This window comes from Apium graveolens, chromosome 9 (genome assembly GCF_009905375.1).
Source record: "Apium graveolens cultivar Ventura chromosome 9, ASM990537v1, whole genome shotgun sequence".
Classification (NCBI taxonomy): domain Eukaryota; kingdom Viridiplantae; phylum Streptophyta; class Magnoliopsida; order Apiales; family Apiaceae; genus Apium; species Apium graveolens.
In genome coordinates this window covers 198,452,873-198,597,051 of record NC_133655.1, presented here as the reverse complement: position 1 = coordinate 198,597,051, position 144,179 = coordinate 198,452,873, and the positions used below count along the sequence as shown (strand labels likewise).

General features: G+C 35.8%; 3 protein-coding genes and 1 non-coding gene across 5 annotated transcripts; 1 reads left to right on the top strand and 3 right to left on the bottom strand.

Moving 5' to 3' along the window:
- Positions 1–80,848: 80,848 nt before the first annotated feature.
- On the bottom strand, positions 80,849–80,955 carry LOC141687985 (small nucleolar RNA R71). Its single transcript, XR_012561457.1, has one exon. It is a non-coding gene; the product is annotated as a small nucleolar RNA R71 (small nucleolar RNA).
- A 24,175-nt stretch (positions 80,956–105,130) lies between these two features.
- On the top strand, positions 105,131–112,545 carry LOC141682636 (uncharacterized). The gene is made up of 10 exons (XM_074487341.1): positions 105,131–105,310; positions 105,842–105,901; positions 106,041–106,142; positions 107,507–107,583; positions 109,190–109,313; positions 109,483–109,547; positions 109,894–109,963; positions 111,522–111,597; positions 111,781–111,868; positions 112,273–112,545. Exons 1-10 carry the CDS (start codon positions 105,262–105,264, stop codon positions 112,384–112,386), a joined length of 825 nt encoding a protein of 274 aa, XP_074343442.1. The 5' UTR covers positions 105,131–105,261; the 3' UTR covers positions 112,387–112,545.
- A 3,163-nt stretch (positions 112,546–115,708) lies between these two features.
- Positions 115,709–120,776, bottom strand: LOC141682569 (cyclin-H1-1). The gene is made up of 13 exons (XM_074487264.1): positions 120,551–120,776; positions 120,323–120,373; positions 119,591–119,663; positions 119,381–119,499; positions 119,235–119,308; positions 118,767–118,887; positions 118,606–118,674; positions 118,462–118,503; positions 117,718–117,795; positions 116,593–116,651; positions 116,408–116,492; positions 116,153–116,241; positions 115,709–116,075 (listed from the first exon to the last, which is right to left on the bottom strand). The coding sequence occupies exons 1-13, from the start codon at positions 120,608–120,610 to the stop codon at positions 116,015–116,017; spliced, it is 981 nt and encodes a 326-aa protein (XP_074343365.1). The 5' UTR covers positions 120,611–120,776; the 3' UTR covers positions 115,709–116,014.
- Positions 120,777–121,463: 687 nt separating this feature from the next.
- On the bottom strand, positions 121,464–126,259 carry LOC141684297 (uncharacterized). Of its 2 annotated transcripts, none has more exons than XM_074489211.1 (4): positions 126,101–126,259; positions 122,798–122,913; positions 122,210–122,424; positions 121,464–121,937 (listed from the first exon to the last, which is right to left on the bottom strand). In XM_074489211.1, the coding sequence occupies exons 1-4, from the start codon at positions 126,228–126,230 to the stop codon at positions 121,673–121,675; spliced, it is 726 nt and encodes a 241-aa protein (XP_074345312.1). In that variant the 5' UTR covers positions 126,231–126,259; the 3' UTR covers positions 121,464–121,672. The 2 variants fall into 2 exon arrangements, with proteins under 2 accessions (XP_074345312.1, XP_074345313.1); XM_074489212.1 differs by lacking the exon at positions 126,101–126,259 and adding an exon at positions 125,943–125,966.
- Positions 126,260–144,179: the final 17,920 nt, after the last annotated feature.

The window sequence follows — 144,179 nt, the reverse complement described above, 5'->3', positions numbered from 1 at the left end:
TTGACCAATTAATCAATTATAAATTAACTGAAATTAATTAACTAATTAATTTAGATTTATTTGTGAATTAAAAATAATTTTCAGAATTAAAATAATAATTTTTAGAATTTTCAGAAATTAAAAACGAATTTTTATAATAAAAATAAATAGGAAATATGATTTTTAAACATTTTTAAAACAGAAATCCAATTTTTGCAAAGTATGTAAACTACAGGGACCAAACCGCATCGTTTTCAAAACTATAGGTACTAAACTGTAATTTTCCAGGGGGTCGCCGGAAAATAGTCGGGTTCGCCGGAGAACATGATTCCGACCTCCTCACCTTACCACAAGTTCCAGATCACATCTACACAACATCAGGAACACAACCATGCAATCAATTCATCCTAACAATCCCTGAGTTGGCCGGAATTTGGCCGTGAAGTTTTCCAGTTTCCGGCGAACATCGGAAAACTTCAAAACACAACTCCCTTCTCTACAGACCTCGTTGGTTCATGAAACTTATACGACTAGATTGCAAATTTCACAGAGAACACAACCCACTATAACACAACATCAATCTATCACAGAATAAGAAACCCCCAATTTTCAATTAAGAACATTCATACGGGTTATAATCCCTAAATTTAAAATTCGAAAATCAAACTCAAATTTGAACATGTTATTGAACTCCAAATCAGACGTATGACATATGAAAATTATCAGGAAAACAAGCTCTACAACATGCAATCATCAGATCATACAAACAATCATCCGAACAAAAATTCATATTTTTAATAAAATAAATTCGAAAATAAATAAATTTTTAGAAAAATAACCTTGATTTCTGCAGTGAAACAAAGCTCAGAATCTGATAGAACACCTCAAATCCTTCGTTTTGGTTACTCAAGCTTTGAAAACAGAGATCGGTAACGCCTTCGTTTTGCTGTTTGATTCTTAGAACAGTTTATGTAATTAGGGTTTTTCTCTGAAAATTATATAATTAACTATCTGCAAATGATTTTGATACGGAATAAAATACGGTAAAAGACTATTTATAATTACGGAAAATTTAGTATCCCGTTGGATCATTCCCGATATAAAACGGTACGTTTATTTGTAAAAACTGATCCAAACGGTATCGGTTTTCGGGATAATTATCCAAATCAGTACAATTTGTACTGCGGTCTTGGTCTCAGCGCCTGGTTACACGTATTACGAAGTGATAATTGGGATAGTTTAATAAAAAGCTCCCGTTTATCGAAAATACGGGTTTTATTGATTTACCGAAACGAATATTGTATCGAAAATGTTGCGCCGGGACCCACGCAGGACAAACCGTACGCCGGATCGAAAAAGTCGAAACATGGAATATGCTCGGAATATTACAATTAGGTTAGGAAGGAGTTCTCGAAAGAGTTTCGGGTTCCAAAAATGTAACAACGGTTGACGTCGGTTGGTTCCCGTTTTTATAAAATAGACTTTAATTACCCGGAAAAAGATTTTAGAAATTTCATATGATTCTTATAAATCCATAAACCAACATAAAAATAATTAGGAAGATATGACAATTATCTATATTTTATTTTGGACGTATAAAAATTAAAATACTCAATTAATATTATTTTTGAATATTCAAGTACAGATAACACTTAACAATTAGCTCACAGAGTAGATACTGAACACACATAATAATTATATAATAGCAAAAATAATTACACGATATATCCCGGATATTACATCCTTCCCCCCTTAAAAGGATTCTGTCCTCAGAATCTCTAAGAAAACAAATAAGGGTATTTTTCTCTCATATCACTTTCTAACTCCCAGGTTGACTCTTCAACCTTTGGGTTTCTCCACAATACTCTTACTAACTTTACCACTTTATTTCTCAATACTTTCTCTCTTTCCTCTAGAATCTCTATCGGACTCTCTACATATGATAAATCTGCTTGAAGTTCTATTGGCTCATATTCTATTACATGCCTGGAGTCTGGATTATATTTCTTAAGCATTGATATGTGAAAAACATTGTGAATGTGCTCCATGTACGGAGGTAACGCCAACTCGTAAGCTACTTTGCCAATACGCTTTAGGATTTCAAAAGGTCCGACATATCTTGGGTTTAGCTTCCCTTTCTTCCCAAACCTCGTTAGTCCTTTCCACGGTGATACTTTCAATAATACTAAGCTTCCTTCTTCAAATTCCATGTCTTTTCTTGACTGGTCTGCATATTTCCTTTGACGATCTTGTGCGGCTATTAATCTTTTCTGGATAATTTCAACAACTTCCTTTATCTGTTGCACCAATTCAGGTCCGAGTATTTTGCGTTCTCCTACTACGTCCCAATATACTGGAGATCTACATTTGCGTCCATAAAGGGCTTCATAAGGTGGCATCCCAATACTGGCGTGATAACTGTTGTTATAAGCAAACTCTACCAGGGGTAAATGCTCGTCCCAACTTCCTTTGAAATCAATAGCACAAACACGTAGCATGTCCTCGATTGTCTGAATCGTTCTTTCACTTTGGCCATCCGTTTGGGGGTGATAAGTTGTACTCATATTCAGTCTTGTTCCCAAACATTCTTGAAAACTCTTCCAAAATCTTGAATTAAATCTTGGATCTCGATCAGACACAATAGACACTGGAACTCCATGACGAACTACGATTTCTTTCAAGTACATATGAACTAACTTGTCGAGCAAAAATCTTTCATTTATAGGCAGAAAATGAGCTGACTTGGTAAGTCTATCTATTATAACCCAAATGGTATCATGATTAGCCCTTGTCCTTGGTAATCCAACTATGAAATCCATGGTAATATGTTCCCACTTCCATTCTGGAATCTCCAATGGTTGTAGCAATCTGCTTGGTCTCTGATGCTCTGCTTTAACTCTCTGACAGGTATAGCATTTGCTAATCCATTCCGCAATTTCCCTCTTCATATCTGGCCACCAATAATTCTTCTTTAAATCTCTGTACATTTTGGTACTCCCTGGATGGATGGAATATCTTGAACTATGTGCTTCTTGTAAAATTTCATTTTTCAGCTCCGTTACTGGTGGAATCCAAATTCTTGAAGAAAACCTAAGAATACCTTGATCATCTTGTTTCGTGCATAATTCCTCACCTACCAAACTATTTATATCTTGATCCATTACCTCTTTCTGGCATTTCTTTATTTTCTCCAATAACTCCGGTTGGAAAATCATATCGTACACTTTTGCTTCCTCAGGCTTGCAAATTCTAATATCCAATTCCAATTTTTGAAATTCTTTATATATCTCTTCAGGTACGGATAATACATTTAACTTTTCCTTCCGACTTAACGCATCTGCTACAACGTTCGCCTTACCGGGATGATAATTAATCGAGCAATCATAATCTTTGATCAATTCTAACCATCTCCTTTGTCTCATATTAAGTTCCTTCTGGGTAAATATATATTTCAAACTTTTGTGATCCGTGAAAATCTCACATTTTTCTCCATACAAATAATGTCTCCAAATCTTCAAAGCGAAAACTATAGCTGCTAACTCCAAATCATGAGTAGGGTACTTCTGTTTGTGTGGTTTCAATTGCCTTGACGCATACGCAATCACCTTGTCGTGCTGCATAAGAACACATCCTAATCCTTTGTAGGAAGCATCGCTATAAATTACGAAATTCCCTTGATCGTCTGGAAGTGACAAAACAGGTGTTGTGATTAATCTCCGCTTCAATTCTTGAAAACTTTCTTCGCACTTGTCATTCCATATAAACTTTTCATTCTTTCGTGTAAGCTTTGTCAATGGTGTTGCAATTCTTGAGAAATTCTGAACGAATCGTCGATAATATCCTGCCAATCCCAAGAAACTTCTTACCTCAGTGGGTGTTCTCGGTCTTTCCCAATTCGTAATTGCCTCGATCTTTGCCGGGTCCACTTTGATCCCTTCGTTACTGACTATGTGTCCTAAGAACTGAACTTCCTGTAGCCAAAACTCACACTTCGGCAATTTAGCATATAACTTCTTTTTCCTTAAAATCTCCAAAGTTGTCCTTAAATGTTCCGCATGATCCTCCTCCGTCTTTGAATAGATCAAAATATCGTCTATAAATACTATAACGAACTTGTCCAAATATTCCTTGAAAATTCTGTTCATCAGGTCCATAAACGCTGCTGGGGCGGTGGTCAATCCAAAAGACATCACTAAAAACTCGTAATGCCCATACCTTGTTCTGAAAGTTGTCTTTGGTATATCTTCTGGTTTGATCTTCAGTTGATGATATCCCAATCTTAAATCGATTTTGGAGAAATACTTGGCTCCCTTCAATTGGTCAAACAAATCATCAATTCTGGGTAACGGATACTTATTCTTAATCGTCAACTTGTTGAGCTCCCTATAGTCGATGCACAGTCTCATGCTTCCATCCTTCTTCTTAACAAATAATACCGGTGCACCCCATGGGGATACGCTGGGTCTAATTACTCCTTTCTCTAACAGCTCTTGTAATTGCTTTGCTAATTCTTTCATCTCAACGGGCGCCATTCTATACGTGGCCTTGGATACTGGTTCGGTTCCAGGTGCTAAATCGATTGCAAATTCAATTTCTCTATCTGGAGGAAGTCCTGGTAACTCGTCGGGAAATACGTCTGGAAATTCATTTACAACTGGAATATCTTCAAGTTTTGCTGGCTCCTGACTCCTGTCGATCACATATGCTACGAAATGCTCACATCCTTGTCGTAGTAACTTCTTGGTTTGAATCATCGTTAAGAACTTCTTTACCTGCTTCTGTCCCTTGAACGTTACTATTCTTTCGTCTGGCGTTTTCACCATTACTTTCTTATTTCGACAATCTATCTGAGCATCATGCTTAGATAACCAATCCATTCCTAATATAACGCAAATTCTCCTAATTTAAACGGTATTAAATCTACACAAAACTTACTACCAGAAATCTCAATCTCACAATTCCCACAAACTTGGTTAACAGTTACACGTTCTTGATTTGCTAATTCCACATTCATTATTTCATTTAAATACCCAACTAGACAATTTAACTTACTAACAAAATCTTGCGAAACAAACGATCGAGTTGCTCCCGAATCTATTAACACCTTGGCATATAAAGAATTCACATTAAGCGTACCTGCCACGACATCCGTATCCTGGATCGCATCCTTCATCGACATGTCAAAAACTCTAGCCCTCGGAGTCTCATTCACTGTTGGGGTAGATCCCATAATCCTTAATGCATTACTGACTGGGGCTGGTGTCTTGCAATCCCTGGCCATATGTCCTGGCTTCCCATATTTAAAGCATGTAAATCCAATGACTGGAACTTTCACTGCTGGATTCCGGATAGGTTGATCCTTATTTGCTGGCTCTCTTGCTGGCTGATTTCGGCACTCCCTCGAGTAGTGCCCTTTCTGGTTGCATTTAAAATATACCACATTCAACTTGTTACAAACTCCTCCATGCTTCTTTCCACATACTTGACAATCTGGAAAAGTTAATCTCAATTGATTCGGCTGATTCACATTAGCTGAACGATTGCCCTGGCCTCCGTCTCCTGCATTTTGTCTTCTGAAATTAAAATTTCTCCCTGGCTGAAACTTACCCTTCTTAAAATTTGGAAACTTCCCTATTTGTGACTGACCCTCACTTCCCTCAACTTTCCTTTTCTTGCTTTCCTTTTCTTTCTGGAACATCTCACTCTCTGTCTCTGCAATCATAGCTTTCTGTACAACCCCGGCATAAGTATCCAATTCAAAAATAGTTACCTTCCCTCTGATCCATGGCTTCAAGCCTTGCTGGAATCTCTTAGCTTTCTTTCTATCAGTATCAACATACGACGGCACATACCTTGACAATTCCTCAAACTTCCCCTCATAATCTGTTACAGACATGTTTCCTTGCTTTAATTCTAAAAACTTCAGCTCCATTTGATCCTGAACAAACTGAGGACAATACTTTTCTAAAAACAACTCCTTAAACCTTTCCCAAGTAATAACATCTGTACTTTCCAATGTTTTCACCATTTCCCACCAATAGGTGGCCTCATTCTTCAGATAGTAACTTGCAAATTCAACCTTCTGCTCCTCTTTCACTTTTACCAAGGCAAAAGCCTTCTCTATTTCCTTTAACCATACATTTGCTTCAATTGGCTCTAAGGAACCCTTGAATTCTGGTGGGTTTACTACCTGAAAAGTTTTGAAAGTTACCTGGGGATTGGTCTGTCTCTGCTGTTGTTGTGCCAGGTGAACTGTTTGTTGGGCCAAGATTTGAAGAATCTGGGCTATTGTTGGGTCCATGGGTCCTGGGTTCACATTCTGGTTTATATCATTTTGGTTGTTATTGTTGTTGTTGTTGGTTTCTTCATTCTGGGTGTTGGTGCGGGTATTTCTTCTGGGAGGCATTTTCTGTAAAGAATCAATCAATTTATTTAGCTTTTGAATCAAATCTTTGTATAAAAGAAAAGTTTTATGAAATAGAAATATCTCTTCTTTTTTTTTGAAAACAGTTGTAACTAAGTAAATTGCATGCTTCTTTACAGAATATAAACAGTTATAGAAAACAGGGTACATGGTATCACAGGGTATACTGGTGCAATAAATAAGGTAAAGTAAAACAGGTGCAATAAAATAAATGACAGTGTTGGAAAGGAAAAGGTACTGATATATAGATCAAAAGTTTTAGGTAGTACAAGCGTAAAGACGCTTCGAAAGTAAAAGCAAAAAGGGTACAACAACCTACTCACTAGTCAGCATCGCTAGTCTATAAATACAACTCAAAAGTCTTCTGATACACACTACACACTACTGTCCATACTACATAACCATAACAATACTGCTCAGCATCTCCATCTCAAAATCTCTAACTCATGGCAAATCTGGACCTCCTATCTCCTCAAGCTCTTCTAGGATCCACTTAGCCCACTCCACTAGGAAATCAGGGGTGATATCCTCATGTGTAGCCTCAGCAATCCTCAAAGCAGCTATTCTGCGAAACTCCTGAAGCCTCTCCTTAAGTCACCTCTCACCACTCCCCATCTCTCTGGTACGCATGATATGCAATAACTCCTGGATCTGACCCTGTAGGAATCGCTGCTCCATAAGGCAAGCCTCAAACTGATGATATGGAACAGGATAGGAAGAGAACTGGAAAGGTACTCCTGTGACTGAATGACTAGTAAAGCCTGAATCAGCAGGTGGGGGTCCTCTAACAGGTGGCCTCATGCCTGGAGGTGGAATAGCCTGCAATGGTACGGGCTGTAACACCGGTGGAGGTAGAATAGCCAATGCTGGTGGAATAACAGGACGTGGATCCGATGCTGGTGCTCCAACTGAAGGCTCTGAGTGATCAGCTAATAAGGGAATAAAAGATTCGGCCATCTCTGCTATCTGAAATCATATCGTAATATAAGAATCTCGTACTATGACGCAAACTATACTAATACCGGTTATACCATAACACTCAATCTCTCGACATTCTATCATCATATACCTTACTTCTAATCCTATCCCTCTACCCATTCCCGTCAACCTAGGCTTGTGTCAGTGACTTATAACCTGTAGCTCTGATACCAAACCTGTGGCGCCCTCCAAACCCGGGTCAGAAGTTTGGGGTCCACACACACACCTTAATTATAACATGCTTATAACAATAATAAAGATAATAATAATATATGCAATGACCCTACTTACCAACCACCACGGACCGCAACAGGTTAAAGTATGTGCACAAGCCAAACACACTAATATATTACAAACCGTTCAAATCCCAACTATTTCAAATTCAAACTGAATATTAAATATTATTACAAACTTTTACAAACTTAAATTATTTCAAAAGAAGCCTACTAGCTCAGCTTTCTCAACCTGAACCCCTAGCTCTCGCGCTGGACTGGGGATCCTCTTTACCAACTGGTTCCTTTTTAACTGAAAAGAATATAAACAACATCGCACGAATGAGCTAACTAGCTCAGCAAGTCACAATGACAAAACTGAGAAAAATGATCATCAGGTGAATATGGTTATGATATCAAGTGAACAATGGATTATGATTTAGAATTGGATATTATACTTTTAATTTAAAACCAAGGTTAGGCTGCTGATCAGTCACGCACTAACCCCGAGCAAGTCACACAACATTGCTCTAACTACTGGATCCAAGGCACACGTTGGCCTAACTTGACCATTATATGGTCTGACCACGAATCTGGTCCACAATTTTATAAAAACAATCCAATTCTAACATAATAACAGAGTATGCAATAATAAACAATAACCGAAATCATTAACAACAATAAATGTTTAACAATGAAAGGGTTTCAATCCTTGTAAGGATCAATAAGGCAATTTAAAAGCTTGGATGCTGGGTAATGAAAGAATTGGATAACAAAGGAATCAACGTTTCAAGGTTTCAAGGATTTGGTCTTTCAAAGTATAAGATACCATGGGTTGAGTATATAATAGTTCATTTCAGTGTTTGGTATTTAGTTTGTATGTATTTGTAGAGTAGTATCGTAGATTTGTGGTTCTTTTTTTGGTATACAATAATCAATGGATTAGAAAGAATATGATTCATGGCTCAAGGACAATAACTAAAATCAGGATTTAGGTTTCTGTGCTTCAAAGCACTTGCAATATCACAGGATTATCAAGTACTACAATATCTCGAGAAAGTTCAGAACACTTCCCTGATATTAGCTTACTACACTGCACTCGTTTCCAATCACAACCGTCTTACTCTTCAACTATCTGTTTTCCTTTCCTACGTCTTGCCTCTTCTGCTCACATATCATAAGCATCTATCAATAATTTACTCATGGAATTCTATTCAACACATACTTCTATCTACCCTTCCTTTTACCCAAATCCGATTAACGGATTGAAAGTTATGCAATAATCAAGTAAAAACCGAATATATAGATCGATAGTCAATTAACAAGTCACATATAGCACATAATACATCACGTAATCAATGACATATTATTTATAAAGAAGTCTCGGGTCATAAATAGGCTTTCTGGTATTTAAAATGATTTTTCAAACATTTTTCGGAATTAAAACGGGTCGTTGGATCAATTTTGGGTTAATAAACAGGGTTCGGTTGGCCCATTCTGGCTCCGAAATAATTTTAGAATAATTATCGAGCCTTGGAAATAATTTAGAATAATATTTTAAAGCTCGAAACTATTTTTCAGAATTTTTAAATCATTTTTAAATAATTAAATCTAATCAAATAACTAATTAAAATCAATTAATAATTAATTAAATTAATTAATCAATTAATTTTTGAATTAATTGACCAATTAATCAATTATAAATTAACTGAAAGTAATTAACTAATTAATTTAGATTTATTTGTGAATTAAAAATAATTTTCAGAATTAAAATAATAATTTTTAGAATTTTCAGAAATTAAAAACGAATTTTTATAATAAAAATAAATAGGAAATATGATTTTTAAACATTTTTAAAACAGAAATCCAATTTTTGCAAAGTCTGTAAACTACAGGGACCAAACTGCATCGTTTTCAAAACTATAGGTACTAAACTGTAATTTTCCAGGGGGTCGCCGGAAAATAGTCGGGTTCACCGGAGAACACGATTCCGACCTCCTCACCTTACCACAAGCTCCAGATCACATCTACACAACATCAGGAACACAACCATGCAATCAATTCATCCTAACAATCCCTGAGTTGGCCGGAATTTGGCTGTGAAATTTTCCAGTTTCCGGCGAACATCGGAAAACTTCAAAACACAACTCCCTTCTCTACAGACCTCGTTGGTTCATGAAACTTATACGACTAGATTGCAAATTTCACAGAGAACACAACCCACTATAACACAACATCAATCTATCACAGAATAAGAAACCCCCAATTTTCAATTAAGAACATTCATACGGGTTATAAACCCTAATTTTAAAATTCGAAAATCAAACTCAAATTTGAACATGTTATTGAACTCCATATCAGACGTATGACATATGAAAATCATCAGGAAAACAAGCTCTACAACATGCAATTATCAGATCATACAAACAATCACCCGAACAAAAATTCATATTTTTAATAAAATAAATTCGAAAATAAATAAATTTTTAGAAAAATAACCTTGATTTCTGCAGTGAAAAAAAGCTCAGAATCTGATAGAACACCTCAAATCCTTCGTTTTGGTTACTCAAGCTTTGAAAACAGAGATCGGTAACGCCTTCGTTTTGCTGTTTGATTCTTAGAACAGTTTATGTAATTAGAGTTTTTCTCTGAAAATTATATAATTAACTATCTGCAAATGATTTTGATACGGAATAAAATACGGTAAAAGGCTATTTATAATTACGGAAAATTTAGTATCCCGTTGGATCATTCCCGATATAAAACGGTACGTTTATTTGTAAAAACGGATCCAAACGGTATCGGTTTTCGGGATAATTATCCAAATCAGTACAATTTGTACTGCGGTCTTGGTCTCAGCGCCTGGTTACACGTATTACGAAGTGATAATTGGGATAGTTTAATAAAAAGCTCCCGTTTATCGAAAATACGGGTTTTATTGATTTACCGAAACGAATATTGTATCGAAAATGTTACGCCGGGACCGGCGCAGGACAAACCGTACGCCGGATCGAAAAAGTCGAAACATGGAATATGCTCGGAATATTACAATTAGGTTAGGAAGGAGTTCTCGAAAGAGTTTCGGGTTCCAAAAACGTAACAACGGTTGACGTCGGTTGGTTCCCGTTTTTATAAAATAGACTTTAATTACCCGAAAAAAGATTTTAGAAATTTCATATGATTCTTATAAATCCATAAACCAACATAAAAATAATTAGGAAGATATGACAATTATCTATATTTTATTTTGGACGTATAAAAATTAAAATACTCAATTAATATTATTTTTGAATATTCAAGTACAGATAACACTTAACAATTAGCTCACAGAGTAGATACTGAACGCACATAATAATTATATAATAGCAAAAATAATTACACGATATATCCCGGATATTACAACTGTCATATCATAACTTACTACATCTTGACTCTGAACAACATGAGCCATGTCAGAGGTTGTTTGGAAAATATTCTTTTACATCAGAGTAAGATTAGCATCTTCTTCATCAACAATTATTTCTTCATCCATGACTCGCATATAAACCTTTACAGGTTCATCAACTTTTTCTTTTCCCTTGGACCTTGGATCAATTTCCACTTGTGATTTGGATTTGGTTGCCTCAGAATTTGTCCTTTCCTTTATCACAATACCCTTAGGCTTTGGAAATTTCTTTTCAACAACAGAAGCTTTAGATTTTATCTTGACACCTTCTGCTTTGAGTGTAGCTTCTTCTTCCTTTAGACTCTCAAAGTCCATTCATGGATTTTCTTTAAGAAATAACTCTTTTGAAATTTCTTCATCAAGTTCCAGATGTTCACCAGAACTTATCCTTTACCAGTATCAGGACTTATTCTTCTCCCAGTATCAGAACTTGTTCCTTGACTTATAATTCTAGCTTTACTTGATGAAAATCCTTTGTCTTGACCTTGACCTCTACCCTTGTTAGAGTTTCCCTGGTCATCATTTCCATCATCCTTTCCCTTCAGTGTCTAAATAGATTTGCATTTGGACTTAATCACTTTCTCCCCCTTTTTGGCATCAGCAGGTAAAAGAAGATAGACAAGCAATTTCACTGAGGATTGGATCTCATTGAGTTGATTTTGGTGAGAAGCTTGATTCTTCAGAATTTCATCAATTTGAGTTTGTTGCTTCTCCTGAGTTTTCTCAATGTAGGCAATTCTGTCAAAGGCTGGCTTGAAAAATCTGTTCTTTTCAAGTTTCACATTCATATCTTGCTGGATCAACGTTTCTTGAATTTTATTCACCTTGGCATGAGTTTTCGAGTGTTGACCTTGAAGGTGCCTAGTACTCAATGCAGTAACTCTCAGTTGTGCCTTGAAATCGTCATTTATCAGCATTTCATCAGCTTTTGCCAAATGTTCAGCAAAAATCTTTTCAGAAGGAACAAAACTTACTGTGTTCCATTCCTTAGTCCACTCCTTTCCTCTAGGAGTTTCACTCCAAGGTACTGGTGCTTCCTTAACAAACTTTTTGATTAGATCAGCTTTATGAACTGTTTGTTGAGGTGCATGTCCTGATGGACTAGCTGCATCACCATCTAAATTAGCAGCAGCTTCACCAGTAGTTTCTTCATTGGCAGCATCAAAACTTGTAGATCCTGCAGTATCAGCATCCTCTGATAAAATAGCAGTATGTGAGGCTATAGAGGCTTCAACATCATCCTCTAAATTCTGATCTGCAGTCAGGTTCTGATCAACATCCAAAATTGATGTTATTGGTGGAATGAGTTGAATTGGTGGAGCTTCCAAGTACAAAACCTCAGGCACAATCAAGTTATGAATATCTATTTCAGCACTTGTACCTGGTTCTTCAGTATGTACTGGATCAACTATAGGTGACATAGGAGGTATAGGTATTCTGTCTTGAGCAGTTTCTGGTTGTGCAGAAGGAAGTGATTCAATAACAATTGGTTCTGTTGAGATCAGAGATTCCTGATCCCCTTCCTTAGCTGCTTCCACTACATCCTCTGAATCTGACTCAACTATGTCCCTGAGAGCTCTCTGTTTCTTTAATTTCTTCAATATTGTAGACACAGTAGGAGCTTTATCATTAGAATTTAACTTTCTAAGCCTTTTGAGGGGCCTAGAACTCCCAGTTACAATATATTTCTGAGAAATAACCTTCTCAGCTTCTACAACAACAGGTTCTGATATGGGAACCTGTTCCTCAGCATCTGATTCATCTCACAGAATAATTCTCCTTCTCTTCTGTTGAGTCTGAGGTACTTTCTTAGTCCTCTTGGGTTTGGAAGATGAAGGCTTCACTGTATGATCTGAAATTTGAGGTTGAGAAGTTTGAGGTGTTTGTGTAGAGGTGGTAGGTGCTAATGGATGAGGTTCGGATGGTTGGACATCAGGATATAGTTCAGTGTATTTAACTGGATCATAGGTTATTAAGGCTTGTTTGACAGATAAAGGAACTAGGAGGGGTCTTAACACAGTCTTCTTATTATCAGTAGATAATAGTCATTAAAAGCTCTTTTAGCTAGTCTGAATGATGAAATTAATTCACTAGCTGATTGGGGCTTCTCATCACAACAAAAACTATAGATAAGCTGACAGAATCTAGCAAAGTAAACAGTATTTCTGTCTTCTGTCATTCTATCCCCAATAAAACCTAAGACAGCACTTGCATAATCAAAATCAGTTTGATTTATGAGAGCATACCCGATTTGTTGGTTGAATATGGGGATTGCATCGAAATTAGAACATTTGTTTACAAAAGCCTTGGTTATGCAGTCAAAGAAGAAACTCCATTCCCTCCTTATGTAAGATCTCTTCAACTGACCCAGCCTTGCCAATTTCCTCTCATACCCTAGACTGGCCATCATGTTTTGAAGAACTGGCTCTTCAACAGTAGAATAAACACAGGGCCCCTGCTGATAGGTAAAGGGATAGGGGCTCCCCGGGTTGGGCTTTGGTTAACACAGGGGGTTGAGAAAGGTACCTTTTGATTTCTTCAAATGCGCTTTGGCATTCTGGGCTCCAATTAACTTCTCTCGTGTTGGTTGCAACTTTTAACAGGTCAAAGAAAGGTAGGCATCTCTCGGCTAACTTTGAGATGAATCTTCTGAGTGCGGCCAGTGACCCTGCTAGCTTCTGCACATCTTTTTGTGTTATGGGAGGTTTCATTTCCTGGATTGCTTTTATCTTTTCTGGGTTGGCTTCAATTCCTCGGTTGCTTATCATGAATCCAAGGAATTTTCCTGCCCCTACTCCGAATGTGCACTTTTCTGGATTGAGCCTGAGTGAGTATTTTCTCAAGTTGTCGATGCATTCTCTCAGGTCTCCTATATGCTCGGGGATGCTTGTAGACTTTGCAATCATGTCATCGACATATGATTCCAGGTTCCTTCCAATCTGGTCTTTGAAGATTTTATTCATTGCTCTTTGATATGTTGTTCCCGCATTAGTCAATCCGAAAGGCAGCATCACATAGGCATAGACCGCCCTGTGGGTGATGAAGGCTGTCTTTAGGTTATCCTTGGGATTCATCTTGATCTGGTTGTACCCCGAGTAGGCGTCCATGAAACTTAGCATTACGTGCCCGGATGTTGCGTCGATCAACTGATCGATATTCGGCAAGGGGTAGGGGTCTTTGGGGCATGCACCATTTAAGTCTGTGTAGTCGATACATATTCTCCATTTCCCGTTTGCTTTTTTCACCATCACAACATTTTCCAACCATTTTTGGGTACTTGACTTCGCATATTATCACTGCTTTGAGTAGTTTCTCAATTTCCTCATCTATTGCTTTCTGCCTTTTTGGGGCAAAATTTCTTTTCTTTTGCTTGACAGGCTTCTTCTCTTAGTTGACGTCCAAGCTGTGTATTGCTATGGATTCATCCAACCCGGGCATGTCTCTTGGGGTCCAAGCAAATATATCATAGTACCCTTGGAGTAGTGATACCAGGTTTTTTCTGAAATTAGCCTCGAGCCCGGACCCTATCTTTATCCTCTTGGAAGGATCGCTTGCACTGATCAGAATAGTTTCTGTTTCTACAGCGGCCTCTATCTTGGATTAACCCATATTTGATACCAATTGCTGGATCCGGGCCTTTGTATTTTTCTTCATATAGATTTGACCCTGGGTTGTCATCTCTTTTTGGTTGCTTTCCCCTACTTCAATTGTTTCAGGGTTGGTTGCTTGCACAGTAGGGTTAGTTTGGCCAAGGCTTAGGCTCAATTCAATCTCTTCTGTGACTTGGTTGCTTTTTTGCTTTTCTGAGCTTGGTTTGGTTGCTTTTGGATCTGAGAGGGACTCTATGATCTGAACTTCTTTTCTCGCATCATCTCTTGAGTGGGGGCGATGTTTCTTAATACTTTGCTATTTTCGGAGTACCACGGCCTTTCTCTTGTTTTCTTGATATGTTTCAGCCATTACCAGAGCCTGACTATAACATCTTTCAGCTACCTCATAGTCTCCCTTGATTTCTCCTACCCCGGTTGGAGTTGGGAATTTGATTTTCAAGTGTAATATGGAGGTGATTGTTTGGATCCTGGTCAGGGCTGAGTGCCGGATTATGCCATTGTAGGAAGAGGGAGTATTGATCACGTAGAACTTTATCACATGGGTAACTTGGTTTGGGGCCGATCCAAATATGACCGGCAAGTATAAGGTTCCCTGGATCGGGACCAAGTTGTTCCTGAACCCATACAGAGGGTCCTCTTGGCATTCATTGGAGCGTACGCTCCCAAGCTTCATCATGTCCACAGTATGCTTGAAGAGTATGTTTACCGAAGATCCATTATCTATCAGCATCCTTCTTACTTCGTTGTCAAATATATCAAGTGTTACCACCAAGGCTTCGTTGTGATTCGGGTTGACCCCTTCATAATCCTTGCTGCTGAATGAGATCATCATCTCGGGGTAGGATTGGATGGAGAACACTTCATCTCCTGAGCCCGGGCTCCTAAGGGAGAGTGCGACCCTCCTAGGACCACATTTACTACATTTTTACCTTTCCTTTGCCTTTCTTCTCTCTGATTTGTCTCCCGAGAGATGTATTGATTCAGGTTGTCTTTCTTAACTTGATCTTCAATAAAGTATTTGAGAGAGAGACAGTTTTCAGTTTTGTGTCCATGGGTTTCATGATAGTCGCACTGCCTGTTGTAAGGCCTGCTCTCCGGAGGAGTCTGCATTGGCTTTGGAGGATAATAGAATGGCTTTCCCTTGATCTCCTTCAGTATTTCTTCCCGGGTCCTGTTTAGTGGTATTCATTCTGGCTCTTGCCTAGGCTCTCTTGCTTGCCTAGGTGGACCGAGATCGCTTTTGGATTCTGTCTTAGGACCCAATCTTTGAAATATTGGAGTGTTTTGTACAACATTTGTCTATTGGGTTTGGTTGCTTTGTTTGAAATTTTTCTCCTGATGGTAACCCCCTTTCAGTTGGTCATCAGAAGATTTGTTCCTGGATCCTCCATTCTGAGTCATTCTCATCGCCTGAAGAACGTCTGTTTCTTTTATGAACCGGGCTGCCATAGAGTAGGCAGCGGTCAGGCTTTGTGGCTCTTTATTTATCAACTCTACAATGTACCTCTCATTATGTTCTGGATCCAGGTTCCTTTGAAATATGCTTAGAGCCTCCCTCTCATCAAGATTCGAGACTTTATTGATGGCTTCCTGGAATCTCCGCATACAAGTTGAAAGTGCTTCATTATCATACTGGCGGATTGTTTCCAGGTGACACATGTGCATTTCATGTGTCTTATCGGCTCTGAATCTTCTAAAGAAGGCTCCTCTGAATTCTTTCCAGGAGTGAATGCTTCTTGATGGGATTCTGCTGAACCAACTTTGAGCCCCCCTTTGAGGGTCGAGGCGAAGAATCTAGATTTCGTCAAGTCATTGTAATAATATATTTGAGCTATTTGTTCGAAGTAGTTGAGGTGCTCCTCCGGATCCCCCAATCCATCGAAAGAGTCAAAATTGTAATGCTTGAGATTTTTCTGTCGGGGGATGGCTTATAGGGAGTGGCTGAAGGGCGTGAGGGTCTCCCCAACTTCCAACCCGGAATCTTTCTCCATTTTTCTCTGGAGCTCATAAATCATGTCTTTAAGATCCTTCTGGCCCTCCTCTTCATCGTCAGAAATGAGCTCGGGCGTAGGGTCCCTCCGAGTTCTTTTGCCTTTTGTTTTAGCTAGAAGCCTCTCCTCCTCCAGTTGCATTCTTTTCTGAATTTTTTGCTCCAGCTTTGCCTCTTCTTCCTTTCTTATCTGTTCTCTGATTTCTTCCAACTTTTTCTTTCTGGTTGCTTCTGTCTCCTTCTTACTAGGCTTTTTCTGACTCTTTTTTGCCTTAGCTCCAATTTGGTCGAAGACAGATCTCCTGGATTGCTGAGAATCCCCGGACTCTTCTTGCTCTTCATCTTGCTCATATTCTATCTGGATCCGGGCTTGTTCATCTCTGTAGAGCCTGATTGCTTCAGCAAGTTCATGGCTTGTTAAGTTAGCCATGTGCTCCTCTGCAACTGAAACATTGGTGTACTTGTACTGATTGAGCTCTATGACATTTCTGGCATCCCAGGGTGTCACTAGCCTTTCCAAGACCGGGGTGTGTTGTGTCAATAGTTGCTCCTGGAGGGTCTCTCGATCTCCCCCAGGTTCATGAGCCTGAGAGTGGTCCTGATCCTGGACCTGGGTATTGGCGGAGGGCCTACCAGCCGTACTTTTTCCTGCTCTTGCCATTACCACAATTGTACAAACAACTAACCAAGATTTGAGGCTACAAATGTGGATCTGAGGTTGGTTTTTTGAAGATTACAAAAAAAATCCAGAATAACAGCAAGCAAACTTTATGGGCTTTGCTAATAATAATACTAAACAAGAACAGCAGGTTCTAGAACAGAAAAGAAAATATGCAAGCTAAAACAGTTCTGGGTTTTAAAATTATCAAGACTATTAAAACCCAGGCTTCAAGACTATCAAGATTATCAAACCCTAAACAACAAAAATTTAACAAACAAGAGCGGGCTCACACAAACGTGGCCTAAAGTAACAAGCTCACACAAACGTGGCTAAAATGAACATTCATATTCAAGAAAGGGTATGGTTGTTTATGTTCTTACAGGCTTAAAAGTGGACTCTCTTAAGAGTTTGCTGATGAAGATGAATCCAGGGACACCGAGACCCAAGGATAGAGCCCCCTCCTTCTAGCGCCAAATGATAACTCCGGTGAGCGGGCGGCTCCGTCCGACACCGTTCCTGGACCTTCTAGGTATGAACGAGGTGTAGTTGCTGGTTGGGCGCCTGCAAAACAACACCGGAAGGGGGGTTTGGCTCCCACGGCGACTCCGGTGTAAGAATAAGAACAGGGTTTTTAGGTAAGATGAAGATGAATATGTGTAATGGAAAGGTTGCTGTGTGTGTATGGATATATCAGAGAGAGTGAGTGTGCCAGAGTGTATATTTTCTAACCCCTAAACCCTTCATCCTTGGGGGTATATATAGCCCAAAGGTAGGGTTTAGGGGTTGTTACCTCTAAATCAGGGCCGTTGGATCTTGGGAGCATAGGACGCCTGGCTTGGGTGAATTGCTTACACGTGTCCAGGGGAGGACCACCTCCAGGGTGTCCTAACGGCCTTCTGATACGCGCCGTGCTTTTCTGGTGTGTTGGTTGTTGATAGCTATCACAGTCACGTGCCCACGTACCCTTCCTTGGCGGGTTGCACGATGTGCATGTGTTTGCTGGGACCCCCCTCATGGTGGTCTCAGCCCTGATCCGGATCCGGGTAGGCAGGTGGTCCGGGTCCCGTATTGGATCCGGATCCGGGTCATGGGATAGACCCGGGCCTGGCCTCTCCATTTGATTGTTCTGGGAGAGGGGGGTCTCAGTCCATCGATCGAGCCTGGTATTCTTTAGGTCCAGGTTGAGTCCTAGCTGGGTCTCTTATACCCTAACAAATAAAGGTTATCAATATTCATTGTATCAAGAACTTGAATTAGATATAGAATTAAGCATAGCAATTTACTATTCTGAATTTAGAATAGGGGAAAAACTTGCCTGGTATGCGATTTATTCCAAATCTATCACTGTTATCTATCACTGGCTTGAACTGCCTCTCTGGATTCCTATCTATCAAGGAAAGGTACCAATTCAATTGACTTGTACCTCAATCGTATATCAATCTGAATTCACGCAACCCTTATCATCTACCCATACGATACTATTTGAATCGAATAATAATTAGTCTAGCATTTAAGACTTAATTAACCACATAAATCACATAGCTATAAGTCAAATAGTCATATGGTCTTTAAAACATTTTTAGAATTGAAATCGAGTCATTATTCGCATTATTGAACAATATCTGCATATCTATTTTTGGAAATTATTTTAATTTTTATTTTTATAAATTAAAAATAAAAATAATATCCCGGGTCGGGAAGAACTTACTGAGATTTTCCAGGAATTCGGCGAGTCTCCGATGATATCGATTCGACCCCAAATCAACACTGTTTGGTGTTGTTATTAAGTGGTTTCCATTCCAAATCACTTCAACAAATCAACTCCGGCCAAAACCAACCATAATCATCCCTGGAACTCCATCTCCAGCCAAATCGATTCAAAATTCGGCCAAACATCAATCTTACAGATTTGTACATGAAACTTCTTATTCTCTGGCTTAAATCAAAGCTTATAAACTGTATAATCAAACCCCTAACACCTAAATAACCTCATATTCCTCAAAATCAAAAATGATTAAATCAAAAATTAGGTATAAACCCTAGAAATCGAATTCTTATAGATCTTCTTCAACCTTCTTGGGTTCTGTTTGAAATAGAAAAGAACGATAGAGACATTCATTCTCAGCGGCTCTTCTAGTCTTGACACCACTATTAGGATTTCCAATGATTAAAATAGGTGTATGTGACTTGGTCCATTTTGTTGCAGAAGAAAGCTGACTTCTTGAAGTAGAACCTCCCCATTGATTCATGAAGTCTCTTATTTCACTTTGTCTTGTACCACTGTTATTTCCCGATGCACAGTGTACGTCTTAAAAACTAATGAAGTTAATATCCGTACAATTGGATCGTTCAAATTGTAATTTGTATATTACGGAATTAGAAACCCTAAACATTATAAACGGTATCTTAAATCATGATGTCACCAAAGTATTTGAACAACATAACATATTCTTGTGTGTATACGTTATTATTTTTTAAAGTATGCGCTATGTGTAGTACGAAACACATAAAAATATTTTTAAATTTTAGAAAGTAATCACTTTTGAATATTTTAACAAATTTCTTGAATATTTACATAAGTCATCCTTTATTGACCTATTAAAAAATATAAAGGTGTTTGATGCTTTACTTAATTTTATATGTTACTTTTGTTATGTGAAATATTTCACTATTTTTTAAGAATTTGATAAATAGTAAATTGTTTACTATTTATCTAAATTTACTAAATAAATCAAAGTTGAAAGAAGTGATATTTATACATTTGACAGTATCTGGAATTTTTCCACCAAAATTTAAATTTGAATGCGTCTAAATATTGGTCAAATTTAAAATCAATAAATTTTGTTCAAATCATGGGAAGTTTTCCTTTCTTTTTTTAGGGCCAAAAAAATAAATACGACTGAGTAAAAATGACCGAGTTTAAATGTTAGATATATTTGAGATGTCATGTCTAATCTGTTGTGTCTAGTTTCAGAACTTAATATCAGTACTTACTAGAAATCAGAACTTACTGAAGTCGGAACTTATATCAGAACTTAAGGCCATCAGGATTTATATCAGGACTTAAGTGCGGGTACTTCTGATAAGGAATGCAGCTGATTTACAGGAGAGGATCATGACTAAAACAATAGAAGATCTGCATGAAGAGTTGGACAGCTAAAAGACTTGTAGAAGATAATATCTGATTGATATATTTTAGGAGACAGAATTATATTCCATATCAATTAGAAGATATCTTATAACTGTGTACTATATAAACACAGCTTAGGGTTTATACTATATGTGTTATCATTCACGAGAAAGATTATACATTGTAACCTAGCAGCTCTTGGTGATATTGTTCATCACTGAGAAAGTAGTTTAACCTACTTTGTAACAGAGCTTATTATATTGAATAAACTTGATTACTGTTACATACTTGTGTTATAAATCAATTTGATTGTATAAACACTATATTCAACCCCCTTCTATAGTGTTGTGTGACTTGACAAGTGGTATCAGAGCCTCTCTGTTGATTTACAAACAGTGAGATCCAGTTTACAATAATGTCTGAAGAAACACAAACTCCACCTAAGCCCACCAAAACTCAAGATACTCAAAACAATCAAACTCACAGTCGATATGAGAGTATTAAGGTTCCTATACTGAGAGCATCTGAGTATCTTATATGGAAGGTAAAGATGGCTATGTTTCTAGAAGCCACAGATCCAGAATACCTTGATAGAATCAATGATGGACCATATAAGCCTACCAAGCTTTCTGTTGCAGTTGCTGATCAACCAGCAAAGATGATATTAAAGGAGAAAAGTGAGTACACAACTGAAGACATCTCATCTATTGCCAAGGATGCAAGGGTAAGGCATCTACTTCATAGTGCAATTGACAATGTCATGTCAAACAGGGTAATTGGATGCAAGACTGCAAAGGAGATATGGGATGCTTTGGAGACAAGATGCCAGGGAACTGATGCAATAAAAAAGAATAGGAAGACTATACTCACACAAGAGTATGAGCCCTTTGACTCAACAGCTGATGAGTCATTAACTGATTTATATGACAGGTTTTCCAAACTCTTGAATGATCTGTCACTGGTGGATAAGGAATATGATCTTGAAGATTCAAATCTAAAATTCCTTTTAGCTCTTCCTGAAAATTGGGATTTGAAGTCTACTCCATAAGAGACAATTATGACCTTGCTGAAACTACTCTTGATGAAATTTATGGTATGCTCAAGACTCGTGAACTTGAGATGGATCAAAGGAGCAAAAGGCATGAAAGAAAGTCAAAGACAGTTGCTCTTAAAGCTGAGGAGGAATCTTCTAAAGTGGTTGTCTCAAAGAGGGGAAAAGGAAAGGCTCTCATCATACAGTCTGATTCAAAGTCATCATATTCTGACGATGATGATTCAGAATCTGAAAATTTGTCTGAAGTGGATGTTGATGCAGAGATGATGCAACTGTGTGCTCTTATGGTGAAGGGTATCATAAAGATAGCCTACAAGAAATTCATAAAGGGCAAGAAGTTTTCCAGGAAAGGTGGAAGTTTTGAAAAGAAAGGGTTCAGAAAGTCAGAAGGCAAAGGAGGAAAGTCTGACAGAGGAGACAACTCAAATGTCAAATGCTACAATTGTGGTGAAAGAGGCCACATCTCTCCTGACTGCAAGAAAGGAAAAAGTGATAAAGGCCAGGCACTTATCACAAAGAAGAAAAACTGGGCAGACACTTCAGATTCTGAAGAAGAGGTGAACTATACCTTGATGGCAAATGTTGATAGCAGTTCTGATGCTGCTGAATTGAAGGTACCTCAATCAACTTTTGCTTTTCATACTGATGAAATTTTTGAGCTAAGATTATATCTTAAAACCATGTTCATTAGTTTTAGAGATCAGACTTTAACAAATGAAAGATTAACATTTGAAAGTCTTGCTCTTAGAAACAGAAATGACTACTTAGAAAAAGAGTTAGTTATGTTCCATCAAACTCAGAAAGAAAGAGATGAGGCTTTGTATGTTAGAGATGAAGTGCTAAAATTGAATAAATCTCTTAAATATGAACTGGAAAAGGAAAAGGTGATAATCAAAACTTGGACTAACTCTGGAAGAACAACTCATAAAATCTTAGAAAATGGAAATTGGAAAGAAGGTCTAGGTTACCTAGATGATAAAGAAGAAAAGGAAACTGTGTCATCTAAACCAAACTTTACCAAGAAAGCTGAAAAGCCTAAAGTTAATCCTGTTAAATTTGTAGCAAAAACTGTTGTGTCTGATTCTGAAAAGATGAAAGACTCTAAGACAAAAGTCAAAGAAAAGTCAACTGCTGACAAATTAAAACAGGACAAACCAGCTTCAGTAAACATAGGTTTAATGACAAAGAAGCAGCTTAAGCATAAGCTGAAAGAGATTAGAAATGTGAACAAGGTAAAGAAAGCTAGGAAAAATAGGAATGGAAAGGAAGATGTGAATAAAAGTAATAATTATATGCATGTTCCTAATGCTCCTAGAAAGAAATGTTATAATTGTGGAAACTCTAACCATCTTGCTTCTTTTTGCAGGAAAAATAAAGATATAAACTCTTTACCTCCTAGATCAGGAGTTGAGAGTCAGTCTGTTAGGTTTAAACCATAAAATCCTTGTTTTCATTGTGGTAGTTTATGGCATTCTATTTATACTTGTAAGGAATATCATAGTTTGTACTATGATTATTATCAAATAAAACCTTCTTTGAAGAAAGTTAGTGTAATTCCTTCTAGTGTAAATTCTGATGCAATGTCTGATATAAAGTCTGATAAGAAGCATGTTAGCATAAACTCTGAAACTAAATCCGCTGCAAATGCTAACAAACTTAAAAAGGCCAAAGGATCCAAGCAAGTCTGGGTCATTAAAACTTACCAATAGTGGTCTTTGTGATTGCAGGGCAACAGGAAAAACATCCTAGTACTGGACAGTGGATGTTCAGGACATATGACTGGAAATAAAGCCTTGCTATCAGACTTTGTGGAGAAAGTTGGCCCAGGAGTTTCTTATGGAGATGAAAACATGGGAAAAACTCTGGGATATGGCAATATCAATCTTGGGAATGTCATAATTGAATAAGTAGCTCTTGTCTCAGGACTTAAACACAATCTGCTAAGTGTGAGTCAAATTTGTGACAGAGGTTATCATGTGGATTTATTTGAAGAACACTGTGAAGTTGTAAGTAATTCTACAGGAAAAGTGGTTCTGAAAGGTTACAGACATGGTAACATATATGAAGCCAGACTTTTAACAAGTTCTGATGGTTCTACAATCTATCTGTTAAGCAGAGCATCAATTAAAGAAAGCTGGAATTGGCATAAAAGACTATCTCATTTAAATTTCAACAATATAAATGAGCTAGTAGAGAAAGATCTTGTGAGAGGACTGCCAAAATCAGTATTTTCTCCTGATGGTCTTTGTAATTCATGTCAAAAGGCAAAACAAAGAAAATCTCCATTCAAGAGCAAAACTGAATCCTCAATTCTTGAGCCTTATCACTTACTGCATGTTGATCTATTTGGTCCAGTCAATGTCATGTCCATTGCAAATAAGAAATATGATATGGTTATAGTGGATGAGTTCACAAGATACATTTGGGTGTATTTCTTGCACAAGAAGAATGAAACTGCATCTACTCTAACTGATCATGTCAGACAGCTGGATAAGTTGGTCAAAGATTCTGTTAAAATAATAAGAAGTGATAATGGCACTGAGTTCAAGAATTCAATCATGGAAGAGTTCTGCAAAGAGCATGGAATAAAGTAGGAATTTTCTGCACCAGGAACTCCACAGCAGAATGGAGTTGTAGAAAGAAAGAACAGGACTCTCATTGAAGCTGCAAGAACTATGCTTGATGAAGAAAAGCTACCAACCTATTTTTGGGCTGAAGCTGTGCAGACTTCTTATTTTACACAGAATGCTACACTCATAAATAAGCATGGAAAAACACCATATGAGATGGTGAAGAAAAAGAAGCCAAATCTGAAATACTTTCATGTATTTGGATGCAAGTGTTTTCTTCTTAAGACTCATCCTGAACAGCTGTCAAAATTTGATCTAAAAGCTGATGAAGGAATTTTTGTTGGATATCCAATTTCCACAAAAGCCTTCAAAGTCTACAATTTAAGAACAAGGGTTGTCATGGAATCTATCAATGTATCTTTTGATGATAAAAAGATTTCTGGACTTGAAGATTTCAATGATCATGATCAGCTGAGATTTGAAAATGAAGATATAAATTCTGATTCTGTAAATTCTGATGACCTAAATCCTGATCCTGTAAGTTCTGACGGGTTAAACTCTATTGTCATTGAAACTGTGGTAACTACTCTAAAGGAAAATGCACCTATTCAGGGGGAGCAAGCTGATGAACATACCACATCTCAAAACTCTCAAGAAGCATCAGAACCTATCATTGGCTCTTCAAGTTCTGATTCATCAAGTTCTGATGAGCCAAATTCTGATAATTCTGGAAACTCTGATTCTTCAATTTCTGAAGGATCCAACTCAAATTCTGAAATTTCGGAGAGCATAACTTCAGGGGGAGCATCAGAAAATACTGATGGAGATAGCATGGATCATGGGGGGGATCCAGTTCTAGAGATCAACTTCCATCTGTAAGGAAGTGGACTAAATCACATACACCTAACTTAATAATTGGAGATCCTGAAGCAGGTGTCAGAACTAGAACATCAAATGAATGGCTCTATCATTCCTTTCTATCTCAGACTGAACCAAAGAAAGTGAAAGAAGCTCTTCAAGATTCTGATTAGGTGCAAGCAATGCGGGAAGAGTGAAATGAATTTGAAAGAAATAAAGTCTGGATCCTAGTACCAAGACCAAAGAACAGATCAATTGTTGGCACAACATGGGTGTTCAGAAACAAAACTGACAGTGATGGCATAATCACAAGAAACAAAGCAAGGCTGGTTTCTAAAGGTTACTCTCAACAAGAGGGTATTGACTATGATGAAATATTTGCTCCAATTGCTAGATTGGAAGCCATAAGAATCTTTTTGGCTTATGTTGCTCATAAGAAGTTTAAAGTCTTTAAAATGGATATGAAAAGTGTTTTTCTCAATAGAGAATTGGAAGAAGAGGTATATGTTGAACAACCTCCAGGATTTGTAGATCCAAAATTTCCTAATCATGTCTACAGACTTGATAAAGCACTCTATGGCCTTAAGCAAGCTCCAAGAGCATGGTATGAGACTTTAGCTCAATTCCTTCTTGAAAGTGGATTTACCAGAGGCACAATTGATAAAACTCTGTTCTATCTCAACAATGGAAAGGACTTGCTTTTGGTACGGATATATGTTGATGATATCATCTTTGGTTCTACAAATGCCAAACTCTGTGAAAGGTTTGCAAAGCTAATGCAGTCAAGATATCAAATGAGTATGATGGGAGAACTTAGCTATTTTCTGGGACTTCAAGTCAAGCAAAATGTAGAAGGTACTTTCATAAATCAATCCAAGTACACCAGAAATTTACTCAAGAAATTTGGAATGCAAGACTGTTCAACTGCATCCACTCCCATGGCCACTGCAACCAAGTTAGATAAAGATACTGGAGCATCAGTAGATATTACTAACTACAGAGGTATGATTGGCTCTTTACTCTATTTAACTACAAGTAGACCTGATATCATGTATGTTACCTGTCTTTGTGCAAGATTTCAAGCTGATCCAAGAGAACCTCATCTAATAGCTGTGAAAAGAATTTTCAAGTACCTCAAGGGTACAGCTGATCTAGGATTGTGGTATCCTAGATAATCAGATTTTAAGCTAATAGGTTACTCTGATGCAGATTTTGCATGATGCAAAATAGACAGGAAAAGCACTAGCGGAAGCTGCCAATTTCTTGGAGGCAGATTGGTTTTTTGGTTTCGCAAGAAACAAAAATCAATTTCCACATCTACTGCAGAAGCAGAATATATTGTTGCAGGAAGCTGTTGTGCACATATTCTTTGGATGAAGAATCAGTTACTGGACTATGGATTACAATTTTCTAAAATACCCATTTACTGTGATAATCAAAGTGTTATTGCTATGACAGGAAATCCAGTTCAACACTAAATGACAAAGCACATCAGCATTAGGTACCATTTCATAAGGGAACATGTGATGAAAGGTACAGTGGAATTGCATTTTGTTCCAACAGATCAACAACTAGCAGATATCTTCACAAAACCACTATGTGAAGCTACTTTTACAAGACTGGTAAATGAACTTGGAATGGTTTCAGGTTCTTTCTCAAAATCTGCTTAGTTTTTGTTCTCATGCATCAGACTTTATGATCAGTGTTTACAGATTATCTTATCTCCATGTAATCTGTGCTTAAACTATAATATATTAATTACTGATTGTTATCTGATGTAATTCTATATACTCTGATAGTATTTTGAATGTTCTATGACTATTCAATCCAATGAGGATTATTTGTTAGATGTTGACTTAGTAGTCTTTAACAAACTGTATATCCCATGTTTGAATTAGTTATTTATGTGGAAATCCATAACACAAGCAAACTCTGATTTTGATCTCAGTCAAATTTACTTTGTGTATCTTATTACTAAGTCACAAACTAGATTATTGCTTCTTATATTCCTAATTCTGATGTTAGTAAATCTTAAGGATGAACTACATGCTTGATAAGCCTCACTTATCTGAAGAAAGCAAAAGAAAAGAAAAATCGAAGTCAGGTACTCCTTTGAGATCTAGAGTAAATATGTGAAAGGGAAGACCCAAATGCATTGCTGGTATTAAGTTATATACATTAGAAAAGCAAATAAATTTTTCTTGGTGACTTTTCACATTCTCTGATTACTAATGAAATACTCTGATAATAGCATAAATTATGATAGCAGTTGTGACTCATTTACACTGAGAAGCCACTGTAAAAAGAATGTCAAAAGATGCATAAAATGAGCACAAACAATTGAGGTGGACTCTTGCATAAATTTGTTCTATAGTAGACTTCAAATTAAAGAAAGATTTTAAGCATTTTTCTTAGTTATGCCTTATTTCTAAGATATCTGAAGTCTATCAGACTTTAATCTTTATCTGATCATTTGCAACTGCACACACTCTCACTCCATATGAATGATGAAAATTACTGTGGTGATTAAGTTGTTTCTGAAAAACAGTTAAGTATTATTTGCATAAATTCTAAGGACAAGTTCTGATGAAAATTCTGATGATTAAACTCTGAAGAAACCAGTCAGTATTTGTGTGGAGAATCATAGATACAGTCATTCACTTTTTTGAGTACAGAAGCCATGTTCTGATGACCATTAAATTCTGATAATAGTCAAGTTCTGATGCAAATCCTGATGGAAACTCTGATCCTTACGTGGCATTACTTAATTACTTGGCTTATTTTTTACTATTTACTGTAACGGTTATATTTTCTCAGAAAATAATTAAGTGAGATAAAAACAGTGATAATCATTACTGCACATTTACCGTGCCCACTCATTACTTTTTTGACTGTTTCCATGCTGCCAGGTGTAAAAAGTCTGTTTTGCTTCACAAAATTAGTTGTTGTCACGTGGAGTGTATAAATAAGAGAGTTAAAAGATTTTACAATCTTTTACCTACTATTCTTATTTTCTAATCTCTCTTATTCTCTCTCTCACTCTCTAATATTCTCTGAAGCTATTTCTTACAGGCATTTTATCAAACACCTTTCGTACACACAACTCTTCACTTAAGTTCTTACAGAAATGGCACCCAAGGACATTATCTTTAATGGAGCCAAGTTCGTTCCCAACAATTACATGGTTATTCTCAACAAGGATGATGATCCATCAGATCTTCATTTTATTCAAGACTTTCTGTGTTAGGTCACATACACTGTAGAAGGGGGTTGAATACAGTGTTTACAACAATCAAATCGAATATAAGAACTCAAGTAACAGAAAATAGATTTTATTCAACACAATAAACTCTGTTACAATATGGAACTGTCCTCTCTCAGTGATGAACAAATTATCACGAGAGCTGCTAGGGTTACAAAGAATAATAACTTCGATAATGATAACACTTATAGTGTAAACCCTATGCTTGTGTTTATATACTACACAGTTACAAGATAATGTTCTAATCGATATGGAATATAATTCTGCTTCCTAAAATATATCAACTAGTTATCTTTTCTTCCAAGTATTCTATTCTTCATAGAATTCCTTCTTCATGCATATTTTTTTCTGTCTTAGCCTCGATCTTCCTTCCTTTCAATCAGCCGTCTGCCTTATCTGAAAGTCATCTTAAGTCCTGATATTATCTCCTGATAAATATCTTCCAATAACTTAAGTTCTGATAACTTAAGTTCTGATATCTTAAGTTATGTCTTCGGTATAAGTGTTGATTTCCAGTTAAGTACTGATTTGTCCTGTTAGGTAAGATCTGAAAACTAAACACAAATCATATTACACATGACATTATCAAATATATCTAACAATCTCCCCCAACTTGTAAATTAGCATAATATACAAGTTCAACAGATATTTGAAGATGTCAAAAATATTAAGTACAAATGCATGAGAATTTGACTAGATATCTACAACATACCGTCCTTTTAGCTTTACCATTTTAAGGTCTGATAACAGCTTCAGTCTGTATACACTTCAGAATTTAAGCAGTTGTAGATCTTTGACTTGGCTTCAATTTCTGATCTCTTTGATGTCAGGAGTTGTTCTGAGATAGTTCTGTAACAAACATCTCTCAGCATATTCAAGTTCATTGACCATCCTCCTTTTAGCATTTATCAATTCAGCTGTATCTTCACCAGTTTGAAAAATAGCTGCTCTAAGATCATTTATCTTAGCTTTTCTTATCTCCTGATCTAGTCTGATCAGATATGCTTTATCAGACTCTAAATTGCATTCCACAGCCTTATAACCCAGAAAAGTAATTATGATCTTAGCAGATTTAGGCTTTATTTCGACAATATCACCTTTGTGATCTCTGTATTTGGGACAGTATGTGCTGTCAGACTTTACAGAATAAAGCTTCTTCTGTCTTTGAATTTTTGATTTTAAATAACCTGCAACACTATCTGTTAATCTGTCTTTCACTTGAAGTAGAAATAGAACATGTTACAGTTCAAAATACTTCAGTGGTATAGCATTCTGCCTAATCTGGTATACCCTTCCATCTGTCATAAAAGATAACAAGATATGTTCTTTCAAAAAGGTATGGTAAACCATTTGTACAAATTCAAGTCGATTCAATCTTTCAGGAGTTGCTCCAACACCTGGTTCACTTAAGGAAGTTGGATCATTGGTAGTGTTATGTACTCTTCTTTCATCAGAACTACCCAATCCAGATTTATCTCTTTCTTCCTTTCTTGTAACAACTCTTGCTTTAAAACCACTTGTTGCAGTCTTCAAAAGTTGAGCCTGTTTAGCTTTGGTGAATCCTGGTAGGAGTATCTTTGAACGTTTAACATGAGCAATATCAGAGGTTTCATTTTCCTTATCTTCTGATATCAAGCCAACTTGAGCTATGTCATAGGTTGCTTGCTTCACTGTCATATCATAACTTACTACATCTTGACTCTGAACAACATGAGCCATGTCAGAGGTTGTTTGGAAAATATTCTTTTGCATCAGAGTAAGATTAGCATCTTCTTCATCAACAATTATTTCTTCATCCATGACTGGCATATAAACCTTTACAGGTTCATCAACTTTTTCTTTTCCCTTGGACCTTGGATCAATTTCCACTTGTGATTTGGCTTTGGTTGCCTCAGAATTTGTCCTTTCCTTTATCACAATACCCTTAGGCTTTGGAAATTTCTTTTCAACAACAAAAGCTTTAGATTTTGTCTTGACACCTTCTGCTTTGAGTCTAGCTTCTTCTTCCTTTAGACTCTCAAAGTCCATTCATGGATTTTCTTTAAGAAATAACTCCTTTGAAATTTCTTCATCAAGTTCCAGATGTTCACCAGAACTTATCCTTTACCAGTATCAGGACTTATTCTTCTCCCAGTATCAGAACTTGTTCCTTGACTTATAATTCTATCTTTACTTGATGAAAATCCTTTGCCTTGACCTTGACCTCTACCCTTGTTAGAGTTTCCCTGGTCATCATTTCCATCATCCTTTCCCTTCAGTGTCTGAATAGATTTGCATTAAGACTTAATCACTTTCTCCCCCTTTTTGGCATCAATAGGTAAAAGAAGATAGACAAGCAATTGCACTGAGGATTGGATCTCATTGAGTTAATTTTGGTGAGAAGCTTTATTCTTCAGAATTTCATCAATTTGAGTTTGTTGCTTCTCCTGAGTTTTCTCAATGTAGGCAATTTTGTCAAAGGCTGGCTTGAAAAATCTGTTCTTTTCAAGTTTCACATTCATATCTTGCTGGATCAACGTTTCTTGAATTTTATTCACCTTGGCATGAGTTGTCGAGTGTTGACCTTGAAGGTGCCTAGTACTCAATGCAGTAACTCTCAGCTGTGCCTTAAAATCGTCATTTATCAGCATTTCATCATCTTTTGCCAAATGTTCAGCAAGAATCTTTTCAGAAGGAACAAAACTTACTGTGTTCCATTCCTTAGTCCACTCCTTTCCTCTAGGAGTTTCACTCCAAGGTACTGGTGCTTCCTTAACAAACTTTTTGATTAGATCAGCTTTATGAACTGTTTGTTGAGGTGCATGTCCTGATGGACCAGCTGCATCAGCATCTAAATTAGCAGCAGCTTCACCAGTAGTTTATTCATTGGCAGCATCAGAACTTGTAGATCCTGCAGTATCAGCATCCTTTGATAAAATAGCAGTATGTGAGGCTATAGAGGCTTCAACATCATCCTCTAAATTCTGATCTGCAGTCAGGTTTTGATCAACATCCAAAATTGATGTTGTTGGTGGAATGAGTTGAATTGGTGGAGCTTCCAAGTACAAAACCTCAGGCACAATCAAGTTATGAATATCAATTTCAGCACTTGTACCTGGTTCTTCAGTATGTCCTGGATCAACTATAGGTGACATAGGAGGTATAGGTATTCTGTCTTGAGCAGTTTCTGGTTGTGCAGAAGGAAGTGATTCAATAACAATTGGTTCTGTTGAGATCAGAGATTCCTGATCCCCTTCCTTAGCTGCTTCCACTATATCCTCTGAATCTGACTCAACTATGTCCCTGAGAGCTCTCTGTTTCTTTAATTTCTTCAACGTTGGAGACACAGTAGGAGCTTTATCATTAGAATTTAACTTTCTAAGCCTTTTGAGGGGCCTAGAACTCCCAGTTACAATATATTTCTGAGAAATAACCTTCTCAGCTTCTACAACAACAGGTTCTGATATGGGAACCTGTTCCTCAGCATCTGATTCATCTCACAGAATAATTCTCCTTCTCTTCTGTTGAGTCTGAGGTACTTTCTTAGTCCTCTTGGGTTTGGAAGATGAAGGCTTCACTGTATGATCTGAAATTTGAGGTTGAGAAGTTTGAAGTGTTTGTGTAGAGGTGGTAGGTGCTAATGGATGAGGTTCGGATGGTTGGACATCAGGATATAGTTCAGTGTATTTAACTGGATCATAGGTTATTAAGGCTTGTTTGACAGATAAAGGAACTAGGAGGGGTCTTAACACAGCCTTCTTATTATCAGTAGATAATAGTCATTAAAAGCTCTTTTAGCTAGTCTGAATGATGAAATTAATTCACTAGCTGATTGGGGCTTATCATCACAACAAAAACTATAGATAAGCTGACAGAATCTAGCAAAGTAAACAGTATTTTTGTCTTCTGTCATTCTATCCCCAATGAAACCTAAGACAACACTTGCATAATCAAAATCAGTTTGATTTATGAGAGCATACCCGATTTGTTGGCTGAATATGGGGATTACATCGAAATTAGAACATTTGTTTGCAAAAGCCTTGGTTATGTAGTCAAAGAAGAAACTCCATTCCCTCCTTATGTAAGATATCTTCAACTGACCCAGCTTTTCCAATATCCTCTCATACCCTAGACTGGCCATCATGTTTTGAAGAACTGGCTCTTCAACGGTAGAATAAACACAGTTCTCAGGCAGCTGTAGTGCTTGTCGAACCGTAGCCAATGTCACGACATGCTCATCCTCCCCTGATGAAAAAATTATACTTGGAGACCCTTGAGCACCACCATCATCATATACTCCGCTTCTCCAGAACTCCAGCACTTGAGTACCAGAGACTTCATTCGGTTCGGTCAGAGCATACCCAATATCAGAACTAGTAAAAAAGTCCTGAATGAAGTGAAGTTCTGATGGGGCTTCTGACTTGCTAAGAATAGCGGAGAAGTTATTAGGAAAAAACTTAGCCCCATTGCAAATTACGTCTTTTGGTGCCATTTCTGTAAGAAATTAAGTGGGTAAGAGTATGTTTGCAAAGTATTTGTAAAAAGTCCTGAGAGAAAAACAACTTCAGAAAATAAAAGAGAGAGAGAGAGATAGAGAGAAAGTAAAAGAGATTTAGAATAGAAAAGTAAGTAAAAGATTAGAAAATCTTTTATCTCTCATATTTATACTCTCTCCACTCAACAGTTGTATTTTTTAATCATGGGATACACTTTACACCTGGCACCATGTGAACAGTCAGTAAATGGTTAGAACAAGAGTTAATGGGCACATAAAATAAGCAATAATTACTGTGCACATGCAGTTTTTCAGGACATACATGTTCACCACTAACCCATAATGATTATGACTGTTTTCTCTCACATTAACCAATATTCTATAAAAATATTATCGTTCAAGTAATGACCAAAAATAAACCAAGTAAATAAATACTGCCACGTCAGCATCAGAACTTGATTATTATCAGGATTTAAAAGTCATCAGAATATGGCTCCTTTACTCGAAAAGTGAATGTGTATTCCTGTAATTCTTCACACAAATACTGATATGGTTTCATCAGAACTTGTCCTCGGAATTTATGCAATCTGACACATAAACTGTTCATCTAAAACAACATTTATCACCACGGTAATTTTCATCATTCATATTGAGTGTAAGTGTGTGCATTAAGCTAAATATCAGACAAAGAGTAAAGTCTGATTCACTTCAGTACATCTTAGAAATAAGGCATAACTAAGAACTTTACTCAAAATCTGTCATTATGCTGAAGTCTACTTTAGAATGAGTTCATGCACGAGTCCACCTCAACTGTTTTGTGCTCATTTTATGCATCTTTTGAAATTCCATTTTACAGTGGCTTCTCAGTGTAAGTGAGTCACGACTGCTTATCAGAATTTATGTTGTTATCAGAGTATTTCTCCAGTAATCATAGAGTGTGAAAAGTCACCAAGAAAATTTTATTTTGCTTTTCTAATGCATATTACTTAATACCAGCAATGCACTTGGGTCTTCCCTTCCACATTTTTACTCTAGATCTCAAAAGAGTACCTGATTTTTATTTCTTTTCTTTTCTTTTTGATAAGTGAGGCTTATCAGCACTTAGTACATCCACGAGATTTACTAACATCAAACTTAACAGATAAGAAGCATTATTCTAGTTTTTGACTTAGTAATAAGATACACAAAGTAAACTTAACTAAGCTCAATATCAGAATTTGGTTGTGTTAAAAGATTTCCACATAAACAATTACTTCAAATATCGGATCTTTAGTATATTAAAGACTACTAGGTCAGCATCTAGCACAGTTATCCTCATTGGATTGAATAGTCACAGAAACATTCATATCACTATCAGAGTTTAGAAATTCACATCAGACAACAATCAGCACTTAAGCAATTTTCAATTTAAGCACAGAATACATAAATATAGTAATATCTGTCAATACTGATCAGAAAGTCTGATGTATCAGAACATAAACTAAGCAGATTTAGAGAAAGAACCTGAAACCATTCCAAGTTCATTTACCAATCTTGTAAAAGTAGCTTCACACAGTGGTTTTGTGAAGATATCTGCTAGTTGTTGATCTATTGGAACAAAATGCAATTCCACTGTACCTTCATCCACATGTTCCCTTATGAAGTGGTACCTAATGTTGATGTGCTTTGTCATTGAATGTTGAACTGGATTACCTGTCATAGCAATAGCACTTTGATTATCACAGTAAATAGGGATTTTAGAAAATTCTAACCCATAATCCAGTAACTGATTCTTCATCCAAAGAATCTATGCACAACAGCTTCCTGCAGCAATGTATTTTGCTTCTGCAGTTGATGTGAAAATTGACTTCTGTTTCTTGCTAAACCAAGAAACCAATCTGCCTCCAAAAAATTGGCAGCTTCCACTTTCTTTGGTTCAGTCTGAGATAGAAAAGAATGATAGAGACATTCATTTGATGTAGCTGTTCTAGTTCTAACACCTGCATCATGATTTCCAATAATTAAGTCAGGTGTATGTGCTTTAGTCCACTTCCTTGTAGATGGAAGGTTATCTCTAGAACCGGATGCTCCCCCATGATCCATGATGTCTCCATCAACATATTCTGATGCTCCCCTTGAAATTATGCTCTCTGAGTTGTATCCTTCAGAATTTGAGTTTCCAGAAATATCAGAACATGAGTTTCGAGAATTATCAGAACTTGGCCCATCAGAACTTGATGAATCAGAACTTGAAGAGCCTGTTGTAGATTCTGATGCTTCTTGAGATGTGGTTGGATCTTCAGTATGCTCCCCCTGCAAAGGTACATCTTCCTTTGGCGTAGTCACCACAGTTTCAATAACATCAGAGTTTAATCCATCAGAGTTTGCAATATCATGATTTAGACTGTCAGGATTTACAGAATCAGAATTTAAAACTTCATTTTCAAAACTCAGCTGATCATGATCATTGAAATCTTCAAGTCCAGTAATCTTCTTATCATCAAAAGAGACATTGATAGATTCCATGACAACCCTTTTTCTTAAATTGTAGACTCTGAAAGCTTTTGTGGAAAGTGGATATCCAACAAAAATTCCTTCATCACCTTTTAGATCAAATTTGGATAGTTGTTAGGGATGAGTCTTAAGAACAAAACACTTGCATCCAAATACATGAAAATACTTCAGATTTGGCTTCTTTTTCTTCACCATCTCATATGGTGTTTTTACATGCTTGTTGATAAGTGTTGCATTCTGAGTCAAACAAGCAGTCTGCACAGCTTCAGCCCAAAAGTAGGTTGGCAACTTTGCTTCATCAAGCATAGTTCGTGCAGCTTCAATAAGAGTTCTATTCTTTCTTTCAACAACTCCATTTTGCTGTGGAGTTCCAGGAGCAGAAAATTCCTGCTTTATTCTATGGTCTTTGCAGAATCTTCCATGATCAAATTCTTGAACTCAGTGCCATTATAACTTCTTATGATCTTCACAGAATCTTTGACCAATTTATCCAGTTGCTTGACATGATCAATCAAGATAGATGCAGTTTCACTCTTTGTGTGCAAAAAATAACCCATGTGTATCTGGTAAACTCATCCACTATGACCATAGTATATTTCTTCTTTGTAATAGACATGACATTAACTGGACCAAATAGATCAACATGTAGTAGGTGATAAGGCTCAAGAATTGATAATTAAGTCTTGCTCTTGAATGAAGATTTTCTTTGTTTTGCCTTCTGACATGAATCACAAAGGCCATCAGGAGCAAATACTGATTTTGGCAGTCCTCTCACAAGATCTTTCTTGACTAGTTCATTTATATTGTTAAAATTTAAATGAGAGAGTTTCTTGTGCCAATCCCAGCTTTCTTCAATTGATGTTCTACTTAACAGACAGATTGCAGAACCATCAGTACTTGTTGAAAGCTTGGCTTCATAAATGTTACCATGCCTGTATCCTTTCAGAACAACTTTGCCTGTAGATTTGCTTACAACTTCACAGTGTTCTTCAAAGAAATCCACATGATAACCTCTGTCACAGATTTGACTCATACTCAGCAGATTGTGTTTAAGTCCAGAGACCAGAGCTACTTTTTCAATGATGACATTCCCAAGATTGATATTGCCATATCCCAGAGTTTTTCCAATGTTGCCATCTCCATAAGAAACACCTGGGCCAGCTTTCTCCATAAAGTCTGATAGCAGGACTTTATTTCCAGTCATATGTCCTGAACATCCACTGTCCAGAACTAGGATGTTTTTCCTGTTGCCCTGCAATCACAAAGACCACTAATGATTAGTTTTAAGGACCCAGACTTGCTTGGATACTTTGGTCTTTTTAAGTTTGTTAACATTTGCAACGGATTTAGCATCAGAGGTTATGTTAATATTTTTCTTATCAGAATTTGCAATATCAGACTTTGCGTTAGAACTTACACTAGAAGGAATAAAGCTAACTTTCTTTACAGAAGGTTTTATTTGATAATAATCATAGTACAAACTATGATATTCCTTACAAGTATAAATGGAATGCCATAAACTACCACAATAAAAATAAGGATTTTGTGGCTTATATCTAAAAGACTGACTTTTAACTCCTGATTTTGAAGGTAAGGAATTTATGTTCTTATTCTTCCTGCAAAAAGAAGCCAGATGGTTAGAGTTTCTACAGTTATGACATGTTTTTCTAGGAGCATTAGGAACAGGCTTATAATTGTTACTTTTGTTCACACCTTCCTTTCCATTCCTATTTTTCCTAGGTGGCTTTACCTTGTTTACATTCTTAACATCTTTCAGCTTATGTTTAAGCTGCTTCTTCATCATTAAGCCTATGTTAACTTCAGTTGGCTTATCCTATTTAGGTTTGTCAGAAGTTAATTTTTCCTTAACTTCTGATTTCTCAATATCAGTCTTTGCAGTTACAAACTTAACAGGATTTACCTTTGGTTTTTGTTTAACAACTATAGGCTCAGTTTCTACAGTTCCCTTACTGTTCTTATCATCTCCATAACCTAAGCCCTCTTTCCAGTTTCCACTACTAAGAATATCTTGAGTTGTTCTACCAGAGTTAGTCCAAGTCCTAATAATCTCTCTTTCCTTTTCTAACTCAGTTTTTAGAGATTCATTCATTTTTAGCACTTCATCCCTAACATAAAAGGCATCATCTCTATCTTTCTGAGTTTGATGGAACATGGCTAACTTTTTTTCTAAATAATTATTCCTCTTTTTATAAGCAAGATTTTCAGAAGTTAATCTTTCACATGTTAAAGTTTGATCTTTATAACTAATGAACATGGTTTTAAGATATCTTCTCAACTCAGTAATATCATCGGTATGAAAGGCATAAGTAGTTTGAGCTACCTTTAAGTCAGCAGTATCAGAACTGCTATCAGCATTTGCCATTAAGGCATAGTTTTCCTCATCCTCAGAATCTGAAGCATCAGACCAGCTTTCTTCTTTGTGACAAGAGCCTTGTCTTTGTCACTCTTCCCTTTTCTGCAATCAGGAGATATGTGGCCTTTCTCATCACAGTTGTAGCATTTAACATTTGAGTAATCTCCTCTGTCAGACTTTCCTCCTTTGCCTTCAGATTTTCTGAAACTTTTCTTATCAGAACTTGCACCTTTCCTGGAAAACTTCTTTCCTCTTCTGAATTTCCTGTATGCAATCTTTGTGATTCCTTTCACCATAAGAGCACACAGCTTCATCATCTCCTCATCAGGGTCCATCTCAGGTATACTTTCAGTTTCTGAGTCATCATCACTATCAGAACTTGATGACTCAGTATCAGACTTTGTGATGAGAGCTTTTCCCTTTTCTTTCTTTGAAGTAGCAACTTTGGGACTTTCCTCCTCAGCCACAAAGGCAACTGTCCTTGACTTTCTTCCATTCCTCTTGCTTTTGTGTTCCATCTCAAGTTCATGAGTCTTGAACATCCCATAAATTTCATCAAGAGTTGTTTCATCAAGATTATAGTTGTCTCTTATTATTGTGGCCTTCAAATCCCATCTTTCAGGAAGAGCTAATAGGAATTTAAGATTTGAATCTTCAATATCATACTCTTTGTCAACTAGTGACAAATCATTCAAGAGTTTGACAAATCTGTCATATAAATCAGTTAATGACTCATCAAGCTTTGAGTCAAAATGTTCATACTCTTGAGTGAGTATAGTCTTCCTGTTCTTTTTGATTGAATCAGTTCCCTGGCACCTTGTTTCTAAAGCATCCCATATCTCTTTTGCAGTCTTGCATTGAATTACCCTGTTTGACATGACATTATCAATGGCACTATGCAGCAAGTGTCTTACCTTTGCATCCTTTGTAATCGATGAGATATCTTCAGCAGTGTAATCACTTTTCTCCTTTGGTACAGACTTTGCTGGCTGACCTGCAACTTCCACAGAGAGTTTGGTTGGCATATGTGGTCCTTCATTAATCCTGTCGAGATATTCTGGAAACTTCCAGAAACATAGCCATCTTCATTTTCCATATGGAATACTCAGAAGGTTTCAACATGGTAACTCTTATAGTCTCATATCGACTATGGGTAATGGTTTTTAGAGGTTCTTCAGTTTTGGTGGGCTTGGTTGGAGTTTCTTCTTTAGACATGATTGTTTATGGATCTTAAATTGTATGTGTGTTAACAGATCTTCTCTGATACCACTTGTTAGGTCACACACACTGTAGAAGGGGGTTGAATACAGTGTTTACTACAATTAAATCGAATATAAGAACTCAAGTAACAGAAAACATATTTTTTATTCAACACAATAAACTCTGTTACAATATGGAACTGTCCTCTCTCAGTGATGAAGAAATTATCACGAGAGCTGCTAGCGTTACAAAGAATAATAACTTCGATAATGATAACACCTATAGTGTAAACCCTATGCCTGTGTTTATATACTACACAGTTACAAGATAATGTTCTAATTGATATGGAATATACTTCTTCTTCCTAAAATATATCAACTAGTTATCTTTTCTTCCAAGTATTCTATTCTTCATAGAATTCCTTCTTCATGCATATTTCTTTATATCTTAGTCCCGATCTTCTTTCCTTTCAATCAGCGGCCTGCCTTATCTGAAAGTCATCTTAAGTCCTGATATTATCTCCTGATAAATATCTTCTAATAACTTAAGTTCCGATAACTTAAGTTCTGATATCTTAAGTTCTGTCTTCAGTATAAGTGCTGATTTCCAGTTAAGTACTGATTTATCCTGTTAGGTAAGATCTGAAAACTAAACACAAATCATATTACAGATGACATTATCAAATATATCTAACATTCTGGCTCGAAGTGAGATTGGGTATACTCTGACCCAACCACAATTACTCTCAAGAACTCAAATACTGGAGTTTTAGAGGAGTGGTATTTATGATGATGGTGGTGAAGCTGGGTCCCCAAGTATCATTTTCACAACAGGGGAAGATGAGCATATGATTACTTTATCAACAGTTTGACAGGCTTTGCACTTACCAGAAAATTGCACTTTTAATGCTCAGATTGAGGAGTCACTTCTACAGAGTATGATGGCCAATCTTGGCTATGAGAAAAGTCTGTCCAAGCTAGGACAGCTGAAGAGGCCATACATCAGAAAGGACTAGAGCTACTTCTTTGACTGCATCACCAGAGCTTTTTCCAACAAATGCTCCAACTTTGATGCAATTCCCATTCTGAGTCAGCAAATAGGGTATGCACTTCTAAATCAAACTCACTTTGATTATGCTACTGCTATTCTTGGTTTTATTGGGGATAGGATGAATGAGGACCCAAATACTATGTATTTTGCTAGATTTTGTCAATTAATTTACAGTTTTTGTTGTCCTGATAAGCCTCAAAACTATAGTGAGACAATTCAACCTTTTAAACCTGATAAGTCTGAGATTACTAGAAGATGGTCAAATTTCATCATGAAGATCATAAGGGATAAAGCCAAAATCTCTAAATCAAGGGTTACAGCATTTGTTCCAAATATAGTTGAAGATGATGGAAGTGAAATTCCAATGAAGAAGAATTCTGCTAAACTTGAAGTTATTCTGAAAGAGAAATGTCTATGCTATAATGAAGACTCATCTCACCCAAGAGTAATCAGACTTGGTGATGGTTTAGAAAGAAATCATATCTCAGCACTTAGGACTGCAATCTACCATATTGGAAGTCAAGATGAAGAAATGAAGCAAGTCAAGGCTACATTAGCTCAAGTCCTGAGGAATGCAGAAGGTAAGCTGATATCAAACTTTGTCAAGAATCAATTTGGATTCGGATTGACTCAGTAAGATTGGTAAAAGCTACAAGGACTGTAAGTTGTAGTTAATTGTCTAAATAAACTCTCATTGCATTTGTACTTAAATGTTTTTGACATCAAATCTATTAACTTGTATATTTTTCATAATTTACAAGTTGGGAGAGATTGTTAGATATATTTAAGATGTCATGTCTAATCTGTTGTGTTTAGTTTCAGAACTTAATATCAGGACTTACTGGAAATCAGAAATTACTAAAGTCAGAACTTATATGAGAACTTAAGGCCGTCAGGATTTATATCAGGACTTAAGTGCGGGTAATTCAGATAAGGAATGTAGCTGATTTACAGGAGAGGATCATGACTAAAACAATAGAAGATATGCATGAAGAGTTGGACAGCTAGAAGACTTGTAGAAGATAATATCTGATTGATATATTTTAGGAGACGGAATTATATTCCATATCAATTAGAAGATATCTTGTAACTGTGTACTATATAAACACAGCTTAGGGTTTATACTATATGTGTTATCATTCACGAGAAAGATTATACATTGTAATCTAGCAGCTCTTGGTGATATTGTTCATCACTGAGAGAGTAGTTTAACCTACTTTGTAACAGAGCTTATTATATAGAATAAACTTGATTATTGTTACATACTTGTGTTCTAAATCGATTTGATTGTATAAACACTATATTCAACCCCCTTCTCTAATGTTGTGTGACCTAACACTAAATTTAACTGGTTTTAGTCAAAATTAAACCTTGACTATTATAAAAAGAATGTTGACCTTAAATTTTAGATTGCATTATGTCATATTTAACTTTGACCAGTTATCAATGAAGTTATAAATGAAGCCTGAATGTAAATATTTAGTTGGAGTCATATTCAGGTTGTCCTTTTTTTTAATATTATTATATTTAGGTAGTCAAATTTACCTTTATTCGCTTGTTTTGTAGTGAGAGAATCAATGATGATGCTCTTTTCTTCAACACAACTAATTTTATCGTGCAAATTATATATGTAACTCAAAAGTTTGCCGCTTTATTTGGTTTATGTGATAACTTGAATTTTTGAGACTTTGTAAAATGTTTGATGAATATTAACCCTGACAATTGGGGGGAAAGCCCGCACTATGTTGTGCATGGGAAATTGTTTCCGAGTCGATAACATGATTATGCGTACCAAATAAGTGTATGTAAATGCTATTAGTTTTCGAAGAAAACGAACTTTGAAAAACGACCGTATCTACGAACCGTAAAGGAATACGAGAATCACAGTATAAATACAAATATAAAATCCTACAAATTCAAACCCAAGTACGAGGCTTCAAAATGAAAAGGATGTATAAGAAAGGAATTACACCTCGAACCGTTTACGAAGATTTATTACGAAAACAAAAAACGACCGAGCGAACACGTAAGTAAATAAATAAACATATCAAGACAAGATAACCATACAAGCTAACTAGGGTAAGAAACTAACCATGTTTAATAACCAAATAGTAGCCTAGCTAGAGAATATGATTTCCTAGCTAGTGAATAGTGGCTTGAATAGTAACCAAGGTACTTAAGCTAGTGTTATAGCTTCGAAAAAAGGAAACCTAAGAAGATATGGTAAGATTTGACAATCCTAGGAGTTATATACAAGATTACATAGAATTAATTTCACAAGAAGCATCCAAGAAATAAAGAAAATTTCTCTTCTCTCTCTCTCTCTTAGCTCCATTCAGCTATTTCATAGAAAAATGGGAAATCAAATTCAAACCAACAACTTCAAGTCATGGCAAAAATCTACAATTAATTCCTAAGCTTCATAAATCCTAAACTAAGGTAATATAAAACTTTGAGATCATTTCATTAAGGTTTTATTGGTGAAATAAATTCATGAAAGTGATGATATACAGTGAGGAATAGTAACTTTTCTTGATTTCTTGATTTTCATAGCATGATCTAGGTTCCATAAGCACAACCAAGCCCTCCCAATGTTCAACCATCAAGAAGAACACTACCCAAGATTTCAAGAAAGGTATAAATCCTTTTCCAAACTTTGTTTAAGGTTTAAGTTTAAAGAAACTTTAATATCTTAATTATAAACCTAGTTTTGGTAGTTGTTTTGTGATTTTCTTAATGTTTAGTTAGTTAACTATTATGGTTGTTGTTTTTGCCTCAAAAAAATGATGTTCTTGAGAGGAGTAAGTGTTGAGATGATGGTATGGTGATTTTTGGTGGTTGGTTAGTGATTTAGAGCATAAACGAAACTCGGATCGCAATCGTAACGTTGTTTAAACGAACAAAACATAACTATAGGTTTTCTGCAGAGGTACATAAAATATAAACTGTAGTTTCTTGAAAATAATATTGATTATAATAGAAAATGTTATGATTATCGTTTAGGCGCTTGAATCGCTTAATTTCGAATTACGGATCAAAAGTTATGACCATTTTAGTAAAAATGATTTACGCGATAAAAACTGCTACGAATTATGAACTTTGAAAATAGAAATGATCGACTTAAAAATATTCAAAAATAATGAAATTTTTATAGAGAATAATAAATAGAGTTTATTAACTTCCATAAAAATTACAAGTGAAATATGAATTTTTCAATTTTATGAAAATGTCGTAGCCGAGACCGCGCGAATAGAAACACTTAATAATCGTGAGCGGGGCTGAGGGTCGAAACGTAAAAGGGATTAAAGGACATAGGAGATTTAGAAAATAAAGTGATTATGACGAGTACTTGTACTTATTGGAATAGTAAGATTAAAGTGAGTTGTGTGAATAAATAATAAGTATCGTGTATGTACAAGTAGCAATAAATACGAATGGATCTAACGAAACGAAGTTGTTTATAACCATAGATTTCCGGGAGAGAACCCTAGAGCACCCTCCACTTCAAAGTACCCAGGCAAGTTTACGAACCTGACTCCATATACTGTTGCGTTGTGAAAATTTATTTTACTATCTTTCGTATAAATGTCATGCTTGCCATGATAATAGCATTTTGAGTTTTTATGCATCAATAACGATTGTGTTACGATGTATAAATCGTAGAATATTTTGGCGCTACCATAAGCGTGATGTATAAATCATAAGACCGAGAGTCGGTCGGAGATATAAAACGAAAACTCGAGAATTATATCGATGATATTTTGGGTGATCAAAAGTCCGTACATATTTTATTCTAAGGGACTCGATGTCCATTTGCGAAGTATTAAATACCTCGAATTTATTTTAAGAGCTTCCAAAGATCATATTCCCTCAACTATATTTAATTACTTGAACAATATATTACTTCAATTATTCATTTAATAAAGGGGAAGTATTCTCCAAAGATTATTTATTTCAAACTCGATTAATTATATTATTAAAGATTACTTTAATTATTTAAACATAAACTAGTTGAGAAATATTATTTCAAAAATTCTCTTATAATGTAATTATTCGAGATTTAATTTTTTAATAATTATTATTTAATTATTAAATATTTATTAAATGATTTAATATGATTTAAAAATTCATAAAACGTATTTTAAAATATTTTCTGAAGATTCAGCAAAATCATTTTAACTATTTCGGATCGTCGAAAATATTATCTCGAATTATTCTTTTTATATATTTTGATTATAGTTTCAAAAAGAAACTCCCCCTAAATACTTATATAATGACTCGTGTATTTTTATTTTTATTTTTATTTTATACTTGGAAGTGTAATAAAAGTTTAAGTAAATAAATAAAAGGTGTGCATTGATTTTGGCAGCGATTATTGATTGTTATTTAATTAATTATGATTTGTTGATATGTGGGATTGGAATTATATGATTTATTGGTAAGTTATGTGATTTTATTTTGTTTATAAATGTAATTTTATTGTAATTTTAATTCCATAAATATTGGGGTTGTCTTAAAAATTAATTTTCTAATTTTATAATTTCAATAATTATTTTTAGGACTTTATAAAATTGAGAAATCAATATTTTGTTAATTATTCATTTTTTTAAATGAATTTCTGAGTGTGTTAAATGCTAAAATCCATATTTAATTGTGGGAATCTTTAAAAATTATAAAACTTACATTTTATTAAGTTCGTATTATTTTGAGAATTTTAAAATTATTTTGGAAATTTTCGGAAGTCGTTTTACCCGCGCGTTGATTTGTTTATTTGTTAAAAGCGGGTATAAATTGTGTTTTTAAAAATTAGTTTAAAATTTTGAAAGTTATGTTTTTAACTACTTCGGAATATATCGAATCTTTTTGGATTGGTTGGAATCTATTTCAACATGTTATCAATATTACTTGGTTCGTTAAAAGTGTATTATCGGGATATAAAAGGGGTTCCGGGGATTCAGAATTCTGAATTAATAATAAACCAACACATATCCCATTTTCACAGGACACGTGTTGGCTGCAGTTGTTTTTCTTTGTGCCATTTCAGTCTCTCTCTCAGTCTCAATCTCTCGCTCTCTCTCATCTCTGTCTCTCTCGCACTCCATCTCTCTCAAAATCTCTCTTCTCTCATCTCTCTCGTTATCTCTCTTCACTCTCTCTTCTCGTTTATTGTTTTCCCCGTGTTTCAGCTGCCCTGTTCTGTTCCGGCCATTTTGGGTGAGCCGCCGCTTGAATTCCTTGCTTGGCTGGTTCGATTATGCTGTTAATTTGTGTATATGCATGTGGTTATATATATGTGTGCCTATGTGAGTAAGTGTGTGTGTTTTTGTGATGTGCGTGTGTGTTTGTGATTTGTGTGTGTGTTTTGCACGGTGGCACGTGTGTTGGTGTGGTTGCAGCCGTGTGCTGTGGTTGTGTGCGATGCTTATCTGTGGTTTGGGCTTGCAGTTGGGCCGGACATTTTGGGCCTTAATGTTGGGCCTGTTTTTGCAGTTGGGTTTCTGGTTGTTGGGCCTTGTTGGGCTGTTTGAGTGTTGTTGGTTTGGATTTTGTGGGCTGTTTATGTTCTGTTGGGTTGGATTATTGCAGATTTTTAATTTTTTTTAAAATTCCATTATTGCAGGGAATTATTGATTAACATTCGTGATATTAATTTTTTGTGTTGGAAATAAATTTTAAAATAATCGGTATAATTTATTTGGGAACCCGTAATATATCGGGCGCCAATAAATTGTGCCGCCGTTGACGATGAACTTCGGTGAGTCAACGGTGGACGGTGATGACGATGTTCTGAGTCCTAAATTCTATAAATAAATAAAATAAAATAATTATGTAAATTATGTTTGGATTTAAATAACTAATCTTGATTGGTATTGGATTGTACGGAATAATGTTGTGGATTGTTAAGAATTGTTGACGTCGATTATAATCGACGGGTAGTCTTATAAATAAAGAAGTTGCTGCCAAAATTTTCTAAAAAAATATATTTGTAATCGTACATAATTATGTTTTACGTGATATTCCTATTTATGTTCGAGAAATATAATTACATGGTTATATGTATAATAATAATACGAGTCGGGTTATCGGATTTGGGGTTATTAGGATTTGAGGATATCAAGCATGTCAGTATAACTAATTGGGGTATTTTGTAATTGTAGATCCCAGTCAAGTTGTTCCACGATCAAAGTCAGCGTGAAAGCTATTAGGGTTTGTAAAGCGTTGCAAGGCAAGTACCCCTGACCATTCTTTTATAGTTCAGTGTATATTAATAGCTAAATGTTTTATTCTAGTAATGGAACAGAAACGTTTTAAGTTACGTATCCCCCGTAGTTATAAAATCACTGTTTTCGAATTGTTTTGGGGAGAAGTAACTTCGAAAGGTACCTATCTCGAATGAAATGATTTGCGAACTGGATTTTTATATGTGTGCTGGTTAAATAAATGGTTTTGAAATGAGATAGGTACGAGTGTTTTGAAAACTGGATAAAACGGTCAGATATGGGATACATTGGGGCCAAAGTAGGCCTATTGATGTGGCGTAAGAGGCTAATTCGGTTGCGCGCGTTATAAAACCGATTAGTCCAGCAGGTCAGAGACCTAGCTAGTCTCTGAGTTCCGGAACAAGTAAATGGGATGGCAGTTAGAGCCGTCTAGAGTTGATAGCCTGATCAGCTGTCTTCACATATCCGCTATGTATCTGATTGGGATTTGTGAATTATATGAAAGCATGATTGATTGATACAGCGGTTTTTATAAAATGATTAGCATACTAAAATTAGACTCTGGTATTACGCAGCACACTATAATGTTGTTTTCACAAAGCATGCTAGTTAGTGATATCCAGTTACTTTATTATCATTATGAAATGTTGATATCATGATTACAGCTCTGTTCCCATTATTGTTACATTACTGTTTTAATCTGTTATTCATATTTGGTACTGCTGAGCGATTATGCTCACCCTTGCAAACTGTTACGTATATTTCGCAGATGCCTAGAAGATCAGTCAGACCGACCCGTGTTCCCGCCCCTTCCGGACCTGGCTCCTCTGAGGTAGTTTGTATCAGACCATGAGGTCTGAAGAGTTGCTGAATAAAGTTAGTGTGTCTTAGATAGTGAATAAAGAGTTTGTAATAATGAGAATCTGAATTATACTTGAACCTGGATCGGATCTTGGTTTGGGGTCAAGTTAGTATATTTTAATAATATATCTATTGTTATAATTTTGGGTAATTGTGTTTAGTGACGTCAACTCCTGACCCCGGGGTTGAGGCCGTCACAGTTTTAATGAGAATCTAAATTATACTTGAACCTGGATCGGATCTTGGTTTGGGGTCAAGTTAGTATATTTTAATAATATCTCTATTGTTATAATTTTGGGTAATTGTGTTTAGTGACATCAACTCCTGACCCCGGGGTTGAGGCCGTCACAGTTGGTATCAGAGCTACAGGTTCAAGTCCCTGATTCAGGTTATGGATTGTGTCAAGTAGGTGATAATGTGAGACTTTAAGTGTGAGTCAGCAACTCATATAGAGGAGCAAACCTTTAGAGTCAGTCGAGGGTTCCGACGGCGTTACCCTGGCATCTATTAAATTTTTTGATAGAATTGCCTTGACCTGGTTGTGTCTTGTCTGTATACTAGTATGTTGACAGTGGCCTATTGCGATTTTGAGTTCTCCATCTTGGGCTTCTGATTCGGATAGCTCAGATTCGGAGAAACCCCTTGATGCTGTTGCTGAGGAGACCCCTATGCCTCCTCCACCAGTCCCTTCTTTTGTGCCTCGAGACATCCCTGGATCTGATCCTCGTCCCCGTTGGGTACGTAGGTCTGTGTCTACTGTCAGGGATTTCCCTCCCGGCTGCGGTCCCAGTTCTTCTATAATGAGACCTCCGGCACCCCTTGTGGCCCCTAGTGGTATTTCTTCACTGATCCCTTATCATGTGCATAGGGCGGTGAATACTTCCTTTATCAGAGATCAGAGTCCAGAGTTTGCTGCCCAGTTGGACCAGGAACCTATTGCACCGTTTCAGGGTATTTCTGCCCCTTCCCCTGAGGTGCGAGCCCGTGTGAGAGCATTGACCCAGATGGCTGTAGAGAGGGCTAGGTCTGTTGACCGTTTCATTAGTTCAGAGTTCAGAGCTGTGCAGTATCAGGACCTAGTGAAGTGGCTAGTGGTTGAGTTAGGTTCCATTGGTGGCAGTGGTAGAGACTAGACAGAACTGCAGTAGAGGGATGCAGAGCTCAGAGTTGACTTCTAGGAGTTCTGTGGTTGTTTACTTTGTATATGTACATTATGTTGTGATAGTTTGTACTAGGCGAGGCTGTTATGACAGCCAATTTTGGCGTGTATTCGGATGGTTCTTTGAATTTGGATTTTCAGTTGTACTAGTTGGATTCTATTGGTTACTGTAGTTCAACTGCTTTATATTATCGTTCAGTTTTTATATATCGTGTGTTGCTATTATTGTTGCTATTATTATTGTTGTTTCTGTTGCTGGCATTTTTAGATTATAATCATTCACTCAGGACGGATCCAATTATAATGGGGGATGAGAATAATGTCTTAGTGGCAATGCTCTCCTAATGCATAAATATAAACTGCTGGAGCAATCCATTTCCTTATATATGACTATTATGTTTCAGGAGATGCCACCAAAGAAAAATTCTCAGCCCAATAACGGATCTGCTGGGTATCCTTCCATGAGTGATTTGATGAACTTGTTGCGTCAGCAGACTGTACAGCTGGCCCAACAGCAACAACAATTCCAGCAACAGCAGCAATAATTGCAACAGCAACAACAACAGCAACAGCAGCTCATATAGCAACAACAACAGCAAATCCAACAGCAGCAACTACAAATCCAACAGCTGCATGAGATGAGAGGGGCAAATCAAGGTGTTAGTTTTAAGTCTTTTCAAGCAGTGAAGCCCCCAGAGTTTAAAGGAGAGGTAGATCCTGTTGCTGCCAGGATATGGTTAAAGGAAATGGAAAAGGCGTTTGCGCTCACCAAGGTGAGTGAGGATTTAAAAACTGATTATGCTAGTTATTTTCTGAGAAATGATTCGAATTATTGGTGGGAATCTACGCGAGCCCTAGAATGAGAAGGCCCAGTTCCCTAGGCCAGATTCACAGAGTTGTTCTTGGAAAAGTATTTCCCAGCCTGTCTCCAAAGTCAAATGGAGATGGAGTTTTTGGAGCTGAAACAAGGAAATAGGAGTGTCACGGAATATGAAGCAAAGTTTACGGAATTGGCTCGTATAGCACCGGAATATGTGAGTTCAGAAGCCCAACGAGCGAAGCGGTGTCAACAAGGGTTGAAGCCAGAAATAAGGAGTGGACTTGTAGCCTTACAACTCAAGACATATACTTCGGTAGTCCAGGCTGCCTTGGTAATAGAGAGTGATCAGAAGTTAGCTGGAAAGGAGCAGGGTGAAAAGAAGAGGAAATTTAAAAGTGGACCTGCAAAGTCAGAATCAGGAATAGCGAGTCGGAAGTTTCAGCGTTGGTTCGGCAGAAATAAGAATAAAAAGTTTAAAGGGCAGAACTTTCCCCAAGTTAAGCCCGGTGCAACATCAGTTAACTCTGCCCCGACGAGGATAAGTAAACCAGTAATTGATTGTAAGACGTGTGGGAAAAAGCACAGTGGACAGTGCCGAGAGAATGTTAATTGTTTTAAGTGTGGACAGAAATGTCACTATTCCACGGAGTGTAAGTCTGAGATTCAAGGAGTTACTTGCTTTAGTTGCGGCAAAGTGGGACACATATCTAGGAATTGCAAGTCAGTGACCCAAGGTAATGCGGGAAGGAGTGTGTCTCAAGGACCAGCAACCAGTACTGCGAGAGCTAGGACTTTTAAGATGACCCAGAAGTCTCCAGTTCATAATTCTGATGTGGTTGCAGGTACGCTTACTCTAAATTCCGTACCTGTTAACGTTTTGTTTGATTCGGGAGCGTCCAAATCTTTTATATATGTGAGTTGTGTGAATAAAATGCAATTGATGCTAGAAGATTTAGATGAACCCTTAACTATAGAAGTGGCTAATAAGGATAAAGTACTTGTAAAACAATTTTGTCCTAATTGTTCCCTAGAGATTTCGGGGTATATGTTCCCTGTTGACTTAATACCCTTCGAGTTGGGAGACTTTGATGTTATTCTAGGTATGGATTGGTTGTCTCGATATAGGGCAAATATTGATTGTAAGAAAAAGAGAGTTGTTATGTACACCTCCGATAATAGAAGGATCAGTTACCAAGGGCAAAGGCAAGATAGAAAGTTTCTCTCAGTGATGTAAGCAAGAAGATTGTTGAGACAAGGATGTGAAGCGTACTTGGCTCATGTAGTGGATACGAAGAAAGAGACCCCTATTTTGGATGACATCCCTATAGTAAGAGAATTCTCAGATATTTTTCCAGAAGAATTACCAGGATTGCCACCTGATCGTGAGATAGAGTTTTCCATTGATTTGGTACCTGGAGCTGAACCAGTTTCTAAGGCTCCATACAGAATGGCCCCGATTGAAATGAAAGAATTGGCTAAGCAACTTCAGGAGTTATTGGATAAAGGAGTTATTCGACCCAGTATTTCCCCATGGGGTGCTCCAGTGTTATTTGTGAAGAAAAGGATGGAAGTATGAGATTGTGTATTGATTATAGAGAGTTGAATAAGTTTACGATAAAGAATAAATATCCTTTGTAGCGGATCGATGATTTGTTTGAACAGCTTAAAGGAGCGTGTTACTTTTCAAAGATTGACTTAAGGTCTGGCTACCACCAATTGAAGATAAAGCCCGAGGATATCCCCAAGACTGCATTTCAAACAAGGTATGGCCATTACGAGCTTCTAGTAATGTCGTTTGGATTGACGAATGCGCCAGCAGCTTTCATGGATTTGATGAATAGGGTATACAAGGAGTATCTGGATAAGTTTATTATTGTATTTATTAATGACATCCTCATATACTCGAAGAATCCAGAAGATCACGCGGTGCATCTGCAGATTGCCCTTCAAAAGTTAAGAGAAAAGCAGTTGTATGCTAAGTTTTCTAAGTGTGAGTTTTGGCTGACGGAAGTACAATTCCTTGGTCACGTAATAAGTAAAGAAGGTATCAAAGTAGACCCGGTAAAGATTGAAGCCGTATCAAAATGGGAGCAACCGAAAACACCAACAGAAATAAGAAGTTTTCTTGGATTAGCAGGATATTATCGAAGGTTTGTGAAAGATTTCTCAAAGATTGCATCCCCACTAACCAAGTTAACCAGGAAGAATGAGAAGTTCGTTTGGACGGAAAAGTGTGAAGAGAGTTTCCAGGAGTTAAAACGAAGATTAGTGACTGCTCCAGTGTTAGTATTGCCAGATGAGACGGGAAACTTTGAAATTTATAGTGATGCTTTTCTGAAAGGATTGAGATGTGTGTTAATGCAGCATGACAAAGTGATTGCGTATGCCTCCAGACAACTAAAGCCCCACGAACAAAAATATCCAGTTCATGACCTTGAATTGGTGGCTATAGTATTTGCTTTAAAGTTATGACGTCACTACTTGTATGGAGAGAAATGTGATATTTACACTGATCATAAGAGCCTGAAGTACATATTCACGCAGAAAGATCTGAACATGAGGCAGAGAAGGTGGTTAGAGTTGATTAAGGACTATGATTGTTTTAATTAATTATCACCCAGGTAAAGCCAATGTAGTGGCTGATGCCTTAAGTAGGAAGGAAAGATTGAATATGGTTAAGATTGCTGAAGAGTTGGCACGAGACTTAGAAAGAATGGAAATTGAAGTTCGAGGATCTAGCGAAAGTCAAGAGCAACTATATGAAATTACTTTTCAACCGGCCTTGATGGAAAATATTAGAAGATGTCAAGAAGGAGTTATGGAACAGGAGTTGGATACTTTGACTGTAGAAGAGTTGTGTACTCAAAAAGATAGTCAAGGTTTATATAGGTTTTCGTCCAGAGTTTGGATTCCTGATGTAACAGAGTTGAAGAACGAAGTATTGTAGGAAGCACATAACTCTAGGTTTTCTATTCACCCTGGTAGTACCAAGATGTACCAGGATTTGAAGAAAAAATTCTGGTGGCCAGGAATGAAGAAGGATATTGCCAATTGGGTAAGTAAATGTCACGTGTGTTAGATGGTGAAAGCAGAACATCAACGACCAAGTGAATTGTTACAACCTCTGGAGATTCCTCAATGGAAATGGGAAGACATTGCTATGGATTTTGTAGTGGGATTGCCAAAGACGAGAGTGAATCATGATGCTATTTGGGTAATCATTGATAGATTGACTAAGTCGGCGCATTTCCTTCCGATTAATGAGAGGTATTCGTTGGAAAGGCTAGTGAAGTTATACTTGGATGAGATAGTTACCAAACATGGAGTTCCTGTTTCTATAGTGTCGGATCGAGACCCTAGATTTAATTCCAGGTTCTGGACTAAATTCCAAGAGTGCCTAGGAACGAAATTGAATATGAGCACCGCCTATCACCCTCAGACGGACGGCCAAAGTGAGAGAACGATTCAGACCATAGAGGATATGTTGAGAGTCTGTGTTCTAGATTTTGAGAGTCGTATAATAACAGCTACCATGCCAGTATAGGGATGCCACCTTATGAAGCTTTGTATGGGCGAAAGTGTAGATCACCATTGTACTGGGATGAGGTAGGAGAAAAGAAAGTGTTAGGCCCTGAGTTGGTTCACCAGACTAGAGATGCCATAGTGTTAATTCGGAAAAGATTGGAAGCAGCTCAAAATAGACAAAGAAAATACACAGATTTGAATAGGAAAGACATGGACTTTGAGATAGGAGCTTTGGTGTTACTAAAAGTATCACCTTGGAAAGGGTTAGTACGATTTGGTTAGAAGGGTAAACTTAGCCCTAGATTTATAGGACCCTTTGAGGTTTTGAAGAGAGTGGGAAAGGTCGCTTATGAGATAGCGTTACCACCGCAGTGGCAGCACATTCATAATGTGTTCTACGTATCTATGTTGAAGCCCTATGTCCCTAATTCGAATTAAATTATAGAATATGAACCGATTGAGCTTCAACCAGATTTGTCCTTTGTAGAACAACCGGTTTAAATCCTAGACCGTAAGGAACGAGTCCTTAGAAATAAGTCAATTCCTATAGTAAAAATTTTATGGAGAAATCCTCGAGTAGAAGAGTCTACTTGGGAATTAGAGTCAGACATGCTTGATAAATATCCTCACTTGTTTAGCTGAGTCAGATTCTGGGGACAGAATCTTTTTTAAGGGGGAAAGGATATAACGACTCGTGTATTTTTATTTTTATTTTATACTTGGCAGTGTAATAAAAGTTTAAGTAAATAAATAAAAGGTGTGTATTGATTTTGGCAGCGATTATTGATTGTTATTTAATTAATTATGATTTGTTGATATGTGGGATTGGAATTATGTGATTTATTGGTAAGTTATGTGATTTTATTTCGTTTGTAAAAGTGATTTTATTGTAATTTTAATTCCATAAATATTGGGGTTGTCTTAAAAATTGGTTTTCTAATTTTATAATTTCAATAATTATTTTTAGGACTTTATAAAATTGAGAAATCAATATTTTGTTAATTATTCATTTTTTTTAAATGAATTTCTGAGTGTGTTAAATGCTAAAATCCATATTTAATTGTGGGAATCTTTAAAAATTATACAACTAACATTTTATTAAGTTCGTATTATTTTGAGAATTTTAAAATTATTTTGGAAATTTTCGGAAGTCGTTTTACCCGCGCGTTGATTCGTTTATTTGTTAAAAGCGGGTATAAATTGTGTTTTTAAAAATTAGTTTAAAATTTTGAAAGTTATGTTTTTAACTACTTCGGAATATATCGAATCTTTTTGGATTGGTTGGAATCTATTTCAACAAGTTATCAATATTACTTGGTTCGTTAAAAGTGTATTATCGGGATATAAAAGGGGTTCCGGGGATTCAGAATTCTGAATTAATAATAAACCAACACGTATCCCATTTTCACAGGACACTTGTTGGCTGCAGTTGTTTTTCTTTATGCCATTTCAGTCTCTCTCGCAGTCTCAATCTCTCGCTCTCTCTCATCTCTGTCTCTCTCGCACTCCATCTCTCTCAAAATCTCTCTTCTCTCATCTCTCTCCTTATCTCTCTTCACTCTCTCTTCTCATTTCTTGTTTTCCCCGTGTTTCGACAGCCCTGTTCTGTCGCCGTTTCTGTTTTCCGGCCGTTTTCGGTGAGCCGCCGCTTGAATTCCTTGCTTGGCTGGTTCGATTGTGCTGTTAATTTATGTATATGCATGTGGTTATATATATGTGTGCCTATGTGAGTAAGTGTGTGTGTGTTTGTGATGTGCGTGTGTGTTTGTGATTTGTGTGTGTGTTCTGCGCGGTGGCACGTGTGTTGGTGTGGTTGCAGCCGTGTGCTGTGGTTGTGTGCGATGCTTCTCTGTGGTTTGGGCTTGCAGTTGGGTCGGACATTTTGGGCCTTACTGTTGGGCCTGTTTTTGCAGTTGGGTTTCTGGTTGTTGGGCCTTGTTGGGCTGTTTGAGTGTTGTTGGTTTGGATTTTGTGGGCTGTTTATGTTCTGTTGGGTTGGATTATTGCAGATTTTAAATTATTTTTAAAATTCCATTATTGCAGGGAATTATTGATTAACATTCGTGATATTAATTTTTCGTGTTGGAAATAAATTTTAAAATAATCGGTATAATTTATTTGGGAACCCGTAATATATCGGGCGCCAATAAATTGTGCCGCCGTTGACGATGAACTTCGGTGAGTCAACGGTGGACGGTGATGACGATGTTCTGAGTCCTAAATTCTATAAATAAATAAAATAAAATAATTATGTAAATTATGTTTGGATTTAAATAACTAATCTTGATTGGTATTGGATTGTACGGAATAATGTTGTGGATTGTTGAGAATTGTTGACGTCGATTATAATCGACGGGTAGTCTTATAAATAAAGAAGTTGCTGCCAAAATTTTCTAAAAAAATATATTTGTAATCGTACATAATTATGTTTTACGTGATATTCCTATTTATGTTCGAGAAATATAATTACATGGTTATATGTATAATAATAATACGAGTCGGGTTGTCGGATTTGGGGTTATTAGGATTTGAGGATATCAAGCAAGTCAGTATAACTAATTGGGGTATTTTGTAATTGTAGATCCCAGTCGAGTTGTTCCAGGATCAAAGTCAGCGTGAAAGCTATTAGGGTTTGTAAAGTGTTGCAAGGCAAGTACCCCTGACCATTCTTTTATGGTTCAGTGTATATGAATAGCTAAATGTTTTATTCTCGTAATGGAACAGAAATGTTTTAAGTTACGTATCCCCCGTAGTTATAAAATCACTGTTTTCGAATTGTTTTGGGGAGAAGTAACTTCGAAAGGTACCTATCTCGAATGAAATGATTTGCGAACTGGATTTTTTTATGTGTGCTGGTTAAATAAATGGTTTTGAAATGAGATAGGTACGAGTGTTTTGAAAACTGGATAAAACGGTCAGATATGGGATACATTGGGGCCAGAGTAGTCCTATTGAGGTGGCGTAAGAGGCTAATTCGGTTGCGCGCATTATAAAACCGATTAGTCTAGCAGGTCAGAGACCTAGCTAGTCTCTGAGTTCTGGAACAGGTAAATGGGATGGCAGTTGGAGCCGTCTGGTGTTGATAGCCTGATCAGCTGTCTTCACATATCCGCTATGTATCTGATTGGGATTTGTGAATTATATGAAAGCATGATCGATTGATACAGCGGTTTTTATAAAATGATTAGCATGCTAAAATTAGACTCTGGTATTACGCAGCACACTATAATATTGTTTTCACAAAGCATGCTAGTTAGTGATATCCAGTTACTTTGATTATCATTATGAAATGTTGATATCATGATTACAGCTCTGTTCCCATTATTGTTACATTACTGTTTTAATCTGTTATTCATATTTGGTACTGCTGAGCGATTATGCTCACCCTTGCAAACTGTTACGTATATTTCGCAGATGCCTAGAAGATCAGTCAGACCGACCCGTGTTCCCGCCCCTTCCGGACCTGGCTCCTCTGAGGTAGTTTGTATCAGACCATGAGGTCTGAAGAGTTGCTGAATAAAGTTAGTGTGTCTTAGATAGTGAATAAAGAGTTTGTAATAATGAGAATCTGAATTATACTTGAACTTGGATCGGATTTGGTTTGGGGTCAAGTTAGTATATTTTAATAATATCTCTATTGTTATAATTTTGGGTAATTGTGTTTAGTGACGTCAACTCCTGACCCCGGGGTTGAGGCCGTCACAACTTATCTGTTGATAACGGTCAATTCACATTATCTTTATGCTTCCTCTGAAATTTCCGGAATACATATATATAAACGAGATGAGTTGTGCCTATCAACAAGCAAAACGCTTGGAGAACTTTGACGTGGTTCGAGTTCTTGAGATATGATAGGATGTTTTAAAGGACAAGGGAGGGGTAGAGATCCAGTACTTCGTGTACTGGGGAGACTGCCAGTACCGTGGGAGACGGTACCATGTGTACCTAAGGACATGTGAAGTGTGTGTATACCCAAAATGGGACACATAGCCCGTATGCGGCCAGGGTGATAACAAGGAGTTTGGAAGTCATCCTCCTACTAGTAGATAAGGTTACTAATTTTCGTCTTATAACTGATCATCGTAAGCGGTGGCTATAGTGAATGTCCTATATTCTTCCAATTGGAATTGTGATGCAATATTGTAACCCAAGCTTAGGTGCTGGGTTTACCATTAAGGTATTTGCATGCTAATAAGTCAACAAAAGAATTATTCTGAAAGAAGGTTTGTATCACTGGGAAGAACTATTTCTAAACAAACATATTTTTTGTATATGGAATCGGTCATAAATTTTTCATATAGTCTTTTTATACTGTACATTATTATGCTGAGCATTGTAGCTCACACTTGTTTTCTTAAATTGACACAACACGACAGTGAATCAAGGTGCCTATCATAAAACTCACGGCCATGAAACGGGTAGGAAACAGCCATTTGTTTCATAGGATGTTTGGTGCAGTACCCTAGGTAGATCGAATAAGCTGGATTGGTTTTCAGTTATTTTTAGTCCGACTTATTTATACGTATGACTTATGTAAGATAATAACTCAGAAACATATATTTTCCTTCGGTCTAACCTTACATAAAGGCTACGCTTGTGGTAAGACTTAATCACTTTTGGGATTGTAATAATTATCACTTTGTGGATTGGGACACTCTAGTAATGCATTGTTCGTTTTCAAGATAATAACATGTAAGTGTGTGTGTGTGTGTGGATAAGTGTGGGGTCATAAAGGTGTGAGTATTTATATATTGTTGTACGAGATAAGTGTTATACATGATTCAAGATGGCGTGGCCTCCTAGATCCCTGACCCTGGATTTTGGGGCGCCACAGAAATGGTATCAGAGCCTTAGATTATCAAATCTTGGAAAAGATAGGAAATAAAATATGTAGACATAGGAATAATAATAATCAATTAGAACTCAAGTGGAGGTCGTTGTCAGACTATATGGGTAGTCTTGACAGTTTTACCCTCAAGGAAATTCCGACTCTAAGATAGTAACACCTTGCCTATTGTGTCAGATACCAGTGGAGCCTATGGGGGAGGTTGACCCAGTTGAGGATGTTATGGCCCCTGAGCGCAACCCTACTCCCAAGCCGGAGGACCCACCTGTTGATGACTCAGATGATGACCCTACCGAGGATCCCCGGAAGAGGAGACTGACTTCCCTACCCCTATATTTGATGATGTTGAGATGCCCCAGGGCGGTGGCATAGACTGGACAGACATAGAGATATACCCTCTTCCGACCGTTCACCCTCTCACACCTCACCCAAGGATGCTGAGCCCTTTGCCCCATATTGATGAGGACGGGGATGACGAGATGGAGGCGCAAACCTATGAGATTCATGACATATCCTCCAGTGACCCGAACTCACCTCTACCACCCCAGCAACCATACATATAGACGTGCATGACTGGATAGTGGCTTAGCTTAATACTGAGATCACCGCGATATATGCCCGCATTGTGAAGTTACGAAAGGCACTGACCGCCGAGAGAACCATCAAGCTAGGCTACCCAGGGGACTTCAGAGCTGCTTCCCCGACTATAGCTCACTGGGAGATTGATGGGATTGAGCTCCGTACTCGAGTGCAAATGAGGATGACGACGATGGGAGGATACATCCCGGTGGTTGATGGTGAGCTGATGCTAGCAGGAGCAATGAGGGGGTTTGAGACCTCACGCGAAGTGAAAATTACTGAGAGGCTAGTGACCACATATGGACCTTGTAAAGGGCTGGGTGACTTGTCACAAATTTTGTTAGGATAGCTAGTAGTAGATAGCATTCCTAGCCCTTCAAGGTACCCGGTGCCTGTATTTGTATTTTAGTATTCAGGATGTTGTAGTGATGTATTGTATTCAGGACCATGTATGGAGTAGGATGGTTGTTTTTGTCCCCAAGACATAGTCTGGGAGACCCTACGATATATATTATAGCAGTTATTAAGAAATTGTCTTATCATATTATTGCACCTTGATAGAAGCATGCTAAATATTTAAATAACATGTTTACCTACAAATGAATTAATCCAAATGTAAAAATATGCAACTGTATTAACATCATTTTCATTAATCAGAATGATGCCACCCCGTAGAAGAGGAACCAGGGCACAGCCCGCAGAATCTGTCAATCAATGATAAAATGAACCTGACCATATAGTGAATGAGGAAAGTGAAGAAGACCTAGACTTTAATGAGTTTGATGAAGAAGGATATGTAGAGGAAGAAGCTGAGGATACCCATCAAGGGGAACCCCATGAATGAATTCATGGAACTTTTAAGAGCCAATCTGAACCAACAGCCCCTTCCACCACAGCCACATGTTGTCCAACCAATTGCTGCTACTGCCTTCAGGGCATTCAAGTCTCTCAAACCCCCGGAGTTTTTAGGATCTGCCGACCCCGTTAAGGCACGGGCCTGGCTTAAGGATATAGAAAAGTCCTTCGAGATACTAGGTATTGAAGAGCGACACAAGACCATCTTCGCCTCTTACATGCTGAAGGGAGAAGCTAACTACTGGTGGGAGTCTAAACGTAATCTCGAGACTGATGATGTGATCCCATGGGGTAGATTTATCTGATTGTTCTAAGACAAGTACTTCCCTAGGTTTATGGAGACTTAGATGGAGATTAAGTTTCTAGAGCTGAAATATGATAGAATGACTGTGGCGGAGTATGAGGACAAGTTTATTGGGTTGTCACAATTCGTACTAGAGTTTGTGTATACAGAAGAGAAGAAGGCATGAAGGTTTCAGCTTGGTCTGAAACAGTGGATCCAGAACCGAGTAGCAATGCTAGAGCTAACAGATTCTTCCACCTTAGTGCAGAAGGCCTCGATTATTGAAGCAGGTAGTAAGTATAGTTTGAAAGAAAAGGAAAGTAGGAAAAGGAAGATAGGAAATCAAGGAGGAGGAGAAACCGGAAACAGGAGCCTTCCGAGCAGTTTTGTCAGGGGAGTGGTATCCCAACCTGCGAGAGGCCCCAGATTTAGAAAGGCCCCAAGTGAGAGCGTTGGCAAGGGCGGTGGACCATCTAGGGTGACATTTCACAGCAAACCCCACGCCCATATACCAGAATGTCGAACATGCGGAAAGAGGCACCACGGAGTGTGTGTCCAGGCAAGAGCCCCTCTGAAGTGCTTTACATGCAACCAACCAGGACACCTTGCCCCAAATTGCCCACGACCAGGATTAACATGTTTCCAGTGTGAAAATATAAGGAACATGAAGAAAGATTGCCTCACGCTAAAGCCTCAGGCTTCAGGAATGAGCAGAGTCGCTTCCAACCGGCCCCCAGCTGCTAGGACTTTCAACATGACCGTTTAGGATGCTGTCAGGAACACTGACGTGATAGCAGGTACCCTTCTGTTAAATTCCGAATATGCAAATATCTTATTTGATTCCGGAATGACCAAGTCTTTTATATCTCAAAATTTTGCTAAGAAGTTAAATCTTAATGTTGTACCCTTACGTGAGGTATTACAAGTAGAAATAGTAAATCGAGAAATCATCCTTGTAAATCAAGTACACCCTAGATGCAAGTTGAATATAGAAGGGAAAGTCTTTGAGATTGACTTAATCCCATTTGCGTTAGGAGTATTTGATGTGATTCTAGGAATGGACTGGTTATCCAGTAATGGAGCGCAGATAGACTGTGAGCGAAAGAAGGTAAGTATAAGAGTGCAAAATGGAAAGAGATGGTGTTTAAAGGACAACGACAGACCCAGAAAGTTCTGACCATGATTCAGGCTAAGAGATTGTTAAAGAATGGTAATGAGGTCTACTTGGCTTATGTGATGGATACTAAGAAGGAATTTCCCAACATACATGACATACCCGTAGTAAATGAATTTGAGGATGTATTTCCAGGGAACTTACCAAGATTTCCACCCGACAGAGAAATAGAATTCGTTATAGAATTATCACCAGGGACGACACCAGTATCTAAGGCCCCATATAGACTGTCCCCAGTTGAGATGAAGGAACTAGTTTCTTAACTGCAAAAGTTGTTAGACAACGGAATGATAAGACTCAGTGTGTCACCGTGGGGTGCACCAGTATTGTTCGTAAAGAAGAAGGATGGTAGCATGAGATTATGCATAGACTACAGAGAGTTGAATAAGCTAGCCATTAAGAATAGGTACCCTCTCCCTAGGACTGACGACTTATTCAACTAGCTCAAAGGTGTTGTGCACTTTTCCAAAATAGATTTGAGGACAGGATATCACCAGTTAAAAATCAAACATGAAGATATACCAAAGACAGCCTTTTACACTAGGTATGGACATTATGAGTTCTTAGTCATGTTGTTCGGGTTAACCAATGCACCCGCAGCCTTTATAGATTTGATGAACAGAGTGTTCAAGAAGTACCTAGACATATGTGTAATAGTTTTTATAGATGATATTTTAATTTACTCAAAGATAGAGCAAGAACATGCAGAACATTTAAGAATAGTCTTAAAAATCTTGAGGAATGAGAAGTTGTATGTCAAGTACTCAAAATATGAGTTTTGGTTAGAGGAAGTTCAGTTCTTAGGGCATGTGGTGAGTAGCAAAGGAGTTTTCATCGACCCCGCTAAGATAGAGGCAGTATCCAATTGGGAATGACCGATAACCCCAACCGAGGTTAGGAGTTTTGTGGGTTTAGCAGGATATTACCAGAGATTCATGCAAGACTTTGCCAAGATAGCCGGCCCATTGACTAGACTTACCCGAAAAATAGAAAAGTTTGTGTGGACAGAGAAATGTGAGGAAAGCTTTCAAGAGTTGAAAAGGAGACTGGTGTCAGCACCAGTACTCACTCTTCCCGATGGAAAGGGAGAGTTTGTGATACACAGCGATGCTTCGCACAAAGGGCTCGGATGTGTGCTTATGTAGCACAGAAAGGTTATTGTATATGCTCTCGACAGTTGAAAGAATATGAGATAAGGTAACCTAACCACGATCTAGAATTAGAAGCCATAGTGTTTTCCCTAAAAATTTGGAGGCACTACCTGTACGGGGGAAAATGCGAGATTTACACAGACCATAAGAGCCTCAAGTATATTTTTACTCAGAAAGAATTAACATGAGACAGAGGAGATGGTTAAAGTTGATTAAGGACTATAAATTGTGAAATCTTGTATTACTCATCTGAGGAGTTGGTTAAAGAGTTTGAGAAAATGGAAATCGACGTGAGAATAACCGGTAAAGAATCAGAAGGACTATTCGAAATCAGGTTATTACCAGAACTAGCTGAGAAGATACGAGTGTGTCAGGAAAAGAAGATAAGTGAAGAAAGAGAAACATTGATCGGTGAGGAGGTCAGATGCGAGAAAGATGAGAGAGGGATCATGAGGTATGCATCTCAGATTTGGGTTCCGAATGTGCAAGAACTGAGAGACGAGTTTTTGCACGAAAGGTAGAGCTCCAGGTATTCAATCTACCCAGGAAGTACAAAAATGTACCGTGACCTTAAGGAATATTATTGGTGGCCTAACATGAAGAGAGAAATAACAGAGTGGGTCAGCAAATGCTTGACATGCCAGAGAGTGAAGGCTGAACATCAGGGACCGAGTGGACTATTACGGCCCCTAGAAATTTCGGAATGGAAATGAGAGCATATAGCCATGGATTTTGTGACAGGCCTACCAAGGACTAAAACCAATCATGATGCCATATGGGTTATCATAGATAGACTGACCAAGTCTGTGCACTTTCTGCCAATTACCGAAAGGTACACCGTAGACAAGTTAGTGGCTATTTACCTAAGAGAGATCGTAGTGAGGCACGGAGTTCCTATTGCCATAGTATCGGACAGGGACCCAAGGTTTAACTTCCGATTTTGGAGAAGCTTACAAGAGTGTATAGGCACCAGACTGAATATGAGTACCACTTACCACCCCCAAACAGATGGGCAAAGCAAAAGAACTATCCAGACCCTAGAAGATATGTTGCGAGTATGTGCCATTAACTTTAAAGGAAACTGGAATGACCACTTACCCCAGATTGAGTTTTCCTACAATAATAGCTATAACCCTAGCATATGAATGCCCCCGTATGAAGCTCTTTACGAAAGAAGATGACACTCTCCCTTATGTTGGGATGAAGTTGGAGAACATAAAATAATAGGACCTGAGTTGGTCCAGTAGATCCGAGAGATGGTGGGACTCATCAGAAAGAGGTTGGTAGCGGCTCAAGATAGACAAAAGAAGTATGCCGACCAGACCAGGAAAGATAGAGAGTATGAAGTGAGAGATTCAGTGTTGTTTAAAGTATCTCCATGAAAAGGAGTGATGAGGTTTGGCAAGAAAGGGAAACTGAGTCCCCGATTCATAGGACCCTTTGAGATATTGAGGAGGATAGGACCTCTAGCTTACGAGCTCGCCTTGCCTCCTAACTTAAAACAAGTGCACAACGTGCTTCATGTGTCAATGCTAAGGAAGTACCATGCTGATGCACGACATGTGATAGAGTACGAACATGTAGATTTACAACTAGGCCTGGCGTATGTGGAACAGCCAGTAAGAGTGATGGACCAGAAAGAACTAGTGTTGAGGAACAAGACTATAAATCTTTGAGATCATTTCATTAAGGTTTGATTGGTGAAATAAATTTATGAAAGTGATGATGAATAGTGGGGACTAGTAACTTTTCTTGATTTCTTGATTTTCATGGCATGATCTAGGTTCCTTAAGCACAACCAAGCCCTCCCAAGGTTCAACCATCAAGAAAAAAACACATCCCAATCTTTCAAGAAAGGTTTAAAATCTTGATCAAAATTTGTTTAAGGTTTAAGTTTCAAGAAACTTTAAGATCTTAGTTATAAACCTAGTTTCGGTAGTTGTTTTATAATTTTCTTGATGTTTAGTTAGTTAACTATTAAGATTGTTGTTGTTGCCTCAAGAACATGATGTTCTTGAGAGGAGTTAGTGTTGAGATGATGGTATGATGATTGTTGGTGGTTGGTTAGTGATTTAGAGCATAAACGAAACTCGGATCGTAATCGTTACGCCGTTAAAATGAACAAAACACAACTATAAGTTTTCTGCAGAGTTATAGAAATTATAAACTATAGTTTCTTGAAAATAAGACTTGATTATGATATAAAATGTTATGAGGATATTTTAGGCGCTTGAATCACTTAATTTCGATTTATGGATCAAAGGTTATGACCGTTTTAGTGAAAATGATTTACGCGATAAAAACTGCTACAAATTATGAAATTTTAAAATAGAAATGATCGACTTAAAATATTCAAAAATAATGAATTTTTTACAGAAAATAAGAAATAGAGTTTATTAACTTCCATAAAAATTTCAAGTAAAAATATGGATGTTTCAATTTTATAAAAATGTTGGAGCTGAGACCGCGCGAATAAAAACCCTTAAGAATCGCGAGCGGGGGCGAGGGTCGAAACGTAAAAGGGATTAAAGAACATAAGAGATTTAGAAAAGAAAGAGAATATGACGAGTACTTGTACTTATTGGAATAATAATATTAAAGTGAGTTGTGTGAACAAATAATAAGTATCGCATATGTACAAGTAGCAATAAATACGAACGGGATCTAACAAAACGAAATTGTTTATAATCATAGATTTCCGTGCGGGCCCTAGAGCACCCTCCACTTCAAAGTACCCAGAAAAGTTTACGAACCCGACTCCATATGCTGTTGTGTTGTGAAAAGTTGTTTTACTGTCTTTCGTACAAATGTCATGCTTGCCATGATAATAGCATTTTGAGTTTTTACGCATTAATAATGATTGTGTTACAATGTATATATCGTAGAATATTTTGGCGCTACCATAAGCGTGATGAATAAATCATAAGACCGAGAGTCGGTCGGAGATATAAAACGAAAACCCAAGAACTATCTCAGTGATGTTTTGGGTGATCAAAAGTCCGTACTTATTTTATTCCAAGGGACTCGATGTCCACTTGCGGAGTATTAAATACCTTGAATTTATTTAAAATGATTCCAAAGATCGTATTCCCTCAACTATATTTAATTACTCGAACAAAGAATATTATTCTAATTATTCATTTAATATAGGAGAAGTAATCACCAACAATTATTTATTTCAAACTCGATTAATTATATTATTAAAGATTATTTTAATTATTTAAACATAAATTAGTTCAGGAATATTATTTCAAAAATTCTTTTAAAATATATTTGTTCGAGGTTTAATTATTTGATAATTATTATTTAATTATTAAATATTTATTAAATGATTTAATATGATTAAAAAATTCATAAAACATATTTTAAAATATTTTTTGAAGATTCAGAAAATCATTCAAACTATTTCGGATCGTCGAAAATTTTATCTCGACGTATTTTTTTAAATTTTGACTATAGTTTCAAAAAGAAACTCCACCTTAAATACTTATCTGTTGACAACGGTCAACTCACATTATCTTAGTGCTTCCTTCAAAATTTTCGGAATTACATATATATATAAAAACGAGATGAGTTGTGCCTATCAACAAGCAAAATGCTTGGAGAACTTCGATGTGGTTCGAGTTCCTGAGATTTGATAGGATATTTTAAAGGACAAAGGAGGGGTAGAGATCCAGTAATTCGTGTACTGGGGAGACTGCCAGTACCGCGTGAGACGGTACCATGTGTACCTAAGGACCTGTGAAGTGTGTTTATACCCAAAATGGGACACATAGCCTGTATGCGGCTAGGGTTATAAAAAGGAGTTTGGAAGTCATCATCTTACTAATAGAAAAGGTTACTAATTTTTGTCTTACGACTGATCATCGTAAGCGGTGGCTCTAGTGAATGTCCTATATTCTTCCAATTGGAATTGTGATGCAATACCATAACCCAAGCCTAGGTGCTGGATTTACTATTAAGTTATTTGCAGACTAATGAGTCAATAAAAGAATTATTTTGAAAGAAGGTGTGTATCACCGGGAAGAACTATTTATAAACAAACATATTTATTTTGTATGAAATCAGTCATAAATTTCTCATACAGTATTTTTATACTGTACATTATTATGCTGGGCATTATAGCTCACACTTGTTTTCTTAAATTGACACAACATAATAGTGAATCAAGATGCCTATCATGAAACTCACGGCCAGTAAACGGAAAGGAAATGGCCAACTGTTCCGTAGAATGTTTGGTGCAGTACCCCAGGTAGATCGAATAAGCTGGATTGGTTTTCAGTTATTTTTAGTCCGGCTTATTTATAAGTATGACTTATGTAAGATAATAACTAAGAAACGTATATTTAGTCACCGGTCGAACCTTACATAAAGATTATGCCCGTGGCAAGACTTAATCATTTTTGAGATTGTAATAATTATCACTTTGTAGATTGATACACTCTAGTAATGCATTGTTCGTTTCCAAGATAATAACATGTAAGTGTGTGTGGATAAGTGTGGAGTTATAAAGGTTTGAGTATTTATATATTATTGTACGGGATAAGTGTTATATATTTTATTATTTTTTCTTTTTTAATCTTTTTATCCTACAATTAACGGTAAAAATTTTAAAGTTTACTTTATATTATTTATTTTCTGATCAAGTAGTTTACATTTTGTATATGAAATTATAAAAAAAAATAAGTGAAACATAATAATTATTATTATGGGATAAAGTCAAAAATTTTAATAGATTTTTTGTTCTTAATACGAAATTCCATTTTTCATTAGCTTGGATATATAACTTGCTATTATTCCTTTTAAAAATTTGTTAAGCTATAGACGTTAGATTATAATATTGAGCAAGTCCAACAATGTTTAACTAATTACCTTATAAGTATAATAAAATATAATATTTTAAGGTATCACTCAAATATTGTAGAAGCAGTTAATTGTTCAAAATACCTCATTATTTAACTTATGACAACTTTTTAGGACACTGAATTTACTCTTATAAATAGACTTAATGTTTCTCGCCATTGGAGTTACCGATACCTCGTATCTTGAATATTTTAAAATTGGTATATTTATTTATGTTAACAAAAAAATGAATATAAAAAACATTTGTAGTATGAATTAAAGGTTTCCGGGATAATTCCATATATCATTTACGTGGAAAAAGATTAACTGAAGCCACAAGACTTGATTTAATATTTCATAAATTGTTAACTTTATTTTATTAGTAGAGTATAATAAAAGTTAAAAAATATGATAATATGAAATGATGGATTATGACTATTAAAAGATGATTAGATGTGGAGTTGAGTTTGAATTGAATATATTTTATATTAATATGACTATTATTATTTTTTAAGTTTTGTGTTTAACATTTTAGATCCATGTCAGTTTCTTTTCAATACCATATTCTAATTCTGATACTCTTTATTTTTTTTATTCTAATATGAATGTCCAATAATTTTTTTATACATCGAATACATCTATAAGACAAAGGCCAAACAATTTGCTGATCATATTAAATGGAAATGACCATGGAGCAAAACTCATAGTCTGTCTTAAACAAAGACATCTAACACTAGAGATATTTAACGAAGACTTTAGCTGCAAAATTTAACAATTAATATCAAATCAAGTCAAGGGTCAAGATATAATATTGTTGGTGCATAAAGTGAAAGCTTTGCTGAAAAATCATTGTTTAAAGTAAGATTGAGTTTTTGCATCTATACTTGTATTATAAATGTTAATATTTTCTAAATTTAATTTAAGATTATACTTGTATTATAAATGTAGTGTTTAGATACAAAGGCTCTAAATCTTAAATTAAATTTAGAAAAAACTAACATCATTCTTTGTAATCTTTCCTGATCGGGTAGAAGTGGTTTCTATTGAAGTCTCAACCTTTTATTTGTGACTATTACGGTCGATAAACTTAATAACGATTTGAATTTATGAAACAAATTGCTTGTTTTTTTGTAAGTTTATAAAAAAAATCAGATCATTAAATGAACTTTATATATCAAATCTGTATTTCAAATCAGCACAGCTCAATTTTAACGAATTCTCATAATCAGATGGAAGTCAAAAACATGGAAGCCTACTATATATCAATATTAGAAAATTTCAAAAAACCAATAAATAGATATAAAAAAAACTTGTGAAAATTATTAGACTATAAAACAGTTGCATTCTACTTACTGGGGCCCGAATGAAAAATGAGCTTACTTTGATTATAACAATTAGTTGTTTTTCTCTTTGTCATTAAAATAAAAAAAATGAATTTTTGAATATCATCATATTTTAATGGAAATTTTAAAATTTAATATAAATACCCTAATATTTTGATACTTTTTTTAAATTAATATTAAATACACTCAAGGGGCGTGTTGAACTGGGATTTTAAAGAATTTTTTTCATTCATGAAATCCAGATGTATTTAACTGGGATTTTAAAAAATATATCAGAATTTTATGGTATTTAACTAGAAATTTAAATTGTGTTACAAAATCTGGTGGTATTCAATCAGAATTTTATATTATGCTTAGAAATCTGATGGTATTCAACTGAAATTATTTAAAATCCATTAAAATCTGATGGTATTCACGTGCTGATGGATTTTTTTGGACTTCATAAAATGATGGATTTTGTGGGATTGTTCAATGTATTTTATGGTTTTTGTTATTCCCAAACAATGCAACAAAAATTACAGAAGGGAGGGTTGAATGTAATTATGGCTTCTTTTTCTGAATTTAAGAATGTTCATACTTAATATATAACTGTGTTTGATTTTGTAAGAAGTGCAGAATGAAAGTTAAATAGAAATCAAAACATAAAGTAATAAAACACAAGGCTTTAAAACTTTCTGGTGGATTTGAACTTATCCACCAGAGATGTGTATAAAGATGGGAACTTTGTGATGCTTGAATAGCACACTGCTGCTTACAATAGAACTTACAGAATTACAAAGAGATTCTTAACAGATACAGCTTTTTCTATCTCTCTGAAAATAATGCTTACTTCTATCTTTGTTCTACTTGCTACTCTTGATTTATATATCACCAAGATACATGATAAAAAGACAAACTAATAAGATAAAATGAATCTAGTCTAATATCATGCTTCTTCACTTCTCTTTCCAACATCCTTGAATATCATCAGTTTAGCATGGAAATAAAAATGCTTATTTGTTCTCTAAATCCTACTAACAGGCTGCCACATTCCAATGGCATACAATCAACGCATATGACTGTCAAGTCACTATCAACTGCTCTTTTGAATTTGATCATCCGTTGAAACTTCATTGAATCATCCGTTGAAACTGTGGATGATCATCCGTTGATACTTTGGCTGATCATCCGGTGAAGCTTTGTAGATCATCCGTTGAAGCTTTTTCTGAGCATCCGTTGAAACTTTGAGAATCATCTGTTGAGACTATTTCCTTTACAGTTAACTCCATTTCATTTATAGAAGATTTCAAGGCATCATCTATTTACAATTAACCAGCCTATCTTGCATATCAATCTAGTAGTCAACATGACTTAGATATTACTCAAAGATCTAGTTCACTAAGCTATTTAAGTATGCAGAAATGTGCTACTAATCTTATTGTACATAAGCTAATCTTTCAATGGATGTTGAAATGATCATCCGTGGAAAGTTACAAAATGCTAAGTTAAATATACTAAGGTGTTTTGTTTAACTTATAATCAAGTTCACAACATATTCCTAACAATCTCCCCCAATTTATGTCTACTGGAATTGTAGCCATAAATTAATAGATACTTGATGATAACAAAACACCCTTAAATAAACAGATTGAATAATGGTAGATAAAACTTGTAAGTGTTACGGTTTATTTGAAAATTGAACAAAGTAAAGTGCACAAAGAGTTCTCACAATCATTTTCAAGGTGCTCCTCTAGTCTGAGAAGATGTGATCTATCTCCTTGATTAACTTGATTTCTTGCCAAGCTTCATGTTGTTCTCTTCTATTTAATTTTGGAGTTGTCTGTGAAATTCATGTTCTTCAGTATTTGATAAGTCTAGTTTTTATTGCATTTCCAATAGAGTCTCATTGTTTGAGATGCTCAATTGGTCATCCAGCCTAAAAAATCTCCCAATACCTTTATCATCAATGAATTCCATCATCCAGTTAGGCCTCAAGTGCACTCTATTTCCTTTGAAGGGAATTGATAGAGTCCTTGGAGTGCATTTGAGGCTTTGATGCTCCTTAGTTCTTTTATCTTCTTTAGAATCATTATTTTGGCAGTCACGTTGAATCCAAAAAATTTCTTGAAAGATGAGAAGATCTTTATCAAAACAGAACATCTTTCTTGAAGAATCTTGTGAAGGGGCCATATGATCTCTTTTCCACCCTTATACTTGAACACCGGTCTTTCAGGGAGATTCTTGTGAGCATCAATTGCTCTCACTTCTTCTAGTTCATCCATGTAAAGATTTATATCTGAAAACTCCTTGATGTCACAAATATATAGAAGATCTCTCTTGCTGACAGTTGGTTGAGTTTTGGTTAAGGTTTTGGTTTTGAGTTTCACAGGCTTGACCTTCTAGATTGCTCTTGTCTTTGTCTTCTTTAGCTTGTTGAAGATTGGTAAATTAAGCTCAGGAAGAGGCAAACTATCCCAGTCTATAGGCTCATCCTTGGGAACTATTGGCTCACCATGAAAGCTCTTTGTAGGATCCACCTTAAATTCATCTTGCACTTCTAAGGGCTTGGATGTTTGAGTTGGAGTTGTAGACTGTTTGGGAATGTAATCTTCCATCTTGTCATCATCAAAATCCAACATTCTTTTGGGAAGTATTTTGTATCTAAACTTCTTTTTCTGTTGAGGTTCCTTGTGCATTTTCTGATCTTGATCTTCAGCTACCACGGGTTGTTTCTCAGAAATCTCAGTTACAATTTTCACAGCTTGAAGCTTGGCTACTATAGCAGCTTGCTTTTTCTTCTGTTTGAGTTTCTTAGCATCTAAAGCAGCTTGCTTCTTTTCTTGCTTGATTCTTTCCTTTTCTTCCTTCTTTGCTTCTGCAAACTGAGGGTGTACAGCCATCACACATATATCTTTCCCATTCCTGTAGATCTTAGAAATTCTTCTCTTTAGCAATGAGTCAGTTGGATATTTGAAGAATGCAATGGACCTTGCCAACAGCTTATTTTCATCTGGCCTTAGAGTCTCAAACATAAGTTCCAAGGGATTCTTGTCAGATGACTTTGGATAATTTCTTTTGGGCTTCAAAACCAAGTTGGCTTTTGGAGACTTTATACATGAAGGTTGGCCCTTTTCCAAGTTATTCAGACTCATTTCATTTACAGAAATTTGTCTCAATTGAGAGAAGTGAGAAAAGACTTTGTCTTTCTTCTCAATTGGACCAGACTTATTTGCTATCTCTTCATCAATTTTCTTCCATTTTTCATCCAGTTCCTTCTCAACTGCTGCAACATCAAGCTTTTTGAATTTTTCAATTATTTAAAACTTAGCAGTTGCTATCTGGATCAGATCAATGTTGTCCAAGACTGGTGGCTTAAGAAAAGTAATTTCTAGAACAATTACTTGACTGACTTGTATGTTTAGCACTTTATCCCCCTCACTAGTTGGCTCCTCTTGGATAACTGGAACAATTGAGTCATTCTCCCCCTTTTTGTTAGCATCAAGTTGATTAGAGGTAGAAGTCTGTGCAGCCACTAGCTTTTGAAGCAATTGAGTTTGTTAAGCTTGATGTAAATGGATTGCAGTGATGGAAGCTTCCAAGGTTTTGAGTCTAGTATCCAAGAAGTACACTTTGCTGGCATGATTAGAGTTTTTCCTTAGTTGTCAGTTGATGTCAAGCAGGGTTGTGTTAGGAAATTTAGCATCCAATCTCTCAGAAACATCCTTCTTGACTTGATCAATATCTGTTCTAATTACAGTGACATCCAGATTGTGTTGAAGAGATTGAATTTGGTGTAGTTGAAGAGAATTGAGATGTGCTTGAAGTAGCTTCTTTGTGTTGGCATTGGTTGTAGCTTGAAGAGCTGTCTGAGTTTGTTGAATGATATGAAAGAGAGTAGACTTGAAATGTTTCTCATCATATTCTTTGCAAAATGCCCAAGATGGCATGCTAGATCTTGAGCTAGGACTGACATCTCCCCCTATGTCCATTAAATCTCCTTCATCATCATCTTCATCACCAAATAAATCCTCAGAACCACCAGTTCCATAATCAATGTCATCACCAGCTGTGGGTGGCATAAATATGATGGCATCCTTGGCCCTTTGCATAGAAGCGGTAGTGTGCACCAAGTTGAGCATCCTTTCAGCATCCTCATTGCCCTATCCAGTTAGAGTTTGATAAGCTAAAATAGGATGAGTAAATGTCTCAGCATCCAAGGAGATAGAATGTATGACAGCTTGATATTCTTGCTGAAATAGTCTACCCTTTTCTGCATCACTGACATTCATTGACTCACTAGAAATTGCTTCCATCCTTATATCTCATGTACCTGCATTTCTCTCATTTTCTCTATTTTCTTGCATCAAGGGCTCCCCTTGGCTCACCACCCTCACACCCTCACCTTCACCTACTAAGGTGGAACTCCCCTCACTCACTTTTTCCAGGCTGGAAGAAATAGCCTGCATAATTTTCTCTTTTCCTCTCCTTTTGCCTGAGAGCAACTCAGCCTCTCACTCAATTCACTCCCTTCCCTCAATCCTAAGAGTGATTGTACTACTACTAAATCATCTGTACTTATGACAGTTGTTGAAATTTGAAGTGGTGCAGTGATCATCAACAGATAAGGAACATCTGTCGAAGCAGTAGTTTGAAGTGTCAACGGATGACTGCTATTAAGCACATCCATCGAGATATAATCACTTGTCGACGGATGAACAATATCCGTCGAGATAGAAGAAATGAATGAGTTTGGAGTAGAGACTATTGTAGAATCTGTGATGATTGATTTGAGATTTTGCACAGATGTTTTAGTAGACTCGGAAAGAAATGGCAAGTGAGCAAATAAATCATCTAAAAGATGATGCTCACTTGCTTGGATTTTTTGCTCCTCCATGAGAGTTAAAGATGGAGAATCAGGAATTGATGTATGAATCATGTCTACATCCAGTGATTGTGTGGGTGAGTTTGGTGTTTTTGGTGTTTTTGGTGCTTCTATTGTTAAAGATTTTGGTTGTGACTCTACATTTATTGGAGCCACATCAAACTGACTTTGAGAAGATGCATGTATTGAGTTTTTGACTGTAGTAGGCACTGTCTATGCACCTTGTGTATCCCCAATGTGTTTAGATTTCTTCTTTCTATCATAAGTTTGTGGTGAACTAGTGTCCCTTACCCTTTTGGCATGTGCTCTTGGCTGAGACCTTTGTTCAATAGTTACATCCTTTTGGGAGGATGCAACTAGCAATGAGCTAATGTCCTTATTAAGCACTGCAGTTTGTTGGGAAACTGCAGTGTGGCTAGGTTGGGATTCACTCACCTCTCCAACCTTATCCTTAGGGCTTCTTTGATGTTCACCCTGTCCCTCACCAATCTCACTCTCCTGCACACTCCCCTCTTGATGTTTAGTGGATTTTGTAACTGGTTTCTTTTGAGAGAAACCATAGGGGCTTTCTTTGATTTGGATTTAGAAACCTTTGGTTTAGTTGCTTGGGTAGGCATCTGTTTGGTCACATGCACAAATGTCATTTCTACAGTTGAAGGCAAAGAAACAGGTGGTTGAGAAGTAGTGGTAGAAACAAAAACATTTACCTCACTTACCTGAGGCAGCTCCATGATTGGCATGTACACAAGTGTAACATCCTTGTGATGATTTGCCCTATTCAAGTCAGCAATAATTCTCCTCTCTTGGACCCAACAATCTAACTTGTTTGTTGGGTTCTCAATGGAGAGGTCCTCAGAAACAAAATTAGCTAACAACATGAAAAATCTGGCATAATAAATATTCTTGGACCTCTTCTTGATATCTCCTAACTTACTCCTATCTCATAGATAACATAAGTGCTAAAATTAAAGTACGTATCACTAAGAAGCATATAAAGCATGTTCACAAGTGAATAAGTAACAGCATCAAAATTGCTAATTTTACCAGAAAATACTTTAATAAATGAATCACATAGAAAACTCCATCATTTTCTAAAAACCATTATACTAACATCACCTAACTTAGTGGCATCAAGAGCATAGCCCATAGAAACTAGCATGTTACTCACATCAGTGTCAGTGTGTGGAACAAATGTATTATTTTCAGGCAATTTAAAGCATTTTTCAATAGCATCACAGTTCACACAGTGTTCATTACCTTTGAGAGTGAAGGTAATAGTCTTGTCCTTGGAGTTGAACACTGCTGTAGTCCAAATTTCCTCAACAACTTCACAGTAGATAATTGGGGATTCAAGCATGGTATAATTTAATTTGTAGTTTAGTATGAAGTCCATCATCTTATGATAATCTTTAGATGCCGGAATCTGTTTATTCACCAAAGCCACAAAGTTGTTCTTTTCATAGACAAAGCCAGTTGAGGACATGATCTTGACTACGGGTACCATTGTTGTAATTGAGTTTAGTTGCAGAAAGAGAGAATTTTCTTTGGGAAATAAGAGAGTTAGAGAAATTGCTTTGAGAATGATAAAAGAAAAGAGTAAAAATGAATTTGGGTTTTATACCATCTCAGAAATAAATTGTCAAAAGTGATAAAGTAAAATAAAGTAACCAATCAAAATAGCCCAAAATAGCCGTTTTAAGATAAGAAAATTGTCAAAATTCTAAGATTATCCATTGAAATATACATACAGGCTGTAAGTAAATTCGACGGACAATGCTCAAAATCAATGGCTGGGATTGAGTGCAATTTGACGAATAATGATAAAAGTACCAAGAGTAATAATTGATACTTCAACAGATAATGCGACTCAACGGATATTCATTTTCAACGGATAATGAACATCCGTCGAGATATAAATTATAACTTAGCCAAAAATTTATCTTTGAAAAGAAATATCAACTTTTACTCTGGCTGCATTTCAACTTGAAAAGTTATCAAAAATGATTTAAGAATAATTAAGCATACCTAACTCACTTACCAACCTAGAAAAGGTGGATTCATCAAGTGGCTTGGTAGCTTCTCACTTGGAACAAAATGAAGTTCCACAGTATCACTCATTACATGTTCCCTAATGAAGTGATACTTGATATCTATGTGCTTCGTTCTTGAATGTTGTACTGGATTTTCAGTAATGGCAATTGCACTTGTGTTGTCACAGAAAATAGGAATCATGTCCACTTGCAGACCATAGTCCAACAATTGGTTTTTCATCCATAGAATATGTGCACAGCAACTACCAGCAGCAATATATTCTGCCTCAACTGTAGAAGTAGAAACTGAATTTTGTTTTTTACTGAACCAGGATACTAGCTTGTTTCCTAGAAATTGACAGGTTCCTGTAGTGCTTTTTCTATCAATTTTGTACCCTGCATAGTCTGCATCTGAATAACCAGTTAGATCAAAGCCAGAATCTCTAGGATACCAAATGCCAAGTTTTGGTGTTCCCTTGAGATATCTAAAAATTCTTTTAATAGCTACTAAATGAGATTCTCTAGGATCAACCTGAAATCTAACACAAGGACAAGTAGCAAACATTATATCTGGCATACTAGCTGTTAAGTGCAAAAGTGAGCCAACCATGCCTCTATAGTTTGAAATATCCACAGACTTTTCAGTAGTGTTTAATTCAAGTTTAGTTGCAGTGGCCATGGGAGTTTTTGCAGATGTGCAATCCATTAGATCAAACTTCTTCAAAAGATCCATTAGAAGGCTGACTAACATAGACTTCCTTCTCCAAATCTCCATTCAGAAAGGCACTTTTAACATCCATTTGATAGACTTTGAAATTGGCATGGGTTGCATAGGCTAAGAAAATTCTGATGGCCTCAAGTCTTGCAACAGGAGCAAAAGTTTCATCAAAATATATTCCTTCTTGTTGACAATAGCCCTTGGCAACCAATCTAGCTTTGTTCCTGACAACTGTGTCATTTTCATCCATCTCGTTTCTAAATACCCACTTGATGTCAATTGGATTCTTTCCTTTAGGCTTGGGTACCATCTTCCATACTTTGTTCCTTTCAAATTGGTTTAGCTCCTCCTGCATAGCTAGAACCCAATCAGGATCCAACAGAGCTTCTTCTACCTTCTTTGGTTCTTCTTTTGAGAAAAAACTATTATACAGACATTCTTCTTGAGTTGTTTTTCTTATTTGAACTCTAGAAGATGCATCACCAATTATGAGCTCAAAAGGGTGATCTTTAGTCCATTTTCTCTGTTGTGGTAGATTAGCTCTAGATGAAGAGGCCTCATTATTGTCTTGATGATTAATAAACTTTTGATGATCAGAAACTCCCCCTGAGTTTATGGATCTTTGACTTGAAAATGGGGTTCTTTCTGACTGTGATCTTAATTGACTTCCAACTCCTATTGAGGGATCAACGGATGTTGTTCTTTGCTTGTTGACGGATGATGCAGATTGTCTTTCAATGGATGATGCACTTGGTCTTTTGATGGATGTTGAATTATGTGCTTCATTAGTTGTAGACTATTCTGCATGGTCCTTGGATATTGGTTCTTGATCACTATCATCACAAATCATCTCCACATTGTCAAATTTGAGGCTCTCATAGAAATCTCCATCTTGCAGTCCTTCAATCTTTTTATCATCAAACACAACATGTACAGATTCCATAACAATGTTGGTTCTTAGATTGTAGACTCTGTATGCTTTTCCTACAGCATATCCAACAAAAATTCCTTCATCTTCTTTGGCATCAAACTTTCCATATTGATCATTTTGATTCCTTAAGATATAGCATTTATAGCCAAAGACATGTAGAAAGTTTAATGTTGGCTTCCTATTCTTGAACAACTGGTAGGGTGTCATGCATTTGGCTTGATTAACCAAAGAAATATTCTGAGTGTAGCATGCAGTATTTACAGCTTCAGCCCAAAAATATGTTGGTAACTTTGATTCTTCCAACATTGTTCTTGCAGCTTCTATAAGAGATCTGTTCTTTATTTCCACTACTCCATTTTATTGTGGAGTTCTGGCTGCAGAAAACTCGTGCATGATCCCAGTTTCTTCACAAAATAATCTCATCACAGAATTCTTGAACTCAGTTCTATTGTCACTCCTGATTCTTCTTACATTGAAATCAGGATGATTGTTGACTTGCCTTATGTGATTGATGATGATTTCACTAGATTCATCTTTGGATTTTAGGAAATATGTCCAAGAGAACTTTGAGAAATCATCTACAATTACTAGGCAATATCTTTTCATTGAGATGGACAACACATTGACTGGTCCAAACAAATCCATGTGCAATAATTACAAAGGTTCTTCAATAGTTGAATCAAGCTTCTTTCTGAATGATGCTTTAATCTGCTTTCCTTTCTGGCAGGCATCACACAATCCATCATTTGAAAACTCCACTTGAGGAATACCTCTAACCAAATCTTTCTTGACTAGCTCATTCATGGTCTTGAAGTTTAGATGGGACAGCTTCTTGTGTCATAGCCAACTTTCATCTTGACTTACTTTACTGAGAAGACAAGTTACAGATTCTGCATTTGATGAGTTGAAATCAGCTAAGTACACATTTCCTTTTTTCACTCCAGTGAGAACCACTTTGTTGCTCTTCTTGTTGGTCACAACACAGGTTTTAGTATTGAAAGAGACTGAGTTACCCTTATCACAAAGCTGGCTGATAATCAACAGATTATGCTTGAGTCCATCCACTAGGGGAACCTCCTCAATGATGACATTATCCTTTGAAATCAATCTATATCCCACAGTATAACCCTTGCTGTCATCTCCAAAAGTGATCTTGGGCCAGCTCTTTCCTTGAACTCAGTGAGCAGGGTAAAATCTCTAGTGCCTTGAGCAACCACTATCCAGATACCAAAGCTTCTGTTTGTTTCCCTGCACACATCAAAATCAAATCAAGTTGATTTTGATACCCAAGTTTCCTTGGGTCCTGCCTTGTTAGCCTTTTTCTTTGGTTTCTTAGGTTTGACCTCATTTGACTTGGGTATTTCAGATTCATCCTTAGTCATTTGAGTTGGACCTTTGAAACCATTCACTGAAGCAGAATTGTCATGCACATTTTGATTAACAGGAAAGGGCATGCTATGTGCAAACATGTTATTCCAGTAAGGCATGCTAAATGAAACTTGAGGCATACTAAATGCAGTATAATAAGGATTAGGTGCAAATGGCATATTAGCAAATTGTGCATTCATATTTTATGCAGGCATAACATTAACATGCATTGTAGGCATGTTGGGAAATGAGGGAGGTGCAGACATAGGAGTAGGCATAGCAAGTTTGCAATTAACAGACAAATGGTTGTCACTGCCACACTTAACACAGATTTTTCTTCGTGCGTATTTATCAGGTGTGAAGTTGTTATGTTTGTTGATTCCTACTTTCCCATTTCTATTATTTTTCCTTTTTGATTTTGTTTTAACCTCAATCTTTTCTAATCTTCCATTCAATTGCTTGATAGACAGATGACCAACATTGACTCTCTTTTTTTTCTCACTTAACTTGATTCTCCTGAAACAAAGTTTTTAGAAACTGATCCATATTTGTCATTCAACTTAGCTAGCATAGTTTTGCTAACTGGCTTACTTACATTCAACGGATGTGGCTTATTGTCTTTCGTCCTTTTGATTATTCGACGGATAATTTTCATCATCCATCGAATCCACATCCGTTGAAAGTCCTTCAACCAGATTGGAATCAAGCTTCTCTTTGTTCTTTTTCCAGGTTGCATCATAAAAAGATTCTATACCTTGAACTTTAGTAATTTGGGCATGAACATCTCTACATGATTTATATGCCTTAATTACTTCATGATCTCGTTTAAGTTGATTTCTTAAAATCTCCTATTTCTTTAAGGATTCAGTTAGTTCATCCTTAGCAATCTTACATTCAATTTTCAATTTCTCAAACTCAACAAATTGAGTCTCTAGCACATTGTTTCTTTCACTTAAAAACACATTGTTCTCTTTAATTTTATTATTTTCTTTAGTGAGAGACTTTAGTGTAACACGCAGATGATATAATTCAATAGACATGTCATTTATGGCATCATTACACTCAATTTTAGATAAGTGAGCTAGGTTAGTTGTGATTACCTGATTGCTTGATGAACTTGTCTCAATTTTATCTGATATGGCCATTAGGGCTAGGTTGACATAGTTTGTATCTTCATCCTCTTCCAATCCATCTGCAGCCCGGTCATTTTTTGTGTAATGAAAGCCATTTCCTTTTACTTGAGCAACTCAAAGTATTTCTGCTTATAATCAACAGACTCAAACTTCTTTTAACTAGAATCAGGCTTTCTACACTCACTACCAAAATGACCTGCCAAGCCACTCTTGAAACATTTTAATTTAGACTTATCAACCATATTTTTATTTGACTTAGATGCTCCAAAATTCTTCTTGAATTTGAGCTTGGCAAATCTCCTGGATAGAAAAGTAAGATGCTCATCTATGTCATCCATGTCTGTTGAGTGGCATTTATGACACTTTATAATGCTCTAATAAGCTTTGAATTGATGCCTTTGTACTCAAGTTATTAAGTGTTTTAACGTATTTTTGCATTTCAAGCATTATCTCAGTAATCAGTGTATTAGCATTATTTTGGTGCTAATTTGGTGTCAAGGTGGTGTTGGAATAAAAGCTCATTGAAATTCGGCTCGAAGCTGCAAGAAAAATAAAGAAGTCAGTTTTGGCAGAAGCCCAGCGCGCCCGCGCAGATCAAGCGCGCGACCGCGCCAAAGTACAGAATGTAGCGCGCCCGCGCTGATCAAGCGTGCGGTCACGCCGTGTCGGGATGCAGAATTATGATTCTATTCTAATTCAAAATGGGAGACTTTTATACTGCATGGGGCTGCTATATAAATAACTCTAGGTCATTTTTAATAAGTAATCAAGCCAGAGACATATCAAGGAGAGCGTAAGAAGACCATTTTAGCACGATTCAACGAAGACGAAGAAGATCTTGTTTTTACTTGTGAACCTTTGTTTAAGTTGTATTTGGATGCTAGTTTTCTTATTTGTGAACCACAATCTTGTTTTGTACTTGGTTTTATTTATTCGTTATAAAGACTACGTTTTATATACCACGTTGATGATGAGTCCGATTATGGGATAATCGTTATTGTGGGGTTCTAGCGGATTTATTTATGGATTTCTTTAGTTAAATTGTTTGATGCCTTGGTATGTGGTGATTGTATGATATCCTAGTATTGGTGGTGCGTATTCGTCTTATGAGCATCGAGAACTTATAAGATAGTGTGTTAATTCTTAATGAATCGAAAGTAAATTTAAGGATTTAGAACTTGCCATGCTAGCATAGGTTCATGTATTCAATATGCATGATTCGTAGGTAATTTTAACCATCTTACTTTCCATGTGTAATCAAGATAGACAACTTGTGCTTAAACCATTATGTTGTCAAATTCTATAGACATGTAGGGTCTCAATATAATTGGTGTCTATTCAGCTTCTATCTCTTTTGTGGATGTCTGGTAGTATGGTACTCATGCAACGAAAGTTGGCTTTTATCAGTTTCGTGTTGTCTGATTAGGGTCATCACCATTACATGTTAAGGTTAAGAACAATAAGGCTATTAAATGAAGTAATTAATGAAGTTAGAATCCCATGTTTGTCATATATATTAATTCAATCAATCTTATTCTCGTAGTTATAATCATTAGTTTAATTCTTAGTTATAAACAACCTCAATTTGTCATCATCTTAGCATTGAATAATAACCATACATTGTTGCTTAAGTGCGTGAATTAATTAGTTAGCCAATATAGTCTATGTGGGAACGAACTAGAAAAGATTCTATACTACTTGAGAACTCGTATACTTGTGTGTATTATTAGTGCGTGTTTAGCGACTAACAAGTTTTTGGCACCGTTGCCGGGGATGGAACCCGGGTCACCCGCGTGACAGGCGGGAAGAAGTTGTGGTAGTTCGTGTATGCGTCACCCGCGTGACAGGCGCGTGTATGCATACGCATTCGCGTACTCGTAAGAGAATACTGGATAAAGCTGAGGAAGAAGTTGTGGTAGTTCGTAAGGAAGTTTTTGAGTAAGAAAAGAAGGTAGAGGAAGAAGAGAAAGTCGAAGAACCAGTTGTAGTAGCGATGGGTGATCAAGCGGAAAATCTGAAGGCTTTGATGGATTATTCTCAGCCCAAGATTAATGACATTCAATCAAGCATCATCAGACCAGCCATTAGGGCAAACACTTTTGAGATCAAGTCAAGCACGATTCAGATGATACAGAACTTAGTTCAGTTTGGGGGTTCTCCTACTGAAGACCCCAACATACACATAAGGAATTTCATCGAGATCTGTGACACTTTTAAATTCAATGATGTGACTGAAGATGCTATCAAGCTATGCCTTTTCCCATTCTCTCTGAGGGACAAGGCTAAGTGCTGGTTACACTCTCTACCAGCAGGATCTATCACCACTTGGGAGGATCTCGCGCAAAAATTTCTCACTAAATTTTTTCCCATGGTGAAGACTACTGCAATCAGGAATGCTCTTACCCAGTTTGCTCAGCAAACTCGGGAATCTCTGTGTGAGGCTTGGGATTGATATAAGGAGATGCTAAGGAAGTGCCCACACCATCGCATGCCTGATTAGATGATTATTAATTGTTTCTACAATGGTTTGGGTGTTACTTCTAGACCCATGCTTGATGCAGCATCAGGAGGAGCCTTGTGGGCTAAGAGCTACGATGAAGCTTATGAACTTATTGAACTGATGGTTGCTAATGAGTACCAGAATCCTTCCCAGAGACTGACTCAGGGGAAAGTCGCAGAAATTCTGGAGTTGGACGCAGCAACGGCTATCGCTACCCAACTTAAGGCTTTGACGATGAAGGTTGACACTTTGGCTAATTATGGAGTTAATCAAATCGCCAGTTTCTGTGAACATTGTGCTGGTACCCATGAGACTGATCAGTGCACAATTTCTAGTGAATTAGCTCAATTTGTGAGCAACTTCCAGCGATCGCAGCAACCAGTGCCAGCCACCTATCATCCCAACAACCGTAATCATCCAAATTTCAGTTGGATCAATGCTTAGAATACGGTTCAACAGCCTTATCAGCAGTACCCATCAAAGCAGTATAACCCTCCTCATTTTCAGTAACCACAATATGCACCTAGACAGTAACTCCACCTGCAACAAGCCAATAAAAAATCTGAATTAGAGGAGTTGAAGCTTATGTGCAAGAGTCAAGTTATTTCTATCAAGATCTTGGAAAATCAAATTGGGCAAATTGCTAATGTCTTGCTAAATCGTCAGCCTGGTACACTACCTAGTGACACTGAAGTGCCAGGTGAGAGGAAAGCTAAAGAAAAGGTAAAGGTAATCACTCCAAGGTCTGGAAAGGTTACGAATCCCGAGCAAACTCAAGAGTTGACTGAAGAAGCTGAGGCTGAGAAAGAAGTAGAGCAACAGGATAAAGAAGTGGAACCAAGGAAGACTACTGTTGATCACACTCCGCCTGAGGGTAATACAGGGAAAAAATAGACCTATCCTCCACCGCCTTTTCCCAAGCGGCTATAAAAGAAAAAGTTGGACAAGCAATTTAAGAAGTTTCTGGAGGTGTTCAAGAAACTTCATATCAGCATACCTTTCGCCGAGGCTCTTGAGCAGATGCCTAGTTATGCAAAGTTTATGAAAGGTATTCTCTCTCGGAAGGTGAAGCTAGATGATTTAGAGACAGTCGCTCTCACGGAGGAATGCAGTGTTGTGCTGCAGCAGATGTTGCCTCTGAAGCTTAAAGATCCCGGAAGCTTCACTATTCCATGTACTATTGGAAAAGTATCTTTTGATAGATGCCTATGTGACTTGAGAGCTAGCATCAATTTGATGCCTTTGTTAATTTTCAAGCAATTGGACTTACTTGATCCCAAACCGACTTATATGACCTTGCAGTTGGCCGACCGTTCTATTACATATCCGCGAGGTATTGTGGAGGATGTCTTGGTCAAGGTTGATAAACTCATCTTCCCTGCTGATTTCGTAATTCTTGATTTCGAGGAGGATAAGAAGATTCCCATAATCTTGGGAGGACCTTTCCTGGCGACTGGCTGAACCTTGATAGATGTGCAAAAGGATGAGCTCACAATGCGAGTCTGGATCAGGATGTTACTTTTAATGTGTTCAATGCTATGAAATTTCCTACTGATAATGAGGAGTGCTTAAAAGTGGAGTTGGTCGATTTGGTGGTCACATCGGAACTTAATCAATTGCTAAGGTCCGATGCCTTAGAGAAAGCCTTGTTGGAGAATTCAGATAGTGAAGATGATGAAGGTGAAGAACAATTGCAATATTTGAATGCTTCTCCCTGGAAAAGGAAGATTGATATGCCTTTTGAATCTCTTGGAATGGAGGAATTGAACAAAGCTCTTAAACGCCTCAAGCAATCTATTGAGGAAGCTCCCACTCTTGAGCTTAAACATTTACCTGAGCATTTGAGATATGCGTTTTTAGGTGATGCATCTACTCTGCCTGTTATTATTTCATCTGACCTTTCAAGTAGTGATGAGGAAAAGCTTTTGAGGATTCTGAGAGAGTTCAAATCGGCAATTGGATGGACTATAGCAGATATCAAGGGAATCAGCCCTTCTTATTGCATGCATAAAATTCTGCTAGAGGAAGGAAGCAAGCCTACGGTCGAGCAGCAAAGAAGACTTAACCCTATCATGAAGGAAGTAGTGAAGAAGGAAATTCTTAAGTGGCTAGATACAGGGATCATCTACCCTATATCTGACAGTTCATGGGTAAGCCCGGTTCAATGTGTGCCAAAGAAAGGTGGAATTAATATGGTAGCAAATGAGAAGAATGAGATTATTCCTACAAGGAAGGTCACAGGGTGGAGAGTTTGCATGGACTACAGGAAGCTGAACAAAGCCACTGGGAAGGATCACTTCCCTTTGCCCTTCATTGATCAAATGCTCGACAGGTTGGCTGGTCATGAGTACTATTGTCTTTTGGATGGCTATTCGGGTTATAATCAGATTTGTATCGCTCTAGAAGATCAGGAGAAAACTACCTTCACTTGTCAATTTGGTACTTTCGCCTTCAGACGAGTTTATTTTGGTCTGTGTGGTGCACCAGCCACATTTCAGAGATGTATGATGGCCATCTTTTTTGACATGATTGGCCAGAATATGGAGGTGTTCATGGACGACTTCTCAGTCTTTGGAGATTCTTTTGATAAATGCTTGCAAAATCTTGGACATGTTCTCAAAAGGTGTGTTGAGATTAATCTGGTTCTCAATTGGGAGAAATGTCACTTTATGGTGCGTCAGGGCAATATTCTCGGGCACAAGGTTTCTAGTAAAGGTCTAGAGGTGGAAAATTCTAAGGTGGGGGTCATTGAGAAACTTCCTCTACCTATTTCTGTTAAGGGAATTCGCAGTTTTCTTGGAAATGCGGGTTTCTACAGGCGTTTCATCAAAGACTTCTCAAAAATTTCAAAGCCTTTGTGCAGTCTGTTAGAGAAAGATGTTCCTTTCAAGTTTGATGACGAGTGCCTTGCAGCTTTTGATACATTGAAGAATAGTTTAATCACGGCACCGGTCATAACTGCACCTGATTGGAATGAGCCTTTTGAGATGATGTGCGATGCAAGTGACTATGCAGTTGGAGCAGTTCTTGGGCAAAGGAAGAACAACATATTTCATGTGGTCTACTATGCTAGTAAGACCCTAAATGGTGCTCAACTGAATTATACTACTACGGAGAAAGAGCTTTTAGCTATTGTCTATGGGTTTGAGAAATTTTGATCTTATCTACTTGGGACTAAGGTGACAGTTTTCACTGATCACGCTGCAATTCGATATCTCGTCTCAAAGAAGGACTCGAAGCCTAGATTAATTAGATGGGTTCTTTTGCTCCAAGAATTTGAACTAGAGATCAAGGACAGAAAAGGAACTGAGAATCAAGTCGTTGGTCATCTCTCGCGTCCAGAAAATCCTAATGCTACTTCATTGGATAAGATATTGATAAATGAGTCTTTTCCCGATTAGCAGTTGATTGGGGTGCAAAAAGAAGAACCGTGATTTGCAGACATTGTGAACTACCTTGTGAGTAATATCATGCCTCCTGACTTATCCTATGCTCAAAGGAAGAAGTTTCTACATGAAGTGAAGTGGTATATATAACGACTCGTGTATTTTTGAATGACCTCAATATGTAATTATGGAAATTATTAAATAAATAAAATATGTGTATGGGTATCGTTAGTTTGATACTATCTTGTTATTAATTATGTGAGATCGTTGGTGTTTAAGGATTATTTGTATGATTGTTTGTAGAGATGTATTGCTTCGTTGTTACTTGTAAAAGTGGTTTTATGACAGATTTATTTTCAGAAAATATTTGGATTATCTCTAAAATTGTTTTTATAATTTTATAATTACACTATCTATTTTTGGGATTTTATAAAATTTAGAAATCAATATTTTATTGATTATTTATCCTGGAATGATTTTCTGACTATATTTATTAGTAAAATCATTATTTAATTCCAGAATTCTTCAAAAATTATGAAACTCATATTTATTTAAGTTTGTAATATTCCAAGAATTTTAAAATTATTTTGTGGATTTTCGAGATTAAATTCACCCGCGCGTTGATTCGTTTATTTGTTAAAAGCGGGTATAAATTGTATTTCAAAAATTGTTTTAAAATTTTGAAATTTATGTTTTTATAAACTTTGGGATATTTATAATATTTTAAAACTATTTTCGTAATTTTCTGAATTTGTTTTAAGTGAATCTCGGTTCGTTAATTAAGGAATGCGGGTATGAGTTGCGTTTCAAAAATACTTTTAAAATTATGAAAGAATTATTTTCAATAACTTTGAATTATTTGTGATAATTTAAATTTTATTTGGAATTTTTCGGGATTATTTTTATTCGCGCAATGGCTCGTTAAATTGCAAAAACGGGATCAAATAAGGCTGCCAGAAAAGGAAAAAGACGCGTGGCAATTCCTCAGGTTGGTTTGTGATACGTGTCATCATCCGTTCAGCTATTTTGCAGTGTTGGTGGAAAACTAAATAGATAGAAACAAAAACACAAACATCACACGGGTATACACCCCTGTTATGTTCCCTCATCGTCAAATCCCCCCACCCCATATCTGTTTCTACCGGATTCTGTTAAAGCCGCCATCGTTTTCCTCTTTTCTGTTATGCTTCGGCCGCCTTGATGCCGCCAGTTTTTCCGGCGAGGTTTTCTGGTGCGGTGGTGAGTGTTATGCGTGTAATTGTATATATCGTGTGTGTATACAGTTGTGTCTATATGTCGTGTAAACTGTATGTGTGCACAGGATTTGGTCGTGTGTGCATACTGTGGCTTTGTTCCTTCATTTTTTTCTTTTCCGGTCTCTGTGGTTCTTCCCGGCCGCGTGTGGCGCGTGGCGAGGAGGGGCTGTGCTGTTAATTTTTTATTTTATTTACTAACTGCACTTCCAATTTTTCAGATTAAATGATTTAAAGTTTCGTGAATTAAAAAGACCGTTTTGCAGAATTATACGATTTAATCGGTGAAATTCGCGAAGGATGTCTGATATATTTGGAAACCCGTGAATTTTATCGTCGTCGACGATGAGCCTCGGCGAACCGACGGTGGACGATGATGATGTATATCTGAGTCCTAATATTTTAAAATAAATAAAATTAGTTTTATATTTTTATTCTGGATAGAATAAGTTAATTCGTAAATATTGTAATGAAACGGTTAAAGTGATTGTGATTATTAAGATTGTATCGAGATTGTGATTGGAATTTATGAAATTTGACAGAGATTGTTGTTGAATGATTTGGATTATAAACGGTGGTTGTTGAATTAATTGTCTGATTGATTGGTTGTTGTGGACGTCGATTGTATTCGACGGGTAGTCCGATAAACAAAAGAGATGATGCCCGATTTTCGGGAGCGTATCCTATAAAATATCGGAAATATCAGTCGAATGTGTATAACTATATAATTATAAATAAATTATTTTGTAAAATATAACTGACAACCCGTTTTCTGAAACAACGAGTATATGTATTTTCTGAAAGTGAATATCAAGCTGAGTTTTGAATACGTGAACCCTAACTGATACCTGTACTACAATAATGTATGTGTTACGAGTCGGGTTTTGTTAACGCACGGGTAGATTGTTAGTGAGGATATGTCAAGCATAATCAGAAGTCTAAATTAGGGTATTTTAACTCTGTAGGTTCTAGTCGGAAGGCCCGAGAATTGGCATGGGACGAGAGATAATTTGATGGGCAGTCGAAAAGCTCAGTAAAGTTCCAATCAAAGGATTTAAGTGTTAAGGTCGAATCCAGGGTGATTTAGTGGATAGACAATAAAGCCTGAGCGGCAGAGTCGGCTCAGCGTCAATCAGTAATAGTTGTAAAGCCCTGTAAGGCAAGTAATCCTAAACCTTTTTCGAAATATAATGCAAATATTTCTAAATTCTCTCGTGACATATTGTTAAGTATTCAAAATAGCTTTGTTTTATATTCTAAGTACTTTGAATCCTTCAGCCTTGAACCTGAGCCATATCATTTGATCTTGGAGTCGTAAGCCTTATTCTTTGTATCCCATTTCTTGTTATTTTACCAGATACTAAACCACACAAATACGATACTACTCCACAAATATATATACCCGTCATATACCAAATACTGGAGCAGAATTTTTTGAACCTACATAAACTTTTATACTCAACCATACCTTGTGACATCAAAGAACTAAACCTTATAAAATCACTGTTCCTCTAATACCCGATTCTTCTACAGGCTGAAGGCCATTTCTTTTATATACTTTGACATACCCTCGTGGTACTTATGAATTTTCACCATGCTCTTATACAAATGTTTTATTGCTGTTAATTATGATTTTGATTTATTGAGTTATATTGTTTATCCTATTGAACTGCTTTAGAATTGGATAGTTTTCTTTATGTGGACCAGATTCGTGGTCAAACCAGATTCGTGGTCGAATTAGGCCAATATGTGCCTTGGATCCAGTTCGTAGAGCAGAGTTGTGTGCCCTGCTTGGGGTTAGTGCGTGACTGATCAGCAGCATAACCTTGGTTTTAAAATTTAAAATGAATATCCAATTCTAATGATTAGTTAAAAAGAAACTTGATTCCTCCGAATCATCTTGTTTGATCATTGTTTAACCTCAGTTATCATTATTATGACTTGCTGAGCTAGTTAGCTCACTCTTGCGAATCTTTTTATATATTTTACAGTTAAAAAGGATATGGATGAGAGTGAAGTCCCTCAGTCCAAAGTGTGAGCTAGGATTCCAGTTTGAGTTGGATCGAGCTAGCAGGAGCTTCATATGATTGTAAGATAGTAAGATTGTAAGAATAATTTTATTATTAGTTGTAAGTTAAATTAGTTGGGATTTGGTACGTTGTAATAAAAGTTAAGGTTGTGGCTTGTTTTCATACTTTAACCTGTTGCGATCCGTGGTTATGTAAAGCAGGGTTTGGCAAATAATATTTCATATACAGGTTTATATATTGTGTATATGTTGTGGACCCCAAACTTCTGACCCATGTTTAGAGGGCGTCACAGGTTCGTATCAGAGCTACAGGTTATAAGTCACTGAAACAAACCTAGATTGTCGGGATTGGGTAGAGGGTTAGGATTAGGAATAGGAAATAGAAAGATAAGATGTTGCGAGGTTGAGTGTGATTGTATAGTAGGTCTTCGGCACGGTTCGTATTGCGATTCGGGATTCTTAACTTGCGACGTGATTTCCAGACAATGGCAATGGAAGATCCTGATTTCCTTGAATCATCTGATCATTTGAAGCTTTCCGTTCGAGGATCGTCATCTTCTTCCAGATTTGATTTGCACCTTGTTCTTCCACCAGTATTAATGGTATTACCTTCTGTTATAACAGCTGCACCCTTTCAACCTATTCTGCACTATTTTATCACCTCTTAATATGAAACTACCTATCTAAGAACCTCCCTCTGTTTATTCTTGTTTTACTGGACATTCAGCTGGGAGTGTATCTTTTCAGTTTACTTTAAACCATGTTCTATACCCCCAGTTTAAAACTCGTCCTATGAAGCAACAGTACCTACGAGGATGGATTCGAGAGCTACAGTAAATGGTGAGTACCTGAGATATAAATAAAAGTGAGAAGAAGTTTAGAAAGAAGATTTAAGTGTTTCAGAGGATAGCTGCTACCAGGTTAAAAGAAGCCATTAGTGACTAGGCCACCCGTGATTAGTTGTGGGATGGATTAGATGAATTTTAAAAGAGTTAGAGAGAAAAGTATAAATCTGGAATTTTTGTAGAATTAAATGATGGTGCTATGATAAATGCGATATGTAAAGTAGTGATGTGATGTAATATGAGCAAACTTTGTTCTATGAAATAGACTTGTTGACTATTGGATAGTCTGTTCCACTTAATGATTGCAAAGTTGATGACGGGAGTATCACCAGTATGGAAGCTTTGATGTGAAGCTACGAATAAGATAACATGCAACGACAACTAAAGTTTTCGTTGATTAAGAAAGGCAAATGGACCCAATGAAGGAGAGATGATAAATGGAAGTGAATGGACCTTTGTGTGATCGTTTCTTTAATTTGGTACCTTGTGATAGGTAGGAAGGGCAACAGCCAACTCATATAGTAAGGACAACCAGATTTGTGATTTTCAAAAAAAAAATTTAAACAAGTTTTCGAAAAAAAAAAAAGATTTTTACTTACAAAATTCCTAACAGCCTTTTTGAATAAAATGAGTTTTAAACATTGGTTGTCAAGTTACTACTTGAGTTTCTTGTTTGCTAAAGACCTGGATCACCTGGAAGGATGCTTGTTCCAAACTTTGTATTGTTAATTCAGAGAATAAAGTAACCCGCAATTAGGAAGAAGTTGATTATTCTTAATAGTAAGGTGAAAATATTATTTGACAAGATTAACAGCAGAATCCGTGTATAGAGTAATTATTCATCCAGTTGCAGAGACCATTAAAGTCTAAAGAATTCATCGATTTAAAAGGAGCCGGGGCATGATCGAAGAAAATTGGGAAGATTTCCAGACTTTTCTAAAAGAAGAATATTATTAACAAAAGGATCGTTATGTCGAATGATTCGTGGTTATTCTAAATTGAAAAAAGGAAACTCGAGGTTATCTGGTAGGAACGCCATTATGATCAAATTGTTAAAGTATTATACGTGTAGGTGCGATGTTAAAGACGCAAGACTTAACAAGTAAGAATCTACCATAATGCTTAATTTGAGAAGGCATTTCAGCGTACCTTCTAAAGTTGTTATATGACACAATTGGGATACGATCGAACAAGCTCGAAAGATGAACACAAGTGAAATGTGGGTGGTGACCAATGGTATCATTCTTGTCCTCAATATTACAGCGTATATTTCTTTTTGATTCCTAAATATGTATGAACTTCTTTTCTTAATAAACTCTTTGCTATGATATCGAAAAGGAGGATATTGCATTCCTTTCAAATTTAATTGTTTCCCTCAAGTTTTGCTTTCTGATTGGGACAAACAGTGTTATGGTGAGACACTTTGTCAGAATGACGAAGAGTCGGGTGGGACGCCACCTAATTATGTGTAGTATGCCATATGGTATGAAAGACTGGCCATCTTAAGTACCAATGTGGTTGTCTCATTCATATCCAAATCATTATTTCTTTTTTCTTTTCAACTTCAAGTTTATTGAATTATGAATCCTTCTAGTTATTTCGTTATACCGTCGTTCTTTGCAAAAGTTTTTCAAAAAAAAATCAACATATTATGAACCAAGCGGACAAAGTTCCAGCTACCTCTTATGCACGGGAAGGAGACCAGGGTATATGGCAAGGATTGCAATCACTAGCCCCAGTGAAGGATCCACTAAGAGCCAAGGGAATCTACTCCAATAAGGAATACGTCTCCAAGAACGAGAGCTTATGATTTGTCTGTGAAATATGTTATTCAGAATACGGATACGGTGACGTGAATGATTATTGTGGATACCTTATGCGTTAAATTATCGAAAGACGTGGAAGCAATTTAATTGTTTATTCCCCCAAGGTATTGTTGATAAGATGATTTACCCCGTTGAGTTAATAAGATTATGACTAAAGAACTAGAAAATTCAAGAACGTGTATTTGTTAAATAAGTGAGTACCAATGGTGGAAGTGAGAATCCTGGCAATAAGTTTGTGAGGATTTGACATTATTTTAAGAAATGGACTAGCTATTTAAGCGTGATGACCAGGTAGACTGTCGTGATGGAAAGATAGTTCTGAAGACGCCAAATGAGAATGTGATGAGGTTCAGAAGACGAAGGAAGATAAAGAATTGTTAACAATGATTTTGGTGATCAAGGTGTGAGCATTATGGTGATTATGTGATAAATAAAAGTCAGAAGTAAACAAAATTTGAAAATTTTATAGCAATTAAGGAGTTTCAAGATATGTTTCCAAATGAGTTATCAACATTTTCTCCAGATAGAGAAATGAAGTTCGTGATTGACATAGCACCTGAAAGGAAGCCAGTGTCTAAAAGCCCCGCACAGAATAGCGCCAGTTAAAATGAAGGAGTTAGCAAAGCAGATGCAAGAGATGTTAGAAGAAGATTGGACTAGACCCAATGTATCTCATAAGGTGCACCGGTACTAATTGTTAATAAGAAAATGGAAGTATGAGACTATGCGTTGATTAAAGAAAGCTCAACAAGTTTACCATCAAGAGTAAGTATCTGTTGCCTCGAACTACTGATTTGTTTGATCAAACAGAAGAAGCAAAGTATTTTCTAAAATTGATTTAAGATTTGGGCGTTACCAATTGGAGATTGAACCTATCGACATATCAAGGATAATTTTCAGAACTAAGTACTGCTGCTATAAAGTTCTAGTGATGTCATTTGAATTAACCAATATACCAATAATATTTAAACTTGATGGACAGAATCTTTAAGGAATATCTGGGTAAGTTGTATTTATGTTACTTAAAGTCAACGGAGGACCATGCAAAGCATTTAATGACAACTGGGGAGTCGGAGAAGAAAGAAGTTGTATGTAAAGTTTATAAGGTGAACGTGTTGATGGTAGAAAGCATAAATAATCAGTGAGGAGGAGACCAAAGGAGATCCAGTAGAAATTAAAGTTACTATAAATAAAGAAAGGTCAAAAGCACCAACAAAAGTAAAAAGTTTTACCATGGACCGGTTATTATTGAAAATTTGTGCAAGATTTCTTGAAAGTTGCAATACCTTTGACGAAGCTAACCAGGAAAAGCAAGAAGTTTATATGAAATGGAGAAGGGTGAAGAAAGTTTTGCGGAGTTAAATGAAAGAATGGTTACAGCACCAGCTTTATTACTTTGAAGATATCAAGGAGATTTGGTAGTTTATAGTGATACTTCTCATAAGGGAATAGGATGTGTGTTGATGCCACACAATAAAGTTATTGTATATGCATCCAGACAACCAAAACCTTATGAGCAAAAGTATCCTACTCATAATTTGGGACTAGCAGTAAAAATATTCGCTTTGAAAGATTGGGAAACATGATATGTATGGAGAAAGAAGTAAGATCTATACGGGCCATAAGAGTTTGAAGTATGTATTCACGAGGAAAAGCAAGTGTAGAGGCAAGCGATAAGCAAAAAAGAGAGAACAAACATAGAAGTTGTACCAGAAGAATTATCTATGGAATTTTAGAAGTTAGAATTGGAAGTCAGAGTTTATAATCCAAAAGGAGCAAGGATGGATAATATGACCTTTCAGTCGAAGTTGTTAAGGGAAAGATAAGGAGATGTCAATAGAAGATAATGGATCACGATGTTAGCAGTTAGTAAGAGGAAATTTATGCGCCCAGGAGGACGATCATGATATTCTTAGGTTTTCTTCCAGCACTTGGATGCTACAAGTAGAAGAATTAAGAAATGAGATCCCACAGGGAATTCACAATGTAAAGTATTTAATTTATTGAAGAAATGCCAAGATATACGAAAATGTAAAAAGAAATAATGATAACCAAGTATAAGAAGGGAATTTCAAGATGAATTAGGAAGTGTTGGACTATCAAAGAATTAAGGCGAAGTATTGGAGGCCTAGTGGATAAGGTAGACCCAGGGAATGGTTTTACAAGAAGCGAATCGTGAAATGTACCAGTGATGTGAAGGGAGAAAAGGAATGAAATTATGAGAGTATGTACTGATTATCAGGAGTTTAACAAAATAACGAATAAGGAAAAAAATGAGACCCTATAAAGAATTGATTACTTATGAGACCTAATTCAAGAAGTGTGTTATGTCTCGAGAATTAGCTTAAGATCTAACTTGAGAACATATTAGAGATTACGATTAAAATGAATTATGAGCATTGCAAGCTCTGGTGATATTATATGAAATAACAAGTGTATCAGTTATCTATAAGGAATTAAGGAACATGGTATATAAGGAGTACTTGGATAAGCGAATTGTATTTATTGATGACATCCTCAACTATTCAAAGAATAAGAAAGCTGTGTGGAATGCCCAAGGATTTTCCTCAAGAGATTAGAAGGAAAGCAACTATACGTTAAGTTTTCAAGTATGAAATTTTGACCGAGGATTAACAGAGGATTCTGAATTAATCCATTAACAACTACCTAAACAAAGCCGTATGGTAACAGATGCCCTATGCAGAATGAAAGGATTGGTTGTAATTAAGATCACTGAGGAGTTAATAAATGAATTGGAAAGAGTGAAATATGAAGTTCGAATACCTAAAGGTGATAATAAGTGAATATATGAGATTACTTTTCAACCTTAACGGATAGAAATGAATAGAAGATGTTTAAATGTTTGGAAGCTAAAGTTGAAAACTAGCACCGCCTATCATCCTTAAACGGAGAGTCAAAGTAAGGAAGTGATTCAGGAAATATAAGATATGTTGAGAGGTTGAGTTTTAAGGAAACCTTGGAATGATCATTTATCATCGATGTCAGCTTTAGAATGCCACTTTACCAAGCCTTATGTGAACGCAAGTGTAGGTCCCCATTTTATTGAGATAAAGTGGGAGAAAAGAAGTTGTTAAATCCTAAGTTAATTCAGCACACCAAGGGCGTGGTGATATTGATTGAAGCAGCTCGGAGTAGACAAAGAAAGAAGGAGGATTTGTATCGAGAGAGAGTATGAATATAGAAATAGGACCAGTAGTGTTGGTAAAAGTTTCATCTTGAAAGAGATTGGATAAGTCCGAGTAGAAGGGACATGTTAAGTCCTAAAATTAGTGAACCATTCGAGGTATCGATAAATATTGACAAAGTTATTTATGAGTTGATGTTACTGTTACAACAGTGTGTACATATAATGTGTTTTGTCTGTCAATGTTAAAGCGATAAGTATCTGATTTGAATTAAGTGATTGATTAGAAGCAAATGGGCTCTTGTCCAAGTTTATTCTGCATATAGTAATCGATCCAAATTCTTGATCGCTAAAGGCGAGTCCTTGAAAATGAGGGTATATATATAGTAAGCACGTTTGAAATCCTCGAGTAGAAGAGTCTACTTGAGAGGTAGAGTCAAATATGCTTGACAAATATCCTCACTTATTTAGTTAGACCGGATTCTGAGGACAGAATCTTTTTAAGGGGGGAAGGATATAACGACTCGTGTATTTTTGAATGACTTCAATATGTAATTATGGAAATTATTAAATAAATAAAATATGTGTATGGGTTATGTTAGTTTGATATTATCTTGTTATTAATTATATGAGATTGTTGGTGTTTAAGGATTATTTGTATGATTGTTTGTTGAGATGTATTGCTTCGTTGTTACTTGTAAAAGTGGTTTTATGACAGATTTATTTTCATAAACATTTGAATTATCTCTAAAATTGTTTTTATGATTTTATAATTACAATATCTATTTTTGGGATTTTATAAAATTTAAAAATCAATATTTATTGATTATTTATCCTGGAATGATTTTCTGACTATATTTATTAGTAAAATCAGTATTTAATTCCAGAATTTTTCAAAAATTATAAAACTCATATTTATTTAAGTTTGGAATATTCTGAGAATTTTAAAATTATTTTGGGGATTTTCGAGATTAAATTCACACGCGCGTTGATTCGTTTATTTGTTAAAAGCGTGTATAAATTGTGTTTCAAAAATTATTTTAAAATTTCGAAATTCATGTTTTTATAAACTTCGGGATATTTGTAATATTTTAAAACTATTTTCGTAATTTTCTAGAATTTGTTTTAAGTGCAGCTCGGTTCGTTAATTGTGGAATGCGGGTATGAGTTGCGTTTCAAAAATACTTTTAATATTATGGAAAATTTATTTTTAATAACTTTGAATTATTTGTGATAATTTAAAATTTATTTGGAATTTTTCGGGATTATTTTTATTCGCGCAATGGTTCGTTAAATTGCAAAAACGGGATCAAATAAGGCTGCCAGAAAAGGAAAAAGACGCGTGACAATTCCTCAGGTTGGTTTGTGATATGTGTCTATTATCCGTTAAGCTATTTTGCAGTGTTGGTGGAAAAATAAATAGATAGAAAAAAAACACAAACATCACAAGGGTATACACCCCTGTTATGTTCCCTCATCGTCAAATTCCCCCACCCCATTTCTGTTTCTACCGGATTTTGTTAAAGCCGCCATCGTTTCCTCTTTTCTATTATGCTTCGGCAGCCTTGATGCCGCCAGTTTTTCCGGCGAGGTATTCTGGTGCGGTAGTGAGTGTTATGCGTGTAATTGTATATATTGTGTGTGTATACAGCTGTGTCTGTGTGTCGTGTAAACTGTATGTGTGCACAGGATTTGGTCGGGTGTGCATGTTGTGGCTTTGTTCCTTCATTTTTTTTCTTTTCCGGTCTCCGTGGTTCTTCCCGGTCGTGTGTGGCGCATGGCGAGGAGGGGCTGTGCTGTTAATTATTTATTTTATTTATTAACCGCGCTTCCAATTTTGCAGATTAAATGATTTAAAGTTTCGTGAATTAAAAAGATTGTTTTGCAGAATTATACGATTTAATCGGTGAAATTCGCGAAGGATGTCTGATATATTTGGAAACCTGTGAATTTTATCACCGTCGGCGATGATCCTCGGCGAGCCGACGGTGGACGATGATGATGTATATCTGAGTCCTAATATTTTAAAATAAATAAAATTAGTTTTATATTTTTATTCTCGATCGAATTAGTTAATTCGTAAATATTGTAATGAAACAGTTAAAATGATTGTGATTATTAAGATTGTATCGAGATTGTGATTGGGATTTATGAAATTTGACGGAGATTGTTGTTGAGTGATTTGGATTATAAACGGTGGTTGTTGAATTAATTGTCTGATTGATTGGTTGTTGTGGACGTCGATTGTATTCGACGCGTAGTCCGATAAACAAAAGAGATGATGCCCGATTTTTGGGAATGTATCCTATAAAATATCGGAAATATCATTCGAATGTGTATAACTATATAATTATAAATAAATTATTTTGTAAAATATAACTGACAACCCGTTTTCTGAAACAATGAGTATATGTATTTTCCGAAAGTGAATATCAAGCTGAGTTTTGAATACGTGAACCCTAACTGATACATGTATTACAATAATGTATGTGTTACGAGTCGGGTTTTGTTAACGCACGGGTAGATTGTTAGTGAGGATATGTCAAGCATAATCAGAAGTCTAAATTAGGGTATTTCGACTCTGTAGATTCTAGTCGGAAGGCCCGAGAATTGGCATGGGACGAGAGATAATTTGATGGGCAGTCGAAAAGCTCAGTAAAGTTCCAATCAAAGGATTTAAGTGTTAAGGTCGAATCCAGGGTGATTTAGTGGATAGAAAATAAAGCCTGAGCGGCAGAGTCAGCTCAGCGTCAATCAGTAATAGTTGTAAAGCCCTGTAAGGCAAGTACTCCTATACCTTTTTCAAAATATAATGCAAATATTTCTAAATTCTCTCGTGACATATTGTTAAGTATTCAAAATAGCTTTGTTTTATATTGTAAGTACTTTGAATCCTTCAGCCTTGAACCTGAGCCATATCATTTGATCTTGGAGTCGTAAGCCTTATTCTTTGTTTCCCATTTCTTGTTGGTTTACCAGATACTAAACCACACAAATACGATACTACTCCACAAATATATATACCCATCATATACCAAACACTGGAACATAATTGTTTGAACCTACATAAACTTTTATACTCAACCATACCTTGTGACATCAAAGAACTAAACCTTATAAAATCACGGTTCCTCTAATACCCGATTCTCCTACAGGCTGAAGGCCATTTCTTTTATATACTTTGACATACCCTCGTGGTACTCATGAATTTTTACCATGCTCTTATACAAATGTTTTATTGCTGTTAATTATGATTTTGATTTATTGAGTTATATTGTTTATCCTATTGAACTGCTTTAGAATTGGATAGTTTTGTTTATGTGGACCAGATTCGTGGTCAGACCAGATTCGTGGTCGAATTAGGCCAATATATGCCTTGGATCCAGTTCGTAGAGCAGAGTTGTGTGCCCTGCTCGGGGTTAGTGCGTGACTGATCAGCAGCATAACCTTGGTTTTAAAATTTAAAATGAATATCCAATTCTAATGATTAGTTAAAAAGAAACTTGATTCCTCCGTATCATCTCGTTTGATCATTGTTTAACCTCAGTTATCGTTATTATGACTTGCTGAGCTAGTTAGCTGACTCTTGCGAATCTTTTTATATATTTTATAGTTAAAAAGGATATGGATGAGAGTGAAGTCCCTCAGTCCAAAGTGCGAGCTAGGAGCTTCATATGATTGTAAGATAGTAAGATTGTAAGAATAATTTCATTATCAGTTGTAAGGTAAATTAGTTGGGATTTAGTACGTTGTAATAAAAGTTAAGGTTGTGGCTTGTTTTCATACTTTAACCTGTTGCGATCCGTGGTTATGTAAAGCAGGATCTGGCAAATAATATTTCATATACAGGTTTATATATTGTGTATATGTTGTGGACCCCAAACTTCTGACCCGGGTTTGGAGGGCGCCACAGTATATGTGGGATGAGCCATTTCTTTTTCGACAAGGAGCTGACCAAATCATCAAGAGATGTATTCCTTACAACGAAACGAGGGGGGGGGGGATCTTGCGAGATTACCACTCGACGGCTTATGGAGGATATTATGGTGGAGAAAAGACAGAAGCTCGTGTTCTTCAAGCAAGTTTATTTTGGCCAACCTTGTTTAAAGATGCTCATCAGTTCGTTTTGAAATAGGATCGATGTCAACGTGTGGGTAATATGTCCAAAAGGGATGAGATGCCTCTTAATGTGCTTCTCGAGGTTGAGGTCTTCGATGTTTGGGGAATTGATTTCATGGGGCCATTTGTCTCATCTTGTAACAATCAGTATATCTTGTTGGCGGTTGATTATGTGTCGAAATGGATTGAAGTTAAGTCATTGCCAATGAACGATGCGAAAGTGGTGCTTAATTTTCTTCACAAGCAGATTATCACAAGGTTTGGAACTCCAAGGGTCATAATCAGTGATGAGGGGTCACATTTTTACAATCGCAAGTTCACTGCTATGATGAAAAGGTATAATGTGAATCATCGCATTACCACGGCTTATCATCCTCAGACAAATGGTCAAGCTGAGGTATCTAACAGAGTGATCAAACTTATTTTGGAGAAAATGGTGTGTCCATCAAGGAAAGATTGGTCTTTGAAGCTTGATGAAGCTGTTTGGGCATATAGAACAGCACATAAGACTCCATTGGGAATGTCGTCGTACCAGTTGGTCTATGGTAAGGGGTGTCATTTGCCTGTGGAGCTCGAGCAGAAGGCATATTGGGGTTTGAAGAAGTTGAATCTGGACTTGGATGCGGCTGGAAAGAAGAGGATGTTTCAATTGAATGAACTTGACGAGTTTCGACTTCAGGCTTATGAGAACAACAAAATGTATAAGGAGAAAGTAAAGAGGTGGCACGATCAGGGTTTAGTGCTCAAGTCATTTGTGTCGGGGCAACAAGTTCTTTTGTTCAACTTTCGTCTACGTCTTTTTCCTGGAAAGTTGAAGTCAAGATGGTCAGGGCCGTTTATTGTCAAAACTGTGTTTCCACATGGAGCGGTGGAAATTTTTGAGAATGATTCGGTCCAAGCTTCAAGGTAAATGGTCAGAGGTTGAAGCATTACTATGGTGACACGGCAAACCGCGAGGTAGTTAGTGCCGTTTTATTGTCCATTTGATCTCGAGATTCTACGTCGAGCTAGCGACATAAAAGAAGTGCTTCTTGGGAAGCAACCCAAGTATGTTGTATATTAGTAGGTAGAAGAAGCAAGAAAAAGGAGAAAAACACAAAAAAAAATCAGAAAAAGAAAAAAATTCAGGGCCAACTACAGAAGCTGGGCGCGCCCGCATTGACCAAGCGCACGGCCGCGCCATTTTTCCAGTAACCAAGCGCGCCCGCGCTGTCCTAGCGCGCGCCCGCATCGGTTTTCGAGAGAGTGAGCGCGCCCGCGCTGTCCTAGCGTGCGGCCGCGCTGGGTACTTGTTAAAAAAAAGGCAGTATTAAGAGAAATCGGGATTTTTAACTAAAACTCAATTCCAACCCGATTTTTACTCTTCCACATCCCATAATTCCCTCTCCTAATCAATTCCATTATTCCCACGATTCCCACAATCAATTCCAACTTTTATTCCTTATAGAATTCATACATCTCCACCTATAGATACATACACTTACACACAACTTCTCCACCAATTCACAAACTCTCAAACACAAATTTTCTCTAAACACTTAAACTTTTATTCTCTCTTCTTCAATCCGGATGGCACCCAAGAGACAAAGTACACAAGTTGGAAGCAGCACCACCGATTCTTCATCTGCAGGTGGTGTGAGGCCAAGGTTTTCTACTCTTGAGGCTGAGGAGGAGTACACTAGGCTACTCTCGAAGCTTATTGCTAAGGAGCGAGGTTTTCTGCCATCGGGGAAGGATGGTAAGCTGTTAGAGATGATTCTCGAGATGGGCTGGGTTTCTTTTTGTGAGGCTCCCGCTGCAAATGCTGAGGCGAAGAAGAATGGCTTTACGGTGGTGAGGGGGAGGACTGTAGAGTACAGTGTTGATGCTATCAGGGCAGTAATTTAGGAGCCCGCGAGTAAGGTGGGTCAGGACACTTGGAATGATAAGACTCCGGAGGACTTTGATTTGGATCTTATCGTTGCTACTCTCTGTGTGCCTGAGACTCATTGGAAGTTCAAGAGGGGCACTACTGATTACTCCACGTTCCCTGCTTCATGCATGAACAGGTTTGCACGGGCTTGGAACTCGTTTATTTGTGCTAACATCATGCCATCTTTGCATGGGCATGAGATTAATGTGGAGCGTGCTCGTCTGATGTGGGGAATTCTGCAGGGTGATTACATTGACTCGGGGATGGTGATATATCAGGGGATTATGAGATTCTTGAGGGGAGGTACTACAGGTGCTATTCCGTATGCGTTAGTTGTGACGAAGTTGTGCGTGGCAGTTTGTGTTCATTGGTCAGCACATGAGCAGCTGTAGCTTTCCAGTGCTCCTATTGATAGTTCTACGCTGCAGAGCATGCAGGAGTGGTATGGAGGGAAGCCCGATCCTAAGGGGCTTGGTTTTTTATATGATCATCTGCCAGGTGGTGTGCCCATGGAGGCTGCTACTGCAGGAGGTTCTCGGCATGCCCGCCAAGCAGCTTGGAGAGCTCAGTATGGAGATGAGGCTGGTTCGTCGTAGCAGCAGCAGCAGGAGGCAGCAGGAGCAGAGATGGGAGCTGGTTTGAGTTTGACGCAATATAGGCGTCTCGCGAGGAGGATGGATGCGATGCACGACAATCATAGTCGGTTTGCACACGATATTACCCAGGCACTTGGGACAACTTTCAGAGTCACCGATGTTGACATCCAGTGGCCAGTATATGGTGATGATTCCGTGTATCCGCCTCCGGACATGCCTGACACTCCACCCGTTGAGGGTGAGGATTTTGATTCACAGTAGGTATGCATGATTTCCTTACTATTACCTTCACTGAGGACAGTGAATATTTTAAGTTTGAGGGTAGTAGTTGAAGGAATATAGTTTGTGTGGGAGTCTCATATAGTTTGCATATTCATGATAGTTTTATTTTATATAGTTGCATATTTTGCCATGTAGTTTTTTTTTTATTTTTGGTAGTTTTATGATATTTTGTTCATGTAGTTTCATGTATTTGCATTATAACATGATCCCTTAGAAAATTTTCTGATTGACTTGTGATATTGATGTTAGTGTAGTGATGTCGTATTTAGTAATATTGAGTCTTATTGGATTGATTTGCATGCTAGAGACATTTTTATTTCACTAAGTCTTATAGGTTGCCAGAGTGTTAGATCATAGTCATGGTTTGTTTGTCGAGGTTAATCGCTTGTTTATATTTGGAATTTAGGATATTCTCTTAGTAATAAAAGACATGGATATTTAAAAATTGGAGAAAATTGGATTTCATTTCTAGTTGTGTGGCTAGGTGTCAAATGACTAGTAGCCGGCTCATATTTTTATGAGTAGTCTAGGGTTGAATGAGATGGAGCGAAATGCACTCATTCAAAAATTGTTGGAAAAGAGAGAAAAAAAGGAAAAAAATAGAAAAAAGAAAAGAATAAAGGTTATGTATAATTGATCACGAGTGGGCTCTTTAGTACTCGAGTTATTAAGTTCTTAGGGGACTTTGTGCCTAGTAACCTAAGGCTTTTATAGTCTGGGATCCGCTAACTTAACGCTCGCTACATGGGTACTATTGTATAAGTCTTTTGTGGACCTCACTCATAGCACGATCAAATAAGCATACTTGTGTTATTGTGAATAAAAGCATGAATCCATACAAAACTCTGATATAAGAATTGAAGTGTTATAAGTTATTTAAAGTTTAGCTTTTATTTTATTTATAAACTTGTGATTGTCTTGATAAGTAGTGAGTCATGATTGTCGATCTAGTTGCGATAGTACATCTGTAAGCATTTGCACACACGCACGTCTCTAGTTTGTAGGTTGATTTGTGAGATTTGGTTGATCTTTATGCGAATAATTGCATTTGCTGAGGTGTTGCTTGTTGATTGGTTTAGTTATTTTATGGGGATCGTTGCATTCATATTAGTTGCATTCATGCATTTTTATTTCTTGTTCTTTGAGTCTGTTTATGCTTGAGGACAATCATCGATTCAAGTTTGGGGGTATGTTGAGTGGCATTTATGACACTTTATAATGCTCTAATAAGCTTTGAATTGATGCCTTTGTACTCAAGTTGTTAAGTATTTTAACGTGTTTTCGATTATTTTTGCATTTCAGGCATTATCTCGGTAATCAGGTGCAATAGCATTATTTTTGTGCTAATTTGGTGTCAAGGTGGTGTTGGAATAAAATCTCGTTAAAAGCCGGCTCGAAGCTGCAAGAAAAATAAAGAAGTCATTTTTGGCAGAAGCCCAGCGCGCCCGAAGCTGATCAAGCGCACGGTCGCGCCGAAGTACAGAATGCCAACGCGCCCGCGCTGATCAAGCGCATGGCCACGCAGTGTCGGGATGCAGAATTCTGATTCTATTCTAATTCAAATTGGGAGACTTCTATGCTGCATGGGGCTGTTATATAAACAACTCTAGGTCGTTTTTAATAAGTAATCAAGCCAGAGACATATCAAGGAGAGCGTAAGAAGACCGTTTTAGCACGATTCAACGAAGACGAAGAAGATCTTGTTTTTACTTGTGAACCTTTATTTAAGTTGTATTTGGATGCTAGTTTTCTTATTTGTGAACCTCAATCTTGTTTTATACTTGGTTTTATTTATTCGTTATAAAGACTACGTTTTATATACCATGCTTTCATCGGAACCCACGTTGATGATGAGTCTGATTATGGGCTAATCGTTATCATGGGGTTCTAGCGGATTTATTAATGGATTTCTTTAGTTAAATTGTTTGATGCCTTAGTATGTGGTGATTGTATGATATCTTAGTATTGGTGGTGCGTATTCGTCTTATGAGCGTCGCGAACTTATAACATAGTGTGTTAATTCTTAATGAAGCGAAAGTTAATTTAAGGATTTAGAACTTGCCATGCTAGCATAGGTTTATGTATTCGATATGCATGATTCGTAAGTAATTTTAACCATTTTACTTGCCCTGTGTAATCAAGATAGATAACTTGTGCTTAAACCATTATGTTGTCAAATTCTATAGACATGTAGGGTCTCAATATAATTGGTGTTTATTCAGCTTCTATCTCTTTTGTGGATGTCTGGTAGTATGGTACTCGTGCAACGAAAGTTGGCGTCTATCAATTGCGTGTTGTCTGATTAGGGTCATCACCATTACATGTTAAGGTTAAGAACAATAAGGCTATTGAATGAAGTAATTAATGAAGTTAGAATCCCATGTTTGTCATATATATTAATTCAATCAATATTATTCTCCTAGTTATAATCATTAGTTTAATTCTTAGTTATAAACAACCTCAATTTGTCATCGTCTTAGCATTGAATAATAACCATACATTGTTGCTTAAGTGCGTGAATTAATTAGTTAGCCAATACAGTCTCTGTGAGAACGAACTAGAAAAAATTCTATACTACTTGCGAACTCGTATACTTGCGTGTATTATTAGCACGTGTTTAGCGACTAACAATGTCATCTTGGCTCAACTGTTCTTCATTTTCATCTATCAGCCATTTATCCTTGCTTTCACAAGCCCTTGAGTTTGATACAGATTCCACAACTTCAACCTTCATCTCTTTTTCCTTTTCTTGCTCAGCAACTGGTGCAATAGATCCTCCTTTCTTCCTTCCTTTCTCCATCTTTTCATCTTGCTTTATTACAAGCTCATAGGTTTTTAGAATTCCATACAGTCTTTCGAAGGTGAATTCCTTGTAATCTTGAGAGTTTCTTAAAGAGACTGTCATAGGCTTCCATTCCTTTGGTAGAGATCTAATGAATTTGAGGTTTGAGTCTTTTGTTTGATGGACCCTTCCATACAACTGGAGAGCATTCAGTAGCTTTTGAAATCTACTAAATATATCAGTGAGTGACTCACTTTCTTCACAGTGAAAATGCTCATATTGCTGAATCAAGAGTTGCATCTTGTTCTCCCTAACTTGTTCAGTACCATCACAAATAATTTAAATTGTGTCCCAAACTTCTTTAGTTGTTTTGCAGTTTATGATGTTATCAAACATATCACCATCAATACCATTTAACAGTATGTTCATGGCCCTTTTATCTTTCCTGACTTGTTCAATATCTGGATCAGACCATTCATGCCTATGCTTTGGAACTGATGGTTCACTTCTGGTAGCAGCTCTCATAGGGACATAATGACCTTTCTCAATGCAGTCCATATAAGCTTCATCTTGAGAAAGAAGATCTAGGTGCATTTTCACCTTCCGGTGGTGATAGTTGTCTTTGTCCAGAAATGGAATTTTCACTTCAGCATCATTTCTGATCATCTTGTTGATTGTGGTGAACTTTACACTCTTTGTACTTCAAGAGCTCGCTCTGATACCAATTGTTATTCCCAAACAATGCAACAAGAATTACAGAAGGGGGGTTGAATGTAATTCTGGCTTCTTTTCCGATTTTAAGAATGTTCTTACTTAATATATAATTGTGTTTGATTTTGCAAGAAGTGCGGAATGAAAGTTAAATAGAAATCAAAACACAAAGTAATAAAACACAAGGCTTTAAAACTTTCTGGTAGATTTGAACTTATCCACCAGATATATATATAAAGATGAGAATTTTGTGATGCTTGAATAACACACAGCTGCTTACAAAAGAACTTACAGAATTACAAAGAGATTCTTAACAGATACAACTTTTTCTATCTCTCTGAAAATAATATTTACTTCTATCTTTGTTCTACTTGCTACTCTTGAATTATATATCACCAAGATACATGATAAAAAGACAAACTAATAAGACAAAATGAATCTAGTCTAATATCATGCTTCTTCACTTCTCTTTCCAACATCCATGAATATCATCAGTTTAGCATGGAAATGAAAATGCTTATTTGTTCTCTAAATCCTACTAACAGGCTGCCACATTCCAATTGCATACAATCAACGCATGTGACTGTTAAGTCACTATCAACTGCTCTTTTGAATTTGAACATCCGTTGAAACTTCACTGAATCATCCGCTGAAACCGTGGATGATCATCCGTTGATACTTTGGCTGATCATCCGTTGAAGCTTTGTAGATCATCCGTTGAAGCTTTTTCTGCATCCGTTGAAGTTTTGAAAATCATCCGTTGAGACTATTTCCTTGACGGTTAACTCCATTTCATTTATACAAGATTTCAAGGCATCATCTATTTACAGTTAACCAGCCTAACTTGCATATCAATCTACATGACTTAGAAATTACTCAAAGATCTAGTTCAATAAGCTATTTAAGTATGCAGAAATGTGTTACTAATCTTATTGTACATAAGCTACTCTTTCGACGGATATTGAAATGATCATCCGTTGAAAGTTACAAAACACTAAGTTAAATCTACTAAGGTGTTTTGTTTAACTTATCATCAAGTTGACCACATATTTTTAACAGTTTTTGAAATCTCATCATAATTCATGAGATTTTGAAGGATTGAAGGATTGTGTTAAAATCTTAAAGACTTTTCATCAAATCTATGACATTTTATTTAAAATCGGTGTAAAATCAAAATCACATCTAATTCATTAAAATTCATGAATTATATATAACACATTAAAATCTTAGTTGTACACGGCCCTCAAATTTTAATAAATATTTTACGATTCAAATTCAATAGGTCCAGATTTGAACCCGTCCATAGAGCTGTTAGTTTGTCGCTCTTTCACAAAAACGAACAACACTCGTCTATTCACTACTAAAACCCCATTTACACACATCTATACCTACACATATCTTCCCCTGCTAATGGCTTGGTGGGAAGGCGTTGACGAAACTCGTGTTCTTGTTTCTTCAGGTATACTCCCCCACCCCCTCTATTTGCTATTTTTTTTTATTTAAATATTCCCCCAATTTTAGGTCAAGCAATGCATAACATTTTATCCATTTATCCAGATTATTAATCCCATCCGTATTAATTTATCGAGGTTCTACTTTAATTTTAGATGTAGTGTGCGTAATAATGTGTTTCTAATTTCTGACATATATGTAACGAAATTGGCTACATTGTCGAATTTTTATATTATTATAGCTGAATTTGTGTTCTTTGAGTTTGTAATTCGACTTGCTAAGAAACGAGAGACCTGATGGCTGTGAATTGTGTTGCCTAGTTTAACTCCGTTGTATTTATATGTTGTAATGTATATAGTTAATGTCGTAGTACCACTAGGTTTGTACAGAAATAGCTCGTTGTATAGTGATATGTTTGTGTAAAGGAAGGCGGAAGCTTACATTGAAATGCAGTCGTTATTGTCTTCTAACTTCAAACTCTATTGGTCGATGATGGAGAAGTGTAGTTAATGGTTTTTATATATGCGAATGATTGCAGATTGTGGCGGAGACGGAGATAATGAGGGATGTTTGCTGTCCCTTTGCCATCCTAAAACTGGTAATGTTAGAGAACATATGTATAAATAAAATATCTTTATCTAATGGCTGATATTATGTTAACACCAAGGTGATAAGAATAATATGCTGGTCGGAACGTGCATTTTCCCAAAACTGAATACTCTATATTTATGTGGCAGGGAACCCAACTTCCTACCTTTTTACTAACGGAGTCCTTCAAGAAATTCACTGGTTTAAGACAGCTTATGGGTCTTGGTTCCTAGGCGATTATGTCTGTGAAGGTAAAGGGAAAAATTGCAGCTTATTTTCTGTAATGGATGCTTTAAAAAACTCACAAAGGAATTAAATTTCATGGTCTCTGTGTTTATGTTTAGTGTATACACATATGTTCTTCGGTTCTCTCTGTGCTCCCAGGTTCACCATTGGTTGAGTTATGGTGCTTAATGAAGCTGGAATTTGAGACAATATTTATATTCTATAAATACTGAAAGAAACTTACCTTATACTGTCTCGGTCACTAAATAAATCTGTTTTTTTTTATACGGGGGCGGGTCAACTGTTAGTGCTGATTGGTGAGTAATATTGTGTTCGTAACGGATATTATGCAAGACTTAGTATGATCATACTTCTTGAAGGATGTTTTACTCTGAGTCTATATTACTTAAAGTTCTAGTAGTTAGACTGCGGGCCTAAACAAGATTAAAGTCTTTTGAGATTAGTAAAGATTAATAGATAAATCCATATCTGCAAGCTCTGCCTTTCGAAACGATTTTCTTTAATGATGCAGCACAATCGTAGAAGTATGATTATACTAGTGGTAAGAGACTAACTTTCTGAATCAGCAAGTATGTTAGTGCCTTATGTACATATATATACATATATATATATATCCCTAAAATGAATAGGGAAGTAGTAATAACAAGAAAGCTCTGACTGTAGTACTTGGCGTTGGCGTCATATCATAACGGTCAGGGAAAAGGCTAGGCATTGATGTAGCAGTGGAAAATTGCCGAGGGTTTTCCTGCCCCCTCTAATATGATCTAATGGGAAGCAAATAGGGCAAATAAAACTTTTGTGGATGTTATTAGGCGGTTAGGTAAAATATGAAATGAATTGTGTTATAGCATCTGAGGTTTAACAACGTTGTTTAAAGTCTGTGCTTTAACAAAGTCAAACATATTTGCTCTAGTTTGTGACCAGTTATCCTTAGCAAAATAGTTACCACTTTATCTATACTTCACGTTTATCTAAATTTCACGTTTATCTAAACTTCACGTTTATTACTCAGGCATAACTTCTAGTCAACTTCAGAATATAAAGTTTAATGCCTTCGTTAATTGCATGCTGTTTGCTATTTGACAGTTACAATGCTAAATTTGTCACTCATCATTCACAAGAAAATTTATCAGGTCAACTTACTGCATCAATATGTTATATGAAGGGCCTTGAGTTGAAAAATAAGTCAAGCTCCTATCTTGTTTTTGCAAATTATCTAATTCTGTCAATTGTTTAATAGTGGACATGATATATTGAACATTGTTGTGCATAGAAGCTATTTGCATGCATATATGTTTCTTTCTTCTTTTCTTTTCTGTTCTTTTTTTTCTTGGTGAAACTGATCTTGTTAATTATTTATTTCTCACAGATGGCCGTATGTATGCTGCCACTCCAATTGATCCAGTTTTCCTTTTGTTACCGATTTTTGAGGAAGCACGAATGAAGGTTTTCTTGTGAACTTTTAATGATTGTATCATTCTCTCTATAATGATCAGTATTCTTCTCTGCCTGTACATGTGTCATGCTTGATGTTATATTCTGCAATGATAATTTTGCATATTCTAGACTTTTCCTGGACATATCTTTAGAATGAACATTTGAGAAAGCTTATCTACTGAAACATACCTGGAATAATGGCAATATGGCATTTACATTCTTAATGTTAACCAATATGATTTAACTAACATTCAAAACTGTCTGATATTAATGACCGAATATAAATTTGTAAAATAATGAAAAACTTGAAGACTGAATTATTTTTAACGAGTTTAATAAAATAATTAAACAACCAAGCATCCCCATGTATTATGATAAAACATTTATTGATGTAACCACGTCGGACAAACAAAGAAGCCCTACGAGTAATGGTTCTACACTTCCAGATCGTGCAGAAAAAAATTCACTCTTACTTAGGACTAAAATTATCAAGTTTGGGATACAGCCCTGTGCTGTCAGTCTTTTACCTGTTTCTTCTCTTTAGGCCACCCACAGATACAACAAGACTTGCTATTAATGTGTGTAGTTTTTATAAAAAATGAACGAAATATTACGAGTAATTTGATGTTAAAATAATTTCTTTCCTCCTGCGAGGAATGGAATTATCTAAGGCAAAGATATTCTGACAGAGATGACAGATTTTCAATCCATACAGGGACAAAAGTGACATAAAATATTTGGTCCAGTGCTACAGGATGCTTTAGAAATCATTGTCTCTCTTAGAAAGAGGACCATGAGATAGCTCCATTGATGAAGCTCAATCGAGTATGATGATAGGTACTGAAAGTGGGGAGAAAATTTAGAAGAACTTGATAACCAGTGTGATTCAGCGGCAGAGATAGAGTGGAAAGACTGATAGCAATGACTCTGATTTTAGAGCTTGGTTGGACATGGAGTTACGGCCTAGTGGTTAGGATTTTGAAGAACCACAGGTGACGGATGGTCATCCCAAAATATCCAAATATACCTGGGTTTTCTGACTGCAAGTTGATAGGCTAAACTGAGATGGTGAAGTGTCTAAAATAATGTCAAACAGAGATAGCTACAATATAGACTTGCCTGCAACTCTAGGATCACTTAATTAGATAAGAAACAAACTATTTAGGACACTAATAACGTGGATTACATTTAGCTGCTTCTCTGTGGGATCTAACTATAAGAGACAGAAAAAATACCTATTTCATGATCTAAAATTAGTGACTTTATCATCGTTTTGACTTGATAAATTATTATATTACCAGTTGTTCCCACTGTTACATAAAATTGTTATTTTATCAATCCATACCCAACTAAAGAAGCCTAAGAATACGTAATCACCTTTGATATTTGTCTGTCCCTGGCTGAACATGATTCCCTGACATTTCATTTGCTTTTCATCGAGACTGCCAATTGTTAAGTTATATGTGAAGAGGAACTGTTGTGAGTTAGCTTTTGTAAAGCTTAGTCTTTACTCAGCATCTTTATTTTTGTATGCTTGACTTATCTGTTTTCTGCCTCTATTTAGCTGTGCTGTTGTTCCTTTGATATTTATTGATTTTTTATGCAAGGGATTTAGAAGGGAGAAGATCTAGGGAAGTTCAGGCAACTAGATGAGATAATTTTCATTCAAGGGTATCCTGGATACCAACATCTGTTATCAATTGCAGATAAATCTATGCAGGTTGTTTGTGATTTTAAAGGTAAGCAAGTAAGTGTGTGTGTGTGTGTGTGTGTGTATTTAAGTCTTGATGAAGTTCATGAGGTTTTTTCTGCCCAAGTTATAGTAGTATTGCTTCTTACTTTATCTTGAATGTTAATTTTGGCCTGTCTTGTTTAACTTTATCTGATCTCTCTCTCTTTTCTGGGCAGAAATTGGCTCTACAAAGTTTTTTAGGCTAAATGATTCCAAGGTTTTAGCTTGGTTATACTACAAGGTAAGACTTGGTCCTTCTCCTTTTGTATTACCAAAATGCAAGAAGTCACCAACGCATTATGTTATGGGTGTACTTGCCCGTGGTCCTATACTTGTCCTTTTCGCATCAGTCTTCTTGTCCTAAACCTGTGGTCCTGCACTTCTTCGTTAGCGTTTTTAAATAATAAAAAAATAAATGCATATCAGCTAGCTGCTAAGAGGCCTTGGGGGTTCGAACCTCGGTGGAGGCCAGGTGTATGCGTATCTGAATTTCTATAGTTCACTGTAACCAAAATAAGAAAATAAATAAACAAATTCAGAAATCTATAAGCAGATTTTGACATTATAGATTCTCATTGAAATTGTAGGTACACCAACTAAAGCAGACTCTGCCAACACTGGATCGAAATTATGCTGCTCAAGCTGAGAAGGATACATGTAAGTTGTAATCAGAAATTAATTTTTTTATCTCCCTGTTTTATTGGTTTGTTATAATCATGAAGAAGGCTCCATTTGTTTTTAGGAATTTAACTTGATTTTGGAAATTAATTTTTAGGAATTTTTTGTGGAAATAATGTCGAAAAATGTTTTTTCTGGAAAATAACATATTTCCGTAACGTCCTTTAATCATAGCCGTAAGAAAAAGTTTTAAGGAACTTAAGAATTTAGATATTGTATTCCTCTTCTGAAAAAGTGAAGTTATATTTCCTAAAGTCATATTATTTTAAGGGAATTTTCCGTTTTTGCTAAATAATTTATTTTCCTCACCTAAACACTCACAGGAAAATCAGAAAATAAGTGCAAGAAAACCATGTTAAGGGAAAACTCAGTTTTTCTGGTGAAGTGTAAATTGTATATGGATCCAGTTTCAAGATAATGTTGAGTTTTTAAAGCTTTGGTTTACAGTGCAAAGAAGTCAAAAACAAGTACTATGATTACGCTTCAAATCATCTGAAGTTAGTTGTATATAATAGGGACGTCCTAATTTACTGATTCTATGGATGCAAGAGCTGACCTTAAGCTAGTAGTGAAATTTTATCAACCTATACTCTTCCATATTACTGCAGGAAGCTGCACTCTACATTAGCCTGTATGCCTAGCCTCTTTCTTTAGGCGAGCTTTTTCACCAGAAAGTCTGCATACTCTGTTACTCATAGCGAGTCGCTCCGTCCTCCTGTGTAGATATAGAGGCACCTTTTTCATTAAAGATTGAATTCCCAGTTTGTAGGTAGACTGTTTCTGTTTAAGATGTAGTCCACACATATAAGTTATATAACTGTTTGATTGAATTGCTTTGATGACACTGAATCCCCCTTCAAAAATTGTTATTATGGTCGAGTCCAATAGTATATTAGCCTAAAGCAACTTGCCCATGGTTAAGATGATATAATAAAACTATGCAAAATGAGTGACCTCAAGTTCTAAACGAGTTGAAGTGAAACAAACGGAATAACTAAAAAATTGCACTATATAGTACATGGTTGTGGGTTGGCTTAGCCGCATAATTTGCTGATGTTTGAGTTGGGCAAAGTAAAACTCAAGCTTGGCCTAAATAATGAAACAGTACACCAGTTCAAGCTTAGTGAAATATTTGATTAAAAAGTGGAGCTTGGCGAAATGAAAAGCTGTCACGGTCACACAAGGTTATTTGCTAATTTCAACTATTGTAAGAGAACGCTAACAAAAAGGGTTTGTGGACAGGTAGAATCTGCATAAAGTGAGAACATTGCCAATCTCGAGTGCCTGATTAGTAAGATTCATTTGGAGACATGATTTAATGATTAACTATAATTTAGTTACTGGAAACATTGTATTTCCACACAAGAAATCAGAAATTAATATGAGCAGACACTTGACAATTGCATCTCAGTTTTCTTGAAATGTAACTAATCCGCAAGCCTGATTCAAAAATACTATGATGTCTTGCACATACACACACACATAATAAAAGAAGTTTAAATAATCTATGTTCCTTGTTCTGTGTCTTTTGGTTCAGTGGCTGATGCTGTTTCAATATTGGGAGAGTACCTGAAGGATGAACCATGGTTGAAGCTCCTGTGCTGCAAACTGAAGTATGCTCTCTATATGAACATTCCCTAAATGCTTTGTCTGTATCCATAGTATAAGCCTCTTGATCTCAGATAGTGATGTAAATTTTTGTTTAAGATTAGCATTGTAGTCTATAGATTTTTTAGTAAATCTTATTAAAAGTTATTCTGTTTTGATAGTCAATTTTTTTTGTTTCGAATTTGCAGGATAAATTTACAAGAAGCTAAGGTACCAGATTCTGAAATCCTTCCATCCAGTACAGAAAGTAGTCTTCCATCTTTTGATGATATACAGGTATAGTATAATTGCTATATACAATAGAGTGTGGATCATACTAATTTTACCCTTCAATTCTGTTGACTTGAACCTGTATTATCCGATTTAGTTTACTATGCGAATTCTTGCCACTATCCATCTTATATTATATTTGTTTGCACGTCTCTTTGATGCTCGTAATGTTAATAATTGTTACGTATGTGCAAAGATGGTCAGAATGTACATTTAGTTAAATTGTCCAAGTAGTTACATTATGAATATCTGGCGTAAACAAATAAGTCACAGCCTGTTTGCTGTTTATTCACAATATCTAACGCGCTACTTGAAGTATAGCAAATGTAAGAAAGCAACTTAGAAATCCTTTTGAAGCATCCTCAAACTTACGAATTCTTATCAATAATTTTTCAATTAATGTGTATCAGAAGAAAAATGGGATTGAGAAGAGGACTACCAGACAACAATCAAAGAAAGCAAAAGTGGAAACCGGATCATTGAACATTAAAGATATGTTCTCCAAGGCTTCAAGAAAGCGGTGATTAGCTTAGTTAACTTGTAACACTAGAGAGATTCACATGATTACATGTAGCCGATATACTGATATACTGATTCATTAATTTAACTGGCCAGGAGACATTGCCTGATTACATATGTATTAGAAGTTGTTTCACAATTCATAACCAGTTTGACTATTTGAAGATGTACTACTTCCATGTCATTAAATTTTACTCTTCTCGGATTAAGAGTAGTTCCATCTCCACCTCTCTCTGATTCTGTTATTCTTCTTCAGCACCCTTCTTTGAGATTAGTACACGTGGGTTAAAATGGTTTCATAGTGGTCGAAATAGTCTAGGCTCTCAAACTTGCACTTTGAAAATTTTTCCTCCATTGAAAACCCGCTTGCGTGTATGATTTAAGCCTTGGGACTTTAAGTAATCTTTTACTTAGTGAAAAATCTCTATTTGTGAAAGAAAAAAAGGTCAGAAAATGACTTCCAAGTTCAAAAAAATACGTCAAAAAAATCTCTATTTGTGAAAGAAAAAAAGGTCAGAAAATGACTTTTTTGAGGTATTTTTATTTTACGATGTTGATATATTTGGTTGAATTTAATTTTATCATTCCCGACAAAAAGGTTATTTTTATGATTCAAATGAACTTTTCACCAATTTTATTTTATTTTTACATTTTTAATAATTAATAACTTACCTATAATTCAAAATCACCCAAACAAATGTTAACTTAAATCTTTTACCTTTTTATTAGTAACTTTAATTTATAATTTAATCCAAACAGACTCTAAATTATATTATAGGATTCTATACTACCATTTTGTTTAGCCACAAATTACACTGGTGTCTGCGATTAAACTAATTTAGTCTAAAATACTCCTCTGATCAATTATACAGGGTGATTAACTTCTTTCACCTATTTTTATTTTTAAGAGTTTTGAAATTATATTTAGAATTAAAGTTTTCAAGGTTTTTTTTTGAATTAAAATGTAACATACTACCATCCATTTCGTTATACTTTTCTTTAGATATCCCTCCAATTTATTTATATTTCAAAAATTTTCAAAAATATTACAAATTTATAATATCATAATTAACTACATTGCCCAAATTACCTAGGAGGGTAGAATACTCATTCTTCGCCGCCTGAAAAATACCCACTTGAGACGCGTTGAGGGAGTACTTGAGCAATTTTATTCATTATATTATATCCTATATATAATTAGTGTAAATCACTTAAAATTGGTAAGGGAGCTAGCATTCTCACACATTTAAATACAACAAAAAAAATAATTATTTTTTAAAGAAAATAGATATAGTTTGTTCAATAAAACTCATTATAATCATTTATAATTTGTAATTATTTTTTAAAAAAACCTAAACAAATATAAAAAAATCCTATAGAAACAAAAAAACGTATATCAAGAAAAAATACATAAACAAAAAATGTACAAAAAAGTTACATCAATTAATTAATAAATAGAGAAGTTCAAAGTACAACAAAACATAAAAAATATTTTTAAAAAAATGAAACAATTAAAAGATAAATAAAAGCAGGTGATATAACTATGGACAAAATAATTTAAAAATAAAAATAAATAAAAAATGTAAAAAAAATATACAAAAAAGTTACAACAATTAATTAATAAATCACAAAGTAGAGAATTTCAAAGTACAACAAAACATAATAATATTTTAGAAAAAAAGAAACAATTAAAAGATAAAAGTACTTAAGTTCAAAGTACAATGAAAAAACTAATACATTTTTTTAAAAAAAAATAGCTTGCCTAATAAACTCATGAAATAAAGATATTGTTTGTTCAATTATACTCATTCTAATCATTTATAATATGTAATTATTTTATATAAAATACCTAAACAAATATCAAAAAGTTATAGAAATAAATAAATATAAAGAACAAATTTATAAACAAAAAGATATAAAAAATGTATAAATGAATTACATCACTTAATTAATACATTAGAAAGTACATAGTTCAAAGTAGAATAAAAAAAATAATTTTGTTTTAAAAAAATAGTTTGCCTAATAAACTAAAGAAATAAAGATTTAGTTTGGTTAATGAAACACATTCTAATCATTTATTATACGCAATTAATTTAAATAAAAATCCAAAATATATATCAAAAAGTTATAGAAACAAAAGAATAAATAAAAAGAACAAATACATAGAAATAAATTAGTGCACACAAGACACACATTGAGTATTTAATGTAATAAATTTAATTAGAACAATATTTTAGAAAATATAAAATAATTAAAGAATAAATAAATGTATGAGATACAACTATCGATAAAATTATTTAATAATTTAAATAAAAAATAACATTTTGAAACTAAAATATAAAGTAAAATATTATACGTAAATTATAAGATACATTAATAATTTTAATTTATAAAATTAACTGAAATTAAATTTAATTAGAATAATATTTTAAGATAAATAAAATTATTCAAAAATTAATAAAATTAGAATTAAAATATTTAAATTAACAATTTACAAATAGTATAGTACATAACCCCTTTTTAATGATTAAACTTTTTTAATTCTTTTTGTCCAATTTAAGGGAATTATTTTACTCCCATATTGTTTCAATCTAACCATTTTATAAGTGCTGATGATGAAACTGACAGTATTGCAATTCATGCACTTTACTTCCGGTCGGGTTTGTGGTTAACACTCATGTATCTGCCGATGCGTCTTCGGGTAAGGCGTATTAGAATTTGTTTTGGTTTTTTGTTGGCATGTCCGGCTGCTTACTAGCTACTACTTAAACAGCAGCGTATGACGTCAATACGCCATCTGCTTCAATACAGTTTCACTGTAAGCGTTTCATTGTCTTCCCATATGTTATGGACGTATCCATCTCTTTCATCAAAAATTGGAGTAGCAGAACAGGATACGTCCTTGGAGAAGGCGTATTCAGTGGGGTAATTAGGGAGCTCCTTTCCCACGGTATTTTGGCGTTTAAAAGTGAGTAAAAATGATACTTTTGAAAAAAAAAAATCAGGCCCAAACCCAATGTAAAGAATATATATTTAATATAGAAAAGAAAAGAAAAAGCCATTTACGCTATACACCCAAAACAAAACATATTGAGGTGTGTAAAAAGATCAAATGCTATGTATTATCCAATATTATCCGGAGGGAGTAGCATAATTCAATTAAGTTGTCTAAAATGAGCATTATGGTCATTCTGGGTGGCCCAATTTAAGTCGGTGACTTTTAATTATTTCAGGAAAACAATAGTGACTTTGGAAATTCGTTTGTTTTAGAGTAATAATAACTTAAAATTGACTTATACTTGAATATTTCGACAAGAAATTTAGATCTATACAAGGAGACACGATGTGTCCCCAACTGGATTAGAACTTAATTTTCAAACTTCACAACAAAATTTCCAAATCAGTTTGCCTATCTCTACTCTATAGTACATGTCTGTCTACATTGAATATGCTATGACTTTGTTGAAATTAATCTAGAAAAAACAATTAAATTTGGCAATTACGAAAGACGCAACCTTTGCTTCCACAATTGGAGACATAAATACACAGTCTTCATTGTTAAACTCGAGATGTTGCCGCATTCAAACAACACAAAATTTTAATCTACTTGAGGAGAGGAGCTCAGCATGTAACTCAAGCCATATTATGCAATTGGCTTGGACTCTCCTTTGATCTATGCTTCCTCTTTTTACTCCTGCATAAACAATTACTAAAATGAGATTTTCTTGATTTTTTTAAGTTAACTCTGACCCTCAAGTTTAGAGATTTTACTTGTCATGTGAGCTTGGGTCCCGACAAGATTTAAGCTTCCGATCAATGTGTTTCATATCTGACGCTGTCGGAGTCGCAAGTTTACTTACCTATAGAAGCAGTGGAGAGTATGAAACTATAAACCAAGTAAAAAATGAAAAATTCTTAACATAGAGCATGCATGATCACATTCAGAAAGATTAAGGGACAACGAAGATATGATATTTTATTTTAAATGTGAGATTTTCGAAGTCAAGTACAGTGACATATTAGTACCACAGAATCTATGTTGTTTAAAGCACTAGTGAGCTCAGATATGGTGTGAACTGGCTGTTGGCGAGAGAGAATGCTCCTCAGGTATCTAAACAGAAGATAAATTCAGGAAAGACAGGTCATTAATATTAAACATAAAAGAGATCAGACGATAAGGCTAAAAAAGAACTTTCTAAATTATAACACACCTTTCAAAATCAAGAACTCCATGCACTTGATTTGACCTGCGCAAAGCAGCTAGTGCCAACTGCACCAATTTCAAATGAAAATTGACCATTAAACAAGCTAATCCCCTAACTCATAAAAAAGTTTGACAAAGCAATATTAAATAACACCTATTCACAGATGCTCAGTAGACTCTAGAAAGATTAAGTATAATAGCCAGATATGGACAACTAACTACAAGCGCTTGTAGATATAGTTGCAACCAAACGTAAGTAATAGGCAAAGGAAAACATGAAAGTGTGCAGTAGAACTAATTCTTAGTCCAATTCATATAAAAATAGAAAAAAACAAAATGTAAACGTCCAATAATTGTTAAAACTTAATAGAACACAAATTCCACATGAGTGGCCAAGATAAACACATAGGGAAGTCTATTACAAGCTGATAGAAGTGACGGAATGGCCAAAAAATCCTCATGCCCCCTCCCTTCACACCATTCCAATATTTTCCATTGACTACTAATAAAACATGGGAAATGGACCCATGACCAGAAAATAAATTAAACCATAAAATCTTTATAAGTGCCTTTTTTTCCTCATAAAGGGCCCCATTCTATCTTCATCCTCCCTTCAAAACATACTTCTGTGAAAAAACAACTGATAGTTGATATGAGACTGTTATATACACAGAAGACACATCAGAATAGATCCTTATAAACCTATAACTAGCAGATATTTTCAATGTTAAACTGTCCAAGCAGCAAAACAATCAAGTAGCTGTTAAACTAAAATTTTGACAAAGCAAAGTTTCAAAAGGATCTAAAAGCTAAGCATGAGAAAAGAAAGATAAGATTAAGTGACGTGGACTAGCATTCCGTCTGCTTAAGGTCAGACAAGATCTTCAATAGGAACGGAAACCTACTAGCAGAACACAAAAAGCTTGATAACTTTATATCTTTCTGGAAAAAAAACTACTAGAAAACTAAGGGCATAACATCATAGATGACGCGGCATACACTATGGAGCTTAAGCGAGCAAGTTGAATCATAATTTCAAAATGAAGTGTACAGAAAGAGTATACATCCTTAAAGTATATGAACAACCAACAAAATTCAACATGGACAAAATTCCATTAGTAAAACAGGATACCTGCCCAGGAGAGAATAGAAGCGGAGCTTCTGTTAGCATGGTCTTATCTGCTTCAATCTTAGCAGTTTCCAACAAAACCTATAGCAATGTCGTGCAAGGGTAACACCAAGCAATTTAGTTTTGAGATAAAGGAAGATTGATGAAGTATATGTACTTATTAAGGAATACTAAACTTGAGAGAAAACATAATTAACTAAATTATTTAAATTCCTAGATAAACAAAAGACATCAATGTATTAAAACTTTATAGTACCTTGATTGGTAATACATACTAAAGCTAGACATGTAACATAATCAACTAAGCTAGGACCAATTTTGAGTGACAGAACTAACATATATTAATAGTACAAATTGTCCAATACTATGTCGGGTACACAGCAAGGACTACTTAACACATATAATCACGTAAGACGCAATCATTTCCAAACACCTGTGTAATAATATATCTTTCAGCACTAACAGAACAACCCTTTACCTAATAGAAAATTTCTTCTGCTACAGTAATCACACGGAAACGCTCAAACACACACAAACATAAAACTTTTAAGCATTATATGCAATTAAGCTTGTAAAAGTCTCAACTTCTCCTTCAAAGAATATTACGTACTCAGTACACACAGAAAATATAATTTAAATTTTTTCCTGAAACCATAAAATTTAAGCTTCACACTTGTGTAGCAGCTGAAGAAGAATGCAAATAACAAAATCAAAGCACAGTATTGTAATCTAAATTCATATACGTACCATCAAAATTTGACGCTGTTCATCAGTTGCACGCATATAATCCTACAAACAGCATTGTGGAAACATTAGAAGCAACCATTTAATGTATATCAGTTTTTTTTCAAGTAAACAAATACCATGCAATAAATTTATCTACTAACAAACCTCCATGTCATTAATGAAACCTTCAAGTGAACGATATGGTGCATATACAATGAGATCGAATCCTAAACTCTGTTAATATAAAAGATGTGAAGTGTTCAGAACAAAGTTAAAATACATTTAAGATATAAGGGATAACAATGACTTATTGTGCATATCCATGCCTGAAGAACAATCATCTCATTATTTAAAATCATTTGATGACTTTGTTCAATCCCTTTACCAAGCTCCTCAGCCGAAACATGATTCTCTTCTGCCTTGCAAGCAGTATATATGCAGGTTAACCTGCATTCAAAATTTATGTCAGAATAAGTCCCTTTGACAATAAGATTGCATGAGAGAAGGACTTTGACATACACAGTGAAAGGGAACTGATGATACAATTTTTTTTTAATTCACTACTAGAGATAAAATTTATACATTCAACCAAAACCACACATCAATAAAGAAAAATAAAGCTATTGGAGGAACGGAACAGAACCTATGCAAGAGATTCCTAACGTTTAAACACATGCAGTATTAAAATGGAAGAAAGATAACATTTGGTAATTTATATAATATCAGCAATTTAGCATCAACCAATTGATTTGTAGTAGTGCATAAATTTACAAAAAGATCCATTTCAAACTTACATGATGTCTTTTGGATGATGCTCCATCACTGACCATTGCAGATAAAACCTTTTAAAGTATATAAGTGCTGTTGCCTGAAAAGTATTACCCACATTCAAAAATGTGACATATGTACTCGTTCTTCAAACAACAAAAGAGATACTTGCCTGTATTTTACGAGGAAATTTAAACGCATCACAGACATCTTGAATTTTGAACTCATAAAATGCTCGAATAAGATGTTCTTCCTCTGTCTTTAATGGTTTTGCTCGTGAATGTTTTTCAGCTATATATGATTAATAAGAGTAAGAGGTTCATATTGTTAGCGCAACATTTAATGCATATACTTTCAAACTTCTGAAATGCGGAAATATTACCTTTTGCTTCATTCCGAGGTTCAGGATATGATAACGACCCATCAATATCTACCTCCACTCGTGTTGCTCCATACTTCATAATATTAAAAAAATATTTTTCTTTCAGACATTATTCAAATTTAATTACATAATATGCATCTATCAAAATCAAAACACTAGGAAACATATTAAGTATCAACAAGTGGAATTTTCTTATGGTTGGGATACATGATTTCGTAAAACCAAATTAAATACACTAAGATGATAACGTGATGAACTATATATACTCATTTCTTTTTTAATATCTAAGGTGCAATAACCAACACTCTGTGATGCAAGGGCATAAGTTGTACTCTTTAAATTAGAATTGTAAAATAATACAAAGTGGGCTATATTCCGAGTGCAAATGCAAATGGCGAGGTTAATAATAAAATCTTCTATTTCCATTAAATAACTACCATGTATATTTATTCATACCCCGCCATTTTTTAATCATTACTCTGATCAGCACACAATAATAAATTTGATCGCAGCTCTACATTTCCTATCATATACCTTATAAGTAAATCTGTAAACCTAAAAAACCCCGGCAACCCGTCTCCTCACATAATAAAGTCCCAACCTTTGAATTAAACATTTTCCAACTCCAACAATATAAGTCATACACAATAAAAAAAAAAGAGAGCATAAGCTACACACAACAAACACAACACAGATACCGCAATGTAGCACAAAAGAAAGTATATTTCATACTTTGTCCAACATCTGCCTTGCTCTCTGATTAGCTGCCTTGTATTTGTCCTTCTAATCTCACAAACAAATCAAGAAAAGCAATCAATCAGTACCCAAAATCAAACCAAGAAAATTAAAGATACAAAAATTGAGCAATTAAAACCAAATGAACAAGAACCCACAAGAAAATAATAAAGAAACAAACAAAACAATTAAAATTGAAAAAAAAAAGAAAAGGAGGGTGAATACCAGTTGTTGGGGAGAAAAAATCCATTTGGCCCTGTGTGTAGAAGTTAGAAAATCGGCCATGAAACTTGTTAATATTCAACGATCAACCACCTGTGTAGTGTATATGTATGTATGTATGTGTTATGTATGCACAGTCACACACACAAAACACAGAGCAAGCCTTTTCAGTTTTCACCAACAAATAAAACCCCACAAACTTTATTCATTATTTTAATTCAGACACCAATTTTTATTGATGGTCCAATTCGATTCTATTGTTTTGCTGCAGAAAAATACTTTCGTCTCTTATTTTATGTTAAAATAGCAAGAACAATTATTCTCCCCCTTATTTTTCATAATTTCAATGATATATTATTCTCGGGCTAATATATATTATTAGTAGAGTGTGACCCTATTTATATTATTGTATAATATGTGGTTTTATAATATTTAACTTGTGCACATATTTTGCAGGATTTTATTTATATTATTATTGTATAATATGTGATTTTATAATATTTAACTTGTACACATATTATGCATACGAATTTATGCGATTCATTTCTATAATTGTTGATATATGAAATATTTTTTGTAATATGTTAGGTTATTTGTGGAATCCAATGTCTAAGTTTTTGCTCACTGGGTGGACCATGTTTCGATTAAAAATATATGGGAGAGTTAAGAACAAAAACAACAGTTTCAATAAAAACTAACAATTTTGAAGAGGAATGTAAAATATTCATATTTGTTGTAGCTATAAATCTAGCTCTTTGGGTATCATTTACTTGCTTAATTTAATACTGTCATCAAAATCCTAAAATGCGTGTGAAAGCTGATGCAATGATGCAAATATAATAGATAAGCAGCTTATGAATTACTAACAGATAAAAAATTGAGTTTGCGAAAAGGAAGAGAATGTGAAAGCTGATGCTACGATAATATATAAGCTAATGCATTAACAATTACGCCTCCATTCCAGATTCCACAATACAAAGTCGACAAGCATGACAATGGTGTCAAATATTCACAGCTTCAAGAGCACAAATGATTATTGGTAGAAACTTTAATCATATCCACATTAATTGAGTAGAACATACTACTATATTTGCTCTTTGCTCTATAGCTTCATTTGCATCAATGTTAAGATGCTAGGACACCGTCATGGCTGGACTTTCCATCGATTCCATTTTCCTCAAAGTAGTCCTCCCTCGCATTGTCAGCTAGCATAAGAGCAACCAACCAAAACAGGGCCGAGTCAAGAGATACAAAAGCACCGCCACCAAGAAGGCCCGTCTTAGCAGTAGGGCAAGTTGTTTCCAGATTATGATGGACATTTTTTGACAGGTGACCCTGTTCGACTATTGTCGGCCATAACAACAACGCGGCAGCTAAGCCAGCTGTACCCCTGCATTTTAGGTACAACCATGCATAATCTCATCAAGAAAAGGTAGGAGTAACTTTAGGGCAAGTGAGCTTTTTTTTAACTGTACTAACTTTTCTCCAAGTGAGCAATTTACACCGAAGAACCGATACATCTTTAAACAAAATCTTGTTTTGTGAGATTGTTATAAGAAAAAGCATAAAAATGATGATCAGGTAGAAGGAGAGGTAAGCAGGTAAATATAGAGTAGAAAATAATATGATTGAAGAAAATAGGGAGCTTGTGACAACACTTACAAAGCAATGTTAAAGAATACAAGGAAGCTAGTGTTCTGGAACAGAGCTGCCTGTGGAATACTCTTTCCTTTGTAAGGATAAAAGAGGGACAAGAACCCAGTCACGGAGGAGACGACGAGAAATGCAAATGAAAGGTAGCCCAAGACAACAGTTGGATCTGATGCATACTTGCAGATAATCACTCCTTTCCCTGTGATTGGAGTTCCAGAAGGAGGCTGAAATATAGAAACAACAGTAGAAAATTATTTACAATTAACTGTGGGCATACAGATAATATTCTGACAAGGCATAGACCAACCCAAAGAGGTCACCTGTTGATTTCCTTTATGAGACCCAATTAAGTAATTTAGCGTGTGATGTAATATAATTGCTGATTTTTTGTAATTGAATAATATCTAAATATTAAAAATTAAAAAGAGAAAATATACAACTCCATCCTTTCTCTATGACCATAAGTATATAACTAAATGTTCAGATGAGATGCACACATGAATATAGACCACTTAATGTCTTGTACAATAGAAGCACAAAAAAGAACCAGCCAGATGTCGTGGAGGTCATTTCTAGACTTATATACTAAAAGAATACCTTCTTATTTTCAGCTATAACTCCAAATATGAAGGACAGTACACCAAATGTTGCCACAATTAGAGACATCTGTTTTGGAGTAAATGCCATCGTGTGTTCACCCTTACAATGCTTTCCTGCAATATAAATACCACAAAAAATTAGACTAATAAGTTGAGGACCGGAAACAGGATCCAATTTCAAGAATAAGAAAGAAATCAAACTACGCATAACCAGTATAAAATATACATTAGTAACTAGTTACTACCTATTTCATTAACTGCAAGAAGAGCAGAGGTAACTTTACAATATATTTTTTTTCTGAAAAGCAGTATCTATATATATACATAGATAGCATATGTGCATGAAGCACACCATACATGAAACAAAATTTGTGACATCCCTGATTAAGTTCATTCTTTCCATTATAAAATGGTCCCATTAGGAGTTCAAGATAAACCCATATGCTCCTGGCATATCTTGACAACAAAAGGCTAATCGAAACATATGCTCCGTATACCCAATAGATAGAATAGTAAACCTAGCTCTGCATATTGTCTGGTAATCTGGTTTTGTTTCTTTGTTGAATATTTGATGTTGTCTTGAATTGAGTGGAAGTAGGATAATCCAAATTCGGGGTCAAAAAGTATAATTTCAATTACACAGTTACATAATTTAGGCCAAAAAGGAGCAAACAAATTATCTTTAGTTTATCAACCTTTAATCATTTTTTTTCTTTTTTAAGATTACGATTAACATATTTTAAGCCTACTATCTTAACAAAAAATCAGAGTGGCACAGGCGTGTTCTTATCTATAATAGACTTCCAGATCCAAAAAACAAAAAAAGTGGGTAAGCCATAATAGGAATTACACTTGATGAATTTACACACAATAGAACACCCCAATCAATCAAATATAAGGACAAACACTAACTGTACATACACAGATACATAGATATAACATAACACAATTGCATAAACAGAATTCAACAATTAAAATTAAAATCAACAAAAGATGAAAGCTTGACGAAGTAGGATAAAAAATCAGAGTTCGAGAATATACAGGAAAAATAATTTAAGCAAAAAGTAAATTATCAACCTATCTTAAATTTATTAGCCTACAATTTCTAATATCTTTTACATCTGCTGATCTGCTATACAAATAACATATCATAACCCACAGTTCCCAGGATGGAAACCTGGCTCTGATATTTTTTTAGTGATTTTATCACAATAATTGCTTTATAATAAGATAATAGATAATTTATATCCTGAAAATTAAGATATTTTACAACTACTATCTTAATAAGACGACAGAATTTTTCAAGGATATTTACCAGAACAATCACTTTCTAATGCAATAATCGAAAACCTATTCATTCCTGAAAATTAAAATATTTTACATCTTCTATCTTCACAACCTATCAGAGTGGCGCAGCGGAAGCGTGGTTGGCCCATAACCGGCCAACCCACAGGTCCCAGGATCGAAACCTGGTTCTGATAATTTTTTATATTTTTGTATCTCACATATGCTATTTAGTATTTACCAAGTGTCAGCAGATCTTTGGTAGCCTGGTAGGGTCATAACCAATGGCTTTGATAAAAAGAACTTTTTTCGAGGATAAGTTGATAACTACATCAAAACAGATTTCAATAAAAACCCTCAAATTTCAAGATATGACAAACACTTAACACAACAAAACAGCACACAAGACAGAAATCTCAGAAAGTAAACTTTAACATTTAAACACCATAAGAACCAGAATTTAAACAATATTAAGTATATAACCCCATGAAGATCACACACTAACTATATACATATACATACAATGATTACACAATTGCATACACAAGATATAATAACCAAACCAAAAAAAAAAGGTGAAAGAACTTGAGGAACATAATAATTGTAACCCAAATCCCAACAAGATTGACTTTAAAATATTAAACATGGGAAGAATATTTGGGGAAATACTCCTAATAAAAATACAAATCAGAAATGAAAATAGGTAAGAACACACCTGGGACTGGGGAGATCTGAAATATTTATAGGAATCGTTGAACTAGTCCAATATATATTAATGATAATATGGGTGTATATTTATAGTTATATACTACTACGAAACAATTGTGGATGGAGGAATATTTATAATTAATAATTCTTTGATTCTATTTAGTGTCATATATATCGGAAATCAGTTTGGCTACTTGATAACCAGTACTCGGATTTAACGAAGGATACTCAATTCGTAAAACAGATGCATAAAATAATTCCTGTTTGACTGATATATGCATCTGAAATCTGATATTAGTATATCGGTAAATGATTTTACTTTTGGAAAAAGACATATAAGGCGATACTTTATTATTATTATTAGAAAAATAAATTTACGGAAACATAATAAAATCCTGGGTTGAAAAGTTCCAGATTCAAAAATCAACATAAGTGGGAAGCCATCTCCGAAAGATCAAACAATAACTAGAACTGAAATCAGCAAAAGAGGAAAACTTGAGGGGGGGATAATAATACATATGAATAAAACTCTAAAAATACGGGAAATTGAATTCAAGCCAAAAGGGAATGACCAACCTAACTTTAATATTACTCTCTAATTCTAATAAGATAATAAACAATCTTCTCTCTAAAGATTAATATATTTCAGATGTGATATCTTAACATCAAATCAGAGTGGTGCAGCGGAAGCGTGGTGGGCCCATAACCTACAGGTCCCAGGATCAAAACCTGGCTCTGATAATTTTTTTTATTTTATTTTTTATCATTCTGATCCTAATAATGATTTAGCTACAACACTATTAGAATTCTCAAGACAAAAAAGGTTACTGATAACTAAATTTCCTCCTCATTTGACTGAATTACGCATCCAATATCCGAAAAATAAAGTTCACCATGTTCTGTTCGAAAACATACAACAGGTTTTTAAATCAATATCAAAACCTTCTCAGGTTTTCGAGAACCCGGGATAAAAATGTAACTCCGGAGCTAAAACAGTTTCTGAGCCAACACCCCCAACAAATAAATTTCAGGTAAAACATAAAATAGACACAATAAAAAAACACCCAACTGAAGCAATAGTAAGGCCACACTCACCACACTATTAGCATATACATAAATGTATATATTATGATTACAAGAATTGCACATACCAAAAACTAAAATCAACAAAAGGGGGTGTAGAAATCGAACCCCTTGAAGCAAATAGAGTTTAAAACATGGGAAAAAAATATATGAAAATATAAATATTTGTATGCAAAATGGATAGAATAAAGAAAGGCAGAAATGAAGAAAAGAAGAGAAGTCTGACCTAGGGCTGGGGAGAGAGAGATCCGGGAGGATAATATTGATGATGAAATCGTTGAATTATTCCTGTGAATCTTTGATGATAATATTCCTTGTGTGCATCTGTGTTGTGGACTCTTATGTAAATTACTCATTCTTTAACTTATCATGTACCCCCCTCCCTTTTAGTCCACAACTGTTACTTCCTCTTTCTTTTTCTTTTTTCTTTTATTATTAATATTTGGTATCTGGTTTTTCTAGCATGCACCGGTATATAAATTTAACTCATTTTAATTATTGTAATCTTTATTTACCGAGAGGGTCCATCATAAAAACCAATTAGAATGAGTTAGAATTAAATATATTTAATACTTCACACTAGAAAAATAGTTATTTACATTATATTAATTTTATTATTTTTTCGATTATTTGGTTAAACGCAATCAATAACTAAATTATTGAAAAGTAAGAAAATTATTACAGAAAAATGAACCGAATTATATAATTTGGTTAGATCCGCCAAAATTATTTTAATTATTTAATATAATTTTCGGTTAATCAAACTAAATGTACACCCTACCATCTAAATGGTTCCAAGAAGTTGAGTATATAGATATACCCGATTATACGATGATATTGATTAAAGTTTTTAGTCAAAAAAAATGTTTCAAATGACGAAATGTTAACAAATTTTCATATTTTTTGTTGAAAGCCGGTAAAATTTTAGTTAAGATTTTATAATTGAAAATACTCTAAAACTTGATAAAATTCACTCTTAAGAAATAAAATAGAGTTAAAAGCATTTTGTGTACCTGAACTATTGAACATATGTACTTTATGTACCTCAACTACCATATCTAGCAGAATGAATGCTATACTATCAACTTCCCTGCAAAATGCATGCTGTCGTCAGTCTGGGGTTAACACCGCTAGCCTATTCTAAGCAAGGAATAAGACAGGGGGTATTTAGGTCATTTCATTGAGTTGCTTGTGTGTGTATATGGCGGCAAACAGACACAATAATTACACCCTAATTGATCTTCATTAATACACTCTCCATTTATTTCCCCTCTTTAATGCTCTCTTACCTTTATCCTAATGTCTTGGATTTTGAGAGAATCACGTTTTTATGAAACATATATGCCGACTGAAGCTCCCGATTACAAAAGTAAGCTCTGTTTTCATTTTTTTGTTCAATTTTGTATAGGCTTTTCATGATATATGTCTCAGTGATAACGTTTGTGTGCTTTGTATGTGGATCTATCAGTCTTATTTCATGGGCTGTCCATTTTTTGTTTGAAATCGTATTTATAGGATTTTTAATCGATTGTGTGCACAGGTGATATGGACTTATTTAGCATAAAGTTTCATGCTGGTGGTCAGTCCAATGTAGAACTGGATTATATGTTGGTGGCACTTACAGGTATGTTGATAATTGCGATGTTGACGAGATGTCTTTGTTAGAGTTTGGTACCATGTTAGAATAGGCTTTTGGCCATCTTGGATATTGTGAATTCTCGTATAAATTGTCAAATGTTAGTGGTTTAAACTTAACAAATAGGGATGATGATGTACTTACAATGTGTGGCAAACTTGATGAATCTCGATTAGTTTATGTATATGCTTTGACAATCGATGTAGAACAAACACAAGACTATTGTCCCTCTCAACAAGGAAATTTAGAATTTTTAAATCTTCCTAATCTTGATGAATATGATGAAGAGGAGATAGAAAACATTGTACTTGAGAATCTAGCACATAAATATGATAACAATTCACAAAATGAAAATGCTGTAGTGGGAAATGTGTCTGTTTCAAATGATGAGATTGTGGAGGTGGTTAGTGATGTTGATGGACAAAGTTTTCATGATGATTCTTCTAATATAGATAGTACTGATGATGAGGTGTGTGTTGCCAAGGAAAATAGGAAATAAGTTAAAGAACACAAGGAAGCTGGTTGTGACATAGGCCATGATTTTATTGAGGGATGTCTTTTAGAAATTAGTGATAATGAGTACAATAGTGAAGAGGAGAGGATGGTTGCCAATAGTACTGATGAGGAGACAATTTTTTCCTGTATTTGATGAGAAAACAGATATAAAGGATCCAAAATTCTGCATTGGCATGTTATTTTGCAGTGGCAATAGTCTTGGAGTAGATGTGAAGAAACATGCCATAATGCATAGGAAACAAGTAGTTCAATGTAGAAATTTTGACAAGAGGATTAGGTTTGTTTGTAAGTGTAATATATAAGTGATGATGTCAAAAATTACTGAAGATAACAATATCATTAGTGGCCCTGGTCAAAGTGTGAAGCATAGCCAAATGGAAATCTGATCAAGGGAGAATAATGAACTGTTACTTTTCATAATCTGGTAAGATTGGGGTTAGTCTTGTTAACAGGCATGAATGTGTGTTAAACAATCTTCTCACCAATTGGGAGAGATTGTTGTGCAAGACATGCATGTATCTAAACAAGACTAAGTCATTTTGTCAACCCTAAGTAAGTTGTATTGTTATCTTAATTTGAATTTTGTACTTGTAATATTTAAAGTCTGTAAAAATGTCAAAAGAGCAGACTGGAGCCTTTTTTCTATAAACAGTATCAAGCCTAAGAATTATATCTTGAAGAAGATCAAGAAGATCATGCCTCAGAAGAATTATAAAGAAGCTTGGAGTTGAATAAAACTGTTTTAGGAAAAATACTTTAAGTCAAGATCTCTACAAGTCACAAATTTAATGTTATAGAGAAGTCATTCGAGAACTCCAGAATGGCTTATAGAGAACTCAGAAAGCTTACAGAGAAATCAGAGATATCGACAAGCAAATCGAAGATGTGAAGATTGGAGATATCGACAAGTCATTTCTTCACTAGAGGACTCAGAGTTGTCGACAAGTATACATTCACTAGAGAACTCTTAGTTATCGATAAGTCTAAGTCTACTAGAGAATTCAGAGATATCGATAAGTCAAAATTCACTAGAGAACTCTAAGTTATCGACAAGACAAAGTGAATACATGATGCTGAGAGATCTCGACAAGCTAAAGTTCCATTCGAGAACTCAGAGACCTCTATAAGTCAAATTCACTAGAGCATTAAAGATCTCGATAAGTCATTATACTTATCGAGATGTCAAGATCTCTATGTGCCTAAACTGGAGATCTCGAGTAAAATTCTCAAAGTACAGAATCACAGACCAGTTCAATATTCAAGATAAACAATCAACAAACAATCCAACCAGCTGGATTGACAAGTCTACAAAAAATAGCTTGAAGAATGTGCAAGATCAATGGTAAAGATTAACTAACAAAGGAAGATCAAAGTGAACACGGGATACTAAAGATATGCTAAGCCAGAAATGGAAGATCTACTTTTCTATAAATAGAAATGACAAGTGACAGTTTAGAAAAGTTAATAGCATGTCTTATTATGTTAGGTCACACACACTGTAGAAAGGGGTTGAATACAGTGTTTAGCACAATCAAATCGAATACAAGAACTTAAGTAACAGAAAACAGATTTTATTCAACACAATAAACTCTGTTACAATATGGAACTGTCCTCTCTCAGTGATGAACAAATTATCACGAGAGCTGCTAGAGTTACAAAAAATAATAACTTTGATAATCGTAACACTTATAGTGTAAACTCTATGCCTGTGTTTATATACTACACAGTTATAAGATAATCTTCTAATTGATATGGAATATAATTATGCTTCCTAAAATATATTAACTAGTTCTCTTTTCTTCCAAGTATTCTATTCTTCATAGAATTCCTTCTTCATGCACAATTCTTTATGTCTTAGTCTCGATCTTCTTTCCTTTCACTCAGCCGCCTGCCTTATCTGAAAGTCATCTTAAGTCCTGATATTATCTCCTGATAAATATCTTCTGAACCTTAAGTTCTGATAACTTAAGTTCTGTCTTCAGTATAAGTGTTGATTTCCAGTTAAGTACTGATTTGTCCTGTTATGTAAGATCTGAAAACTAAACACAAATCATATTACACATGATATTATCAAATATATCTAACAATCTCCCCCAACTTGTAAATTAGCATAATATACAAGTTCAACAGATATTTGATGATGCCAAAAACATTAAGTACAAATGCATGAGAATTTGACTAGATGACTATAACTTACAGTCCTTTCAGCTTTACCATCTTTAACTTTTGATAACCGCTTCAGTCTGTATAAACTTCAGAATTTAAGTAGTTGTAGATCTTTGACTTGGCTTCAACTTTCAATTTCTTCTGATCTCTTTGATATCATGAGTTGTCCTGAGACAGTTCTTCAACAAACTTCTCTCTGCATATTCAAGTTCATTAACCATCCTCCTTTTAGCATTTATCAATTCAGCTGTATCTTCTCCAGTTTGAAAAATAGCTGCTCTGAGATCATTTATCTTAGCTTTTCTTATCTCCTGATCTAGTCTAATCAGATATGCCTTGTCAGACTCTAGATTGAATTCCACAGCCTTATAACCCAGAAAAGTAGTTATAATCCTAGCAGAGTTAGGCTTCATATCGACAATATCACCCTTGTGATCTCTTTACTTGGGATAGTATGTGCTGTCAGACTTTACAGAATAAAGCTTCTTCTGTCTTTGAATTTGAGACTTTAAATATCCTGCAGCACTATCTATTAATCTGTCTTTCCCTTGAAGTAGGAATAGAACATGTTCAAGTTCTTCAAAATACTTCAGTGGTATAGCATTTTTCTTAATCTGTTATACCTTTCCATCTGTCATAAAATATAACAAGATATGTTCTTTTAAGAAGGTATGGTAAACCATTTGTACAGATTCAAGTAGATTCAATCTTTCAGGATTTGCTCCAACACCTAGTTCACTTAAGGAAGTTGGATCATTGGTAGTGTTATGTACTCTTCTTTCATAAGAACTGCCCAACCCAAATTTATCTCTTGCTTCCTTTCCTGTAACAACTCTTGCTTCAAAACCACCTGTTGCAGTCTTCAAAGATTGAGTCTGTTTAGCTTTAGTGAATCCTGGTAGGAGTATCTTTGAAAGTTTAACATGAGCAATGTCAGAGGTTTCATTTTCCTTATCTTCTGATATCAAGCCAACTTGAGTTATGTTAGAGGTTGCTTGCTTCACTGTCATATCGAAACTTACTAAATCTTGACTCTGAACAACATGAGCCATGTTAGAGGTTATTTGAAAAATCTTCTTATGCATCAGAGTAAGATTAGCATCTGCTTTATCATCAATTATTTCTTCTTCCATGACTGGTGTAATATCCGGGATATATCGTGTAATTATTTTTGATATTAAATAATTATTATGTGTGTTCAGTATCTATTCTGTGAGTCAATTGTTAAATGTTATCTGTACTTGGATATTCAAAAATAATATTAATTGAGTATTTTAATTTTTATATGTCCAAAATAAAATATAGATAATTGTCATATCTTCCTAATTATTTTTATGTTGGTTTATGGATTTATAAGAATCATCTGAAATTTCTAAAAATTTTTTCCGGGTAATTAAAATCTATTTTATAAAAACGGGAACCAACCGACGTCAACCGTTGTTACGTTTTTAGAACCCGAAACTCTTTCGAGAACTCCTTCCTAACTTAATTGTAATATTCCGAGCATATTCCATGTTTCGACTTTTTCGATCAGGCGTACGGTTTGTTCTGCGCGGGTCCCGGCGCAACATTTTCGATACAATATTCATTTCGGTAAATCAATAAAACCCGTATTTACGATAAACGGGAGCTTTTTATTAAACTATCCTAATTATCACTTCGTAATACGTGTAACCAGGCGCTGAGACCAAGACCGCAGTACAAATTGTACTGATTTGGATAATTATCCCGAAAATCGATACCGTTTGGATCAGTTTTTACAAATAAACGTACCGTTTTATATCCGGAATGATCCAACGGGATACTAATTCTCCGTAATTATAAATAGCCTTTTCCGTATTTTATTTCGTATCAAAATCATTTGCAGATAGTTAATTTTATAATTTTCAGAGAAAAACCCTAATTTCCTAAAACTGTTCTAAGAATCAAACAAGCATTTGGAGGTGTTATTGAATTCAGTTTGGAAAGCTCGAGTAACCAATCTGAAGGTCTTGAAGAGCTCTACCAGATTCTGTAATCCATACACCTGCAGAAATCAAGGTTATTTTTCTAAAAATTTGTTTATTTTCGAATTTATTTTATTAAAAATATGAATTTTTGTTCGGATGATTGTTGGTATGATTTGATGATTTCATGTTGTAGAGCTTGTTTTCCTGATGATTTTCATATGTCATACGTCTGATTTGGAGTTCAATAACATGCTCAAAAGTGGGTTTAATTTTCGAATTTTAAAATTAGGGTTTGTAACCCGTATGAATGTTCCTAATTGAAATTTGGGGGTTTCTTATTCTGTGATAGATTGATGTTGTGTTATAGTGGGTTGTGTTCTCTGTGAAATTTGCAATCTAGTCGTATAAGTTTCATGAACCAACGAGGTCTGTAGAGAAGGGAGTTGTGTTTTGAAGTTTTCTGATGTTCGCCGGAAACTGGCAAAATTCACGGCCAAATTCCGGCCAACTCAGGGATGATTAGAATGATTTGTTGGTATGGTTGAGTTCCTGGTGAATTATAGATGTGATCTGGAGGTGTTGGTGGGGTGAGGACGCCGGGAAAGTGTTCTCCGGCCACCCCCGACGTTTTCCGGCGACTAGACTATAATATTTGCAGTTTGGTCCCTGAACTTTTGGGGACGATACAGTTAGGTCCCTGAAGTTTCCAGACTTTGCAAATTTAGGATTCCTGTTTATAAAATGTTTAAAAATCATATTTCCTATTTATTTTTATTATAAAAATTCATTTTTAATTTCTGAAAATTCTAAAAATTATTATTTTAATTCCGAAAATTATTTTTAATTCACAAATAAATCTAAATTAATTAGTTAATTAATTTCAGTTAATTTCTAATTGATTAATTGGTCAATTAATTCGAAAATTAATTGATTTAATTAATTATTAATTGATTTTAATTAATTATTTAATTAGATTTAATTATTTAAAAATGATTTAAAAATTCCGAAAAATAGTTTCGAGCTTTAAAATATTATTCTAAATTATTTTCAAGGCTCAATAATTATTCTAAAATTGTTTCGGAGCCAGAATTGGCCAACCGAACCCTGTTTATTAACCCAAAATTGATCCAACGACCCGTTTTAATTCCGAAAAATGTTTTAAAAATCATTTTAAATACCAGAAAGCCTATTTATGACCCGAGACTTCTTTATAAATAATATATCATTGATTACGTGATGTATTATGTGCTATATGTGACTTGTTGATTGACTATCGGTCAATATATTCGGTGTTTACTTGATTATTGCATAACTTTCAATCCGTTAATCGGATTTGGGCAAGACGAAAGGTAGATAGAAGTATGTGTTGAATAGAACTCTATGAGTTGATTATTGATAGATGCTTATGATATGAAAGCAGAAGAGGCAAGGCGTAGGAAAGGGAAACAGAGAGTTAAGGAGTAAGACGGTTGTGATTGGAAGCGAGTGCAGTGTAGTAAGCTAATATCAGGCAAGTGTTCTGAACTTTCTCGAGATATTGTAGTACTTGATAGTCTTGTTGATATTGCAAGTGCTTTGAAGCACTGGAACCCAAACCCTGATTCCAGTTATTATTCTTGAGCCATGAACCTTATTCTTTCTAGATCATTAAATATTATATACCCAAACACGAACCTCAAGTATACGATACTACTTCACAAATACATGCAAACAAAATCCCAAACACTGAACTGAATTACTTGTACATTCAACCATTGTATCCTATGCTTTGAAAACCCAAATCTTTGAAACCCTGAAATGTTGATTCCTTTGTTATCCAATTCTTTCATTACCCAGCATCTAAGCTTTTAAATTGCCTTATTGATCCTTACAAGGATTGAAACCCTTTCATTGTTAAACATTTATTGTTGTTAATGATTTCAGTTATTGTTTATTATTGCATATTCTGTTATTATGTTAGAATTGGATTATTTTTATAAAATTGTGGACCAGATTCGTGGTCAGACCATATAATGGTCAAGTTAGGCCAATGTGTGCCTTGGATCCAGTAGTTAGAGCAATGTTGTGTGCCTTGCCCGGGGTTAGTGCGTGACTGATCAGCAGCTTAACCTTGGTTTTTAAATTAAAAGTATAATATCCAATTCTAAATCATAATCTATCATTCACTTGATATCATAATCATATTCACCTGATGATCATTATTCTCAGTTTTGTCATTGTGACTTGCTGAGCTAGTTAGCTCATTTGTGTAATGTTGTTTATATTCTTTCCAGTTAAAAAGGAACCAGTTGGTAAAGAGGATCCCCAGTCCAGCGCAAGAGCTAGGGGTTCAGGTTGAGGAAGCTGAGCTAGTAGGCTTCTTTTGGGATAATTTAAGTCTGTAAAAGTTTGTAATAAGGTTTAATACTCAGTTTGAGTTTGAAATAGTTGGGATTTGATGATTTGTAATATATTAGTGTGTTTGGCTTGTGTGCATACTATAACCTGTTGTGGTCCATGGTGGTTGGTAAGTAGGGTCACTGCATATATTATTATTATCTTTATTATTGTTATAAACAGGTTATAATTAAGGTGTGTGTGTGGACCCCAAACTTCTGACCCGGGTTTGGAGGGCGCCACAGGTTTGGTATCAGAGCTACAGGTTATAAGTCACTGACACAAGCCTAGGTTAATGGGAATGGGTAGAGGGTTATGATTAGAAGTAAGGAATAGGAAGATAGAACGTCGAGAGGTTGAGTGCTTCGGTATATTAGGTATTAGTGTAATTCGCGTTATGGTACGAGATTCTTATATTGTGATATGATTTCAGATAGCAGCGATGGCCGACTCTTTTATTCCCGTATCAGCTGATCACTCAGAGCCTTCAGTTGGAGTGCCGTCTTCGGATCCACATCTTGTTATTCCACCAGCACTGGTTATTCTACCTCCACCGGTGTTGCAGCCCGTACCATTGCAGGCTATTCCACCTCCAGGCATGAGGCCACCTGTTAGAGGACCCCCACCTGCTGATTCAGGCTTTACTAGTCATTCAGTTACATGAGTACCTTTTCAGTTCTCTTCCTATCCTGTCCCATATCATCAGTTTGAGGCTTGCCTTATGGAGCAACGATTCCTTCAGGGTCAGATCCAGGAGTTATTGCATATTATGCGTACCCGAGAGATGGGGAGTGGTGAGAGATGACTTAGGGAGAGGCTCCAGGCATTTCGTAGAGCAGCTGCTGTGAGGATTGCTGAGGCTACACATGAGGATATCACTCCTGATTTCTTAGTGGAGTGGGCTAAGTGGGTTCTAGAGGAGCTTGAGGAGATTGGAGGTCCAGATTTGCCATGAGCCAGAACTTCAGAGATGGAGATGCGGAACAGTGTTGTTGTGATTATATAGTATGTACAGTAGTGTATAGTGTGTATCAGTAGACTTTTGAGTTGTATTTATAGACTAGCTATGCTGACGAGTGAGTAGGTTGTTGTACCCTTTTTGCTTTTACTTCCGAAGCGTCTTTACGCTTGTACTACCTAAAACTTTTGATCTATATATCAGTACCTTTTTCCTTTCCAGCACTGTCATTTACTTTATCGCACCTGTTTTACTTTACCTTATTTATTGCACCAATATACTCTGTAATACCATGTACCCTGTTTTCCATAACTGTTTATATTCTGAAAAGAAGCATGCAATTTACTTAGTTACAACTTTTTTTAAAAAGGAGATATTCTTGTTTTACAAAACTTTTCCTTTATGCAAAGATTTGATTCAAAAGCTAAATAAATTATTTGATTCTTTACAGAAAATGCCTCCCAAAAGAAATACCCGCACCACCACCCAGAATGAGGAAACCAACAACAATAACAACCAAGATGATACAAACCAGAATGTGAACCCAGGACCCATGGACCCAGCAATAGCCCAGATTCTTCAAATCTTGGCCCAACAAACAGTTCACCTGACACAACAACAACAAAGACAGACCAATCCCCAAGTAACTTTTAAAACTTTTCAGGCAGTAAACCCACCAGAATTCAAGGGTTCCTTAGAGCCAATTAAAGCAAATGTTTGGTTAAAGGAAATAGAGAAGGCATTTGCCTTAGTAAAAGTAAAGGAAGAACAGAAGGTTGAGTTTGCAAGTTACTATCTGAAGAATGAGGCCACCTATTGGTGGAGATGGTGAAGACATTGGAAAGCACATATGTTATTACTTGGGAAAGGTTTAAGGAATTGTTTTTAGAAAAGTATTTTCCTCAGTTTGTTCAGGATCAAATGGAGCTGAAGTTTTTAGAATTAAAGCAAGGGAACATGTCGGTAACAGATTATGAGGGGAAGTTTGAGGAATTGTCAAGGTATGTGCCGTCGTATGTTGATACTGATAGAAAGAAAGCTAAGAGATTCCAGCAAGGCTTGAAGCCATGGATCAGAGGGAAGGTAGCTATTTTTGAATTGGATACCTATGCCGGGGTTGTACAGAAGGCTATGATCGCAGAGACAGAGAGTGAGATGTTCCAGAAAGATAAGGAAAGTAAGAAAAGGAAAGTTGAGGGAAGTGAGGGTCAGTCACAAACAGGGAAGTTTCCAAATTTTAAGAAGGGCAAGTTTCAGCCAGGGAGAAATTTTAATTTTAGGAGACAAAATACAGGAGACGGAGGCCAGGGCAATCGTCCAGCTAATGTGAATCAGCCAAATCAGTTGAGATTAACTTTTCCAGATTGTCAAGTATGTGGAAAGAAGCATGGAGGAGTTTGTAACAAGTTGAATGTGGTATGTTTTAAATGCAACCAAAAAGGGCACTACTCGAGGGAGTGCCGAAATCAGCCAGCAAGAGAGCCAGCAAATAAGGATCAGCCTATCCGAAATCCAGTAGTGAAAGTTCCAGCCATTGGATTTACATGCTTCAAATGTGGAAAGCCAGGACATATGGCCAGGGATTGCAAGACACCAGCCCCAGTCAGTAATGCATTAAGGATTATGGGATTTACCCCAACAGTGAATGAGACTCCGAGGGCTAGAGTCTTCGACATGTCAGTAAGGGATGCTATCCAGGATGCGGATGTCGTGGCAGGTACGCTTAATGTGAATTCTTTATGTGCCAAAGTGTTAATAGATTCGGGAGCAACTCGATCGTTTATTTCACAAGATTTTGTTAGTAAGTTAAATTGTCCAGTTGGGTATTTAAATGAAATAATGACTGTGGAATTAGCAAATCAAGAACGTGTAACTGTTAACCAAGTTTGTGGGAATTGTGAGATTGAGATTTCTGGTAGTAAGTTTTGTGTAGATTTGATACCGTTTAAGTTAGGAGAATTTGACGTTATATTAGGAATGGATTGGTTATCCAAGCATGATGCTCAGATAGATTGTCGAAATAAGAAAGTAATGGTGAAAACGCCAGATGAAAGAATAGTAACGTTCAAGGGACAGAAGCAGGTAAAGAAGTTCTTAACGATGATTCAATCCAAAAAGTTACTGTGACAAGGATGTGAGCATTTCGTAGCATATGTGATTGACAGAAGTCAGGAGCCAACAAAACTTGAAGATATTCCAGTTGTGAAGGAATTTCCAGACATGTTTCCCGACGAATTACCAGGACTTCCTCCAGATAGAGAAATTGAATTTGCGATCGACTTAGCACCTGGAACAGAACCAGTATCCAAGGCCCCGTACAGAATGGTGCCTGTTGAAATGAAGGAGCTAGCAAAGCAATTGCAGGAATTGTTAGAAAAAGAAGTAATCAGACCCAGCGTATACCCGTGGGGAGCCCCGGTATTATTTGTCAAGAAAAAAGATGGAAGCATGAGACTGTGCATCGACTATAGGGAGCTCAACAAGCTGACAATCAAGAACAAATATCCGTTACCCAGAATCGATGATCTGTTTGACCAGTTGAAGGGAGCCAAGTACTTCTCCAAAATTGATTTAAGATCGGGATATCATCAACTGAAGATCAAGCCAGAAGATATACCAAAGACAGCTTTCAGAACAAGGTATGGACATTATGAGTTTTTAGTGATGTCTTTTGGATTAACCAACGCCCCAGCAGCATTTATGGACCTGATAAACAGAATTTTCAAGGAATATTTGGACAAGTTCGTTATTGTATTTATAGACGATATTTTGATCTATTCAAAGACGGAGGAGGATCATACGGAACATTTAAGGACAGCTTTGGAGATTTTAAGGAAAAAGAAGTTATATGATAAATTGTCGAAGTGTGAGTTTTGGCTACAGGAAGTTCAGTTCTTAGGACACATAGTCAGTAATGAAGGGATCAAAGTGGACCCGGCAAAGATCGAGGCAATTATGAATTGGGAAAGACCGAGAACACCCACTGAGGTAAGAAGTTTCTTGGGATTGGCAGGATATTATCGACGATTCGTTCAGAATTTCTCAAGAATTGCAACACCATTGACAAAGCTTACACGAAAGAATGAAAAGTTTATATGGAATGACAAGTGCGAAGAAAGTTTTCAGGAATTGAAGCAGAGATTAATCACGGCACCTGTTTTGTCACTTCCAGACGATCAAGGGAATTTCGTAATTTATAGCGATGCTTCTTACAAAGGATTAGGATGTGTTCTTATGCAGCACAACAAGGTGATTGCGTATGCGTCAAGGCAATTGAAACCACACGAACAGAAGTACCCTCCTCATGATTTGGATTTAGCAGCCATAGTATTTGCTTTGAAAATTTGGAGACATTATTTGTATGGAGAAAAGTGTGAGATTTTCACGGATCACAAAAGTTTGAAATATATATTTACCCAGAAGGAACTTAATATGAGACAAAGGAGATGGTTATAATTGATCAAGGATTATGATTGCTCGATTAATTATCATCCCGGTAAGGCGAACGTTGTAGCAGATGCGTTAAGTCGGAAGGAAAGGTTAAATGTGTTATCCGTACCTGAAGAGATATATAAAGAATTTCAAAAATTGGAATTGGAGATTAGAATTTGCAAGCCTGAGGAAGCAAAAGTGTACAGTATGATTTTCCAACCGGAGTTATTGGAGAAAATAAAGAAATGCCAGAAAGAGGTAATGAATCAAGATATAAATAGTTTGGTAGGTGAGGAATTATGCACGCAACAAGATGATCAAGGTATTCTTAGATTTTCTTCAAGAATTTGGATTCCACCAGTGACAGAGCTGAAAAATGAAATTTTACAAGAGGCACATAGTTCAAGATATTCCATCCATCCAGGGAGTACCAAAATGTACAGAGATTTAAAGAAGAATTATTGGTGGCCAGATATGAAGAGGGAAATTGCGGAATGGGTTAGCAAATGCTATACCTGTCAGAGAGTTAAAGCAGAGCATCACAGACCAAGCGGATTGCTACAGCCATTGGAGATTCCCGAGTGGAAGTGGGAACATATTACCATGGATTTTATAGTTGGATTACCAAGGACAAGGGCTAATTATGATGCCATTTGGGTTATAGTAGATAGACTTACCAAGTCAGCTCATTTTCTGCATATAAATGAAAGATTTTCGCTTGACAAGTTAGTCCATATGTACCTAAAGGAAATTGTAGTTCGTCATGGAGTTCCAATGTCTATTGTATCTGATCGAGATCCACGATTTAATTCAAGATTTTGGAAGAGTTTTCAAGAATATTTAGGAACAAAATTGAATATGAGTACGACCTATCACCCACAGACGGACGGCCAAAGTGAAAGAACGATCCAGACAATCGAGGACATGCTACGTGTTTGTGCTATTGATTTCAAAGGAAGTTGGGATGAGCATTTACCCCTGGTAGAATTTGCTTATAACAACAGTTATCACGCCAGCATTGGGATGCCACCTTATGAAGCCCTTTATGGACGCAAATGTAGATCTCCAGTATATTGGGACGAAGTAGGAGAACGCAAAATACTCGGACCCGAATTGGTCCAGCAGACAAAGAAAGTTGTTAAAATTATCCAGAAAAGATTAATAGTCGCACAAGATTGTTAGAGGAAATATGCAGATCAGTCAAGAAAAGACATGGAATTTGAGGAAGGAAGCTTGGTATTATTGAAAGTATCACCGTGGAAAGGACTAACGAGGTTTGGGAAGAAAGGGAAGCTAAACCCAAGATATATCGGACCTTTTGAAATCCTAAAGCGTATTGGCAAAGTAGCTTACGAGTTGGCGTTACCTCCGCACATGGAGCACATTCACAATGTTTTTCACATATCGATGCTCAAGAAATATAATCCAGACTCCAGGCATGTAATAGAATATGAGCCAATAGAGCTTCAGGCAGATTTATCGTATGTAGAGAGTCCGATAAAGATTCTAGAGGAAAGAGAGAAAGTATTGAGAAATAAAGTGGTAAAGTTAGTAAGAGTATTATGGAGAAACCCAAAGGTTGAAGAGTCAACCTGGGAATTAGAAAGTGATATCAGAGAAAAGTACCCTCATTTGTTTTCTTAGGAGATTCTGAGGACAGAATCCTTTTAAGGGGGGAAGGATGTAATATCCGGGATATATCGTGTAATTATTTTTGATATTAAATAATTATTATGTGTGTTCAGTATCTATTCTGTGAGTCAATTGTTAAATGTTATCTGTACTTGGATATTCAAAAATAATATTAATTGAGTATTTTAATTTTTATATGTCCAAAATAAAATATAGATAATTGTCATATCTTCCTAATTATTTTTATGTTGGTTTATGGATTTATAAGAATCATCTGAAATTTCTAAAATCTTTTTCCGGGTAATTAACGGGAACCAACCGACGTCAACCGTTGTTACGTTTTTGGAACCCGAAACTCTTTCGAGAACTCCTTCCTAACCTAATTGTAATATTCCGAGCATATTCCATGTTTCGACTTTTTCGATCCGGCGTACGGTTTGTTCTGCGCGGGTCCCGACGCAATATTTTCGATACAATATTCGTTTCGGTAAATCAATAAAACCCGTATTTTCGATAAACGGGAGCTTTTTATTAAACTATCCTAATTATCACTTCGTAATACGTGTAACCAGGTGCTGAGACCAAGACCGCAGTACAAATTGTACTGATTTGGATAATTATCCCGAAAACCGATACCGTTTGGATCAGTTTTTACAAATAAACGTACCGTTTTATATCCGGAATGATCCAACGGGATACTAATTCTCCGTAATTATAAATAGCCTTTTTCCGTATTTTATTTCGTATCAAAATCATTTGCAGATAGTTAATTTTATAATTTTCAGAGAAAAACCCTAATTTCCTAAAACTGTTCTAAGAATCAAACAAGCATTTGGAGGTGTTATTGAATTCGGTTTGGAAAGCTCGAGTAACCAATCTGAAGGTCTTGAAGAGCTCTACCAGATTCTGTAATCCATACACCTGCAGAAATCAAGGTTATTTTTCTAAAAAATTGTTTATTTTCGAATTTATTTTATTAAAAATATGAATTTTTGTTCGGATGATTGTTGGTATGATTTGATGATTTCATGTTGTAGAGCTTGTTTTCCTGATGATTTTCATATGTCATACGTCTGATTTGGAGTTCAATAACATGCTCAAAAGTGGGTTTAATTTTCAAATTTTAAAATTAGGGTTTATAACCCGTATGAATGTTCTTAATTGAAATTTGGGGGTTTCTTATTCTGTGATAGATTGATGTTGTGTTATAGTGGGTTGTGTTCTCTGTGAAATTTGCAATCTAGTCGTATAAGTTTCATGAACCAACGAGGTCTGTAGAGAAGGGAGTTGTGTTTTGAAGTTTTCCGATGTTCGCCGGAAACTGGCAAAATTCACGGCCAAATTCCGGCCAACTCAGGGATGATTAGAATGATTTGTTGGTATGGTTGAGTTCCTGGTGAATTATAGATGTGATCTGGAGGTGTTGGTGGGGTGAAGACGCCGGGAACGTGTTCTCCGGCCACCCCCGACGTTTTCCGGCGACTAGACTGTAATATTTGCAGTTTGGTCCCTGAACTTTTGGGGACGATACAGTTAGGTCCCTGAAGTTTCCAGACTTTGGAAATTTAGGATTCCTGTTTATAAAATGTTTAAAAATCATATTTCCTATTTATTTTTATTATAAAAATTCATTTTTAATTTCTGAAAATTCTAAAAATTATTATTTTAATTCCGAAAATTATTTTTAATTCACAAATAAATCTAAATTAATTAGTTAATTAATTTCAGTTAATTTCTAATTGATTAATTGGTCAATTAATTCGAAAATTAATTGATTAATTGATTTAATTAATTATTAATTGATTTTAATTAATTATTTAATTAGATTTAATTATTTAAAAATGATTTAAAAATTCCAAAAAATAGTTTCGAGCTTTAAAATATTATTCTAAATTATTTTCAAGGCTCGATAATTATTCTAAAATTGTTTCGGAGCCAGAATTGGCCAACCGAACCCTGTTTATTAACCCGAAATTGATCCAACGACCCGTTTTAATTCCGAAAAATATTTTAAAAATCATTTTAAATACCAGAAAGCCTATTTATGACCCGAGACTTCTTTATAAATAATATATCATTGATTACGTGATGTATTATGTGCTATATGTGACTTGTTGATTGACTATCGGTTAATATATTCGGTGTTTACTTGATTATTGCATAACTTTCAATCCGTTAATCGGATTTGGGCAAGACGAAGGGTATATAGAAGTATGTGTTGAATAGAACTCTATGAGTTGATTATTGATAGATGCTTATGATATGAAAGCATTAGAGGCAAGGCGTAGGAAAGGGAAACAGAGAGTTAATGAGTAAGACGGTTGTGATTGGAAGCGAGTGCAGTGTAGTAAGCTAATATCAGGCAAGTGTTCTGAACTTTCTCGAGATATTGTAGTACTTGATAGTCTTGTTGATATTGCAAGTGCTTTGAAGCACTAGAACCCAAACCCTGATTCCAGTTATTATTCTTGAGCCATGAACCTTATTCTTTCTAGATCATTGATTGTTATATACCCAAACACGAGCCCAAAGTATACGATACTACTTCACAAATACATGCAAACAAAATCCCAAACACTGAACTGAATTACTTGTACATTCAACCATTGTATCCTATGCTTTGAAAACCCAGATCTTTGAAACCCTAAAATGTTGATTCCTTTGTTATCCAATTCTTTCATTACCCAGCATCCAAGCTTTTAAATTGCCTTATTGATCCTTACAAGGATTAAAACCCTTTCATTGTTAAACATTTATTGTTGTTAATGATTTCGGTTATTGTTTATTATTGCATATTCTGTTATTATGTTAGAATTGGATTATTTTAATAAAATTGTGGACCAGATTCATGGTCAGACCATATAATGGTCAAGTTAGGCCAATGTGTGCCTTGGATCCAGTAGTTAGAGCAATGTTGTGTGCCTTGCTCGGGGTTAGTGCGTGACTGATCAGCAGCCTAACCTTGGTTTTTAAATTAAAAGTATAATATCAAATTCTAAATCATAATCTATCATTCACTTGATATCATAATCATATTCACCTGATGATCATTATTCTCAGTTTTGTCATTATGACTTGCTGAGCTAGTTAGCTCATTTGTGCAATGTTGTTTATATTCTTTCCAGTTAAAAAGGAACCAGTTGGTAAAGAGGATCCCCAGTCCAGCGCAAGAGCTAGGGGTTCAGGTTGAGGAAGCTGAGCTAGTAGGCTTCTTTTGGGATAATTTAAGTCTGTAAAAGTTTGTAATAAGGTTTAATACTCAGTTTGAGTTTGAAATAGTTGGGATTTGACGGTTTGTAATATATTAGTGTGTTTGACTTGTGTGCATACTATAACCTGTTGCGGTCCGTGGTGGTTGGTAAGTAGGGTCACTGCATATATTATTATTATCTTTATTATTGTTATAAACAGGTTATAATTAAGGTGTGTGTGTGTGGACCCCAAACTTCTGACCCGGGTTTGGAGGGCGCCACAACTGGCATATAAACCTTTACAGGTTCATCAACCTTTTCTTTGCCCTTGGACCTTGGATCAATTTCCATTTGTGATTTGGCCTCGGTTGCCTCAGAACTTGTTCTTTCCTTTATCACAATACCCTTAGGCTTTGGAAATTTCTTTTCAACAACAGAAGCTTCATATT

Excerpts from the sequence above, each read along its gene's own strand:
- LOC141682636 (XM_074487341.1), top strand. The coding sequence starts at position 105,262 with ATGGCTTGGTGGGAAGGCGTTGACGAAACTCGTGTTCTTGTTTCTTCA. Across the intron at positions 105,311-105,841 it reads TCGTGTTCTTGTTTCTTCAG|ATTGTGGCGGAGACGGAGAT; the intron begins GTATACTCCCCC and ends GAATGATTGCAG. Across the intron at positions 106,143-107,506 it reads AGGCGATTATGTCTGTGAAG|ATGGCCGTATGTATGCTGCC; the intron begins GTAAAGGGAAAA and ends TATTTCTCACAG.
- LOC141682569 (XM_074487264.1), bottom strand. The coding sequence starts at position 120,610 with ATGGCCGATTTTCTAACTTCTACACACAGGGCCAAATGGATTTTTTCT. Across the intron at positions 118,504-118,605 it reads GTTTCATTAATGACATGGAG|GATTATATGCGTGCAACTGA; the intron begins GTTTGTTAGTAG and ends TGCTGTTTGTAG. Across the intron at positions 117,796-118,461 it reads AACAGCGTCAAATTTTGATG|GTTTTGTTGGAAACTGCTAA; the intron begins GTACGTATATGA and ends ACATTGCTATAG.
- LOC141684297 (XM_074489211.1), bottom strand. The coding sequence starts at position 126,230 with ATGAGTAATTTACATAAGAGTCCACAACACAGATGCACACAAGGAATA. Across the intron at positions 122,914-126,100 it reads CTCTCTCTCCCCAGCCCTAG|GAAAGCATTGTAAGGGTGAA; the intron begins GTCAGACTTCTC and ends TTTATATTGCAG. Across the intron at positions 122,425-122,797 it reads TTATAGCTGAAAATAAGAAG|CCTCCTTCTGGAACTCCAAT; the intron begins GTATTCTTTTAG and ends TCTATATTTCAG.